Source organism: Dermacentor variabilis, chromosome 3, assembly GCF_050947875.1.
Source record: "Dermacentor variabilis isolate Ectoservices chromosome 3, ASM5094787v1, whole genome shotgun sequence".
Lineage (NCBI taxonomy): Eukaryota > Metazoa > Arthropoda > Arachnida > Ixodida > Ixodidae > Dermacentor > Dermacentor variabilis.
The window spans coordinates 102,013,693-102,121,122 of NC_134570.1; the positions used below are offsets into that span (position 1 = coordinate 102,013,693).

Consider the following 107,430-nt stretch of genomic DNA (forward strand, 5'->3'; position numbering starts at 1 on the left):
GATTCGTTTATTCGCACAACCCTGCGGGTGACCGCCTGATGCTTGCGTTCGCGGTTAGGCAAATTTGACGTCATGAGTTTGGAAAAAGACAAAGCGGAATAGTCCTACGTTATAGGGTTCATAGTGTCCGCGAAACACCACTACTAAATTATTTATAGTTTGGTTATACTTGTCAAACGATTTAGCTTGAGCTTTAGACAACAAATTAAAGTTCGTCTTGAAAGAAAGCAAAAAAATTAGCATTATGCGTAGAAAAACAAGTGCATATCGAACTTGTGCTAGCTGAAGCTATGAAGTGATAAGTAAACCTCACATAAAAGCGCGCTCACACACAAAATACGCATGGCTCTCCAGATCCGTGCCTGCGTCCTCTTGGCTCTTGCCACCAGCGCTCTCGCTGGCTACACCGGCTATGGCTTTGGCCACGGCTATGGTCTCGGCTACGGCTATGGTGGTCTTGGCCACGGCTATGGTCTAGGCTACGCCGGCTACGCTCCAGCTGTGCACACTGTCACTCACGCTGCCCCTGCCATCGCCACCGTCGCCCGCGCTCCAGTCACCACCTACCCGGCTGCCCGAGTTGTAGCTGCTGCTCCAGCCGTGACCAGGTTTGCTACCACCTACCGCGCCCCAGTCGCCACTTACGCCGCTGCTCCAGCTATTGCCACCTACGCTGCTGCTCCAGTTGCCGCCTACCACGCCGCACCTGCTTTCGCCACCTATGCCGCTGCTCCAGCGGTCGCCACCTACGCTGCTGCCCCAGCAGTTGCCACCACCACCGTCCACCACGCCCCAGCTGTGGCCAGTGTTGCCCACGCTGCCCCCGCTGTCGCCGCCTACCACGCCGCTCCAGTCTACAACTACGGTGTCGGAACCCTTGGTTACGGGGTTGGCCACTACGGCTACGGTCACGGTCTCCTCGGCTATGGCCTGAACTACGGCTATGGTCTTGGCTCTCCCTACCACTACGGTGCCCTTCTCCGCAAGAAGAAGTGTGAGTAAATATTTCAGTCCGTTTAGCAAAACCTGAATTTATGTAGATGTTAATTTTGCATATGGGATGCTGAATGAAGACGTGGTCTTGTGCGTCTGGGGCAGAGAATATTGCATGGAGCAGAGAAACAAAATACAAAGAAAGGCACGCTATATAACAAGAACGTTTTGCTGATTTATGTGAAGGTGGTTTCTAACAATACTTCCGTGTATTTTCCTTATTTACAGAAACCCTCCCACGGTAACTTGTTTGACGAAGAAAAGCTATATGCATCGACCTCGACATTCCGACATCTTCCATAGTGGACGCAATGGAGAAATAAAAGTGGTCGTCAAAACAAGCACTATCTCGCTTGCCATTCTTTTGTTTTATGTTTCCCCAAGCTAGCTGGTGTGCTTGTCAGTTTGCAAGGCGCAGGTTTGCAAAGTGTCCTTAATTCTGAAATGATTCTGAGGCGATCGTGTAGTAAAATAAACGCATAATTGTATCGCCGCGGACACATATGAGTTTTTCTCTTCAAAACGCAATGGTTCGCGCTTGCAGCGTTTTTTTTTTTTTTTTGATAACTTGTCCTTGCACTTGGATTAGTCGTGATAGCGCTCGGTTTAACGGCCGTTCCTGCGTTGAGCGTTGGCGTGCCTCGGGCTTTTTCGGCGTACCCGAGCGAACGAGCACAGTGAAGGATGAAACAGCGAACGCGGAGCGCAGCGGGGGATTAGAAACCGCGATAGCGAAGACACCACGAGTAGGGCTAAGCGGAGGAGTATAGGATGGCGAAAGAGTGCGAACAAAAGCAGACTGCCGCACTAGACGGTGAGATTACGGAATAGTATTCGAGTGCAGTTCTTAGGCGCCCGTTCTTGGGTTGAGCATCGGTGTGCCTCGTCCTCTTTCGACGTAACCGAGCGAACGAGCACAGCGAAGTATTAAAGAGCCAATGCAGAACGAAGAGGGGTATAGGCGCCGTGCACGGTGACGGACGCGCCACTGGTGGCGGCCTTGCGCAGAACAGGCGGGAGAGGTGCCTGGCGCGCGCCGTAGTTTGTTGTGTCGTTGATCGTGCTTCTCTGTCTTATTCACATTTTCAGAGCAAGATAGGCAACACCACTCGCACGTGTGGGATGGCCAAAGCTTCAGGGAATGTCGAAGAAGAATTGTTGCATTGTGGGGTGCTCAAATACCGGTGAAAACGGGCCGGGGATACGCTTCTAATCATTCCCGGCAAAGCCTCATCAGCGGGAGCAACGGTAGCAAAAATGGATCGTCGCTTCGAAGGGAAATTTTTTGTTCTCATCCTTTCCTTTGTATCGTCGGTGTTTTTTCCCCTCGATCATAGTTAGACGCGTGAGCAACGAAGTCCGTCTGCAGTGCAGCATGAGGTTTAAAGGCATTTCGCAAAAGTTCGGAATGCTGTTTGCCGCTTATATTGTTTTCCGCTTCTTTACCGCGTTGCGCTAGCTAGGCAACACGACTGCACGAGCGCATTGCGTTGTATGTTAAAGCTACTGAAGTTTGCACGAACTGAAATTGTTGGTTTCATGTGGCGCGGTAAATCCTCGCACCAGCTGTCGCGCACTTCATGTTTTTACATCTATTTTATGGGTGACTTTGCACATGTGTAACTGTCGCTAGTTGTTCCATGCATAACTCTTGTCGATTCTTTTGAGCTGCGAAGTTTTCACCCTGCCTTGTTTGTAAAGGGTATAAATCACGCTGTGTCTTATCGGAATGATACCAAGGAAGTGGTTCTTTAACAGCTTTATTCTTTCGCCCGAGGGCATCTTAGATATTGTTTGCGTTTTTGGAAATGTGTTTAGAAAATAGGTAGTTCAGGGCGAGAATTGCTAATAGCTGCTGCATATGGTATTTTTGTTCCATTTCTCGCTGGCAAGTTCGCGTCCCGTTTGGGAAGTCATCACACCTCGATGCTGCCTGAGCAAACTTGACACGCCGAGTGATTTGTTTGTTTCACAACGTAGTCCCTTCTTGCATGTGAGTTTTGTACTCAACTGAATTCTTTCTTGTACTTACGCTGCAGACGACTAAACCGGGCCTTGCCGCCAGCGCTCATCTACTTTGACTAGCGCTGCTCTGCCTTTAAATATATCATGTGGCACCTCTCTCTAGTAATATAAGAAAAGTACTGAAAAGTTAGTCAGTCTTTAGCTTTGTACGTTTCCAAGCAGCTCCATTGTGGAATTTAAAATAGCACAAACTGCAGCGGGAAGGGTAGTTCATCGGCGTATGCAGCAGAATTGCATCGGCGGTACAGCACTAACACGCGCTTTCATTAACCCCTGTGTTTGGTCACTTCGTTGGCTAGTGTACGCGTTTCCATCAATAAATTGGCAATTACTCTTCTTGAAGCGACTTCGACTGCACCTATTCGGCGATGTCACATGTATTCATCGGCAGAAAAATTACAACGGCATATGCAGAGATTGCACCGTGCGGATTTGTTTGATATAAGTCTGCACTAACGACGGGTGCTCATTATTCAGGTACAGAAGCAGCATTGCGGCAAGGGTAGAATAAAAAAAAACCATCGAGAGATCGCATCCCTCAACAAAATCTATCGGCTAGTGAACATGAGCTCCACGTCATGTAAATGGGGTTCATGGCATTTGTCTGCGGGACACACCTTGCACGTGTGCGGGCCATGTTGTCCCAAACACCGGTAACATCGTGTTCATACCCGCTCGCACAGAGGTCAGCATCTTCCCTACAGCTGTCACAGCAGAAGCAGCAGCCTGGCACCCGAAGAAAGGAGAAATCGTAGCCGCGAACTTCAGACATCCTTGCTGCAAAGGGTTGTCGTCTGCTACTTCTCCCGCGTGTACTGTTGGAAGCGTCCGCTAGGTGGCTTTCAGTGGCGCCTCTATAGGCGGTGCACGAGGCGTATAGGGGTTAAAGGGCACGACAGCGAAGAGAGCACGAGGAGGAAGTCAGAGGAACTCACGTTGTAGCACCTCAAGCTGCTGCACCGGCTTAGAGAGTGAAAGAGAAAAAAAAATTTGCAGGTCCCACGCACAGTGGGAATTGATCTAAGCAAAGCTTTCTCTAGTGTTCGCTTTGATTGACGATAATTAGCAGTGATGCTGACTGCGAATGTTTTGTTTCTTCAACGTTTTGTCCAACACGAGAGTTGAGGGTTGATGTTAAACATTACCTTGCGTGCACCACTGCTAATTGTTTGCGTAATACACGAAACACAATGGAGAGGAGTTTGCTGGAGGCATTGTTGTGAGCCATATTCCATAACATCTGAGAGGGTTGAGCATTGTCATTGCCTCACATGGGAAATCGGAGAGTGGGAGAAGCTTGAAACTTGAATTTATGTGGCTGTACGTGCCAATAGTTCAATCTGATTATGACGCAGGCCGTAGTGGGGCACTCCGGAATAATTTTGACGCCATGCGGTTCTTTGAAAGACTGACACAAAAATTTTCGATCTTGTTTTCTCCGCTGCAATATGTAACTAATGATCCAGTAATTGCCGCACAAAACAGCATCGGCTTCAGAGCGCGACAGGTAATTATTTGGGTCCTTGTTTGTGCCGACCAGTCTAAGTATCGGATTGAAGAGCAACGACACGGGCAAAGGAACGAATGTAAACACAGCTGGACACATGATCGCACAAAACTGTGACGTGCGCCCGCCAACGCTCTCGCCGGCGCGGGAACTTCGTCTTGCTATTTCGTCCACTACACCTGCACATGGTTTGCGGTTGGATTGGAAAAACTTTATTAAATGTCTTGCTTTGCGATGTCCTCGCCATCATCGTCGGCCCTGTTTACGTCTTCCAACGGCGACTATTTCCTGCTTGCGGTTGTCGCCAGCGAATCACACATGGCCAACCACTTTTGATGGGATCCGCTACAATGCAGCGACTCGGAAAGTGCGGCTAGCGACAGCTATCAATATGCATACGCACCGGTACAAGTAGAACGAGCCATTCCGAGCCAAATGACGGAAACGTTTTACTATATCACGCAACGTTTTATAACATGCCCACTTTACTGGTCACTTTCTGAGTTATTTCGTGTTAAAAACAAATTTTAGCTGATTAGTGTGCTGCCGTCAGCGGCGATCGAGGTCAGCGTCATGACCAGGGAGAAAAAAAGAAGGACACCAGGAATATCGGAGCGGCGAGAAACTGGTGACGTATTGCTTTCTCGGTTGTTTACATTCCTTTCTTATTGTCGATGTCGCTAGGCGCTCCAATTTGCGGTTGGCTGTGCGCACGTACATTAAAATTGATCCTAAATATGTTCTAAGCTGTGTTCGCGGTTGACATTTTGCAGGCGATGCGTGTGCGCACATGTTAATTGGTCTGACACGTTAACTAGACTTCGAAATTTTGTGTCTGTAGTCGTTTAACGTGTCCCTAAGTCGAAGTGCGCGAGCGTTCTTTATTTTGCTCCCATCGGAATGCGTTTGTCTCGATCAAATCCGCGACCTCGAGCAATGTCATAGCCGCAAAGCTATCGCAGCGGACAAATAAGTGTTGATTTGACGTGCTACTGCTTCCGTGGTGTCACGCAGACCCTGCGGCGCGCTTTAATTAATGGCGCTTTGCTTCTCCAAGCCCTACGTAAGTTGTCCGCTAGACAAATTCGCATGATCTTGTTCTTCAGAAACGCCAGAAACGCACCGTACCGTACCTTTAACTTAAGCTTATCCAGCGTTTCTTTGCCTTCTCGCATCACTTCTACTCTACCTCATCCCCCCTCCTTTATTTGTATGGGAACTGCGAGTGAAGTATGGCAAGGCTGTTATTCACTCGTTTCACGACTGCGTCGGTTCTACCCATTCTCTGCTTCCTCTCCCGCCTCCTCTCTCCCATTCTATCTATAGCTTCCCTCTTGACTTAAAGATAAGTGCTTGCGCGGGGTCATGGATAATTACAGCAGTCAAGAGGCTAAGCTGGCGACCACCCGGGCGCTCCAGAGGTCACTGTGCACATTGGACTCAATGCGCTCCAAACGAGTTCCTTGTGTCTCTTTTCTTCTCTGCCACGTTCCTTCCATGCATATACATGCTCTGAACAACCCCCGACGTGGTGTTCCGGACAGCAGAAGCAGGAGTGGGAAAAGTCGAAGGAAAAGGCACCTTTAAAAATTGGTTGGGCCTTAGCTAAGGTTACGCCTGGATATCTCGAAGTGTAAAGGTTCGGTGATGGTTCTGGTTTACCTTCTGATTATGTTTATGATTTAGCCTATGGTTATGCTAATGGTTATGTTTTATGATTTAGCCTCTGGGTATGCATACGGTTTATGTTATGGATATGCTTACGGTTTAGCTTATGGTTATGCCTTATGATTTAGCCTATGGTTATGCTTGCGCTTTCACTTATGCATATGCTTTGGTTAGCTTATGGTTATGCTATACGTGTGCCTTCTGTAGTTATGCAAATTACTTATCAATGATATATACCATACGTTATGCAGGATTATTAAACTTCTTTATTCATCATTGTCGGGCACATTGTCTTGCGATTTCTGTACAGCCACACAGGTCTCTGTATCGGTAGTATCACTGTCTTCTCCTTCCATGTTGCATGCGCACGCCTATTCTCTGGTAAGCGGTTATATAGTCGGCCTCCGCATTAAACACGCTTGCGGCGAACATCAAACGATGACGCATAGCGCGCGGCAGTGGCCACCTACGCCGACTCCGAACACGCTTACGCAGCCAATTCCGACTCCGAACACGCTTGCGGAGCCAATTCTGACATACGCCGGCTCGCGCGAAGCGCTGTGTTGACTATAGCGTAGTGAAGCTTGTCGCTTCAAAAACCAGAAACCTCGCTTTCGCGCAAAGCGTTCGCTGCAAGCGCATCATTGCGTTTGTCCCAAGCGCATAAGGTTGGCCACGCGCGTCGCAGCTCTGCCAGTCGGTGCGATGATTGGTCCGTTGCCCGAATATATAGCGAAATGAAAACACGTATAGAGCTGCGCTGAATTTCATACTAGGGAGTATTTCAATCAACGTTGAATTTTCTCGCAGCGAAATGCAATTCACGGATCTCGTTTCATTGCAATTGTCTGACCCTCCACGCACGGGTTGCGTCTGCGTTCCCAATAACGCGCCTACATGCAAGCGGCGTGGAAGTAGGCAATATATTTGGTAAGTATAGATTTCGCCTCTTTTAGGATTGTCCCGGTCAATGTTTTCCAACACTTTGCGTTAATACGGACTGTCTTTTCAACCGCTCATATATCGAAATTTGTTGTCATGATTGGAGGCAATCCATGAAGATATGCAAATATAGTTTGAGTCGCGTATGCTTTATTTCATTTATTTAGGATTTTTCTTGCAGGGACAGTTTTTCTTCTCTCTACACCGTGAAAACGCTTCGATTATTAAATCAATATATAACGCCACAAGAAATATAGTCATGCCTTTGACCTATCCGTGACTTCTGAATGATGCTGTTCGCTGCTTGTTTTCTCTCTCTGCTAATACTGCTAATTCAGAAGCCTGTACTTAGTTTCGTAAATATAGTCAACAAATTAATTATTCACCCTCAACAACAATACTTCCCCCTCATTTGATGTTCCTAAGGTCATGTAATACCTGCTTTGAAGAGAATATTCCAACCAATAACGTACTGTTTGCCCTCGGGAATCTATCAATTGCTCCATTCTTCATTCCATACCTCACTTTCAGCGACGCTGAGTTGTGGGCATAGCGTCGCCAAACCGAAATTACTAAATGAATAATAGTGCAAGGCCTTGAAGACACTTAATTTGGAACTGGAGAGCACAGCTGTATGCGCTGCGCATAAAATATATATTTTGCCGAGGAACTGCTGCTGCTACCTGCGGATGGACTGCAATTTGCTGATAGTTATCGAGCGTACGCCAACTGCGTGATACCGTTTCTCAGAACATCTAGTTTAATCTAGCTGGCGTTGCTGTGTCAGCCTAAAATTTAAAATGAAAGTTCAACGGGCAGACTGGTGCTACCATCCAGGTCGCCCTGCGCTCGCAAGACCATACCGACTTGCAAATTGCATATTTAACATCCCACACCGCTCCTAATAGGGAGGTTGAAAACAGAGCTTGTCGGTAAAAATTATTGAACATACTTATACTGAAGGCAAGAAGACAGAGCATGATTAAAAAGTGCAAGTGCATTTCACCAGTGTTGTCTAATGGACTCCAGTGTTTTACTGCGGCAGTAGAGTAATGCTAGAAATCGGGTTTGCTTTGTCGTTCCCTTCAATCCTTTTCTTACATCCGTTCCGCTGCGCTGATGACGACGAACTACGACATTTTCTTCCCGTCACTGTGCCACTTCACCTTCCCTGTTTCCCCATATCCGCAGAGGGGAGAAAAAGAAAACTGCTCCGCAAGCAGCACTGTTGGAAGTTGAAGCCAAGGAAGTGAAGATGTGTGCTCGCTTGCGATTCTATCGCGCTAAACCACTCAGCTATCATACAGCAACGATGCTTGGCACTTATTACTCATTACTGGAATTTTCGCTCCACGCAATCCGCGAGAGCCGTAGGGTCTGCGCATCTATTTCGGAGGCCAACACCAACAACACTACAGATAAGCATCGACAACATGCGGCTGTGTATTCTTGCCGTTATTGGTTGTCATACTCGTGAAAAGCGCGTAGGTCGCAGAAATATGGCGTTCATCACAGCGATGATGATGAGATTCAAAGGTGGCATAAACACAGTTCACTGTAAGAATGTTAAAACCTTTAAGTGCGTTTGCTTGTCACATTCGTAACGTCCCTGCCTTTAAGGCCTTAAATATTACACTTAAGGGGTAAGATCAAATTCTTTGTGTAACCAATGATGGCATCCTGTTTGCCGACTTTTCTTGCAAGTAAAACGGATGGCAGCTTTCCCAGGTGGTATAAAAAGTGCAATAAGTAAAGTTTCAGACTTATGATTGTGAAATTCTGCTGTCTGGTATGTCTCTACGTCCAAGGCAGTAAACTGTTTACAAAGTGTTCCAACTACCTCTTTTGTCATGGCACGTATAGTTAGAGCTCTGTTGTCGTCCTCCATAAAATTTTTGTAGGACCCTACCTAAGATTAGGGGTGCTGAGCGTATGATAAGGGAAACCCCCTTAAGCGTGTAACCATGTTTAAATGTTAGAGAGAATGTACCGAAAATTGGGCGGTTGGTGGAAATCAGCCTGAAAAACATGGACAACGTTCTTGCCATCAAACAACGTTGCACTTACCAAGCCAGGGAGCTTACAATGTAGCTAGAAGGATTCGCAGCTGCCATGTACAGAGTATAGCCTGACCCAGGTTACTTGAACCAAATATTAAAAATATTCAAATGCCACGTAGCCGGCCAAATGCAAGGTTACAGCTTTTGCTGCCCCTTGGAGATCCTCGGAATATATATTTGCATTCCACCGCATTAGAATTAGATATGTAGACACGAAAACAGGAAAAGGTATGGGGCTTTACGTCCCCAAAATTACGATCTGAATATGAGGCACGCCACACTAAGGGACTCCGGAATAACCTCGACCACCCGGAGTTCTTTATGGCGCACCGAAATCTAAGTACACAGGTTTCTATCGCATCTTCCCCCATCGTTTGCATCTGTCGGGTCCGGGATGGGATTCGATCCCGTGAACTCGTGCTTAGCAGCTCAGAAACTCAGCCACTAAGCTACCGCGGTGGGTAAGTAGGAAAGAAGCCTGCGAATACACGAAAAAGTGCCACGCGACTGCCCGCTTGAGGCATTTCACCTGTATTGGCGGGCTTCTGTCATGCTTGGAAAAACGGTTTTACATAGCATGCATTTAGCAACAGAAAACTTTTTAGATGAGTTTTTCATGTTCGTCTACAATTTTCTCATTCACAAAATTCATTTATTGATATATTTTAGACGCTGGTAATTTGATTTACGCGAGGTATTATGCAGGCAGAATGAAAAAGAAAATGATATGAATATCTCCAAGCGACAGCAAAGAACATAGCTTTGGTTCTTACAGCTACGTGACATTTTCATATCTTAAAAATGTGACTCCAGTTACGTTGGACACTTGTTATATTAGCACTGAAAATCTACAGGGAAATCGAAATCGCTCAAATTTCCCATGTTGCACTGCGTGATTTCGCCTGCAACATTACTTTTAGTAGGGTAATTTTGGCTTTATACGTTATAATACCCTTCTGGGATCTTCAAAATAATTTATGAAGCTAGAAGAAAATGAAAGTTTAATACAGCAACTACCTCATCCCCGACGGCCCTACGTATTGATATACAGATGAACTCCATTAAAAAAAATGGTGTATGGAGACAAACACTTAGGACAACCTCAAAGGACAAGTTGTCACGTCGGGTAGGGTAGGTAGGTGTTGTACTGCTTAATAATGAAGCAAAAATATACGTGCTTCACTCAAGTTCACAAACTTTGAGGGGTAAAAAGTGAAAGATAAAGTGGTTACACTGACCACAACGCCACCTCTCACTGATTCACGAAGACTATATAGACCAGCCATATTCACATTGTAAAACGTTGGACCCCCTCGAACGGAGAAAACTGTATTAGGAGAAGCTTTGGCTGAAAAGCTGCGAATAAAATGTTAGAAACCCAAATGGAATAAATATATAAATAAATTTAACTGGCTGAGGCTGAGGTTCCAAAAGTATGTCCATATAGCTAGTTAAAATTCCAGATCATGTATTAGTGTCATACAGGAAGGAAGTTGCGTACATCAGAATGAAGTAAAAACAGGACTTATAAATGTCATTAGAATCTATCTATCTATCTATCTATCTATCTATCTATCTATCTATCTATCTATCTATCTATCTATCTATCTAGCCCCTCACCGCTACCAAGCGGCTCAAATTGTCGACCTGCTTTGGCCACAAGGTATGTGCTCATGGTCGTAAAAAATCGTCGTGTTCATTCCATCGTCGCCACTCCAGCTTCGTGATCTGACTGTCTTTAGGCTCTCGCCGTCTGCTCTTCTACCCTGACCCACTGCCCCAAGTTGTCTAACAGCTCGGGCCAATAGGTATGCGCTCGTGGTCGTGATGTCGTCGTTCTCATAGCGCCGTCGTCATTTAAACTTTGTCAGCCCTTTCTCGTCATGCTGTGATCTTCCCACCATAGACGTTATATAGTCATCGTACATTCGTTTTTACACTGCCTTTGTGTACGGTCATGAGCGTTCCATTCTAGTCGCTCTAGCTTTGTCATTCAACCCTTCTCATGCTGTCGTCACGTCATATTCATCGCACAGTCGTTGTCATATTGTTCTTGTTATAACTCCTTGATGGTTCTATCGACGACAGTCCTTCTATATCAATCATACCGTATGTCGTCATTCAATCGTGATTATGAGGTCGGTGCCATGCTCCTGTCATCAGGCAGTCACTATTATTCATCCGTTGACCAACCGCCGTCACTATGACGTCGTGTTTATGCCATCGTCATCACTCCTTCTTCGTAATGCGACTCTCGTCATTCCGTAGTCGTTATGTCATCGTCATCCCCCAAACGTCCTAATACAGTCCTTTTGATACACTCGTCGTCGAGCAATTCATGACTTACACTCACCGTCACCCTATTGTCCTCCTACCATTGCCATATCATCGTCGTCATTGCGTCGTCATCGTGCAGTCGTCGTCATGCATTTGTTGTTATTCCTCGTCTTGTTACGGTCGTGGTAATGCCATTGTCGTTATTCCAGCTTTGCTGACCACTTGTCGTTCAAAAATTGTGTCAAGCCTTCGTTCTCATCTAATTCTCCTCGCATCGACATCGCCACGCTGTCGGGGTTATACCTTTGCCATCATTAAAGAATCGACATCTAATTTTCGTCATGCCATCGTCGTTATACCTGCTTGTGAAACAAACTAAAGCCTGTTTCACATGCTACGACTGGAACGGCAATAATGGGTCTAATCGCAAGTGTTGCAATGCGATATTTAAAAGGCTCAATTCACATAATTGCAATTTCCCGCTACTGCGCTACACATTTCGCCGAGCAGCTATTTCGTCGACTGTGTAAGCAATTCATCTATTTCGCCGTACCTGTGGCTCACGAGCCTGTTAGCGCATCTCATGAAAGAATTTCTGCATTACTTCAGTTCATCGGTGCGATGCAGAAAGACTCACAGAAGGAAAAGGTAACACCTATATTTTCTGCATGCGCAAAAGTGCGAAAGCGCACGTGCAGGGCCTGTAAGTAAGAAAAATCCGTGTATTTCTTTAGGATCTTTTCTCGCATAGTTATATGCTTACACAGTACAGGACATTTCAGTCCGCAATCCGAACCGTACAATTCTCAATTTGCGCATTCGCTTATCCATGCACCTTTTCAGTTAGGTACTAACACGCCCGTGTGGCAACGTGTGCATCGGAAATTGAACATATCAAACTCTATAAATAAGTTCAGATGCAATAATTTTGCTGAAAGTAACATTAAGCGATTTACTTTGCACACCGTTCAACTGAGCGCTACGCGACGAGACACATGATACGTGTTGTGTTCTTTCATTTCCAACCATGTGTTAGAAACTGCTCCCGGTATTCTCGCATAGTAGCGGAGTTATGTAATTTCACTTCGTGGTAACGAGCATGTAACTGCCACTGTTCTGCGCTGCGCTTTGCAGCATAGCGAATGCGTGCCCGCTCGCGAAGATGGAAAGGCGCAGAGCGCGCCATTTTTTCACCCACGGGACTCCTGCTACCGCGGAATGCAATGACTCAACGATGGGCTCAATTTACTCGGGGACAGATTGACCAATCATCAACATGGTCAATCAACAAGATATCAGCAAGGTAAACGAAGTTACCCATTACTAACTGAATGGCGTGTCTGAATGCGTGTGTTTGTTACAGTGAATAATATTGATGTACCTGTTGTTCCTTTATTGAGTAAGTGAATAAAAAACCAGCCACCGTCACATCTGTAGAGATAGTACATATGGCTGTATGAGTCGCACGTGGCGCAGTATAGCCTTAGAGTTTAAGGTATTGCGCTGCTGAGCTCGAGGTCGAGGTTTCCGTTGCTGCCATGGCGCACGAATTGTTATGGGGACGAGAGCAAAAGCTCCTATTTTTTATTTAGGTGCTGGTTATTGTTTTGCAGGTGGGCGAAATTAATCCTCTAGTAAGGATATCCCATAACCAGATTGTAGTTATGGTACGTAAAATCCAAGCGACTATTGAAATATTTTATATAAGTAGGTTCGGTATCTATGCGCGGTCCTGCTGCTAGAGTTCAAGAACGAATACTCTGCAACAACGTCCCGCGAAAGAGCCAAAAGAAGTTTGCGCTTTAGTATTCCTGGTTTGAAAAACCTTACCAGCCCAAATCAAGCAGCGCTTCTGAGCGCAACTTGTCGGCCTGTTCCGCTTCATTGTTATCGTTTATCTTTGTGACATTGTAGAATGGACCACGCACTTCTGACCACTGATAGCTTTCAATGGCAATATGCTACACACGTCAACCTAGCCTTGGGGTGCGATAAGCTCGCTAGAGGAGCGGGGAACTGCTTCAGTGCCACAAGCTTGCGGGTACTTAGCCACAGCGATATCGTTAGCGCTTTCCGTAGAAACCTTGCTTTGCTGCTTTGATTATATAAAGAAATTGTCCTTTTTAGGCACCTTTTATTTACCTTTCATTTAGGCCGGCCATACTGTTTCGCTTCCTGCTGGTGTGTGTGAGGGGGGGGGGGGCGCTCCGGACACTATAATCACTAGCCTATTCCAGTGGTCAGATAACTTATTTACGTAAAACAATTAGGTGCTTGCTATGACTGAGTAGATTACAAAATATTCAGTAAAGAGAATCCTCACGTGGCTAACCCAGTTTCAGATGTGAAGTTAATATAAAGACGCAGTTGAATATGAATACCAGAAAATTTGGAAAAACGCTGAGTAAAGAAAATAACCCCTTCAGAGTTGTCATTCACGGCAAAGCACAAGACCGACCCCGCTTTGTTACTTTAATGCAATATACTTAAATGAAACCCGCAAGAAAGGTACACAGGACATATGCGCCCAGATACATTTGCTGAATGAAATCGCACGTGCGTCAGAACCTTGCAGGTGACAATGCCGTCGGTGACCTCGTATTGTAATATTTTCTTTTTCTCTCTCAAGCTTTAGGAACTTCTACAATTAATTTACTTTGCTTCCACCGTTTCTAAAGCTACAGCTCCTATCATTTCTGTAAGCAGCTGATCAGCAGATCTGCACAGAATGCTTGCTTCTTCCTTTACAACAGCGCAGCACACATGGCAACAAAGTGGACAACAGGCAAATATTTCGGAATGCTACGATGCCACGTACAGGTTTCTATACAAATGACGGCAGTTGCTCGAAAATTTGATGTGTCGGATTTGATGTGTCAAATTGTTTGTCAAAGACTTTGACAAAGTCCCCGGCTTAGATTTTTTTAAATAGGCGGTTAACATGCCGACTGGCGCTACAATAGCGATCACGCTGCGTCAATGACACCATACAAACGTGACAAACACGTCTTTCACTTCCAACGTTGCCTCTTATGGTAGGCTGGAAAACGGAACTTCTGGTTACATATTAATGATGAAACTGAGGAGCAGCGCGAAAAGACGGAAAGAAGACTAGAGAGAAACAAATGCATCGCCTTAGTAATGCACAATTTAGTAATAAATGTTCAAAACTGGGTTCGTTTTGTCCGTATGGTATATCCGTTTGTCCACCCCCCCCCTTTATCCATCCATTACGTTAAGCTGCCAACGATGGTAGTCTACTTCGACGACACAATACGAAGATTATGACGGCCGTTAGACCACCTGGCTTTGCTATTGCCAGAGCGCGAAGAAGAGTCGGATAACAAAGGCTGTATGAGAAAGTTATAGTGACGAAAACGGCATCACGGCCACGAGCGCATACCGAGTGGCTTAAACTATTATACAACTCGGGCTATTCACTCGGCGTTGAAGGTATGACAACGACGGCATGACGACAAATCAGACGCGGAAGCTGGAATTATTGACGACGATGTAAAGACCATGCATCCTCCATGGTCCTCCAGGATCCTCCATGGTCTCCATGGTCTCCGACGACAGTATAACTAGCACATGACGACGATGTCGTGGCGACCCCTTCATTACGGGAGTGGAATGAGAAAGCTTGAATTATGACGAATCAATGAAAACAACGACGTCACGACCACGAGGCCATACCTAGTGTTCCAATCTGTTAGGCAGCTTGGGCTGCTGAGTCGCGTAGGAGGCTGGGATCACATTGATAATATGATCAGGATGCCCTGATAACCATGAGATCTAATGGTTTGTTGCTGGCTGACATCTTGGGTCACTAGGTCGATGTAAGCCGCTAGGACAATAAACAGACAGACAGACAGAGAGCAGACAGACAGACAGACAGACAGACAGACAGACAGACAGCCAGACAGACAGACAGACAGACAGACAGACAGACAGACAGACAGACAGATAGATAGATAGATAGATAGATAGATAGATAGATAGATAGATAGATAGATAGATAGATAGATAGATAGATAGATAGATAGATAGATAGATAGATAGATAGATAGATAGATAGACGCCTGACGTAGACAGATAATGCTAAACATGAAAAATGTTAATGTTTTACACAAGCGCTCGAAAGTGCTTACACTTACCCCAACGCCCCCTCACGGTGATACAAAAATGAGCATGATTCACTAATATTCTCTGGACGATCAATTTTCAAGCAGCAAAATGTACAAACCCCTCGAACTAAATATATGATTAACAGAACGCTTTGGCGAAGGAACTGCGATTGATAGGTTAGATACATCAATATACGCGTATTTTATACGTATAAAGATCTAGCCTGTTCAGAGAAGGGAAATCCGCGTTTGCGCACTTCTCTCAGCGTGCCTAGTTAGAATTCCACAACATGCATTACTACGCCATGCAAGAACGGATTTGCATGCATCTGATGTAAAATTCAGGACTTATTTTTAGAATCAACAATCATCTTTCCGTACTACGACAGAGTTGTTGGTGCCCTCTCGGTATTATATTATTTCTTGTATCTTCAAAGACTTACCTTAAGCTTATTTAAACCGCCTCCCCCCACTCCGCTGAACAAGCCTACTGAAAACAACTGGGCTCTTATCTTGTTCCCTTTTGGAGGTCAACGCAAATATTAAAAAAACAGGCAAGCGAAACTACGGTGTAGGTCTGCAGTGTGGAAAAATGATGCAGCTGCAGTAAATGAGTTCACATTCGAACGAATCGGTGAATTCTGTTTTCTTGCATGCTTTGTTCTGGTATTCTGCAGGGGATATCTTTGTTGTGAAAAGTTAGATACGCGGGTAAGAGCGTTTACGCAATTTCACATATTGCTCTCCCCGAGCCCTATTGGTCAAAACCCGGTCGGCAAATCATTCTCATAATAGTAAAAGTGGTCTATCACGGAAAACTCTGCTACTTTACGCGTTTCGATGGGCTGTAGTAGTGAGAGTTCCCGGCGAATGAATATCTATCACTACGCGTGTGAAAACCTTCTGGTTGCAATTCCTGATCCAGACTAGCGCTCAGATGGCTAGCGCATTGGGCACATGTCGATTTAAACAATTCAAGCGGAGGTTACGCTATAAAAGACAATATCGTCACCCTATGACAGTGGCGACGGATATGTAATGGCCTCGACCGTTCTCGATCACCTCCGCAAGTTAAATAATTTTTGTCGTCGTGCTGCCATGGTATTGACGGCGCAGGTTGGGGAGTGGGAGGGTGAGAGACTGCGCGGAGCGTTAGCTCGGATGCGAAATGCACACACAATTTCCATGGCTGTAAAAAAAAAACGTCGAGGTCAAATGTTTATACCATCACGCTTCAACCAAACAGCTCTGCATATGAGCCAGGACATCGTTTTCTTGCGTGGCTAGCACCACCATCGTGCCTACACGGACTAGCGTTCTTGACAATCAACGGTCTGCCGATCACACCATGACGCATACACTGGTTTGAAGGAATTGGACAGTAAAGCTTAAGGTCGGACTATATAATCGTTTTAGTGGCTTTAATGAAAATTTTCCGTTGCTCTCATCCCATGTATCATCATAGTGTGTCGTCCATCAAGCCAGCTTTGAACAGTTTGTAACTGCTGGGACGTGGTTTCTGCTACACGGAAGCAAAGGCTGCACCTTCTCCGTCACTTCAACATCTTGTCCTAGCGTTATGTTATAACAATACAGATTCCTGGTAAACTGTATGGCTAAACACCGTCAGAGGAGCCTTACCACTGCTTTCAGGCCAGCTTTCTTTTTTTCAATTCTTCTTCCTTCAGTCAAAGCTACCATTTCTTTTTCTGATAGTCATTAACTCTCACGAACGTAAACTTTCAGCCAGGGAGCTCATTTAACCATAGAGCGGCCTTGTTCAAAAAAGTTCCCTTTCTTTGAATTTCTTTTCTTCGAACCACAGGCACGATTTGCGGAGAGAAAGTAAATTATGTGTGATTTAAAAAAAAGCGAAAGCATTCTCCTAGGCATTATATAGCACTAGTGGAATTGCTGTACTTCGAGTTATCATAATGTGGCCTTGAGAAACACGAAAACTGACACAATACTTTTAACACTGTGTCATTATTGCTGCTCCATGTACTGAATAACAAAAACTCACCCGAGCTGTTTTTGAAAATAATTAACTGTTCAGTGATTACAACAGCTGCCTCAATTTATCTCTTCCGCAAAATAGAGATGACGTTTTCTTCTTGCAGTCAAGTACCACCGGCATGGAAGAGTAACGTTTTATGACCTAGTAAACTACCACATGGTTTGCGTGCTCTATGGTACTGCATTTCACTCGGCATGCAGAATGAGTGTGCCTTGAAATGTCATTACTGAATTTATTCTGCGTGATAAAAGACTCAAGCTGTTTCACGCTTTATGTTACATCACTTATGATATTATTAACGCTTCAAGATTTGAGGTAAAGGGTTGAAAACTTGGGGAGAGGGGGCAGGGGGGTCACCACTGATGCGGCCGACTGGCACACCCAACTACAGATTTTGAAATTGCGTGCAACTGATTTCCATTAACGTGACTATGCAGTGCGATTCTGCATCTCGCTTGAGTTTTTCAAACTTTCATTTAAATGAACAAACGGATATGACCTGATAAGCTGTGTTGCTGTCTATATCCGCATATTATATTAATGTAAAGTACCTTTCAAGAAAAGATTTAAAGCAAAATTTACGATTTCCATTCATAATAGAGCTCACTATGTCTGCTGCAAAACTGCAAACAGTTGTTATTACAGTGCTCATGATGTTTCGCTTTTGCAGAGCATAGCAAGTGTGTGAATTTACATTTGCAAACAAAGTACTTAACCTCAAACCATTATAATCTTCTGGTGTCAATTTTATTAGGACAACATATTATTGTTTTAGCTTTTTTGACCAACATCTTCTTTGCAGCTTTCAAAGGTTGCTAGTATTATTTATTGTAAAATGTGCCATTTGATGCAGTTTCTGACAGTGTGCTATTGAAATTAATTACATTCCTGCTTAAAACGCTATATTGCCATCATTTTTTTTAAAGCTGATCGCCTTAACTTACAAGTTCAATAACGGCCATCTTGCACTTTATGAACGCGACGTACGATAAAATACAACATAATTTTTTGTATTTGACCTCGAAGTGTCAAAGACGCGAGAAAGGCAAGTGTAAGCACTTTTGCCGGAGACATTAATTCGAGTTTTCTATGGCTTCAGTAGGCAGTTTGTCACTCCTTATGTGAATAAAAAGAGCAGTATAAAATTCGTTTAGAGCACTTAATATATGTTTAAACCGTCGCCTAATTAAGATTGGCACTTTGAATCGTCTCTCTTTCTGCCACAATTACAGAGAAATCACAAAAATGTTGGCTTTCAAAACAATCTCGTGCGCCGTTCAAACGTATTTATGCAGTCATCCCTTAGATTAGGTAACAAGCAGAAGCGAAACAAAATGCACGAGCACACTAGTTCACAAAAGCAGCAGTTCATGCAAAAGAAGGTTTGTGCGATGTCGTAAATGTTTGCTTCAATCATCAAGTTCATATGCGACTCAAATAACTCCTGCACTTCTTTCTTGTTAATTTTCACAAGTGTTGATCAACGTGAATATCTGTGCACCAACTTCGATCGAATTTTTCAAAGGCTTTACGAATTGATCACTTATTCCTCCCCTCGGTTGCACACCACTATGGACGCAAGCGTGCGACATGTCGTCTGCGTACAAATGAATCTTGGCTGAGAGCACTAGGCACTTTCGCTGCCAGGTCTTTCGCATGCAGGTGCTGCTCTCGAAGCACAGGGCGCAGCTCACAATACTGCATCTCGGCAATGTCGTGGCCTTCCAAACACAATTATTTCACTCTCTCTCCACCGTATCTCCAGGCAACCTATTCATTTTTTTTTCTTCCATTTCAACTCTTACGACTCATACAGCCCGCACCGTGACACTTTTCCGTTCAGTTGTACCTTGATCCTTCCTGACCCTTAACTGTAGCGTCCCTTAGCGTTAGAGGACCTCTCTAATTTTTTTTCTTTATAAATCCTTCTCTAAAACATCTCACACGCGTCCTCGTCAAGGTTAGGGTGTGATACCCTATCTCAGTTTGGCCTTAGTACACTCTCTCGGAGTACTTCGGCTTTACTTAACGGATGCGGAAAGAATAACAAATATTTCAAACTCGCCTTTTTCATTTTTCCTTTTACTGTATTTTTGTGTAAGTTTTACGTGAGAAAGTGTGTGGAAGGAATACCTTTTCGTATAAAAGGGCCCACGAACAGAGCACATGCAGCAGTCGGCTCAACAGCAGCACTTAAGTCACCATGGTAAGAAACGCTGTCCTGCAGATCCATGAATAGCAGAGCGCCGCTTACGATTATCACCTCAGTGACGAAGAACTACTGGTGTTTCTCACGCACCGCTCTAATTTAGAAGCTATATGCGCAAATATAGCACCTTAATGATTGCTACAAAGCTAGCATTTTCTATGAGATAATGATATTTAAAAAATGTCTGGATATTGCGAAAAAACTTTCTAAAAGCATTCTTTAATTTTGGCGCACAGCAAGTATCCTAACACGCGTTGAAAAACGTATTTAGCAGTTCAATGCCGAGGTCGCACCTCCTCAACACATTTGTTTTAGTACTTATATAATGTTTGCACGAAACATTGGTCGTAAGCAATATATACCTACAATGTTCTAATTAATTGGCTAGATTGAGGGCATAATTGAAGAATCTTGCTCTAAATTAACAGATAAATAGCATTATACATAGAAGGACAAGCACTCGCCCATCGTGGTTGCTTACTGGTTACAATGTTAGGCTGCGGGATTGCGGGATGGAGGTGGCGGGATTGACTTCCGACCACGGCGGCTGCATTTCGATGGGGACAAAATGAGAGAACGCCCTGTACTTAGATTTAGGTGCACGTTAAAGAACTCCAGGTGGTCCCAATTATTCCGCAGTCGCCCGCTACGGCGGGCGTCATAATGAGATCATGGTTTTGCACATAAAAACTCGTAATTTAATTTAGGAACAAGCACATATCATACCATTTATAAAGAAAGGTATCCAGCGATCAGTACAATCAGACAAAAAGTGCATTATCGTAATACATGCTCATGATTTTCCAGATCCGTGCCTGCATTCTCTTGGCTCTTGCCACCAGCGCTCTCGCTGGCTACGCCGGTTATGGCCTCGGTTATGGCCACGGCTATGGTCTTGGCTACGGCTACGGTGGTCTCGGATACGGTTATGGTCTCGGCTACGCCGGCTATGCTCCAGCTGTGCACACTGTTGCTCACGCTGCCCCAGCTGTTGCAACCGTCGCCCACGCTCCAGTCGCCACTTACGCTGCTGCTCGAGTTGTAGCCGCTGCTCCAGCCGTGACTAGGGTTGCTACCACCTACCGCGCCCCAGTCGCCACTTACGCCGCTGCTCCAGCTGTTGCCACCTATGCTGCTGCTCCATATGCCGCCTATCACGCCGCCCCAGCTGTTGCCACTTATGCCGCTGCTCCAGCTGTCTACGCTGCTGCTCCAGCTGTGACCAAGGTTGCTGCCACCTACCACGCCCCAGCTGTTGCCACCGTGGCTCACGCTCCAGTCGCCAGCTACGCTGTGGCCGCCCCAGCCGTGGCGACCTACGCTGCTGCTCCAGCTGTTTCCACCACCACCGTCCATCACGCTCCAGCTGTGGCCACTGTTGCCCACGCTGCTCCAGCTGTCGCTGCCTACCACGCCGCTCCAGTCTACAACTACGGTATCGGAACCCTTGGTTACGGCGCTGGCCACTACGGCTACGGTCACGGTCTCCTCGGCTACGGCCTGAACTACGGCTATGGTCTTGGCTCTCCCTATCACTACGGTGCCCTTCTTCGCAAGAAGAAGTGTGAGTAGACCTTCTAGTCCTTTTTGGGTGTATATTTATATCAAACTACACTATTGTTTATTTCATTTTGGCAGTAGGGCTTGATTCCCGACACTTTAATACGGCGTTAACCTGTTCTGATGGCAGTCTATATTTATTTAATTGTTCGGTTTTCGCAAACAAAGACAATCACAAAGACCAGCCGGAGAACTAGCTTTCCACTGCGACCAGGAGTAGGATAACATTTACCGGCGCAGAAAAGCTGCATAAGAAGGAATATTCAATGAAGATGTGGGCATTAACTAGAAATAAAAAAGTGGGAAGAAGTTGAGTGAAGAACAACATAGCCATTGTTCTGTAACTTGGTCATAAATTAGCATAAAATTGAAGCACTGTGGTAGGATATAATAGGGAGTCTGAATTTATCACCTTCAAGGATGCTAGTGCAGATATGAAAATGCCAGATAGATGCCATTGAAGCTGTAGTTCTTGTTTGTTTTTTAAATCGGGTTTCTAAATGTATTTTGTTTGTTTTTTATCTTTGCAGAAATCATCCAGCAATACCTTATCTGAAGAACAAGAAGACGTTGTAGGTATCGACTTCGATCTGTCGCCATTGTAAATACTGAATGCAATGGAGGAATAAAATTCGTCTTCATAGCAAGCACAATCTCGCCTACCTTTTTTTTCCTGCGTGTTTTACTATATGAGCTATCCAACCAGAAGGCTGGATGCCACCATTTTGCGATGTATCTTTTATTCAGAAATGATGAGCGTGAAGTTATTTGACGCCTTGGTATGGTAAAACGAAAACTTTAATGTATTGGCATGGGCACTGGAAATCAATTTGGTCTTCTTGCAAAGCCTTGAGGTCGAATTCTTTTTTTGTGCGCATGTGTACACGTACTATTTTATGGATAACGACCATTTTCTCATTTCATCTACCGCAGTCATTGAAAACTTCACTCATTTCGCAGAAAAAGCGAGATGAGTTCTCCTTAGTCCCCGTGAGTTCACCCCATAAGCAGCGTCTTAAGTTGGTATAACGGTTGGTGTTGAACCCGCTTCCCTGAACCCAGCAGCCCAATGTTCTAATCGCATGACGATGGGCTCCCTTGTGACGAAAGTTCTCGGGAAAGCGCAGTCATATACAGAGACATAGTTATATAGAGAGATGGCCCAAACTGGGTGAAATCTTCCGGTGCTGCCCTGGAAGTCTTTGTGCTCTTGTAAGGGTGAGAGGTCCGTACTACTGTACAAGTTTTTATGCCAACTAGGAAGATTACTGCTGTCAATCACCCCACCGCCAGATGCCCAAATGTTCACGCTTAATTCGACAGTGGCGAGATCCTCCTAACATTTTAAGTTACGCCTGGCATGTCACAGTAACCTCACGCACCTCAAAAGTGCTCGAGTTGACCGACGGAAAATCAACGGTGTTGGAAGCTCGAAATCATATGCCCGTTCCATTGCAACAATGGACAACGCTCATGTCAGCAATGGGAGGCATACCGGTGCTTTGACTCTGCTGCAAAGCATATTCAGTGCAGCATTATGGTGCTTCGAATTGACTGCGTCATTCTTGCAGTCAGACATACCGCTCGTCCCTGGCGTTGTTGGAAACCCTCTAACATTATATTCCCGGGTAACGCATACGCTGTGGATAGCCAACCATCATGCTGGCAGCTCTGTAGACTCTCAGTTGTAATAGAAAGAAATCGCAATGTGAACCGTTCATAGTAACGCCACTGTGCCTACACGCACCAAATCGTTCTTGACGAACAGCTACTTGATTGCGAAGCATTGGTGCACACACTTACCCGAGTGTAACAGACGGTAAGCGTCAAGATCAAACTACATAATCACGTGGCGCTGAGAATTTCTAACGGTTGCCTGCTTTTTTTAATGTTTGGCATCGCTGAAATCACTGATAAGTTGTGACGCCTGGCACGCCACTAGCGGTTCTTTACATGAAGCCAGCGTTGAGAGACATCTGGCAGCTGCTGAGACGTTTCTTCTGCAGCACAGAAGTAGTTGCTGCGCATGATGTGTCACACCAGCATGTCGCCCGAGCGTTATATTAGAAGCCTTCAAGATTTATAGGAAGCTGTTTGGGTAAAACACCTTCCGTACGTTAAACCTTGTTATTGTTTTCAATTCTTTGCCCTTTCTGTAGAGAGTGCGAATTCTTTCTAAAATGTATTAATACTCAGCATAGGTAAACTTGTGCGAAATAGTCGGCTGTCACATTGCCGCTTTCTCTCCCATACGCGGCGTGCATGCTAATGAAACTCCTTCTGTAAGGTATTATTCGCAGAGTTTTCCTGCCCTCGTTGTAGAGTAATATGTGGCTATAGATAAAACTTCTCCCAGATAATATGGGGCTGCTAAGCATCTTTCAACACTTTGCCACTCAATGACATAATTCACCTAGCCTGTCGTTGAATTTTAGTAACTGTTGAGTCAGTACAACAACTGCTTTGTCAAAACTGTGGCGCCAACTGGAAATGAACTTCATGACGTAGTTCGTTTTTTCTTCTAATCACTTACTATTTAGAGTGAGCATTATCGTTTTATAACTTAGCAAATGCTGCGTAGTTCACGCTGCATAATTTTCTGCATTTTACTCGGCACGCAGAATGGGCGGTGCCTTGAAATGTCAATATAGCCTATTGTCTTCATGAGTAAAGCACTAAGCTCTCTCACGCATCTCTTCATATAACTCCCGTTATTATTAGCATCTTAAGGTTAGAAGTAGACGCTTGGGTGTGGAGAGAGGGGGTTTTCATTGATGTGGCTGATCAGCCTGCTCTGCTTCAGTTTCCAAAACCACGTGCGTCTTAGATTGCCACGAATTGGCTTGCGGTTGTGCGTCTGGCTTGAGTTTCCCAAAACCCAATCGAAAGTAGAAATCGTTAGGGCATGATAAGCCATGATTACAGCAATATGCAATTTTCAAATGATCGTGAAATTGATTTAAAAGAATATAATCTAAACCAAGCTTCAAAATATTTCCTCGGATATTGACGTATGCTTCCTGCGCTCCTCGATAACGTAATGCCGCTATGACTGCTGGTATCTCCTATAGATCACACGGCATTTCAGAATCTATAAAATCCATCTAGAGAGTCTCGTACTGCTGTGTAGATTTCTATTTTCCCTGATTGATGACATGGATGTAGTAATTTACACAATGACCTTTCCTTAAACCGACCTGTCTTCTTGCATGATGGAAGCCCACTGTTGCCTTGGTTCAGTTGGAAATCAGCTTCGTGAGTATTTTATGTGACACTATCAAGCAAACTAATGGGTCCATAATGCTTCAATTCTTTACCCTCACGCTTCATTTGGATTAGTATAACGTTGGCTTTTTCCAACTGTTTAGTAGACAAGAAGGCGTTAAGAATTTGGTATAAAGAATCGCAAGGTTTGATAGCATAATATCACTTTCATTTTTGCATAAATCCACCGTTGTTTCATTTCTCCTAACTGCAAAGCCATTAAGGGCTAGTTCCTCCAGGATCGTGTCCGTGTGTCGACACAAAACTCGAGACTTCTCGTCCGGCGTTCGCGTCAGACGCCACCTGCGTTCGTGCCGTCGAGTACGTGCCGTGATTGACGTGGCCCTACTAGAATAAAACGTCATTACGTGGGCTAATCCCGAAGATAGTAAAATACCAGGCCGACCTCGGCCGAGATGAAACAGGCGTTAAGCATTCTCTGTACGCGCGCCGATCACGATGATAGTGCAATGCCGGTCCGACCAGCCGCTCAGTTGCAGTTCACCATTAAGGGGCCCACATGCACAGCTTCGCTGGTCACGCTTCTTCACTGAGTGGAAGGTCACTGAGCTTTTGTCTTGACAAATCCTTCTACCCTAATCACTAGTTTTGACTCTGTATCCTCGTCTAACTACTTCAGTCAACTTTGTGTAGTTGCTCTGGCTACTGTACAGGTTAGTATATAAGTTTGCTGCCGTGTTTGCTAAATCGTCGAAATCGCTTTTCTCATTACCCGTCCTGCTTATATTGCCATGGGGATGAGAGTAGCCAAAAGGGTTAGGAAACTGTATTTACAAATTATATGCAGAGAGACACGGCTGCAGGCTAGATGGCATAATAACAACACGAGCGCTACTCTTCTTCCGTGCTCGGCAGGATGCGTGCTTATGTGCGCGGGAATAGCATGTAACATAGAGCTCCCGCCGGCGATATCGCGGTCTGGGCACTTAAGGAGCAGTAGGATCGTGTCCAGCAACATAAGGCTTAAGTCGGGAGACGTGCACAATATCAGTGGCGGATGCGGCATATGATCGACTGGCCAATAGAGCGGCTTCGTTCGTGACGTCAGTGATGTGGCGTACGACCTTGTAAGAACCGGAGAAGCGGGAAAGAAGCTTTCACGACAAGCCACCGTGGTGGCAAAGCGTTCAGGTCAGGACCAGAGAGCCCGTAGATTAATTAACGACTCCGTGATGGCGATCGTAGCGGGCCTTCTGGGACCACTGGGAGGCATAAAGACGATCCCTTGCAATCTGGCGAGCCGCTGCAGCCCGAGATTATGCATCACGGGAGTAGTCTGTAACATGGTGCACAGGTGACGGTAAGAGAGTCTCGAAGGGCAATATGGGATGGCGGCCAAACAATAGATAAAAGGGGTAAAAGCCAGTGGTCTCGTGCGTGACGAGTTGCAGGAAAATGTCACATAAGGCAAGGGGCTGTTCCAGTCACGGTGGTCTGAGGAAACGTGCATGGAGCGCATTGTGGTCAGCGTGTGGTTGAGGCGCTCGGTAAGCCCATTCGTGTGCGGATGGTAGGCAGTGGTTAGCGTGTGACGTATGGAACGTGAAGAAAGAATGTCGTCGACGACTTGGGACAGAAATGAGCGCCCACGGTCGGTCGTGGGCGCTCATTTTCAAGGAGCGCCATGATTAAGAATAACGTCGTAAAGGAGAAATTCCGCAACGTCAGTGGTAGAGCTTGTCGGCAGTGCCTGCGTGACAGCGTATCGTGTCGTGTAGTTCGTAGCTACGGCAATACACTTTTTCCCAGTCAGAGATGCTGGGAATGGCCCGATTAGATCAAGGCCGACTCGGTAGTATGGGGGTAGTATGGGACACTGGGAATGTCAATGGGTTGTGGAGGACACGCTGGCGACAAATGGATGCTTGTGGCGCTGGCAGGACTCACAAGCAGCAACGTATCGGTGCACAGGGCGATGGAGGCCTGGCCAGACGAACCGACGCCGAAGGCGACCGTACATGCGAGTTGACTCGAGCTGTCCAGCAGTCGAGGCGTCATGAAGCTGTCTGAGAACAGTGGAACGGAGTGTTTCGCGAACAACCAGTAGGAGCTCTGGGCCATCGGAGCTAGTGTTGCGTGTGTATAAGATTCCGTCACGAAGCACGCATAATTGTAGGGACGGAACAAAGTGATGAGAGCGTAGACCGTGGATAATTGACCGCAAATGGGCATCGCGTAGCTGTTCGCTACGCATGTCGGTTAAATCGGAAATCGCGAAGACACAGGCGTCTGAATCGTGCGCTGGCAAATCAGGAGTGTTAACTGGATGACGGGATAAGCAATCCGCATCCTGGTGCAGTCTGCCAGACTTGTAAGTGATGTCAAAGAAGTATTCTTGCAGTTTCATTGCCCAGCGACCAAGTCGTCCAGTCGGATCTTTCAGGGAAGGCAACCAGCAAAGCGCATGGCGGTTTGTGATGACCGAAAAGGTGTGGCCGAACAAGTAGGGTCGAAACTTGCCGTCAGCACAAACTAGTGCGAGGCACTCGCGCTCAATAGTAGAAAATTTGCACTCTGAGGAGGGAAGAAGGCGACTGGCATAGGCGATGACGAGGTCTCTTGCTTGTTGCTGCTGGGCGAGGACAACGCCGATGCCACGTCCACTCGCGTCGGTGCGAAGTTCAGTGGGAGCTGACAGGTCAAAATGGGCTAAGATTGGTGGTGACGTAAGTAAAGTCGTGAGCATGTGAAACGCTGTGGCCTGTTCAGGACCCCAAGAAAATTACATTTCCTTCTTCAAGAGTTGCATGAGTGGACGGGCAACGCCGACGAAGTGCTTGACAAAACGTCGTAAATAGGAGCACAAGGCGACAAAGCTCCGTACGCCTTTAGTAGAACGTGGCATAGAGAAGCCTTGGACAAAGCGAATTTTTTCTGGGTTAGGTTGCACGCCTTAACACTCACAGGGTGGCCAAGCACAGTGATTTCGTGGAGGCCAGAACGGCATTTGGCAGAGTTGGGGTGCTATGCAGGATGCGCCGAGTTTCTCGTTCACCCGAGTTTTACCCGAGTTTGCTCGACGGCAGTCAGTGAACGGAGATAGCGCGGAACGCGCAAAAGCTACAGGCAAGAAATTATGTAGACAAAAAGCCGCGTATGACAACATGAGCGCAAGCTGCGCGGCACGCTGCTTCCACGTTTCAAGCGCAGAAGGCTGCACAACGAAGCGCGCCAGCGCCGCGTATTGTTATCAACGGATTATCGCAACTTAGCAATACTGTGACTGTGCCGCTGTCTGTCTGCACACATGCCGTGAGCCGCTTGCCACGCCTTTCCCGGGCGCGTCAAGGGCGTGCCTCCTCTTTCGGCGACTATCTGTCTATCCTCGATCGAATGTGAACAGGGTACATGCGGCGCATTCTTGCACCTACGCTTTCGCTCAAACGAATACGTTAAAATACAACAAATAAAATAACGAACATTTTTATTTCTTTAAGTGTCTGTTTTTCGTTTTGAATGCTAGAAATTTGTGATGACAAACGGAGATCGAGCAAATTATTAAATTTTGCACTTCTTGCCGGGAGTGGCGACAGTGAGGCGGAAGCTTAGAAGCGGATACATTGAAGCGGGTCGCACGCACGAGGCAGTTCATACGGTGAGATGTCGCCTAGGGGCGCTACAGTGCTATTCTCAATAATGTCAGTGATCACCGCTCTTTCTCTATTAGGGGAATAGAAACGCAGCGCCGTGGTACGGCTGTCCATCGCAGGCGCCTTAAGGCCTCCACTTTACCAACTAAAAATGACATACTAGTCATAAATGCGGGAGCAACGGCTGTCGATGCAAAATGGCGGTCCTTAGTGCCCGTAGTGACGCAGTTTAGTGAAAATGTACCAGTTTATCTTTGTGCGCGAAGCCTCGGCGATGCATTGCGAAGAAGTGCGTGCTTCCCATCGACACAATTCATCGCTTGTCATCGCTTGCCCAGTGAAAGTGCCTCTGAGCGCATGTACGCAGTAGTTGAGTGTTTTGTGCGCACCAAGGTGCTTGCGGATTACTTATGCTGGAGCCAGCAGCGATCGCAGAAGGATATCGTAACGACACCGCAGCAATCGCATTTTGGCAGGTGAGGGCTCTTGTGTGCGGTTATGAAATGAGACTTCGAACTGAGGAACGTGTTGGAACTGTTGAGTGCGCAGTGCTTGTGATGAAGAAATGCCATTGCACTGGGTCTAGAAGAGCGAGCGATTCTCGGACGCTGATCGTGTTTACGACGTTGTGGCTCCGATACATCACCGATGACAGAGCAGCCATCTCAAACGTCTGCTGCGATACGCACTCCTCAGCATCGTCGTCACCCTCGGCACATCGACGCCTTGCAAGCAGCTACAGTGACGTGCCGATAATTGGTTAGTGTGCGCTACGTCGCCACAATGCAGGCAATGAAACTGTGCTGTGGGGCCCTCTCAGCCCGAGAAGATATATGCATGAGCCAGCGACAGTCAACGCTTTGTTTTTGATAGTAGTGCGCAGTACATAACCGATGACAGTGTGTTGTGCGTGTTTTATGTCGGTGGTGAATATTGTTGATGCCTCTCAGCTCGGCACCGCGTCGCTGTTGCCGAAGGATAAGTTGGGCGTGGCCCAACCGTGGTGGGTGCGCGCACAAGAGTTACGTGCCTCGCGCGGGGCGTGACCTCTGGCTTTGATCGACAGGCGAACTCGTGCTAAACTCGTACATCGCGAAACCCCCTCCGAGTTCAACTCGGGAACATGGCGGCGGCAGCAGCAGCCTGTGTTATTGCAGCCAGCGGCAGCAAGCGTCAGTATGACCGTCTGGACCCGTTCGCGTACGTGACCGCCGTGGAGTTTCAGCGTCATTTCGGCCTGTCGAAGACATCAGTGTGCTGGCTGTGTGACGAGCTAGGCGAAGACCCTCGTCTGTGGAGACAGCGTGGCGGGCTTCATTCGCTCACCGTTGAAGAGCAAGTCCTCTGCGCCCTCCGTTTCTACGGGACTGGGAGTTTTCAGGGAAGCGTCGGCGCCGAGCGTTACATTGGACGTCATCAAGCTACTGTGAGCCTCTGTGTCAGCGATGTCTGATGCGCTTATTGATGCGGCAGTGCTGAAGCGGTGGCTGGCTTTCCCGAAGACTGCGGCTGAGCGGGCATTTATAAAAGAACGCTTCCTACTTCGCGGAAACATTACGAACGTAGTCGGGTATGTCGACGGAACGTACGTAGGAATTAAGGTGCCTTCAATGTCAGCGTTACTGTGATTAGCATTGAAGCAATGTCTAGACGCACCATATTGTCAAATTTGTCACTTCTGTGTAGCCGACTTAAATTTTGTGTTACCGACGTCACACATGCGACAGCCTATGATACTGACTTTTTCGCTGGTTGCTGACATTTTACCGATTGTTCTACTTGTCTATCAGGGTGCCTTCCATATGGCTCACTTTTTGGGGAAGGAGGTTAATGAAGTATAAATAGATAAATGGATATCACAATTTGTGTGAAGTACCCTGTGAATGCTAATCTCACAAAGAACTTGGGGTTCTTTATGAGATTACTTAGTACGTAGCACAAATTACTTAGTATGCATAATTCTGAATTTTGGTCATGCGTCATGTATCGGCCGCACTATGAAACAGCAAGGCATTGCACAATTCGTTGCAGTGCGAGATGTGGGTGCCGCGCCAAGCCTGTTGTGCCTATGCATTTATGGCAAAATGAAAATGCATTGAGAATCTTAGTGTGCTGGCTTGCATGAAAAAAAATACTTCAGAGTGTTTGCCGTGTTCACTGTTGGTGCATGTGCCAGTGGTTCAGTGTATTTTCTTTTTTTTTTTGGGGGGGGGGGTCACCGTTATTCTGTATGGACAAATCATATATTTTCGTCTCATAATGGGGCTATAATTCTTCAGCAGTAGAACAATGCAGATCGAATGCTCTGCAGAACTCAGTGTGCGTGAAGATGTCGTGAACCACAAAGGCAAAATTACATATCGGGAGAAATGTGGTGCAGATGCCAATGAAAAGTGGGCCTTTAACCCACCATGATAAAAATAAAGATTGCAGAGCGCATAGACCTTTTGTACAGCTTTAGAGCAATGATTACACAAACTGTGACATGCTCAAACGTGTAAAAGCTTGCCGCAATGCCAAAGTAGCATGAGCGATATGCAGCATATTTTGGCATTGAACATGTCTTGTAAATGCTATTTTTATTGTAAGCCTCAAGCCTCGCTATCACGCCTTTCCCTCCGGCACTCCCTTTACTGAAACGCAGCACTGTCTTTCTATTGGTGTCATGATGATGGTAACGGCAGCAGTAAGGCTGGTTAATGCTTGCCCCTTTGATTCTTGCGAGTTTAGTGGTACAGAATATGGCACGTGCATACACCTGCGCAGCAAAATTTTATGCTTGTGGTGATTTGTTGGAGAGTTAATTCGTGTTGGGACATATCAAAGATGTGCGCCATTGTGGCTTAATAACTAGATCATTGGTGAGGTTGAAGACTCGTATCGGTATAGAAGCTTGAAGCTGAATTGCACCACAATTCGACGGGACACAATAAAGAGAAATACACACAGCAGAACGCTCTGCTGTGTATGTTACTCTTCTTTGTGTGCCATCGAATTGTTGCGCGATCCAACTTCAAATAGAGCATTGGGCCTCTTTGGTGCAGGACCGAGGAAGGGAAATACACACAGCAGAACGCTCTGCTGTGTGCGTTACTCTTCTTTGTGTGCCGTCGAATTGTTGCGCGATCCAACTTCAAATAGAGCATTGGGCCTCTTTGGTGCAGGACCGAGGAAGTGTGAGCTATTCGACACCATGCCAGTGCCTTGCCACAGAATTATGGAAGTCTGAAGGTTTGCAAACAAAGCTTTGCTTTCAAATCCACTTGCTCATGTAATACAAGCGCTAATTGATAGAACCAACATACAAAAATTATGGTGAAATGAATGGCCTTTGAAAATTTGTATGTTGACACTAATGACATAATAGGTGCTACAGCGAACTCGACAATTGTATCGGACAGAGCACTTTGTTTCCTATGTGAAGCACATGCTTTCATTACATGCTGTGCAGATAACCAAGCTCAGTTTGTTTTAATGAGGTACACAACATTCACTGTAATCTGTTTTTGATTCTAAAGTGCCAAACACCACCTCTTTTTCAAGGATGTCATGGGAATATTTGGCGAGAACTGTTTACAGCCCCTCATGATGGAAGTGTGGCCAGCCAGCTTTACTTGGGTGCCTTTATAGATTTCTGTTCCTGATCATTGTGTGCTATCAAGTTGCTAAAGTCTATGCAACCAGTGCAAGGCATTACATGATTCTATAGTCGGATACAACTTTAGGAGGCCGCAGAATCTGCACTTCAACGGCAGGTGAACACAAGCCTGCACCAATGGGCACACACTCTACACTGACGTCGTGCCGAAGGACGCACTAATACCCGCTCATTGGAGAGGGACTATTTCTTTAGACGTGGAGGCAATCGGCTGCTGCGCTTTGGTCATCTGGGTGAGGCCTCTCCTGTCTTGTGAAGTTGTATCCGACTAGAGGATGCCGCTTTTCATACAACACAAAAGGACAAAGTGTACAATTATTTGCCCTATGAAATGGATGCATCACAAGTGAACTGTGCATGAGCTTAAGCTGTGTGAAAATTAGTACATGCAAATATATGACATTGTTAAAGAATATGTGGTATCGAACATGCATGTAATGGCATGTTTAAATCGCGGAGTGTTGCATTCATGTGCACAGTCTATAGGTGATAGCATTATTAAGGCCATGCCGTTTCCTGTCGTTTCATTGCGAAATACACACACCGTTCATCTTGTGGCTAATCAACACCCACTGTATTCTTGCACATAGAAAGAACAAACAGCACAATGATGTATATGCTGCATTAGTGTCTTTTTCATTTACACGGTCCAGGTTTTACGTGTTTGCCCATTTTGAAGAGACATCAAGTGCATGTTACAAGTGTCCCAATATGCACAGCACAATGTTTACTGCAATAATTTTATTCATGTTCTTGAATAATAAACAAAATAATAAACTGAAAGCTCCTTTATAAGGTGTGTTCTGGGGGCTCAACTGGAAAGCAGTGAGTGCACTGATCCTACTGTTGCAGAGCAGCCCTCTGGACCTTGCCACTCTCTCAAGAGCATGTGCCTGGCGCTCGCCTACTGCCACCAGGCGGTTGAGTGCCTCCAGCAACAGAATGTTTTGCTGCAAAAAAAGGGGATTGTTGGAATGAATCAACTGCATATAAATTATTATTTACAAATAAAAATGCTCATTGCACTATGGGTACTAACGGCCCTTAACTGTGGAGGCCTTTAGTGTATGCATAATAAAACAATTTGTCGGGACAACATTGCTTTATTTTTCATAACGGGTTGTTTTTTTCAGAGCCAATTGTAATGTTTATTAGTGTGCCAACAGCTGAGGTGTCCTCGAACCTTCACGAGTCTCTACTGTCAGCACCACAAAACCTATTTTTGTTCGCTGCAAAATCAATGGCGCTCCCTACAATCCCGTCTTATGCGAGCTGATTGCATCCTATGTATACAAACATCATATTTTTGTCCCATTACGTAATTTTCTACCATCCTCGGCTGCAGTTCTCTCCTTGACATCCATTCTGTCACGCTTATGTAATCACCTGTTATAACTTGGCAACAAGTGATTGAAGACGTGCATGGCCTGCCCACCGATTCCATTTTTTTTCTTAATCTCAACTAGCATATCAGTTGCCATGGTTTACTACGCCACTGTCTTCCTGCCTTAATGCGATTTCCAACAATTTTTGTTACTTCGCTTTCTGCACAGTCCTCGACTTCTCAAGTTTCTTTGTTAACCCCCAGGTTTATGTCCCATATTGGATAACCGGTAGAATGCAACGATTCTAAACATTTTTCAAGGATATCGGTAACGTGGCGATCACGATGCGGGAATGCCTCCCATGTGCTGTTCAACCCATGAAATTTTTGTATAAGTTTCCTGCTTTATATCAGTACCTGCTATTGATATTTTACCTGGATAAAATACTCTTCCATAGATTCTGTGGACTGAATGTCACTGATGAATTTCTGTTATATCACTAAGTTAGTGAAGGTTACCTTTATCTTTTCCATATTTTCGCGGGCCCACGTACATGTAAAAGCACAAACACTCTTATGCTCTCAATGCCTTTTTTAAACTGCTGGACATTTAGTTCGTTACAACGAAAGTGACTTAATCCGTGCACTATTATTATGCTAAATATGAAACAGTAGAAATATACTTATCCGCAGTTTGTCGATGCCTCCGTCACTGTGTTGGTTGCGAGATCCATCGTCGGCACCACCTCCTTGTCGCATCGTGGCTATATCGGCTGTCTTCCTTTTGCGCACACTATGCAATTTTCGTGACGCTCGAAGTCACGCAGAGTGGAGGAACTCAGCGCACTCACAGAAGCAGCACCGGATAAGTTGTTTGTTCAGGATTGTGCCGTGAACAGTAGGTACGCGTTGCGATCTGTAAAATCGCCTAAGGTATTCGCAGTCTTTCGGGGTGCACGGAAAGATTGCTCACGGAAGAACAGAACTATCCAAGAAATAGTGGCCATTGTCGAGCCTGATCACTACGTCGCGCACTGCAAGCTCGTTGTACGAGTTTGTTTACACTGGGCCTCTTCGATGTTTAGCCGCCATGCTCGCCCGATGAATGTATGAGATGACGCCACCACAGCGTTCCCTCGTGGTATAACGCGAAGAGTACTAACTTACAAATTAGTCGAATACACATTCACTGTACATCTTGTAAGCTTTAAAATGCTTTTAAACCACGTAAAACTAACTAATAATATTGTATTAAATGCATTTGTTTTATAACTCGCTTGTGCGTGTAATGCACTCGGTGGAACGACAAACAAGTGAAAGAAGGCGCGACCATGCACCGACGGTATGATCACGTGAGCCCCAGTTTGTCGACCGCCCAGAAGGCGACGCCCAAGGAATGATAGCCACCCAGAGTGAATCTAGATAAACCAATGAAACTGGAGGCTTGTCGAAAGATAAACTGTGTCTCGGTACCATTTGTGCTTTCATCTTGGGGTGTCGCCAGAGCTCGTGAAGATCCCGAGTTTCGCCAAACTCGGCGCATCCTGCATAGCACCCTTGAGCTGAAGATCTGCTTGCCGGAAAATTTCAAGAACTGCCAACAAGCGGCTAAGGTGGATTTTAAATGCCGGTCAGAAGACGATTACATCGTCAAGGTAACAGATGCATGTTGACCATTTGTAGCCGCGAAGCAGGGAGTCGATCAACCTTTTAAATGTGGATGGGGCATTACACAGTCCATGGGGCATTACTTCAAACTGGTAAAGTCCATCGGGTGTAACAGATGCGGCCTTTTCACGGAATTCATCATCGACGCATATTTGCCACTATCCTGACCTCACGTCGATAGAAGTAGGCGGAGCCGTGTAGATAGTCGAGAGCATAATCGATCCGCGGCAGAGGATAGACGTCATTGCGTGTTACCATGTTATAGTGACTGTAGTCTACGCAGAAGCGCCAGCTGCCATCTTTCTTGTTGACTAGGACGACCGGTGATGCCCATGGACTGCATAAATGTTCACTGACGTCCTTGATGAGCATCATATCGACTTCTCTTCCTGCTGTAATAGTTCTTGCTCGGCATTGGGCACGCGATAAGGACGTCGTCTGATAGGGCTGGTGTCCCCAGTATTGATCCTATATGAGTGACCGCAGATGCCTGTCCCAAAGGATGGGCATTAAACTCAAAGATGTCGTGGTAGCACATTAATATGCGCCACACATGGGCTGTCTGAGCCCGTTGAACTTGGCCCAACAGGCACGTCCACTCTCCTACACGCCTTCAACAAGACGTGGGAGAAAGCACATGCTGCTATGAGTTGGAGGTTCATTGATGTAGTCCCATTGCCAAAACCTGGCAAAACGCCACTTTCTATTGACTCCTTCCATCCTGTTAGTTTAACAAGCTACGTTTCAAAGGGGATGGAAAAGATGATCGATACTAGACAGCAATCTTGAATAGAACCCAGCTGTTGTCTCCCAGATCAAATGGCTGGCTTCAGAAAAGGTAGATGTACAATGGTCTGCGTCTTTGACTTGGTAACGTTTGCTGAACAGGAGATTAGCTATGGGAACATTGCTGTTGCTGTGTATATTGATATTAGGAAGGCCTTTGACTCGGTCCGTCACCTTCACGTTCTGCTTGGGCTCTCAACTCTCGGAGTGCATGGCAGGGTTCTCAAATGGATCGCTAACTTCTTGAAAGATAGAAAGATATATTTAAATACGAAAGACGGACAAAGCGACGCATACACCATTAAAAAGGAGTTCCGCAAAGAAGTGCATTAAGTCCACTTCTCTTCAATGCAGCAATAGCAGGTTTACCAGCAGTATTTCAAGCATATATAAGCATATATATGCATGCTGATGACATTTGAATATGGGCATCGAACAAGACTCTAGAATTTGTCAGACATCGGCTGCAGGAAGATTTGAACGCAATAGGCGATTATTTAAGAGAACAGGGCATGAAGACATCTTATGCCAAATCAGCAATCCTGCCTTTCACAAGAAAAAAGGTTAGAAATTTTGGTCTTTCCACTGACGGCCATGAGATCGAGCTGGTTAGGAAACATCGTTTTCTCGGCGTGAATTTAGTCTACCAGCTTCAAAGGACTGATTTGACCGCCCTGGAGACCCAAATTAGTTGCGTTATAAATGTTCTCCGGCGAATCGCAGGCACGAAGTGGGGTTGAACAACTGCATCGCTGCTTCACGTCCACTCAGCGCTTGTGCGTCAGAGAATTTCGTACTGCACCTCTGTATTGCACAAATTATCTGCGACGTACCCCCATCGGCAACAGCTATTGCAGGCTCGGAGTTTATGAGTGTGCCTAGGAGTCCCGCAAGCTTTGTCCAGTCACCTCACTATTGCAGAATCGCGGGAACAGCATTTCACGGTGATTCGAAACCTGGAAGCATGCCGACATCTGTTCAGAATTTCTACTCAGCATTCTGCACACCCCCTTCTCTCCCTGATAGAGAAGCGTCCGGGTTCACAGATACACGCTTTGTTTCGAGAGCATAGATCACGATTCCCATGATCTCTTTTGGGCACTCAGACCTGTGCTACCCACCATGGCTTCTGCAAGCGCCGAAAATAGAAACGTCAATCGAAGGGCTAAAAAAAGGAATGCGAAGTTTCCACATTAGCAGCAAAACAATTATCTTTACATCACCTATTTGAAAAGTACCAAGAATCTATTCACGTCTACATGTACGGTTCTGTAATCAAAGAAAATGCGATTGCAGCTTATGTTGTACCATCCTTAGAGGTACAGTACGCTTGCCGTCTAGGACACACGTCGTCACCAGCAGTAGCGGAATTAGTGGCAATTTTCCAAGCCACTCATTTTTAAAAAATTATGAGACACCAACAAAGTGGGTAATTTGCACGGACTCCTTATCGGCTTTAGCATGTCTTGAATATAGTGATGACAGCCAGCCACACGCACGAATAACATACGCAGTACTGAACAGTTTAACTCGGGCTAATGAAAGGAAACATGAAGTGCTACTACAGTAGGTCCCAGGCCATGCTGGTACAGCAGGCAACGAACTAGCGGACTCATTGGCAAACTCAGCCCATAAAGATACGGAAATTCAACTCATCCTTTTATCACCAATCGACACAATACGGATATTGAGAGTACTAAAGAAAGAGTTGTGTATGTCAACATGGTTTAATGAAAACACTAAGGAATCAATCCTTTATGAAGTGGACCATCAACTCAAATACCAGCTAGATGTAGGACTTTATAAAAGTACCTAGACACTAACTCATCGACTGCGCCTTGGGACAGCATACACCATACATTTCCTATATCGCATCAAACGGGCTCTTTCCGCGGCTTGCTCCTGTGGCCACGACGATGAGGATGTTCGCCTTCTACTCCTCGCATGCCCCATATACGAGATGCAAAGATGGCAACTAGAACAAGAGCTACACTCCACTGATCTCCACAGGCCTTTCTCACTCGCAAAATTGCTGGGCCCGTGGCTATCGAAAATAGCAGAGCCGAAAGCATTCAACGCGCTTGAACATTTTTATGAAGAAACAGGCATACTTAACAAGTGCTAGGTATTGCACTGAATAGTCAAACGATGTTACTATAATGTTCTTCTATTATTTGTAATTATTAGCGCCTGTATATTACGTGTTATACATTTTTTGTGTGCGAAATTATTTTAACACTGTGTAATTTCTCATCTATTTATATGCTCATCGAAGTCAACATCACGGCCGTTTGTGTGCGTTTGCGACTTTGTTACGAACTCGTTGTGGTAAAACTTGCATTTATTTTTATACTGCTATGTTCATGGGAGTGAAGGACTGTGCTGTGGATCTCTAACTGTATCAAGTGATTTCTTTAAATTTTCCTAGATATTTCTTATATTGTTGTTTCCGCTATGAGAAAAGGAGTAGCAGTCACCGTTACAAAGTGACTACATCTCTTTCTTTTATGTTCATTTCAATAAAATAAGGAAAGGACGTCTAACGCTATCATCTTGGCAATATCACGATCGAAGAGATTGTGGGAACAATGGGAAGTGGTAGAGGACAAAGAAGCATCGGTGACTAATGAAGAAACGGTACACTCATCGATTGAAGAAATATATGCGAGAGTCATGCCGCCTGGGATAAGTTGCGTGCACCAGATAAAGTTCCATATGGGTAAAGACGTTCGATTATCCCTAACTCTAATAAGGGTTTGAGGAAGAGTGGTGTTCTTGGCGAATAAGACATCAACGATCGGGGACAAGATGTCATCGCCCTCGGCAATAGGAGAAAAAGACCGCAAATTCACATATATAATGGCTTGAGGAGGTAGACGAACGTAATCCACTGAGAACAAGCGCGGTTGGTCGTGAAGTAGGAGAGTCATGGTAGCACGGTAGGTCCAGCTGAAGCAAGCCGGGTCCACAGTCAGTAAGAGCAGGATAGGCGTCGACTTTTGGCGGCCTCAGAGCGCTTGCACTCTTGGATGATGGCATCGATGGTGTCGCAGTCTTTGCAAGTTACCAGATTGAGGGCATCATCTGCTATGCCCTTTAACACGTGGCCATCTTTCTCAGACTCCGTCACGCCGTCGTCGGCTTTGCGGCAAATAGCGAGCTCGTCTTGTATACAAGTCAGGTATGACACTGTCACTGTCGGCCTACGAGATACCAGTTCCTTCTTTGCTGCTGTCTTTCTACCTGCAGACTTGCCTAACAGGGAACACATCTTTTCCTTGCAAGCATCCCAGCTCCAAATTTTGTCTTCGCTATTCTAAAACCACACCTTCGTTGTTCCTTTGAGGTAAAATATTATGTTTACCAACATATTATAGTCGATTCCGACGTTGTCATTCCCGCAGAATGTGCCTGGGTCTTTTACCTGGGCCATGACGACCGTTGTCGTTGTAGTCGCATCGGTGGGCACGACCCCTCTTCCGCCATCGTGGACAAAGCCAAGTGTCGACTGCTGCGGCGCTCCGTTGTACCATGTGGGTACCCCGCACCTACCACCAAAATGCCATGGTGATGAGAGTAGCCCAAAGGGAAAGGAAGCTATATTTACAAAATATATACAAAGAGAGACGGCTGCTGGCTTGATGGCAGAACAACAACACAAGCGCTTATCTGAACGTCGCCCTCACCGTCTTTCCGGCGTATTCTTCAATGCTCGGCAGGATGCGTGCTTCAGTGCGCGGGAATAGCGCATCAGAATATTTTACTGCATGCATCTTGTTCTTTCCTATCCCAAGTTTCCTGCTCACTGATTTATTGCTACACCCAGTTTATACAGTGTCCTCAATTTTTTGGACGTTACGTTTTGGAATATCACTTAATTTCTTGTTTATCAGATTTGACAATTCAACGAATTGCATCTGATCTCTTGAGTTGCTTAAATCCATTGTCCTTTCGAGGTCCTGTGCTATTTGCAATAGCTTACCTAATTGTGCCTTTGGTGCCTTACCTCTAACTTCTACTGCTGGTTTTGAAATCAGTTGAGATTACCTCTACGCTATCTTCATTTTCCTAGCAGAGCGTGAGTGTTCGCCAGTTGTTGATTCATGATTATGGGAAGTTACGACGAGCACATCACGGCACCTTCTTCTAGTCTCGTGCTCTGTCTGCGGTAACTTCCGAAAATTTTAAAGAAACAATTGTCCTGTTGTAATGCAGCACATATTTTTTGTGAGTGCCAGCCATAGTCAGTAATCAGACTCACACCTAGCCCAGTCAGTGCTCTTGGCGACACTACGTCTTTAGTTTATCCTGTTTTCCCTTGGCTAATATAGGTGTTTCTCTCTACAGGCTGAGATCAATCTTAGACATCACTCGCTTGTGTACTTGCATTTACGTTAGCTAAGAGTTCGACATTCTGCAGAAGAATAGGGGCTGAACTTCGTACGAAATTTAAGGCATTTCTTGTTTTCTCGCTCTCTTCATATATATATATATATATATATATATATGGAGACCCTGGGTCATGGCAGGGCTTGCAGCACCCCCCCCCCCACACACACACACAAGTCGAGAACTATTTGGTGCCGACTGCATAGCACTTACTGCTTGTAACTGTAGCACCCATGTACTTGTGTCCGTCGGCGGCAGAACAAATGTATGCACTAGATCTACATCTACAATACATTTGCTTAGAGCCAGAATGCTATGCTTTCTGAGGCCGAATTTTATTAGAACAAAAACTTTCTTGTTTCCCATCACCAACATCATCACATCAAATGCGGAAAGTGAATGAGTTTCTGAAATTGTGCTAAAATAATTACTTATAGTGTGAAAAAAAAAAGACTCCATTGCACTCATTTTTGTAGAAACTGTGTGCCTTAACATACTTGAGCAAGCTAACTTACTGTATGGCACATTCTTCGAGTGCGTCCTACCACAAAACCAACGTATTTTTTCTCCTCGGCCACGAAGTGTGCACGAACATGCAGAAGCCACGTATTGGGTGTGTGATCACTTAGATATTCAAACGTTCACTCCCCACGGGGCGTGATCAAATCAATGTATTTTCTTTTTATAGAATATATCTTCTTCTTAGTTGCAGGCAAAGGTTCAGTTTCTGACATAAAATATTTCTTGCCTTCACCAGCTACGGGACGATCACAAAAATGTTGGCTTTCAAAACAGTAATTTATACGACTCAAATGCCATTCTGTATTTAACTTTTCCTTTAGGTACAGAATTGAAGCCGTACAAGCAACATTTTAAGACTTCCTAGCTTGCAGACAGCGTCAGTCCATAGAGTTTTGGGATTATTACGACGACGTGCGTGTTTTTTTTCAATGGTCATTTCACCGCACGAAGAAGCCTGGCTGCTCCTTAAGTGAATCATGGGGATTTCTCAATGATGTGCACGTCTCGCTGAGAGTCAGCACCTGCGCACAACGGGAGCACCTTTGATTGAATTCTTTGAAAGCTTCGCTCATGTCTGGTTATTCATCCCGTCGGATTCACACCCAAGAACGCTTCAGCGTGAGAGATGTCGTCCGGGTACAAATGGATCTCGGGCAAGCGGGCTGCCACCTTTGGCTGTCGCATCTTTCAAATTCAGGTCTTGTTCTCCAAGCACATGATCTCTATTTCGTGAAGCTACATCGTGGCAATGTCATGGCATTCCTTACATAGTGATTTCCCTCTTTGAGCAGTATCTCGCATCTGCCATTTCATTTTTATTACTTGAACGCTTACGACGCAAAGAACGATGCTCGGTCACCCTTTCGCGCTCACTGCTGCCTTAATGCTTCCTGTCCGTAAGCTGTAGCGTAGCCTACCATTAAAGCACGTCGCAATATTTTTTTATTTATCATTTCTTGGAGATTTCTCACTAGTGTCCTTGCCGAATGTTATGCTTCATAACATTTTGGCCAATGTGAACCATCTCAGCGTACTCGGGTTTTATTCCTTTAAAAACACGGGCGGAATAACAAAATCATTCCAAACATGTTTTGCTTTTTCCCCTTACGCTGCATTTTTTGTGTAGTTTCCCATCAGAAGACGCGGTCCAGGAAAAACTTTTCGTATAAAAGAACGCGCGAAAAGAGCTTATTTAGCAGTCGGCTCAACACCAGCTCTAAAGTCACCATGGTGAGAAAGCCTGTTCTCTGGATTTGTGAATAGCCGAGCGCAGCTTGCGAAAATCGTCTAAGTATACTACTGCTGCTCAATAGTTTTTCACGCCAAAGTGCATAACAGAAATTTACACACGAAAATCCCGCAGTCAATTCGTTGGTTCAATAGCTAGCATGTCTTATAACAAAAATTTAAGCATTTTCCTAGTTGAGCCGGAACGCTGTTTTAGATTTTCGTGCACGTTAAACATAAGGATATTGGTTGAAAAGCGCGTTAAAGCCTTAAGTCGTTCCAGGCAGAGATTGCCCATCTCTACCCTGCTTTCTGGAATTATTCAAAATATCCGAAACACCAACCTTAATGTTTATGACCACAATGTTGTTGTCGATTGGGCTAGAGCTTTAGAAGATACCCTATTCCAAAATCATATGTGCCTTGTACTTTTATTTCGCTTTTTTTTATATCAGAGTATAGAGTACGCATCAAACCTATACTAGAGAACGTTATGCAGGGATAAGTAATTCTCACAAAAATATGCCCATGAATTTCCAGATCCGTGCCTGCGTCCTCTTGGCTCTTGCCACCAGCGCTTTCGCTGGCTACGCCGGTTATGGCCTCGGTTATGGCCATGGCTACGGTCTTGGCTATGGCTACGGTGGTCTCGGATACGGCTATGGTCTCGGCTACGCCGGCTACGCTCCAGCTGTGCACACTGTCGCTCACGCTGCCCCAGCCGTCGCCACCATCGCCCATGCTCCAGTCGCCACTTACGCTGCTGCTCGAGTTGTTGCCGCTGCTCCATCCGTGACGAGGGTCGCTACCACCTACCGCGCACCAGTCGCCACTTACGCCGCTGCTCCAGCTGTTGCCACCTATGCTGCTGCTCCATATGCCGCCTACCACGCCGCCCCAGCTGTTGCCACTTATGCCGCTGCTCCAGCTGTGACCAAGGTTGCTACCACCTACCAGGCCCCGGCTGTTGCCACTGTGGCTCACGCTCCAGTCGCCAGCTACGCTGTGGCCGCCCCAGCCGTGGCCACCTACGCTGCCGCCCCTTCTGTTGCCACCACGACCGTCCATCACGCCCCAGCTGCCTACCACGCTGCTCCAGTCTACAACTACGGTGTCGGAACCCTTGGTTACGGCGCTGGCCACTACGGCTACGGTCACGGTCTGCTCGGCTACGGCTTGAACTACGGCTATGGTCTTGGCTCTCCCTACCACTATGGTGCCCTTCTCCGCAAGAAGAAGTGTAAGTACATAGTTTAGTTATTGTTTCTAAGCATATTCGTTTTAATGTTGTCCGTTCTCCTTTACTTCATTGCACCAGAAGGGAGAGCGTTGGTTATTTACACTGGACTTCTATTGTTGGCTCCTATTTTGTGCGTAAACCTGAATATTCATCGTAGACAATAATGGCACCTGGTGAGAATAAAATAAGAGAAAAGACCGGTAAACCGTGGAACTTCAAAATTTATGTGCTTTATGTCACAGCGATTCATAACTTGATTTTCTTTTCTTTTTGCTCTTTGTAGAGACCATCCAGCTGCAACTTATCTGAAGAACAAGAAGAGTTGTTATAGTCATCAACTTCACTCGTGCACCTCCTGCCATAATATATGCAATAAAAAATAAAGTTCGTCCGCACCATAAGCAAAATCTCACTTGCAATTTCGTTACCTTTCGCTTCCCGACATAAGCGGAAGAACAAGTATGCTTGCAAGGCGCACTTTTGCACATGACCTCTGGCTGGGAATGCTGAGCGTGAAGTTCTTTGGCATATTTTTTTGGCAGCACAACTACCTGGCACCACCATAGCATTTAAGTATTTTTTTTTACTTTGCGCCCCAACTGTTTGAGGCAGCATGCTGCTGCTGCTATGTCGAAGTACTTCCGCCATCGCGGTTAGGAACTGGCAAATAAAAAATTTCTATTTTTTCCTTTCATTCACAAGCCGCTGATCTTGTATCCGACTGCTTTCGACGGTGCCGTGTTATCAAGCGTCAACTACTGTAGATTCGTTCCTGTAATCATCGACCATGACCTTTTCTTCGTCTAAACATGTGACGATGTGTAAGGAAAAATTCTCCGTTTCGTTCGTCTTCTTAAATAGGTGTAAAGACTGAAATGGATTCGTCTGAGCGATCTCTGCTTCACATGTGTCCAGCGCTGTTTGTTAATTTATTTATTTCGTTATTTCACAATAGCCCTAAAGGCCCTCTAGTGTGGGTATTACATAGGGTAAAGTTTACATCGGTGAAGCAACGAACAGTGCTTAAATGTAAATACAATACAAAAGCAAAACTGGGTTAAAATTATTTACAGCGCATCAACGTATCACCACTGAAGAAGCGAAAAATAAAAAAAATAAAAATAGTTATCGGCACAGCAACTTCGAATGATTCGCACAAACTATGACAACGTCACTGAATCTTTGGTTATCACATGTGATATAGCTCACCAGTACTTAAGGAGGTGGGACCTTTCTGCCTACGCAACCTAGAAAGTCACCAAGCCGAAGCGTTTTGGCTATGCCTAATTGTACCACACGGCACGTAATATAAGCAAAGAATCGCGGAAGAAGCCGTCTATCCTATTGAAGCATACCGTTTCCTTGAACCTCCTAGTATATGCGTGCAATTGGTTCCCGGCACTCTGTGACATGCGCTCAGACTGCGTTTGCTCATGGGCTATCGCTCGCTAGAACAATTATTTCCTGCTTGTCTTGCCCCAGCTAAGGTTTCAGACACACCAGCATGTTTGTTCTCACCTGCCTCAGTGCCTTAGTGGCTATGGTGTGGTTCTGGCAAGCGCCAGGCCGCGAGATCGAATCCGGGCCGCCGTGGCCGCACTGAGGTGAAGGTGAAATACGCAGACGCCCATGTCCCGCGCATTGAGGCCACGTTTAAGATACCCTGGGCGCCCAACTTTATCCGAATTGCCCCACCACGGCGTGCCTCATAATCAAATCGCCGTTTTGGCACCTAAAACCCTAACATAAAAATTAAATTCATTCGTTGTTCTCAAGACCATTACTGCAACTCTACTATTTGCCTCAGCGAGAAATAAAAATACACTAATGTGGTATGCGGCCACTAGCGCTATCAAACCTCTCTGAAGCCTATGCTTCTACTGTGCATGTTTACACGGATTGCGGGACGTGCTATGTTGCTTACACGCTGCATCTGCTGTCCGAGCTTGGTAGATTCGTGGAAATTAAAAACTCGACCGCGAGACAAAGTCAATAGATTAGGTGGCTACCACCATAAAGAAATGAGAATGGCACAGCCAATACTGGCTGTGCCATTCTGATTGCTTGCCAAATGATGGCCTAAGGTTAACAGCATGTTCCCAGTCTTGGCTGTGCCATTCTGATTGCTTGCCCAATGATGGCCCAAGGTTAACAGCGTGGTTGAAATATTGGCTGTGCCATTCTGATTGCTTGCCCAATGATCGCCTAAGGTTAGTAGCGTGCTTCCAAGATTGGCTGTGCCATTCTTATTGTTTGCCCAATGATGGCCTATGATAAACAGCGTGAACCGAATATTAGCTGTACCACTGTGATAGAGATCCAAGGCTGGCCCAGTTTGCACATGCAACAAAGAATATTAGCACGGCCATTCAAAAAGGCGGAAAATATTGGACCGGCATTCGCGTGGAGAGAGAAAGACAGGGAGGTTAACCAGAGTTAAAGCCTCCGGTTTGCTACCCTGCACTAGCGGAAGGGAAAGGGGAAGTAAAGACGGGAAGAAAAGCGTGACAAAAATAAAGCACGAGACAAAATATGAAAACGGAGGCGAATGGGGTCTTTATAGTCTTTCTAACAGGCGACTGTCACATAGAAAGGTCAGCAAAGCCTTGACCGACTTTCGCTGCGACGGCCAGTTCATGTCGGCATTCCAAACCGGACTGTTCTGAAAGTGGCCTGTCGTCAAGGCGTGCCAACGCGGTCGCTAGTGACAGCCGGTGCGCGCTGTATTGAGGACAGTGGCAAAGTACGTGTTCCATAGTTTTCTCGCCACCGCAGTGACTGCAAGCCGCGCTGCCGTCCATTCCGACTCGGAAGGCAAAAGATCTTCTGTAGGCGACACCAAGCCGCAGTCAGTAAAGTACTGATGTTTTGAGTCGAGAGAGTTCAGATGGGGGTCGAATTAGAAGGGATAGGTCCAGTCGGTGTAGACGTGTATGCTTCAAGCTTGGTGTGTTCCATAAGGTTTTGATGGCTTCATTTGCAAACACACGAATTTTCATTGCAGCGTCTGTTCTTGAGAATGGAATGGAGTCTTGCGAGCCATCCTCATGTGCAGATTGTGCTGCTGCGTCGGCATGTTCATTGTCCATTATGCCACAGTGGCTTGGAATCCACTTTAACGTGATGTCGTGTCCTTGCTCGGCGAGGTGGTAAAACAGCAGTGTGATTTCTAGAACTAGTTGTTCGTGGGGTCCTCGGCGCAAGGCAGAAACCAAACTATGAAGAGCAGCCTTGGAATCAGTGAACACGCTCCATTTCTTGGGTAGTTCTTCAGAAATTACACGAAGTGCTCAACGAATAGCCGCAAGCTCCGCGCCAGTCGACGTGGCCTGGTGAGATAGTCGGATTTTTATGGTGGAAGGTTTTGCAGGAAAGGTCACCGATCCTGCAGACCCATTCACCGTGGTTGAAGCGTCAGTATATAGATGATGATGCTCGTTGTACGTCTCGAAAAGCAAAAGCAGTGAAAGCTGCTTGAGTGCTGGAGACGAGAGTTGGGCTTTTGTTCGTATTCCTGTTACCATTAGTCGAACCTTTGCTTGAGCCAAGCACCATGGTGGAAACGGAGCTTTTGCTGGAGCCGTATAACCTTATGGAAGGTATATACGATAGGGCAGTACTGTTTCACCAAAGGAAGCACGTGGCCGATCCTCCCGCAGTGAGGCTAGATGATGGGCAGGGGCTCGATCAAGGTGTCTTATGTGTGCTCTGAGCGCTTCCATTACTATATGGGTCTTGGCTGGGAAATCGTGTGCAATGGCAATTGTTTCAGCCGTTGACGAGCACCGCGGCAATCCAATACAGACTATAAATGCCTGGGCCTGGACGGTTTCGAGTGTACGGACATTACTTCTGCAGGTGTTTGTCCCCACAGGCAAGCTGTATCGCAAGTACCCAAGATAGAGTGTCCTGTACGGTTGCATCAATGCATGTACTGAAGTACCCCAGACTTTACCTCCAAGAAACTTAAACACATTAGAGATATCCGTCAGACGCTTGTTTAGGTAGGCCATATGAAGACTCTAGCAGAGGTCGCGATCATTGATTGCGCCAAAGAATCGGTGCGTCCGGACCTAACGTATACTTTGACCGTCGATAGAGACATCGTATGATCTCATTGGCTTTCAGCTAAACGCGACCAATGCGCATTTTTCTGGCCAGATCTTGAGGCCTTGTTCGTTTAAGTACGCCGATGTTGACGTGGCAGCTTTTTGAAGCCTGGCGCGTACTTCCGGCCGTGTCACACCAGATGACCAGACGCAGATGTCGTCGGCATACATTGATATTTTAACTGTGTTCGGAAGTCGTTCCGCGAGACCAATGAGTACAAGGTTGAAAAGCATGGGACTCAAGACACCGCCTTGTGGAACTCCTAGGTGCGTATAATATTGCGAGGTTGGGCCAGCTTCAGTGTTAAGAAATAGAGACCGCCTATGTAAATAACTGCATCTCCAACGATATAATGGACCGCCTAGGCCCACCGATTCCAATGCTTCAATTATGGTGTAAGGAAGAACCTTGTCGTAGGCTCCCTTTGTATCTAAGAACATTGCTACATATAACCTCTTACACGTCTTTTGGTGTTGAACACAGGTTACCAGATCGGTAACGTTGTCGATAAAACATCGGTGACGTCGAAAACCAGCCATGGCGTCCGGGTAGATTTCGTAATGTTCAAGGTACAACTCAAGTCTGCCTAGGATCATGCGCTCCAGTACCTTCCTAACGCAACGTGCCATCGCAATTGGTCTTTGTGATGTAATCTCTAAGGGAGACTTGCCAGGCTTAAGAAGCGGTACCAGGTGGCTGATCTTCCAATCTTGAGGAAGTTTGACTTCCCGCCAGGACTTGTTATAAATATTAAGGAGCACACTTCGTGTCCGTTCAACAAGGTGACATTGCATACGGTAAGATATGCCATCTGGACCAGGCGACGACAACCGTTTACATAGGGCGAGCGCCGCGTCAATCTCTTGCGTCGTGAAAGGCAGATTCATGCGTGAATCTCGTGAATCTGGAATACAGTTCAATGTAAGCGAACCTGTGCGAGTTGGCTGGCCCGCAATCATAGCACAGAACTCTTCCGCCACATCAGTGCCTTGTCGGCACTGGAATAGTGCTAGGGCCTTAAACGGGAAACGCTGTTCCGGAACTGAACGTAGACCTCGCACAGTTCTCCATATCTGAGATAGCGGTTTGCGGTGATGTAGCGACGCACAAAATTTCGACCACCGCTGAGCCTCTAGTTTATCCATGCGGCGTTGTATCTTCTTTTGCATTCGCCGGGCTGTTCTTAGATTCTGAATTGACTTAGTGCGTCGATATCTTCTTTCAGCACGACGGCGAATCACCCGAAGCCGCTCCAATTCCAGGTCGAATTCAGTATACCTTGGAGAACACGTGAGTGTGCGCGTTTTCTTGATAGCTTGTTGAAGTCCACAAGAGAGGCCTTTGTGACAAGCGTCCTCAATGTGGGATTTAAAGACAGTCCAATCTATTCTTCGAATCGTGTTGTACGCATACGTGTTAGACATTCCCTTGATCTTGAGGTTAGTGGGGATGTGGTCACTTCCATGCGTTTCAGTGTCCAAAAACCACTTAACATGTGTGGTGAGGCCGTGGGAGACGAAAGTCAGATCGAGGCAGCTGCTCTACGTTATTCCCCGTAAAAATGTTGGACTCGCGTCATTCATCAGATAGAGACCATTGTTGGAAACAAATGAAGCTAGTCGTCGTCCCGTCGCTCTAACCTTTGAGCTGCCCCGAATGGTATGGTGTGCGTTGAAGTCGCCGGTGTTAATCTATGGACCAGGTTGTGTTTTTAAGATGTCGTCTAGTCCTTTGGTGTCAAATCGACTTGATGGAGACAGATACACGCCCAAGAGTGCAAAGGTGACTTTCCTTTTTTTAACAGTCATGCACACATACTGATTGTCTTCATGAGCTAGCACCGGTTGGACGACGTAAGTGAGTCCACGGAGAATAAATACTATGACCTTGCTACTTTTGATGTCGCTCGATCAGAATATTGTCTCGTAGCCGGATAGTCTTATTGGATGGGATAATCTTGGTTCACAGATGCCAATGATTGAAAATCGCTTAGTGAGAACCAATTGACGAAAATCCGCGTTGCGAGATCTTAGACCTCTCGCGTTCCACTGAAGGATCGACGCTTCTCTGACCTCCTTACGAAATGACTGGTGTTTGTCAGTCATGCCTTCACCCAAGGCTTGCTAGGACGGGGCTCAGCGCGTCGAGCACTTGCAGCCCCTCTTCTAGCAGATGGATTGTCAATGCTTGTAAGCATGGCCCTGATGACATTCATGATAGATCGCAGCACCGGAATCATTTGGCAGTCGACTGTTGAAGCCGCACCAACAGAAGTGGGCTTGAATGGGAGCATCAAGTGTGAAGGCTCTTTAGAAGACTGAGAGCTTGCAAGCGCCGGCCACTCTTCCACGGGGCAGCCTTTTCCGTATGAGGCCTCCTTGTGTTCTCGGGCATTCTATTTGAAGATGGCGGCGTTGGCGCAAGCGGTGCACGAACTGCACCCTGTCTTGAGCGTTTGCGCCGATGACGACGTCGACGCCGGATCTTTTCTGAGGCTTCTCTATGGGTTGAGTTATCCTTGACCATTTGCTTCAGAATCGAATTCTTTTTGATTCTTGGGCATTTTTAAGATGTTGCTTCATGGTTGCCTTCACAGTTGCCACACCTAAAGTTTGTTGCAGGGAAGGCATCTACCATGAGTGACTCCGCGCACCGGGGCCACATTGTCGAGTTTGCGCAGGCGCCCTTAACATGCCCGATTTTGAAGCACTTGTGGCATTGAAGCGGCTTTGGGACAAACAGCCGTACAACATGTCGGAAGTGACCGACCTTTATGTGCGAAGGGATGAACTTCCCTTTGAACACAATCTTCACACAACGGCTGTTGCCGAGTCGGCATACGTGCGTGATGACCACCCCTTCGTATGCCGGATTGGTCAGAAATGGCAGGTCCGAGTTCGAAAATGCCAAATCAACATCGTAGATCACACCTGCAGTGCAGGCCCCATCCATAGGTATAACCGGTCGTCCTGTTATGTTGCCGAAATCTGTTATCTCTCGTAGCATCTCCAGCGTGGTTGCATGGGCTGTGTCGACAGCTAGAACATTCTTTCGAGCGTTCAGTCGGATTTCCTTGATTTCGTTTGGCGCCTTTCCCTCAAGAAAAAACATAGAGAGCTTGCCTGCTCAATACTCGAAGGTTGACGGAAGAATCCACTGGCATGAAGATGATGGTGTGCGGCCAGCGTTCACTGCCTGCCTTCATGGTTGACGTACTCGCTGGTGACGACGCCTTGATAAGCCTCCTTTTAGCCCTTCGGCGCCTCACCGACACGAAGCTGTCATCGGATGAGTCGTCGCCAGTGATTGAGTAGACCTCTGTGTCTTCACTGGTGCCTCGTTTACTTGAGGAACTTGTCAATGTAGTGCTCTGGCCAGACGGGCCGTTAATAGGCTCTGCATCCATGGCCACAGGAGTAGAAGTCTCTCTTGAGCGTTCACAGGTGGTGAACCAGGTGCCTTGACTTTTAGGAGAGCTTGCGGTTGCAGATTTCTGGCAGCACGAGCCTGTGGAACGTTCCGCGTCCGTCGCCTCAAGCCAGGACGCGGAAAGTGCCCCAGAGACTGATGCAAATTTGACGAAAACTGGCTAGCTGGGACAAGTGCGGTCTAGCACTGAGTAACTTCGTCGTCGTCTTCGCGTGGATTTGGCAACATGGGTTACTAAGTTAGCTTTCTTGGAACAACACAGGGCTTCAAGTAAGAATATGTGTTAAGCTTAAGTGCCGCTTAAAAATGTCATTACGAACTTAAACTATGTAATTTTGGATGCCGAAACCACAATGTGATTATGAGGCGCGTCGTAGAGGGGTGGTCGAGGGGGATTTTTACTAATTACCTGTGGTTTTTCCATGTTAACTCCGTGCATGGTACACGGCCGTTCTTGAATTTCGCCTTCACCGAAATGCACGCCCTAAAGAGATAAGCCAATGCAAAATGTAGCGAGCAGGGAAATTCGCATAACGGGCAAACTAGACGCTGCTTTATTGATCGTGCATGGGAACATTAGCTTTGCAAACAACGGTATTGCGCATTTGCCTGCGTATTGTATATTTTGCACATATGCTTCGCGGCTTCGGAGGATAAGGATTCTGAGGAGATTCGAGAATTTCAGTGCCACAGAGCCGCTGGAACCATTTGATATTTCATCGATATGGAGTCCACATGTATTAGGGAAACTTTTGTGTGTTTGCTTGTTTGTTTAGCATGCATGGAATGTTGCGGTGACATAACCGCCATGCTCCTTTTCCAATAGATTTGCTTGTTCGTGCATATGTAGTAAGCTCCTTATATGAATGTCCCTGACAGAAAGAAAAATTTGTTTAAAGTTTGTGCTTGTCCGTGTCAAATACTCTCGTCTTTGCCTATTTTGGCACGGCGCATTTCGTCTTTCTTTCGGCCTAATTATGGGTCCTTCTGCCCCCACTTGCCTCTCCCCCATGCACCTATTCGAGCCTGGTCAATGCTATCAATCAATCTCTCAGACAGCTACAAGCTGCTGTGTCGAATGGACTGCTCTCGCAGGCAAGGGGGAATGCGGTGGCGTCACTATTGTCTTCCTTGTCTCCCTCCGTCGCTGCTGCCTAAACAACGTGGTCGGCCTAGGTCCAGCGGAGGAAAGGGTGGCGTTCACGCCGTTTTCTTCATTCACCCTTTCCTTTCACCCTTTCCTTGCATGCATAGCGAGCACCGACTGGGTGCAACACCACCTGAGTGCTTGCAGTTTTGTCCGTTCTTGTCAGCGCAAAAATGCTCGCTTGCGGTCGTCATTCCAAATGAAAAGCCTATATCTTAAAATACGCAGCAAAGTGGCGACGAATTTTTGTGAGCGTTAGAATGAATATAGGCGCAACAACAAGAACAAAAGTCGGCGCTGGTGGCCGCCGTCGTCTATGTGGGATTAACTCGCATACACAGAAACGTGTATCTTACGATGGTGAGTGCATTTGTTTTGCGCATGTTTTCAGTTTTATAAGAAACATGACGAAGTGAAGTAGAAAACGACGTATTAAGTTGTGTATTTTACAAGCAAGGTTGTTTCAAAGCGCTAAATTTTAGGATACATTAGCGTTCAAAATTTTCTGCTGCTGCTCAACGCTTTTTTTTCGTTTTTTATTTTCACGATTTGTGTGTACGTTACTGATGAAGTTCCAACATTTCTCATGGTTTAGCTGCGTCCTTAACGTCGATTTGTTTTTCCATTCATGCTCAGCACTGCCTCGATTTTGGACTGCCTAAAGAACAATCCGTGGTGGCGATTGCAACGTTATATTGCGTTTAGGGAATGCCCATAATAAATTTAGGTTGACTGGAAAATTAAAACAGTTTTTATGTTTAGTGGTTACATGTCAAATGTGATAATACATATATTCCAGTAAACTTAAATGAATACATTTTCATATAACCGCTAGATGGTTGTCGAGTTAACTGTAGTGGCGGAACGCAATTATTCGAGGAATTAGCAGGCAATTTCATATGAAATGGTGGTCTTCACAGCCGCTAAATGCTGCTATCGCAGTAAGTTAGCGCACAACCCAAAGAAACACTGAAATATGTTTCTTATTTTATTCATTTCTTGTCTGCGGAAATTTAGGTGCTGATTAATTGGTCGTATGGACCAATCAACCTTTACTGAGCAGAAACGCTGTGAGCCCAATCGACAATTCTTTTGTGATGCTATAGGATGAATGTTATAAACTGCTGCCGACCCAAGCAATATCAGGTGGCATATAAATTCCTCAAACAGCCTTGCCTGATGTAGAGTGCCTGTATTTACATAAGTCTTTTTATTCCATCCTTTGAATGGCGCCCGGAGAAGAACACGCGCAAATCTCTGTTTGTGAATTTCACTCAAATTCCAGGGCTTTGATTTTATCAAGCCATGCGCGCTGCCTGATCCTGCTAGTCATACCGAGGAACCGCACTTCTTCTCACTGTTCTAGATCAAGCATCATTTAAGACTGGCGGTCTTTCTTTTCGTATAATAAATGTCTATTTTTCTAGGGTTTCCTGACGGAAATCCTCGGATTTCGCATGAAAAATTTCGCACGAAGGCCGCATTGTGTCTACACTATCGGAAACTATCGGCTTTTTCTGCTGTAACAGGCTTTGGTACAGTTTCTTAATTATAAAGTGCTACGCTGACTAGGTGTGGGGTGTAAACAAGGCGATCGGATCCTGCTCATATTATGTTTGTGTTCTATATATTCTCTGTTACACTTTCTACCAAATAGGCCATATACGTTGAAATATAGAGAGTGCTACCTAAAAGATATCTTGCAAGAAAATTTCTTGATACACCTTATCGAACTCTCTGTTCAAACTTATATTCTTACGGTATGGCGATTTTTCAAATGAAAACACTGCCACATACATTTGTCATACCAGCATTTCTGATAATATTTCATTTTATTTTACAGAGCAGACATCTCCTCCAAGTAATGTTGAAATCGCTATGGAAAGTGGCAGCAAATTCAACCAAACCACCCCGTTATCGTGGTCCTCGGGGGCCTGACCAGCACGTTGTTATCCAAGCCCTGACCTACCTGCCTACCGACGCCAGTCCCCTGCCCTGAATCCCTTGGCCAGCCCACCGTACTCGGCACCTTGACCAATTCATCTGCTCAGGGCACTGCTTGTAAATAAACTGCTGGAACATAACCGAGCGTCAACCATACATAGGTCCACGGGAAATGCCTGTTTGTGCAAATTAATTCCAAATAAACTGTCATAAATGTGAACTACAGTATTCTTTTGTTTTTATTTGCAAGTATAGAGTACTTCTACTCCTTGACATAATATATTTTCGTCGAGCTTTCCTAGCTGCTATTGAGGAAGACGCTATGGAGACAATTGCTAGCAAAAGGTTCGCCGCAAGAATGGCTGCGCACTCTGAAGCCAACGTATCTACAATATTCGCCATACACAGGCGCCCCCCCCCCATTGGCTCAAAGCTTGCATTATAATGGCAACGATATGGTTCAACACTGGTCCAATCATGGCTTTAACTCTGGGTCATCATTGGATTGGGTTGCACTTTGCCAATGTGCCAACATTGATTGAACATTGGTACCAATTGCTTCCAGGATTGGGCCAAGCTTGAACCATTGCTGGTCTGCTGCCTGGGTAACTTGTGATAACTGGCATATACTTTAGCTGAGATTTCTATATCCAGCACAATGCTAGGGGGCGAACTCCGTATGAAAGCTATTGCATCTCTTGTTTCCCTGTTAGGGCATCAGAAGTCCGCATACTATTGTGGCAATTTGAAAAGGCGATATATATATATATATATATATATATATATACATGGAGAGCCGGAGTCGTGACTAGGCTCGCAGCGCCCCCCTCCACACAACTCAAGAACTCATTATTACGACAATGATTCCAACTGCATAGCACATACTGCTTGCAACTGTAGTGCCCATGTTTTTTTTCTCCCCCGGTGGTAGAACAAATGTATGAACTAGATATACACCTACAATAAATTTACTTAACGTCAGAATGCTATGGGCGTTCCAGAGGCCGCAGTTTATTTGGACAAGGAATTTCCTTTCTTTGCGATCACCAACATCGTCACACCAAATGCAGAAAGTGACGGAGTTTCTCATAATGTGCTAAAATAATTCCTTAAAATCTGACAAAAAAAGGCTAGAATGCACTCGTTTTTTGTAGAAACTTTGTGCCTTAACATACTTGAGCAAGCTAACTTAGTTTATGGCACATTGTACGAGTCAGAGCTACAACAAAACCAACGTATTTTTTCTCCTCGCCATGAATGCGCATGAACTTACAGAAGCCACGTATTGGGCGTGTGGTCACTTAAAAATTAAAATATTCACTCTCTACAGGGCGTGATGAAATCAACGTACTTTATTTTATAGAATATGTTTTCTCCTTAGTTGAAGGCAAAGGTTAAGTTCCTGACATAAACTATTTCTTGCCTCTACCAGCTACGGGAGGATAACAAAAATGTTGGCTTTCAAAACAGTAATTTATACGACTCAAATGACGTTCTGTATTTACTTTTCCTTTAGGTACAGAATCCAAGCCGTAAAAGCATTATATACGACTTATTAGTTTGCAGACAGCGTCAGTTAATAGTGTTTTGGGATTATTACGACAACGTGCGCTTTTTTTTTCAATGGTCATTTCATCGCACGAAGAAGCCTGGCTGCCCCTTAAGTGAATCATTCGGATTTCTCAATGATGTGCACGTCTCGCTGAGCGTCAGCACCTGCGCACAACGGGAGCACCTTTGATTGAATTCTCTGAAAGCTTCGCTCATGACTGGTTATTCATCCCATCGAATTCACACCAAGAACGCTTCAGTGTGAGAGATGTCGTCCGGGTACAAATGGATCTCGGCCAAGCGGGCTGCCAGCTTTGGCTGTCGCATCTTTCGCATTCACGTCTTGTTCTCCAAGCACATGATCTCTACCTCGTGAAGCTACATCGTGGCGATGTCATGCATTCCTTACATATTGATGTCCCTCTTTCTAAAGTATTTCGCTTCGGCCATTTCATTTTTTTTTACTTGAACGCTTACAATGCAAGGAACGATGCTCGGTCACCCTTTCGCGCTCACTACTGCCTTGAGGCTTCCTGTCCCTAAGCTGTAGCGTAGCCTAGCATTACAGCTCGTCGCAATATTTTTTGTATTTATCATTTCTTTGAGATTTCTCACTAGTGTCCTTGCCGAATGTTATGCTGCTTCATAACAGTTCGGCCAATGTGAACCTTCTCAGCGTACCCGGGTTTTATTCCTTTAAGAAGACTGGCGGAATAACAAAATCGTTTCAAACTAGTTTCTCTTTTTCCCCTTACGCTGCATTTTTGTGTAGTTTTCCACCAGAAGGCGCCGTGCAGAAAGAAATTTCGTATAAAAGACCGCGCGAACAGAGCTCATTTAGCAGTTGGCTCAACAGCAGCTCTAAAGTCACCATGGTGAGAAAGCCTGTTCTCTGGATTCTTGAATAGCCGAGCGCAGCCTGCGATGATCGCCTGAGTGTACGAGAGCTGCTATTTAATTTTTCACATCAAAGTGCATAATAGAAAGTTATACGCGACAATCCTGCAGTTAATTCGCTCTTTCAATAGCTAGCATGTCTTATGTTGTAACGAAAATGTAAAGCTTTCTTTAGTTGAGCAGGAACGTTGTCTTAGATTTTCGTGCACATTAAACATCAGGATATTGGTTGAAAAGCACGTCAAAACCTTAACTGGTTCCAAGCAAACGTTGCACATCTCTACCCTGCTTTCTCGAATTAATCGAAATATCCGAAGCACCAGCCTTAATATATATGACCACAGTGTTGGTATAGATTGGGCTAGAGCGTTAGAAGATACCCTACTCGAAAATATGTGTCTTGTACTTTTATCCCGGTTTTTCTTATGTCAAAGATTTAAGAGTCCGCATCATACCTATACTAGACAAGGTTATGTAGGGATAAGTAATTCTCACAAAAGACTGCACGCTCACAAAAATATGTTCATGAATTTCCAGATCCGTGCCTGCGTCCTCTTGGCTCTTGCCACCAGCGCTTTCGCTGGCTACGCCGGTTATGGCCTCGGTTATGGCCATGGCTACGGTCTTGGCTACGGCTACGGGGGTCTCGGATACGGCTATGGTCTCGGCTACGCCGGGTACTCTTCAGCTGTGCACACTGTCGCTCATGCTGCCCCAGCCGTCGCCACCGTCGCTCACGCTCCAGTCGCCACTTACGCTGCTGCTCGTGTTGTTGCCGCTGCTCCAGCCGTGACCAGGGTTGCTACCACCTACCGCGCACCAGTCGCCACTTACGCCGCTGCTCCAGCTGTTGCCACCTATGCTGCTGCTCCATATGCCGCCTACCACGCCGCCCCAGCTGTTGCCACTTATGCCGCTGCTCCAGCTGTCGCAACCTACGCTGCTGCTCCAGCTGTGACCAAGGTTGCTGCCACCTACCACGCCCCAGCTTTTGCCACCGTGGCTCACGCTCCAGTCGCCAGCTACGCTGTGGCCGCCCCAGCCGTGGCCACCTACGCTGCTGCTCCAGCTGTTTCCACCACCACCGTCCATCACGCGCCAGCTGTGGCCACTGTTGCCCACGCTGCTCCAGCGGTCGCTTCCTACCACGCCGCTCCAGTCTACAACTACGGTGTCGGAACCCTTGGTTACGGCGCTGGCCACTACGGCTACGGTCACGGTCTCCTCGGCTACGGCTTGAACTACGGCTATGGTCTTGGCTCTCCCTACCACTACGGTGCCCTCCTCCGCAAGAAGAAGTGTGAGTAGATAATTTAGTTATTCATTTTAAGTATATTCGTTTATTGTAGTCCGTTCTCCTTTACTTTGCTCCTGAAGGGCCAGCGTTGGTTACATACAGTTGACTTGTCTTGTTGACGCCTACTTAGTACATAAACCTGAATATCCATTGTAGACAATAATGGCACCAGCTGAGAATAAAATAAGACGAAATACAGGGAAACCATGGAACTTGAGCATTTGTTCAAGCTATAGGCAACAACACTTATTTTGATTTCTTGCCACATCCCCCCTTTCTGTTTCTTGTTTTATTTAACTTTTTTTCAGCTGGTGCGTCAGACGCCCTTGACACGCCGGCTAACACGCGTGCGTTGATAGACAGTGGGGGGGGGGGGGCGGCCCTTGCTTTGACCTTGTGCACAGCGTTGCTTTACTCTCAATTCAACACGCTAACACACGTTCCCTCGTTTCCACACTCTCCCGCCTCACACCCTTTCCTTTTTAGAAGAAGCCCACCTATATATACTGTGGCGAGAAAAGCGTACGTCGCCTTGAAGAAGACAAGTCCACTTGTCGAAACGTTGGCTCCTCCATTCACCTTGTTCACGTTTTGCTCATCGTCTTGAATTTACATCTCCCGCTCTCCTCGTCTTTTCCTGAAAATTTGTGTGATATATGTCATAGCGGTTCCTAACTCGATTTTCTTTTCTTTTTGCTGTTTGTAGAGATCATCCAACTCCAACTTATCTGAAGAACAAGAAGAGAAGCTATAGTCATCAACTTCACTCTTGCCGATCCTGCCATAATGGATGCAAGCAAAAAATAAAGTTCGTCCGCACCACAAGCAAAATCTCGCTTTCAATTCCGTTCCCTTTCATTTCACCATATGAGTGGAAGCAAAAGTCTGCTTGCAAGGCACAGGTTTCTATCTAAGCTCTGGCTGCGAACGCTAAGCGTGAAGTTCTCTCGCGTTCTTTTTTTTGGCAGCACAACCACCTTGTATCAGCATGGCACTGAAGTATTTTGTTTACTTGATGGTACAACGTTTTGAGGCAGCATGCTGCTGCTGCTATGTCGAAGTACTTCCAGAACAGCGGTTAGGAAGTGGCAAATACAAAATTTCTATAGCTTGCTTTCATTCACAAGCCGATGATCTTGTATCCGACTGCTTTCGACGGTGCCGTGTTATCATGCGTCAACTACTGTAGATTCGTTCCTGTTATCATCGACCAAGACCTTTCTTCGTCTAAACAGGTGACGATGTGTAAGGAAAAATTCCCCGCTTCGTGCGTCTTCTTAAATAGGTATGAAGACTGAAATGAATTCGTCTGAGCGATCTCTGCTTCAGATATGTGCGGCGCTATTTGTTAACTTATTTATTTCTTTATTTCACAATAAACCTAAAGGCCCTCAAGTGTGGGTATTACATAGGGTAAAGTTTACATCGGTGAAGCAAAGAACAGTGCGTAAATGCAAATACAGTACAAAAACAAAACTGGGTTAAAATGAATTACAGTGCATCAACGTATTAACACAGAAGCCAAAAAATTACATATAGTTATCGGTGCAGCAACTTTAAATCACCCGCAGAAACTATGACAACGTCACTGAGACTTTGGTTATCACATGTGATATAGCTCACCAGTACTTAAGGAAGTGGGACCTTCCTGCCTACGCAACCTAGAAAGTCACTGAGCCGAAGCGTTTTGGATATGCCTAGTTGTACCAGGCGGCACGTAATATAATGACAGAATCGCGGAAGAAGGCGTCTATTCTATTGAAGTACGTTGTTCCCTTGAACATCATCGTATATGCTTGCGATTGGCTGACGGCGCTCTGTGACATGCGCCCAGACTGCGTTTTCTTCGGGCTATCGCTCGCTAGAACAATTCATTCCTGCCTGTCTTGCCCCAGCTAAGGTTACAGACACACCAACATGTTCGTTCTCACCCGCCTCAGTGGCTTAGTGGCTAGGTGTGGCGTTGGAAAGCACCAGGGGGCGAGATCACATCCGGGCAGCCGTGGCCACACTGAGGTGAAGGTGAAATACGCCGACGCCCATGTCCCACGCATTGAGGCCACGGTTAAGATATCTGGGCGCCCAACTTTATCCGAATTCCCCCACCACGGCGTGCCTCACAATCAAATCGCCGTTTTGGCACGTAAAACCCTAAAATTAAAATTAAATTCATTCGTTGTTCTCAAGACCATTACTGCAACTCTACTATTTGCCTCAGCGAGAAATAAAAATACACTAATGTGGTATGCGGCCACTAGCTCTATCAAGCCTCTCTGAAGCATGTGATTCTAGAGTGCATGTTTACACGGATGGGTGGACGTCCTATTTGCATTACACGCTGCATCTGCTGTACGACCTTAGTCGATTCGTGGAAATTGAAAACTCGACTGCGAGACAAAGTAAATGGATTCGACGGCTGCTGCCACAAATAAATGAAAACCATCTTGAAATACAGAGTAGTGGAACGGCACAACAGAAAGGAAGTCGAACGCAGGCGCAAACTAACGAGTGATTTTCAAGTTGTTAGTTTGCGCCTTTATTCGTCATTCTTTCTGTGTGCAGTTCGTTGGCCCAAGCTGACGTTTCGAACGCCAGCTTGGGCCAACGTTCGATACGTATAGGCAGTTCCTGGCCCAGTGACGGCCTAAGGTTAACAGTGTGGTTACAATAGTAGCTGTGCCATTCTGATTGCTTGCTCAATGATGGCCTAAGGTTAACGGCGTGTTTTCAATATTGGCTGTGACATTCTTATTGCTTGCTCAATGATGGCCTCAGGTTAACAGCCTGTTCCAATATCGGCCGTGCCGTTCTTATTGCTTGCTCAATGATGGCCTGAGATAAACAGCGTGACTCGAATATTAGCTGTACCACTGTAGTAGAGATCTAAGGCTGGCCCTGTTTGCACATGCAACAAACATTATTAGCACTGTCATTCAAAAAGGCGGCAAATATTGGACCGACATTCGGCGTGGAATAGCCAACATGGGTGACTAAGCTGCCTTTCTTGAAACAACACAGGGCTTGAACTGAGCAAATATGTTAAGCTTAACTGATGCTTAAATACATCATTACAAATTAAAAATATGGAATTTCGCGTGCCAAAACTACAATGTGATTATGAGGCGCGTCGTAGGGGGGTGGTGGGGGGGGATTCGTACTAACCACCTGTGGTTTTTACATGTTAACTAGATGCATGGTACACGGCCGTTTTTGCACTTCGCCTTCACTGAAATGCGCCCCCTAAAGAGAAAAACCATTGCAAAACATAGCAAGCAGGGAAGGTCGCATAACAGGCAAGCTAACCGCTGGTTTGTTGATCGGGCATGGGAACATTAGGTTTGCATAAGAAACAACGGTATTGCGCAATTGCCTGCGCATTGCATATTTTTAGTGTACGCTTCGCGGCTTTGGAGGATTAGGATTCTGAGGAGAATCGAGAATTTCAGTGCCACAGAGCCCATGGAACCGTTCTATATTTCATCGAGATGGAGCCCATCTGTATTAGTGAAACTTTTGTTGGTTTTTTTGGCGTGCATGGCATGTTGCGGTGAAATAATCACCATGCTCCTATTCCAATAGATTTGTTTGTTCGTACATGTGTAGTAAGCTCCTTGTATTAATCGCCCTGACAAAAAGAAAAATTAGTTTAAAAATTGTGCTTGTCCGCGTTAACACCCTATTGTCCTTGCCATCTTTAACACGGTGGATTCCGTATTTTTTGTCGGCCTAACTTTGGGTCCTTCAGCCCTCCTTGCCTCTCCCCTACGCACGCAGGTGAGCCTGGTCAATGCTATCAATGAAGCGCTGAGACAGGTACAAGCTGCTGTGTCGAATGGACTGCTCTCGCAGGCAAGGGGAAACGTGGTGGCGTCATTATTGTTTTCCTTGTCTCCCTCCGTCGCTGCTGCCTGAATAACGCGGTCGGGCTAGGTCCAGCTGGGGAAAGTGTGGCGTTTACGCCGTTTTTTTCATTCACCCTTTCCTTTCACCCATTCCTTTCACCCTTTGCATCTATGCATAGGGAGCACCGAATGGATGCAAGACCACCTGAGTGCTTGCAGTTTTGTCCGTTCTTGTCAGCGCAAAAATGCTCGCTTGCGGTCGTCATTCCTATCTTGAAAGCCCATATCTTCAAGCCCATATCTTGAAATACGCAGCAAAGTGGCAACGAATTTTTCTGAGTGTTAGAATTAATATACGCGGAACAACAAGTAGGAAAAAAGTCGGCGCTGGTGGCCGCCGTCGTCCATGTGGGACGAAGTCGCATACACAGAAGCGTGTATCTTACAATGGTAAGTACATTTGTTTTACACTTCTTATAAGTTTTATAAGGAACCAGATGAACTGAATTAGGAAACGACGCATCAAGTTGTGTGTTTTACCAGTAAGGTTGTTTCAAAGGGCTAAATTGCAGGTTACCTATGCGTTCAGAATTATGCCCAGCTGCTCGACGCTTTTTCTTTTCCCTTTTTAATTCCATGATTTGTGTGTACGTTACTGTTGAAGTTCTAACATTTCTGATGTTCTCGCTGCGTCCTTAACGTTGAATTTTTTTCCATTCATGCTCAGCACTGCGTCCATTTTGGACTGCCTAAAGAAACATGTGTCGCGGCGACTCCAACGTTATATTGCGTTTGGGGCATTGATGTGCGTATTATAAATTTAGGTTGGCTAGAAATTTAAAACAGTTTTTGTGTGTAGTGGTTACATGTCAAATGTGACAATACATATTATTCAGTACACTTTATTTAAATGAATACATTTTCATATAACCGCTAGATGGTTGTCGAGTTAACTGTAGTGGCGGAACGCAATTATTCGAGGAATTAGCAGGCAAATTCAAATGAAATGGTGGTCTTCACAGCCGCTAAATGCTTCTATCGCAGTAAGTTAGCGCACAACCCAAAGAAACACTGAAACATGTTTCTTACTTTATTCATTTCTTGTCTGCGGAAATTTAGGTGCTGATTAATTGCTCGTATGGACCAATCAACCTTTACTGAGCAGAAACGCTGTGAGCCCAATCGACAATTCTTTTGTGATGCTATAGGATGAATGTTATAAACTGCTGCCGACCCAAGCAATATCAGGTGGCATATATATTCCTCAAACAGCCTTGCCTAATGTAGAGTGCCTCTATTTACATAAGTCTTTTTATTCCATCCTTTGAATGGCGCCCGGAGAAGAACACGCGCAAATCTCTGTTTGTGAATTTCACTCAAAGTCCAGGGCTTTGATTTTATCAAGCCATGCGCGCTGCCTGATCCTGCTAGTCATACCGAGGAACCGCACTTCTTCTCACTGTTCTAGATGAAGCATCATTTAAGACTGGCGGTCTTTCTTTTCGTATAATAAATGTCTATTTTTCTAGGGTTTCCTGACGGAAATCCTCGAATTTCGCATGAAAAATTTCGCACGAAGGCCGCATTGTGTCTACACTATCGGAAACTATCGGCTTTTTCTGCTGTAACAGGCTTTGGTACAGTTTCTTAATTATAAAGTGCTACGCTGACTAGGTGTGGGGTGTAAACAAGGCGATCGGATCCTGCTCATATTATGTTTGTGTTCTATATATCCTCTGTTACACTTTCTACCAAATAGGCCATATACGTTGAAATATAGAGAGTGCTACCTAAAAGATATCTTGCAAGAAAATTTCTTGATACACCTTATCGAACTCTCTGTTCAAACTTATATTCTTACGGTATGGCGATTTTTCAAATGAAAACACTGCCACATACATTTGTCATACCAGCATTTCTGATAATATTTCATTTTATTTTACAGAGCAGACATCTCCTCCAAGTAATGTTGAAATCGCTATGGAAAGTGGCAGCAAATTCAACCAAACCACCCCGTTATCGTGGTCTTCGGGGGCCTGACCAGCACGTTGTTATCCAAGCCCTGACCAACCTGCCTACCGACGCCAGTCCCCTGCCCTGAATCCCTTGGCCAGCCCACCGTACTCGGCACCTTGACCAATTCATCTGCTCAGGGCACTGCTTGTAAATAAACTGTTTGAACATAGGCGAGCGTCCCCCACTTAAGTTCACGGAAAATGCCTGTTTGTGCAAATTTATTCCCGAAAGAACTGTCTTAAAAGAAAACTTCAGTATTCTTTTATGATTATTTCTATGTATAGATGACTTCTACTTCTTGACATAATATATTTTTGTCGTGCTTTCCTAGCTGCTCTTGAGGAAGATGGTATGGGAACAATTCCTAGCAGAAAGTTCGCAGTAAGAATGGCTCCCTACTCTAGAGCCTGCGTATCTACAATATTCGGCATACACAGGGCATTGGGTCAAAGCTTGCATTATTGATGGCAACGATATTGCTCAACACTGATCCTACACTGGCAGCGCAATGGCTGCTGCATTGGCTGAAAGCTGACATTAGTAATGGAAAAGATATGGCTGAACACTGGTCCTAAGCTGGCAGCAGTGTGGCTGCGCATTTTGCATAACATTGCTCGAATCTTGTTTTTAACTTTGGACCAGCATTGGATTGGGTTTCACTTGGCGAATAAGCCAACATTGGTTGAAGATTAGTACCAATTCCTTCCAGGATTGGGACAATCTTGGACAATTGCTGGTCTGCTGCCTGGGTAACTTGTGATAACTGGCATTTACACTAACTAAGAGTTCTACATCCTGCACAATGCTAGCAGCTGGACGTCGTATCAAATCTATTGCACTTCTTTTTCCCTGCTGGTGCATCGGAAGGACCACATACTGTTATGACAATTTTAGAAGATATATATGGAGAGCCATGGTCGTGACGGCGTTGTAGCGCCCCCTCCACACAAGTGGAGAATTAATCAGTGCGACACTGATGCCCACTTCATAGCACTTACTGCTTTCAACTGTAGTGCCGAGTTTCGGGACGACGACGAAGTTTCCCTGCTAAGGTGGCTGCTCACCGCTCCTGTGAAAAATCTCGCCTTCCGCGTAAATACATTCCATACATCACGAGATTGGACCCCAAGACATCTGAGGACGCCCCGGACGCTCATGCTCAGTCCGGTTTTTTGACATTCAGCGAATGTCACTTCATCGGCCCTGCAGCTGAGTTGTACACTGGGACTAGGCCTAGTGCCTCCGGTGACGCGCTGGCGGCGGTAGATTCGCCGGCGCTGCTCGTTACGACGGCGTTACCGGCCGCACAATTGACACCTGAGCCTGGATCCCAGCTCCTGGTTCCTGGTCCAAGTCCTTCGGCTACAGCCCACCCATCGCCTTCCCAAAATGCACATCAGACCGTGAGTGATCTGCCCTCAGGGCGGAGCCCGGCGATGGCTTCCCAGACACCGATCGGGAATGGGACTCCAGTTGTGCATGACGAAACGAGTACTCCTATGGACTTGTCTTCTGCGCTACCCTCTGTGCCGTCGGCCCCCCGTGGTTCTCAGAAGCGTCCTTCGGAGCAATCTGCACCAGATTCGTGTTCGGCCAACAGCGGCTCCAAGGCAAGCGTTCCTGTCTAACGACTGACCACCCAGTTGTGTCGACACCGGGCTCGGTTTGCTATAAAGCAACCATTAAAGCTTTGGCCCCCACAAGCCTCACGGAGATTCCGAACAGGATTATTCAGGCGAACCTAGACGCTTGTCTTGGCACCACAGGCTTCCGCGGCTTCACGGCCCGGAAGAAGTCAAATACCATCGCTGTGTGGCTCCCGACATTGGCTGCTGTCGAGCGTTTGCAAACGCTTCAACGTCTCTCGATAACGAGCGAGGTCACCGTGCCGGTCCAGGTGTACCTAGTAGAGGGCTCGGATCTACAGCGCTGTGTCGTTTACAAAGTAGACGTTGGCGAGGACCAGATTGCTCTCCAGCGTGAGCTCTACTGTCCTACTCACCATGTCATTCAAGCGCGTTACGTGGGAAAGGGGCGCTCTTGCATCGTCCCCTTGCAGGGCCCACCAACTCCCCCAGCCCGCCTGTACTACTATGGCTGCATTCTACGACCTCGGCCATATAAACCCAGTGTTGTCTATTGTTACAAATGTTTCCGACCGCGCCACATGCGCCGATCCTGTCCATTTACAGCGCCAGATGAACCTGTATTAGCTGGCGCAGTGTCTTATCGATGTGGACTCTGCAAGGCCGACGACCACGAGATCACTTCTCCAACTTGTCCCACAAAGCAAAAGGCCACTCAGAAGGTTCGTCGCGGGACTCCTAAGCTATGGCCTCAGCATGCTGCAACACAACCAGTGCTGACATCTAACAGGTTTGCGGCGCTCCAGTGGGATGACGACGACTGGCCAGAGCTTTCCGAGCCTGACCCGCCTGCACCCCATTCCCAACAGACTTACAGTGACAAAGTTCGCAAAGACCGCCGTCGCCCGCTGGTTATACAGAAGGAGAGCGGGCCGGAACATCCGCGTGATGATATGGCAGCAGTTGACAATCAAATTGCCCGCCTTTTAGCGGAGGTATCCAAGCTCCGACAGCACCGTGAACTACTTGCGCGTCGGCGACGTGCAGTGGAATCTCTCACCACTACAAGTATCGATTCCGCTGCATCATCGTCTCTGTCACGCCCTGCTGTATCGGTCGCAGAGTCTACCAGATCTTCAGCTCCGTTGCCGGATAACTCTACAACATCCCTTTTGCGGTTCATGGTCAGCAAGTTATCCAACCTGACATCTGTGATTTTGCAACGTCTGGACTCGTAATCAAAATGGCGGGCACAGGTGTTTGTGGCGTGCTTCAATGGAACTGTAGAGGGCTCTCCACGAAAGTGGGGGAGCTTAAATCCCGTCTACGTATGAACAAGCTGCAGGTGTGGGCCCTGTTATTACAGGAGACCAACGCCTTGCCTGCCATTCCGGGCTTCAGTGGATACGTGTCTCCTTCGATGAGTGACCGTCGCGTGCACGCCGCTGCCCCTCCAGGAAAGGCGGCCGTGAAGGTTTATACGCGCTATCCTCAGGTCTGCCTTTCTCTTGAAAACTGGTGTAGCTCATATCAGGAGGTAGTGGCAGTAGCTGCGAAGTTGCCCAAGGCAACTGTTGTGGTAGTGTCATACTACATAAGACCAGCCGGCGGCTCTTCTTCAAGAATTAATCTGGGCTGGTTAGTGAATGTCCGTCGCCAATACCCAGCGTGTCCTATATTAGTTGGTGGTGATTTCAACGCCCCTCACCCAGATTGGCGATACCCTACTTCTAGCCCTCGAGGTAGGTGTGTGCGGGACGCCTTCGCGGATGTGTTGTTTGTACTACTGAACCATCCCGATTCAGCAACGCGAGCTTTGCCTCAAGCTCGACGTACAACATACGCACCGGATCTTACGTGGTGGTCGGGTCCCGGCACTCCCACTTGGCACCTGGAGCCCGACTACTGGGGTAGTGACCACCACCCTATCATCATCGGCCTTCACCCGTCGCAGGCCCGCCGATTGCGCCGCAAGGGCTCTGTGGTCAACTGGGAAAAATTTCGCACCGTTCTCGAAGATACCTCTGTGGACTCGTCACCACTACTTGTTGACCGCATACAAAGCACGCTCAATGAAGCTACAACCATCAGCTGGGTAGACGTCAATCGACCGGCACCAGATATCGGCCTGCTCAACTTGTGGGCTGCTCGCAGACAAGTTGAGCTGGCAGCATCCCGAGACCCCACTTCTGCACAAGCACGTACAAGACTGAATTTCCTTACTGCTAAGGCCCGCAGATATGAACGCGACCTCTCGCGGAGACACTGGCATACGTGGTGTGAGCGGTTTTCATCCAAGACATCGAATGCTTCTCTCTGGCGAACCTTCCGTGCCATGGAACACGGTGACCGCCGTCCAGACGCCGCAGCCACAGCCTGCTTCGCTGCTGGCTTGTCGCCGGATGATTTCGCCAGAGAAGCAGCGCGGAAGTTTTTCCCGCAGTACGACGTGTTGCCTCAAACAGCCAATGGTGCTCCCTTGCCAGGCATTCCGACACATATCGACAGGTTACCATCTACAGCAGACTCCGAGGGCATTGCAAGCTCTTTCACCATGCCTGAGTTGCTCGCAGCGATAGATGGTACCAGTCGCAAGACAGCACCAGGTCCAGACTCTATTACTTATGAGGCCTACAAGAACCTGAGCTCCGCTGTGCTGCCTCAACTCCTCGACACCATTAACAAGGTATGGCTAGATGGCGTTGTCCCTCCAGGCTGGAAGTCAGCTATTGTGATCCCGATTCCGAAACCAAGCAAGCCACCGACTGACCTTGGCAACTTCCGACCCATTTCCCTAACGTCAACGTTGTGCAAGCTTGCTGAGAAAATGCTAGCCACACGAATATCGTGGTGGCTAGAGCACCACGGTTTCTACCACCCTGCTCAAATTGGCTTCCGTCCATCCATAGGTACTGAAGATGGGCTGGCTGTCTTGGCATCCTCGGTTTTATCGTCAACTCGTAGCCACAGTGTCCGTAGTGTCCTCGCTATGGACGTCGAAAAGGCGTATGATAACATCGGTCATGCTGCCATCTTGGCTTCAATTGACATGCTGCATTTTGCCCCTAGAGTACGGAATCTTATCAAATCTTTCATTGAAGACCGACATTTTGCAATTCGCCTGAGTGGTGACGCCGTCGGCTCATTTGTCCCTCTTCGTGGCGTACCCCAGGGATCTGTATTATCACCCACATTATTCAATATTGCTTTCATCCCGCTTGCATGGCGCTTGCACGATGTACCCGACATAAAGTTCTTGTTGTACGCTGATGACATCACGGTATGGAGCACTCATCACGACCTGCAGACCCAAACCGCTGCCCTTCAATCAGCTTTAGATATCACGGCGACTTACGCCTCTTCGCTCGGCCTTAGAATTTCCGTCAGCAAATCTGCTTACATGTCAGTCGCCAATCGCTGTGGCTGGCGTAAACTCTCTGCAACACCCATTCGTCTTCATCTATCCGGAACCCCTCTTCAACAATGTTCAACTATAAAAATTCTGGGTCTGATGGTACACGAGTCGGGAAACGGAACTGCTTGGCTGTCCAGCTCTAAAAAGCAGGCAATTCAGGGTCTGATTAGGCGCATTGCTCCTAAAATGGGCGGCGCCCGCTCATATGTTGCGCGACAATTGGTGAAGGCGGTAGTGCAACCACGCCTTATTTATCAAGCCCAATTCCAGCATTTGACGAGGGCACAATGGCATCGCCTTGAGGCTGTTAATCGCGAGGCAATGAGGGTCATCACTTGCCTTCCCCGCATCACCCCGATCGTGGCTCTCCAAGAAAATGCACAGCTCAACACACTAGAGAGCTGGTGCAGCAGCGACGTGATGCTCGCAAGCTTAAGACCAGCCTTTCACACGCACCGTGTGCTCTCAGGACTTACGCTTTCTCGAACTCGCTTCTACCCCCACCATCGTCAGTTCTTCCTGCCTGGAGTTTTGTACAGCTGAGTGATAACAAGCTAACTGATATACATCGCCCGACATCAGCTCAGGCGGCGGCGTCGCTTCGTGACCGAATTGTAGCTCAAGATGCCCACCTGCCGCTTGGCTCCATCGTCCTTTATGTTGATGCAAGTATTAAGGGCTGCGAAACAACCACTGCAATTTATTGCCCATGCGCACCTGCCCTTAATAAGACGACCCGGTTTCAAGTCCAAGAACCTCCTTCCTCCTTTTGTGCTGAGCTCCTTGCTGTCCGAGAAGCGTTGTGCTCTGTGGCCGCCTTTCCCATGGTCCCCACGGCCCGCATCGTCATCCGCACTGATGCCCTCCAGGCGACGCGGCTTCTGCGACGCGTCAGTCGCAGCCCTGACATATGCCAACAGATCCATCTTCTGGCGGCACGCATCCCGCAGCCAATATCTGTCGAGTGGGTCCCACGCGACCTTCTAAGCTTCCAAAGCCGTGCGGATTCTGCGACCCGTCTAGTGACCTATCCATCGTCACTGCCTCAACTCTTTCACCTAGATGATGCCACCCTCCTTTTAACAAGAAAGGAGCACCTCCGGCGCCGCACACGTGCTCTCATACCTCCGTGTGCGGTAAACCTCCCCCGCGGTCTTACCCGTGCAGAGGAGGTTGCGCTTTGGAGGATCCGGGGCGGGGTAGCCCTCACTCCTGCCGTGACTAGGAAGTGGCCGCACTTTCGCCCGCTATATCCTCGTCCTGAGTGTCCACTCTGCAAGTCGCGAAATGTTGAAGCCGACATCCACCACCTGCTGTGGGTTTGCCCTGCACTGAAACCGACGAGGCTCCGGCACCTCGCAGCAGCGGGACTCTCGCCGCATAATCTGAGCCATTACACTGTTTGGACGCAGGGACCGCATTATCGATCCCTCTTGGACTTTATTAAGTCAGCAAATCTTTTTTCATTCATTTAATCATCCTTATTCACCCCCATCCCATACCCTTGTATGCCCTGAGGCATTTATCCTCGCATTAAAAAAAAACTGTAGTGCCCATGTTTTTGTGTGCCTCGGCGGCAGAAGAAATGTATGAACTAGATCTGGAATTCATTTACTTAACGTCAGAATGCTATGCTTTCCCGAGGCCCAATTTTATTAGAACAATGAAGTTTCTTTGTTTCCCATCACCAATATCGTCAGACCAATTGCGCGGAGTGACGGAGTTTCTCAATATGTGCTAAAATAATTACTTGTAATCTCAGAAAAAAAATCTACATTGCAACCGTTTTTTAGAAACTGTGTACCTTAACATACTTGAGCAAGCAAACTTATTGTATGGCACATTGTACGAGCGCGAGCGGCCACAAACCAACGCTTTTTTCTCCTTGGCCTCGAAGTGCGCATGAACTTACAGAAGCCACGCATTGTGCGTGTGAACACTTATATGTTCAATTATTCACTTTCTACGGGGCGAGATCCAATCAATGTATCTTCTTTTGATAGAATATCTTTTCTTCTTAGTCGAAAGCAAAGGTTAAGTTTCTGACAAACTACTTATTGCCTCTACCACTCTACCAGCGAAGGGAGGATCACAAAAATGTTGATTTTCAGAACAGTAATATACACGCCTCAAATGACTTTCTGTATTTAACCTTTCCTTTAGGTACAAAACTCAAGCCGTAAAAGCGATACATAAGACTTACAGCGACAGTTCATAGAGTTTTGGGATTATCACGACGACGTGACTTTTTTTCAAATAGTTATTTCATCGCACGAAGAAGTCTGGCTGCTGCTTAAGTCAATCGTGATGATTTCTCGCTGATGTGCACGTCTTGCTCAGCGTCAGCATCTCGCACTACAGGAGCAGCTTCGATCGAATTCTCTGGAAGCTTCACGCATGACTGGTTATTCATCCCTGTGGATTCACACTAAAGCGCACATCCGTGTGAGAGATGTCGCCCGGGTACAAATGGATCTCGGGCAAGCTTGCTGCCAGCTTTGGCTGTCGCATATTCCGCATTCACGTCTTGTTCTCCAAGCATATGGTCTCTATCTCGTAAACCTGCATCGCGGCGACATCGTGGCATTCCTTACATATTGATTTCTCTCTCTCCGCAGTATCTCGCATCTGCCATTTCATTTTTTTTACTTGAACCCTTACGACGCAAGAAACGATCCTCGGTCACCCTTTCGCGATCTTTACTGCCTTGATGCTTCCTGTCCCTAAGCTGTAGCGTGGCCTAGCATTACAGCACGTCTCAATCATTTTCTTATTTATCAATTCTTTGAGATCTCTCACTAGCGTCCTCGCCGAAGGCAAGGTGTGATGCTTCACAACTGTTCAGCCCATGTGCACATTCTCAGCGTACTCGGGTTTTATGCCTTAAAGGAGACGGGCGGAATAACAAAATCATTCAAAACTCGTTTTGCTTTTTCTTCTACGCTGCATTTCTATGTTTAGTTTTCCAGCAGAAGGCGCCATGCAGGAAAAACTTTTCGTATAAAAGACCGCGCGAACAGAGCTTATTTAGCAGTTGGCTCTACAGCAGCTCTGAAGTCACCATGGTGAGAAAGCCTGCTCTCCGGATTCTCTAATAGCGAAGCGCAGCTTCCGATTATCGCCTGAGTGTAGAGAAGGTGCTCATCAATTTTTCGAGCAAAAGTGCATTGTGGAAATATACACGCGAAAAGCCGACGGTTAATTCCTTGCTTGAATAGCTAGTTGAAAATCTTCAAAATCTAGTTGAGAGAAAGTTCACCAGGAACCTTGTCTTGGATTTTCGTGCACATTAAACATCAGGGTATAGGTTGGAAAGCGCATTAAAGCCTTTAGTGGTTCCAGGAAAACGTCGCGCATCTGTACCCTGTTTTTTCGGATTATTCGAAATGCGGGAAACACCAACCTTAAGGTTTATGATCACAACATGTTTAATCGATTGGGCTAGAGTTTTAGAAGATACACTCTTCGAAAATCATATGTGCCTTCTATTTTATCCCGCTTTTTCTTATATCAAATATTTATGAGTCCGCATAATACCTATACTAGAAAACGTTATGCAGGGATAAGTAATACTCACACAAGACAGCACCCTCACAAAGTATTCCCATGAATTTCCAGATCCGTGCCTGCGTCCTCTTGGCTCTTGCCACCAGCGCTTTCGCTGGTTACGCCGGTTATGGCCTCGGTTACGGCCATAGCTACGGTCTTGGCTACGGCTATGGTGGTCTCGGATACGGTTATGGTCACGGCTACGGTGGTCTCGGATACGGTTATGGTCTCGGCTACGCCGGCTACGCTCCAGCTGTGCACACTGTCGCTCACGCTGCCCCAGCCGTCGCCACCGTCGCCCACGCTCCAGTCGCCACTTACGCTGCTGCTCGAGTTGTAGCCGCTGCTCCAGCCGTGACCAGGGTTGCTACCACCTACCGCGCACCAGTCGCCACTTACGCTGCTGCTCCAGCGGTTGCCACCTATGCTGCTGCTCCAATTGCTGCCTACCACGCCGCCCCTGCTATTGCCACTTATGCCGCTGCTCCAGCTGTGACCAAGGTTGCTACCGTGGCTCACGCTCCAGTCGCCAGCTACGCTGTGGCCGCCCCAGCCGTGGCCACCTACGCTGCTGCTCCAGCTGTTGCCACCACCACCGTCCACCACGCCCCAGCTGTGGCCACTGTTGCCCACGCTGCTCCAGCTGTCGCTGCCTACCACGCCGCTCCAGTCTACAACTACGGTGTCGGAACCCTTGGTTACGGCGTTGGCCACTACGGCTACGGTCACGGTCTCCTCGGCTACGGCCTGAACTACGGCTATGGTCTTGGATCTCCCTACCACTACGGTGCCCTCCTCCGCAAGAAGAAGTGTGAGTACATAATTTAGTTATTGTTTTTAAGTATATTAGTTTTAATTTAGTCCGTTCTCCTTTGCTTCACTGCCCCAGAAGGGCCAGCGTTGGTTAGACACAGCATCATTGTATTGGTGACATATACTTATTGCGTAAACCTGAATTTGCATCGTACACAATAAGGCACCAGGTGAGAATAAAATCAGAAGACAGGGAAGTCATGGAACTTGAACATTTATGTGATTTAGGTCATACCTGCTCCTAACGGGATTTCTTTTTCTTTTTGCTCTTTGTAGAGACCATCCACCTGCAACTTATCTGAAGAACAAGAAGAGAGGTTATAGTCATCAACTTCCATCTTGCACCTCCTGCCATAATGGATACAAGCAAAAAATAAAATTTGTCTGCAAAACAAGCACAATCTCACTTGCAGTTCTTTTCCCGTCCATTTCGTGATATAAGCGGCAGCACAACTATGCTTGCAAGGTGCAGTTTTGCATATAGCCTCTGGCTGGGAATGCTAAGCGGGAAGTTCTTTCGCGTTCTTTTTTTTGGCAGCACAACCACCTTGTATCACCATGGCACTAAAGTATTTCATTTAGTTTACAGCACAATGGTATGAGGCAGCATGACTTGTTTGACCGCGTATCGCTCGATCATTTCACACATAGAAGGGCGATCGTCATTGCATTAACGATGGTGTCGTAGCACTAAATTTGCCGCACACAAATAGCGAGTAAAGCTTTCAGTAGTTGCAATGAAAAATCATTTATGTTCCTAAAGGTGACGTAATCAGCCTTGCGCTTTATCAAAATCATTATATTAAGTTACCGAATAGTCACCGGGAACTGCCAGCATTAGTGTGTATGACGATGACATTTGCGCCTTGGCTTCTAGAATATGACGCTCACAACCAGGCTCGATTGAACAATGTGCTGCTGCTATGTTGAAATACTTACGCGTTCGCGGGTAGGATGTGGCAAATACAAAATTTCTATAGTTTGCTTTCAGTCACAAGCTGATGATCTTGTATCCGACTGCTTCCGAGGCTGTGGTGTTATCTTGCGTCAACTACCACATATTCATTCCTATCATCATCGACCATGACATTTCTTCGTCTAAACATGTGACGATGTGTAAGGAAAACATTCCCTGCCTCGTGCGTATTCCTAAATAGGTATAAAGACTGAAATAGATCTGTCTTAGCGATCTCTGCTCCAGCTGTACCAAGCGCAACTTGTTAATCACATGTGATATAGCTCACCAGTATTCAAGGAAGTCAGACTTTCTTGCCTACCTAAGCTAGAAAGTCACTGAGGTGAGGCGTTATGGGTAGGCCTAGTTGTGCGACACGGCACGTAAAAATAAGACAGAATCGCGGAAGAAAGCGTCTATCGTCTTGAGGTATACCGTTCACGTGACCCTCATCGTATATGCCTGCGATTTGTTGACGACGCTCTGTTATATGCGCCCAGACTGCGTTTTCTCACCGGCTATCGCTCGTTAGAACAATTCATTTATGTTTGTCTTGCTCCAGCGAAGGTTTCAGGCACACCAGCAAGTTTGTTCTCACCCCTCTCAGTGGCTTATCGGCTACGGTGTTGCGCTGGCAAGCACGAGGTCGCGATATCAAATCCGGGCCACGGTGGCCGCACTCCGATAGGGGCGAAATGCGAAGACGCCCGTGTCCCGCGCATTGCACGCACGTTTAAGATACCTTGGTGGCCCAACTTAATGAGAAGGCCCCCAATGTGGGAGGCCTCATAATCAAATCACCGTTTTGGCACGTAAAACCGCAGAATAAAAATTCAATTAATTCAGTCGGTAGTCTCAAGACCACTGCTGCAACTCTATTACTGGCCTCAGCGAGAAATAAAAACACACTCATAAGGTATGAGGCCATTCGCGCTGTTAAACCTCTCTGAAGCATAAGCTTCAGAGAGGTTTGACAGAGAGGTCCGATGAGCCCTACATGCTCCCTCTGCTGTCCGACCTTAGTGGATTCGTGGAAATCAAAAACTCGACCGCGAGAAGAAGTATATGAATTCCGCGGCTGCTGCCACAAAGAAATGCGAACCATATAGAAATACAGAGCCGTGGGACGGCACAACCGAAAGGAAGACGAACGCAGGCGCAAACTAACAAATTGAAAATCACTTTTAGTTTGCGCCTGCGTTCGTCTTACTTTCTGTTGTGCCATGCCGTTGCGCTGTATTTCCATATGGTTCTCATGCCAAAATGCCAACTAGCCCAACATTAAACTGATTTAAACCATAAGGAAAGCCGTCCGTTACATCTCCGAGAAACCAAACCAAACATGGACAATTTTTGTGATGCTAAATGAGCATTACAGATTATTGGCATTATGACAAGACCAGGACTGTAGAACCTGCTCACGCACTGGCTGAAACTCAACTGTCCGATTTACAAAATTAATGGGCAACGCATAACATAACAGGATAGCCAGCCGGTTTGAGAACTGCTAACTTTCTTTGTTTAACCTCCCTGTCTTTGCTTTTCTCTCTCGCTCTCTATCTCTCTCTCCCTGTCTCTCCGTCTATTCCTGCTTCCTGCATAACACAAGAGCTGGTTCCTGCGCACAGCGGTGTTGATGGAAATGTGCTCTCCAACACAGAAGTAAAGTTGGCTCTCACCAACTAAGATTGTATTACAGTCCCATTTACAGAGCAGATCGCAACGGTATGCTAATCGAGGATAGGCGCATAGATAAGGTAAGTTACTGGTTTTAGCCAGTACACCATCATCGGCGACTTCACTCGCTTCATCCCATGCTTCAATTTAGGATACCACATCAAAATACAAAGAACAAAAGCAAGCATTTTACACAAACTAAGACTCGCATCGACCTTTGCACAATTCTATCACCACCTTATTGGCGATGCGGGCTGCCCGAACTATGAGAACTGCACCGTGCCGGAGACTATGCACAACGCGTGCTGTGGGTGTCCGTTATACTTTCGAGAAGGACAATCAATGGGGGATTTGCCGACTGTCAACAGCCAGCCACTTTCTAAAGGTTTTCTTTCAGGCCCATGGTCATATATCTTCTGCTGTCAGGTAATCAAGGCCGCTGTAGGCTTTTTTCAAAGGCGGCATTTAACTTTAGATATACTATTATATCTATTATTATTATTATTATTATTATTATTATTATTATTATTATTATTATTATTATTATTATTATTATTATAGCTTTCATTGATTACGAGAAAGCGTTTGATTCTGTCGAAATCTCAGCAGTCATGGAGGCATTACGGAATCAGTGTGCAGACGAGCCGTAAGGAAAAATACTGAAAGATTTCTATAGCGGCTCCACAGCCACCGTAGTCCTCCATAAAGAAAGCAACAAAATCCCAATAAAGATAGGCGTCAGGCAGGGAGATACGATCTCTCCAGTGCTATTCACAGAGTGTTTACAGTAGGTATTCAAAGACCTGGATTGGGAAGAATTTGGGATAAAAGTTAATGGCGAATACCTTAGTAACTTGCGATTCGCTCATGATATTGCCTTGCTTAGTAACTCAGGAGACCAACTGCAATGCATGCTCACTCACCTGGAGAGGTAAAGCGGAAGGGTCAGTCTCAAAATTAATCTGCAGAAAACTAAAGTAATGTTTGACAGTCTCGGACGAGAGCAACAATTTCCAATGGGTAGCGAGGCACTGGAAGTGGTAAGTAAATACATCTACTTAGGGCAGCTAGTGACGGCGGATCCGAATAATGAGACGGAAGTAATCAGAAGAATAAGAATGGGCTGGGGTGCGTTTGGCAGGCATTCTCAGATCATGAACAGCAGGTTGCCGTTATCTCTCAAGAGAAAAGTTTATAACAGCTGTGTCTTACCAGTACTCACCTACGGGGCAGAAACCTGGAGGCTTACGAAAAGGGTTCTACTTAAATTGAGGACGACGCAACGAGCTATGGAAAGAAGAATGATGTGTGTAACGTTAAGGGATAAGAAAAGAGCAGATTGAGTAAGGGAACAAACGCGACTTAATAACATCTTAGTTGAAATCAAGAAAAAGAAATGGGGGGGGGCATGGGCAGGACATGTAATGAGGAGGGAAGATAACCGATGGTCATTAAGGGTTACGGACTGGATTCCAAGGGAAGGGAAGCGTAGCAGGGGGCGGCCGAAAGTTAGGTGGGCGGATGAGATTAAGAAGTTTGCAGGGACGACATGGCCACAATTAGTACATGACCGGGGTTGTTGGAGAAGTATAGGAGATGCCTTTGCCCTGCAGTGGGCGTCACCAGGCTGATGATGGTGATGATGATAATGATACTATTATGATAGGCGTTTACAAGCAACTGTCAATATCTGTATTCATGCTTTTTGTTTCATGTCATCGTCGTCTCGCCGTTCTGCTTCCTTTGTTCACCCATTTATCCTTCCCCAAGAAAGACCAGCGGGATAGAATTTAATAGTTCGGGTTCACCTCTCTGTTTATCTGTTATAATAAATCTCTGTCTCTCTCTTTGCGTCTACTGTACTTCTGTCCCTAGCATTCATTTTTGTTCACGATCTGATTAAAGATGTTTTCCTTGATCGCTGAAATTACGGGTGACAGGAGGACTTGACTTCGGACTGGGCCCATACCACATGTGATCTCACGAGCACATTGGAGAGATATCCGTGTTCCAGTGAGGCCGTGTAAGGCTTTGGGCTGGTATGAGATTTCACAGAACTTAGGACCGTTGTAGTTTCTATGCCAACTAGTATTATTACTAGCGTCGAACACAGCACCGCCACATGACTAATTATTCGTGCTTATTTTGACACTGGTACGATATACCGTACGTCTTAGGTTAAGCTTGTGTGCCGTTCTCTACGCTCTGATTGTCCAATGCTGTTTGACAAGGCGACACCATTATTTAGAGCGCTCAGACGAGGAGAACTTTGTCTCATCAAAACGAGATATTGCAGCAGGATATGTACCGCTACTTGCCCAAGGGCACAAACTTAGAAAGGCTAATCAAGAAAACGCGAAATACGCGACATCGCTGTGCCACGCATCTAGCTTTATCTAGCTGACGAGGATAACCCAGCAGAGACATTGCATGAAAGGCTGACGTGGGGATTGGTGCTACCATCGCGGTCGCCCGGCGTTCCTCACGCCATGAAAACTCGAAGAGTCGGTCTCCACCTTCAGCGGCAGTTTATCACTCAGCTCAGCAGCACTTTTATCAATTTAGAAAAAGAGGCACCAATTGCGTCAGCGACACATCGATCGGCTTATTTGGTAGCCAGACATGCCTTTCCTGAATTTTCTTTTTTTTTTGCCATGAAGAAAGTGTACGCATGCGCTATAGTGTGTATATCTATTCTTTCCTGTTTTTCTCGGGCGACCCAATACACCAGTTGAGAGTTAGCTCCCATAGTCTCCTGTCATCTCCTTTGTCCGTGTTTCTTTACGCTACAATGGCTTCAAAACAGCCCTTTTAATGGGCGGGCTCAAAATGCAGCTTGTTGCTACATATTTAGCAAATAATTCTAGGCAGTGGGAAAAGGCGGCACAAGATCAGACAGTCCCAGTAGTGCGCAGTTATTAAACGAACAGTCTAACAAGAAGAGTGAAGAGCGCTAGGGATGTCGTCTTATCGTGGTACGATTTTTTTTTACTCTGTTCGCAAATATTCTCTAATGGGAGCTCAGCCATCTTTCTCGCGTCAATTTAGATGCGCGGCAAAGCAAACCTACATAACTTCTCAAGTGGCTCTGTGCAAGCGCAACTGATAATGTCTCTTTCCATATCGCTCTCTCCACTGATGCAAAGGTGGTTGTCTGAGTATTGGGATACTATATAAATTGGGATTTCAGATGAAATTTCGCTATTCTCTGTGTTACGATACCCTTATAGCGACACTATAGCAACCTTGCGTTCGGTTCTGTCCTGCGTCAACTTCGGAATGCCTGTTCTGGGACGCTTCCCGCGTCCCGCGGTCGCCCCTGTAGCGTCTGCTTGATATTCGGCCGTAGCGATTTCGGTGCTGTCGCTCATGTCTTCCTCTTCACTTGCTTGACTTAAGGGCAGTGACTCTTGCGTGCAGCCTATTTCGGCACGTTCCTCAGTTGCCTTCGTCAAGTCCCGACTGTCAGGTGTCGTCCTTCCAGTTTTCTCGGCGTCAGTCTCCCGGGCCTTGTCTTCGCATTACTTGGTGTTGCTGTTCAGGGCAGACCTTTCGGCCTCCTCCGCGTCCATTATGTTCTCTTGTACTTCTTATGTTGGGAGAACGGTTTTAGTTACTCTGGCGTAGCTCCTTGCACAGTCATTACTTTCGTGTCCGAACGCCCGGCACACACCACAACGTGGCGTCTGGCAGTCCCGTCGAATGTGTCCTTGCCTGCGGCACCTCAAACCTAGCGGGGACCGACCCGGGGCCACAAGATGGACGGTGCCACTTCCCAACTTGAAAAGATGAGGCAGGTCATCAAGCTCAACACCTTCCTTAAGTCTCATTCGCACGACTCTCGTCGTGGATGCCGCATGTTCAAAACCGGCGACGGACCAGTTGTCGTTCGACACGTCAAGGACGTCACCAAAGCTGCTCAACGCTTGCCGAAAGCTCTCACTTTGGACAGCAACGTCGACCCAGTGCACTTTCACGGTGACGTCTTGTTGGACGGGGTCAATGACAGCGCAGAAGCTGCCCTTGACCTGAAGTCCACCCGTTTTCACCAGAGCAACCTTGTCCGCCTTGCTGCGCAACTTGACTAGCCAGACGTGATTCATCTGGTAGGCTCCAATACCCGTGATGTTCTTGATGATACCAGCGTCCTCCAATGGCTCGCGAAAATCTTCCAGCCGATATGGTCTTCTTGCCAGGTCCCCATGCTAAAAAACTCACTGCTGCATGCGCTCGCCTGAAGGCAGTGTTGGCAGCAACATCCTTTAATCCGAGGGTGCAGAAGAAAACCTGTCACCGCGGCCAGAGGCGGCCGCCAAAGAACCTCGCACGGAGCGAGCCATCACGCGTCCTTCCTCCTCGAAAGCCGAAAGCGGACCAGCCACGAGTTCGATGCTTCAAAGCGGTACAAAAGCGCCTCTAGTGAACGCGGTGTTGCCTTAGAAACGAGCTGTTTCTAAGGCTCAGGCGTGCGTCGCTTGCTCAGGCGCACATTTCGTTGTCGCGCCGAACGCTGCGTTCCTCGACGCTCACCGCGTCCGATGCGGGGCGCGTAGTCGCTGCGCCGTAGCCCATTGTCTTTTACACCCCTTGGCGGGTCGACGGGAACGCTGTCGCGTTCCACTCTTGAAGGCGAAGCTTAAGCGTCCTCCAATTTTTGTGTTATGAAATGTGAACATGCCTGACAATCTCGAGGACCATTTTTCACTTGCTGGATTCAAATAATTTAGTAATTCCTATTTACTAGTAATTTGGTAAATATATTTACGTAACCAGCTTTGTATAGCCCGAAGATTTATCAGGAATACCATGTGCAGGAAGTGCTTGAAAGCAATAATTCAGTCACCTGTTTCCGAAATGCCTGCGGATACCGACCTCATCAAGGAACTAGAGAGGGGAGGAGAATGTTTTACCCATTTGGCGAAATAAAGACATTTATGGCAAACGCAGACGGATCTAGCAACAAATATGTTAACCGAATAATTGAGAGGTAAGCGAAGCACAGCTACGTAGCTGCCAGGCTGTGCTTCTCCATAATGTCTTCAGCTGATGCCAGGACCCGCCTCATGATGTCTCGGTCGGTGTTGGAGAGAAAGGCCTCCCATTACTCCTTGGCTAGGGGCGGCGCGACGAGGTCGGCTAGCGGGGAATTCTCTGGGGAACTCCAGAAGATGCTGCTCACTGAGGCAATGCCGAAAGAAATACGCACGTTTAAGCACAGCTAAGCTTCAGCAATCTAAATCCAATACTTGAGTTGATTTCTGCATTAAAAACAATCGGATTACTCCACTTGGTTGCCTGTGACTTTTCAACAATACCACTGATAGCCACATAACGTTCTGCGCATTGACAAGCCTACATTTCCTCGTAAAAGTTGAGGACAATACAAGAGAACGCAAACGGCACCAAATGGAGCTTTTGAATCTTCCTTGTGTTACCTGAATGTGCATTCCTATATACGTTCTTCTGACTGTGATTGTGCACTGTCTGTTTCGTGACGTTCATGATATATCAAAAAAATTGGAGGACGCTTAAGCTTCGCCTTCAAGAGTGGAACGCGACAGCGTTCCCGTCGACCCGCCAAGGGGTGTAAGACAATGGGCTACGGCGCAGCGACTACGCGCCCCGCATCGGACGCGGTGAGCGTCGAGCAACGCAGCGTTCGGCGCGACAACGAAATGTGCGCCTGAGCAAGCGACGCACGCCTGAGCCTTAGAAACAGCTCGTTTCTAAGGCAACACCGCGTTCACTAGAGGCGCTTTTGTACCGCTTTGAAGCATCGAACTCGTGGCTCAGTGGTAACGTCTCCGTCTCACACTCCGGAGACCCTGGTTCGATTCCCACCCAGCCCATCTTGGAAGTTGCTTTTTATTTATGAAGTGCCTGCCATGATTTATCGCTCACGGCCAACGCCGCGGACGCCGACGCCGACACCGACGCCGACGCCGACGACACCGGCTTTTCTGCGACACGAGCTCCTTAACGCTATCGCGTTAATAAACACAATAATAACTTCCTGGACACTGTGTTTGTATGAGCGTGACAAGAGCGTGGCGACTCAGAATACCTGCACTCACTAACTACTGAACTTTCAAGTGAAAGCCGGAAAGTAATATGCTGTATATGCTTTAGAATGATTGAATAATGTGCGAGCATTTTGTGAAGGTATGCATCTACTGGGCACCTCAGGAAATGCCGCCCGTCTCGGATCGGAGCACGTGGCGCTCCCACCCCTGCGTTCTGGTCGTCTTTCTTACAGAGTTCCTTTTAATATTTGCATCTGTTCCAAATGGCCCTCCTTCTTACAGGCAAACATCTAAGACTACAAGCGGGAATTCGGCATCGACTATGCATACGATGACAGCCATAGCGCCAAAGCGGTGATCTATTCGACAGTAGATCGCTTGCTGGCGTTATCTTCTGTTACGCTGCCCGGCCGCCAGTGCTGCCACCTCGCCTTCTCGCCACCATGATTGAGCTCCTTCAAGTCGATCTTCCTGTTGAAGAGTCGCCGCGATCGGCGTGATTTTAGGCGAGGCGAGATTCAGGCCACTATAACGTAAAGCTCTTCCAAACTTTTTGTATTCTGATTCTGCAATCAGCCTCGACGATTGGCAAAAAAATTTTCGGACAACCTGCACTTCTCCTGTCAGTCACGCGATGTCACAAAGACCCCGATAGCTCTCCATTTGATATGACGTAAATGCACTGATTACGCGTGATTAGACCGAACAAAAGATTTACTGATTATTTCTAATTCAGCGCAATTTCGCCGTTAGCCCTCTGCTATTGGTCAGAAGCTCTCGGGCTGCGCCCACTTCGCCTGTCTGTCACGCGACGTCATAAAACCGCGAAAATTCACCGCGTTCAAGTGACGTGTATAAGTTAAGGATGCATTAATACGCAACACAAAACTGAATTTTTTTTTGATAGCCACAGACTGCCCTGTTCCGAAAGAAATAAAAGCTGGCTGCTCGTCGAACGCTCAGGCACTGGCTACTCGCACGTGTCGGCGAGCATGGATTTATTGGCACATAAGGAGACTTTTCGCGTGACAGTATAAATGTATCGAGCCCTTTCGGTACGTATAAAACATTGCGCTGCCAACTCTTCTCTGCTGAGTATCCGTTTTAGTAGCATTCGTAACCTTCCGTTGCACGCCGCCGCGATTTTCGACCAGCCACTCCGAGCTAAGTAAGGCGAAGCGGACCTATTGCAGACGTCAGCCCCACCCTCTTCATCTCGTTATCCATTTTCACTCGGCTGGCTTGGCCCCATCGAAACCGTCTTCACTTTAGCGTACACCTCACCTTCTGCAAACCTATTAGATCAGAAAAACTGTTTAATATAGGCAATGCTATTCGTTTTGATGGCTAACACAGTTGACCTGTTATAAACGAGGAGAACGCTTGATTGGGCTGTCCAGACAACGCTGCGGATTACTGCGGGCTGCTTGCGTTGTTGGTTATGTACATTTGACGTCAGGAGTTTGAAATAAAAACAAATTGGAATAGTTTTACTTTATGGGGCTCTAAATGTCGCAAAATGAGTTTTTCTGCCGACGCCTATTTATGACGTGTGCGCCCACGTTTCGTCTATTCCGCAATCAGCAATATTTACGGGTGAACGCTACTAAAGACCAGGAATGATGTTGCTTATAGTAGCGTTAAATAAACAACGAACTTAGGAGCCCTGTAACGTAAAACTATTTCAATATGTTAGTATTCCAATCTCCTAGCATCAAATTTCCGTAACCGCCGACGCATTTATCGGGCGGTGACCCGCAGGGTTGCCTGAAGAGTCCAATCAAACGCTCTCAGCGTTTATAGGAAGTCACTTTTATGTGCTTGAAAAACGAATAACATTGCTTACACTGAGCGCCTTGTCTTATCTAACTGGCTGAAAAGAGATGAGCAGCACGCTCAAGGGGGAGGCATTCGATGGGGCCGAGCCAATGCACTGAAAATCGATAACCGGACGAACAGGATGGTGCCGGCGTCTGCAAAATGTCCGCTTTCCCTTACTTAGTTTGCGGTGGCTGGTTGAAAATCGCGACGGCTTGCAACGGAATGCCTAAGAATGCCGCTAAGCGGAATCCTCAGCAAAGAAGAGTTCGCAGAACGAGGTCGTAAACATGCCGAAAGCAATCGAAAATGGTACACGGCCGCACAAAAAGCTTTATTGCACGCAGATAAAGTCATGCTCCCCCGCAAGTGCGAGTAGCCAGCGCCTGAGCGATCGGCGGCAGCCATCTTTTATTCCTTTCGGGACGGGACAGCCTGCGGCTATTCAGAATAAAATTCAGTTTTGTCCGGCACATTATTGCATCTTTAACGCGTTCGCATTAGTTTGACGTGTGAGTTCGCGCGGTGCTGTGACGCCACGTGACAGGCAGGTGAAGAGAATGCATCTCTAAATATTTTGACCAATAGCCAAGGTCTAACAGCTAAAAGGTCTGGAATGAGAAATAACTTTTTCTTTTGTTCTTTCCAATCATGCATAATCAATGTGTTTACGTCATATCAGGTGGGGAGCTATCAGGGTTTTCGTGACATCAAGTGGCAGACAGGCGAAGTGGGGGTGGTTCAAAAAAGCTTTTGACCAATCGCGGAAGGCTGATTGCAGAATTGGAATAAAAAAAGTTTGGAATAGATTTACATTATATCGCTAGTGATCATGTTACCGCTTTTTACTTTTTTTTATGCTAACAATAGAGTGCGTGAACACATTTTGGGCAGAGAATGACGTTGTGCCAGCGCCGGCCGAGATCGCACAGTCTTCGACGAAGGAGAAGACTGCCAGTGAAAACCGCTCTGCGGCATTCGCGGCAGCAGCAATTTTCCCCCGCTCAATTCTTACCAATTTAAACAGTCAGTTCACGTACTAAAGTCACCGGGTTCCATTTCCTTGATGCAGGGCGTTTCCAAGGTTGACTTGATGAGGAGCGAAGCCATGTGCGTTGCAGGCATCGAACCACTATGGAGAATTAGATGAGGCCGTTGGAAAACCATCAGAGTTTGTAGCTTGAAGTTTACTGTCCGTTCCACTCAGACCACAGACACCGCTCATGGCAGCACTAGGAGGTAGAACGCTGGCCTGACTCCACCGTAAACACTGATTATGCCCCGGAACGCTGGGTTGCGTTCATTCCGCTTCGCCATTTTTGCAGTTAAACGAACTTCCCGTCTTGCACCCCCGTCTATGGGGACCTCATAATAATATAGCTTCCAGCAAAAATTACTGGAGCTATCTCTAGCTTTAGTTCATGCGGAAGCTGCAGCGACGTCGGTTGAGCCAGAGCAGAAATAAAGATTTGTACAATGATTTGCCTAAGCATGGTCCTTTTGGCGTCCAGACGGCTTTGTGACTTGGTGAGCCAAAGATATATAATAAGCACGTTATTGCGAGCATGCCCATAATTCTACTGCCATAAGCAGCTTAGGGGAGAAGTATTACTTGACAATGTAAAGAAATCAGGCAGATAAAGGCACAGTAAACAGTCACAAACACGTCTCAATCTGCAAGACCAAATATCACACAAATTCATATACTACGCATCATTCCCGTATGGAAGCTGAACGATCGCAGCACCAGAATTTCCTCGAGCAATTATTGTCGGAAATTCTAGGCTTGTAGCCCTTCACACACAAATGTTGCACGCATTGTCGATAGCGTGTCGTAACACCGGCGGCACCAACAGCGCCTTTGCGCCTCACCGCTTCAGTCATAAGTAATTAAATATTAAATTTAGGTCCTTTACGACTGGCCCATTGAATGTTGTGATCCGTCATGCCTTTTGTTGAATTCATAGCCCCTTTTCAATAGTTCCTATTCCAAAATTGTTGAAATAGTTGGAGGGAACCCAAGATGTTGTCTAAATTTTGTTTCACTCGCAAATGCTTTACTTCGTTTATATCAAATTCCGTGTTACATGAAATTTTCTTCTATCTTACGCCATTAATACATTTTGTTACCTAACGCATTCTACAATCATGCAAGAAATATTGGCATGTCGCTGACCCAATGCTGTTTTCCTCTCATTGGTTTCACTCCCAATCTAACTAGTGTTAGTGTACGAGACCTCACATTAAAATTTTACGCAATGTAGTGAACATTGTAATCGCTGCCTGCTAGAAATCTGCTACATGGTAAGATTTCTTTAGCCATATTATTAGTGGCTGTCTGCTTTGATGCAACTGAAGTATGAAATGAACAGCGGAACGCCCGACAGAGCTCACAATTTCAAATGAACACCATGACTTTACGCCTTGCTCGCAAAAAGACATATAGTGGAGAAAGGAGTGCTACTACCTATAGGTGAACCAAACATTCCAATTACTAAACGAGAATGTGCAAAAGTAGAGAGAGTGCTCCCAAGCACATCTGGTTTGAGTTTTCCAAGGTGCCAGCCCCCATTGTTTCGATATGTAAACCTGTAGGCAGGAGCTACAGTCATGGTCGACCTTCATTTCTCACACTGGACAAACTCGAAAAGCACATCTCCAACCTCCAACAGCGCCTCTAATGGGTAGATTGAAGGTGTAGCTTATTGGTGCACATAAACGAGACCACTTAAGAGGAGCGGGAAGCGGCGGCACAAGATTATACAACACAAGTGCACTGCTCTAGTGATGTATATACTTGCTCAGGTTTGCGAACTTTTCTCAAAAACTCTCTAACAGCATGCCGAGCATGTTTTTAGGGCGCAGTAGGATACCCGCGAAGCATGGCTACGTAATCACGCATATTTCTCCACTCAAGCGCCACTAAACAAATGCGGGGGTGTGACCATTGCGACAATATAGAAAGTTCGATTTCTCGTGAAATTTCGTTACTGTATGTGTGTCGATGGGCTTGACTACAGATGATTCGCGGTGCATCTGACATCTCCTTACGCGCGTGATAACATCCTTCTGGAGATCTCTCATCCGGAGCGACCTCCTTCCCAGAGGGATAGCCTGTGGCGCAGATGTATACTTAACCAAATTTAAGACGAGCATACGCCATGATAGACATTGTCATCGCCTCATGGCAGTGGCGATGGCAATGCAATGACCTCGATCACTTTCCATCTCATCTGCAACTGAAATGCTCTGCGCGAGAGAAGCAAAGCCAAGTGTTCATTATACGGTCTGCGAATGCGAAGGACTTAAAAGGCATTCCAGTAAATATACCGGTCGGGCCACTGGCTAATTCAGCGACACTGAACTTTCTGTGTAGCATGAGGCAGGTTTGTGTACCGTACACTGAATTGATTGCGTCACTCACTATGTTAATTTATCAGCTCATCTTCCTTCTTTCTCTTTTCTATCAGCCCCTAAATATTTATCCCAGATGTTACTGCGGCTTACGTCTCTGCCGTTCTTATCATTAAACTTTTCTCCCAGGTTTCTGTCTGTTCACGCATGAAGCCTCCTCCTGTTATTGCTATTCTAGAATCAGCGCTCGAGCCATCGTATAAATATATTTTTGTTTGTGTCTTTGTCCGGTACCCATAGGACGGAGCAAACGTGTATTTCTTCATCCGCTTTTGTTACTTGATCTCTTTCGTCGTTTCTGTGTCAATTTTAGAAATACCGTTAGCATTTTCATTACCCTTAGAAAAACAGAAAGTTGGTTATACCAGAGCGCATACACATGAAAGCCAGAAGCGCACTGCTACAGTAAAATCTGTCTATAAGTATTTACTTACTGCTATTTGCTTACTCTATTTAGTTACTTTCTTGCTATGGTGTGCCTTTTAGACACAGGACTATACAATTTTCTATATCTGTCTTATTATTCCTTCCTGCTTAGCATACTGCATATGCTTCGAAAGTTATGTTTATGTCGAGAGCTAAGGTGTCAATTTGGAGACATTATAGCATTTAGTCACGTTAACGAGGATAACAAGTTAAAAGTTGCATTTGGTTTCTTCTTTGACGAATAGAGCCGTTCATGAAGCTATGGCATTTTTGTTTTCTTTATACCATTAAAACGTTCTTTTTCACTTTTTTTTGCCGTATCCTCCGATTAAAAGGCTCTTTTTCCACTTGCATCGCTGAATGTAGACGCTTGAGTAAGGTAAAATGTACAGTGTGATCGCCCTGCATTTGCATTAAAACATTGTAAATTGTTAAGGTATCAACCCACAGGTAGAGTACAAACATTCCTATGCACAATAACGGAATGCGAATTATATTCACAATTTTCAATAATGCGCTGTTATTTACCATCCAGTTACCATTGTAGTGTACTTTCATACAAAATTAGGTGACATTACACACACGCCACTAGATAAAAAATCAAGACTAAGTGGCGCATTCAATTTTCCTCAATGCAGGATTTATTTACTCGCTTCCTATTACGTGGATTCCATCTTGTGCAAGTGGCTCTTCGTAATTCTGTTTTCGTCAATTAGAACTCGTAAGAAGTGCTTCACAATGACGTCTTACTCTCCTCTCGCATTACAACATTCGATGCTAAGTGACCCTTCACTGCGGGGCTGCGCCGCCCTCAGAAGCTCTCCAGGATACTTTTTCCATATTTTCTTTCAGATCTCTCATTAGCGCCCTCTCAAGGTAAAAGCGCGGTGCTTTATTACAGTTAGGCCAATGCCCACTGTGAGACGTAACTCCGGGTTCGCTCCATTAGAAATACATGCGGAATAACAAAATGGGTCTAAGCTCTATTTTTTATCCATTTTGTTTTGCATTTTAACATTGGAAGAGACCGTGAAGGAAGACTTTTTGTATAACAAAGGACACGGACTGCACAGATTCAGCAGTTGGCTCAACAGCAGCTCTAAAGTCACCATGGTAAGGAAGCCTGTCCTTCTGATTCCTCAAAAGCTAAAGAAACCTTCCCATAATGGCATCATTGAAAGATGCAAGCTATGCAGCATTAGTAATTCAGGACATTCCAATTTATAACCGCTTTTACAGAATTACGGTACATGGCTGATTACATTTTGAATTATCAACAGCACTTGGTAACTAGTTATGACGTAAAAACGTATCTGCAAGGTAAACGGGCAGGTTTGTTTATACTCTGCAGTGCAGAAGGTTCCAGGATGTCCGAACGACTATGTGATAAGTTTTAAAATGCTTCAGACTCATAAGATGGAAACTTCCTGAAAGTTCTGCGATTCACGTTGCCGAAAATGTTTAACTACAGGTTTCCTTTGCAGCAACTGCAACGATTGGCTGGATGCTTCATTTTCACTTTATTAATTACCGCTCTGCACTGTGCGGGATTTCGAAGGACTATTAGGTCATCTAGATAACTTTACAGGAAATAATACATTCAACAGCAAAACATCAATAACAACTATATTGTCTGGAGTAGCACTTCATGAAAGTATTTTTAAATATAGAATTAGAAAATATCGCTTGCTATGAAAGAAATATTTCATCTTGTAGCGTTCAGTCAAGAACATCAAAAAAGCTGAATCTGCGTTTGTGTATCGCAAGAGTCATAAGAACAACCTCACAATTGAGCGGATCTTGATAAGATATATACCCGCAACACCGCAGATCCGTGCCTGCGTCCTCTTGGCTCTTGCCACCAGCGCTTTCGCTGGATATACCGGCTACGGTCTCGGTTACAGCGGTATCGGATACGCTGGTCTTGGATACGGCGGTCATGGATACGGCTATGGTCTTGGCCACGCCTACGGCGCGATGACGAGGTTGAAAAGTTAAAAGTTGCATTTGCTTTCGTCTTTGATAAATAGAGTCGTTGATGAAGCTATTACTTTGTCTTTTCTTTATACCGCTACAACTTTATTTTTCCTTTCACTTTGTTTTTTGCCGTGTTCGCCGTTTAAGAGGCTCTTCTTTCAGTAGTATCGCTGAATGTAGACATTTAATTAAGGTAAAAGCTAAACTTAAATCGCCCTGCATTTGCACTAAATACCTTGTAAATTATTAATGTATCCCCCCGCAGGTAGAGTCGAAACAGTGCCTGGAGCACATTTGCTTTGCGAAGTCATTGAGCCGAGACCCCAGAGGCATCGTAAGGAATACCGAATGAGTGAACTCGAAAAGCATAGTTGATTGGAGCTCGGCCAGAAGAGAAAGGCACACCTCAAGTCGAAAGTAAATAAGATTGGGCACATTGCCGAGAGATAATGCAAGTGACGCGAAGTTTCGCAACGTCTATTGCTGTCTTCCCCATTACAAAAAAAAAAACGCAGCGGTGTGAAACACACATTGCAAAAGAAAGACTAATGACCGATAGCCAGCTACGCGGAGCTTCTCTTCGCCTCTCTGTTACAAAGAATAATGTTACGGGTGCGTGGTTCTTTTTTTCCGATTAAATCGCTCTCTTTCGGTTGTTCTGTCAATTTCGATGCAGCCTGAAATTGAAATCAGGCATGTGCGTAGTCTATGTAGGGTGTTTCATTTCGCATAAACCGAGTTTTTAAGGAAACCGAAATGGCGGATGCAATCAGGTCCTAAAGATTAGAATCTGATGTTAGGATATAGTATTACAGAAATACTATAGAAATACTACACTCGCAACTGATTGTCATTTCTTTCGCGCGTAAGACCATTTCTAAATGTCATGCACCAACTAGCCCGGCAGCAGACGTTACTAGACCCTATACTATTTTTCCGTCCTTCTTTATATTATGAGCAATCATTAGCAAACAAGCCCTTACATAAACTTTGCGAGTAATACGTCAAAACTACATCTTACAGCACAGTTGAAATGATGCGTCTAGTTCATTTTCCTTGAGCTATCTCTTGCAAAGTTTTGTTCATGACATACAAAAATTTAGCAGAGCCTATCTCGCAATGGCTGTCGACGGTAGTGCGTTTTGCATTGAATAAATATAGAGACCGAAGGTATCGTCACCGTCGAAACGAATTATGCATGCGGCACGTACTGCAACGAGCGACTTTTGCGCTTCCCTAAGGAGACTCGCAGTCATGTACTGGCGCGACCAGTAAGCCTGTCTGTGGCCTCCGAAATGCACGGCGGGGCGGTGCGTGGGAACGATAACAATTGTTGCCCTCCCGTCGCCGCACATCCTGTGGCACATGCTCGGTGACCCAAGATGGTGAAAAGTTGATTGAAGAACGGCTCATGCCGAGTGCATTTGTGGCGCCGGCTGTGAACGCTTCGGGTTGCTGTCCTTAAGGAGGACGAACGCGTGATGCGAAGACGTGGGATCGTCTCCACCTGTGACCAGTTGTTTTTCATCCCCGTTCATTGCCATTAATTTATTATTTCATTAATTAATTTAGTAAATACAAGAAATTTCCACTGTGTTGTCCTTGGTGCCTTTCTTTGTTGGCTTCTCATGATGCCCTTAAGGAAGCCATTTGACGTCCGTTCCGCACAGCCCCGCACTGGAGAAATAGGATATTCATATGTCAATTTAGAGCGGCACAGCTCCCGTGGCGCGTCGTAAGTTACACGAGCTTGCAGTCAAAGATGCTCATCGAAGAGAGCTTCACGCCTGCTGGCGCGTACGTGACGACCCATGTTGGCAATAAAGGGGTTCATTTGCGAGAAGCACAGACCGAGTGGCACATACCCAGTGCGGCCAGCAGGCGGTAAAAAAGTTTCATTAAAGAGTGGTGCCTACTCACTCCATCATATGCAGCGACGGATGACGGCGTGAAAGAGGTTCGTCGAAGAGTGGCACATATATACACATTGCCACATACACTGGGGCACAAGTTCTTTCGACGGCTGGTTTCGAACACTGTTCCCTCACTACAGCCGCACAATGCGCTGCCTATTCGACCATGAACCACCCAGTCACTGAGGAAGGCGGGAAAGCAATGCGATACATACATACATACATACATACATACATACATACATACATACATACATACATACATACATACATACATACATACATACATACATACATACATACATACATACATACATACCTATATTTGGCCTCCACAAAGTGCGTGAAGTACATCAGGAATGTTAACGCAATGAAAAATTACCAACGATACTATTTCAGGATGTGACGTAATATTGTACAAGCGTAGCTATCCTATACAAGCACCATCCTATAACAAATTCGGGGTGCACAGTGCTAAAGCAATCCTGGTGAATATGCAACATAGCATACTTTAACGACGCTGCGTATGTTTTAGTCTCCATAGCAGTAGATAACATTTCGAAAAAAAGTTCACTACAAATAACATCGTTTATTTCAGGGCTTCTCTTTGCGCGTGATATGTCGCAATGGAGCACAACCTACCTTTACCGTCGAAAACACTGACACGTAAAGACCAATGAGGTGTACTTCACGTTTTTCGATTGTGCCCACAGTAGCAAGATTGTTAATACCAGCCAGCTAGTTCCCCACTCTTAGGGCCTCTGCAGTCACTCCGCAATCAATTGGCGTTTGGCCGGAAGGAACAGCTGGAACCCAAGGACACGCAATGGAATCTGGAAGAAAGGGTCAATATGTTTCGCCTGCGGTCTTCCTGGTCGCGTCGCGTGGTTTTGCCGTCCGGGCTCCACCTTGCCGCCTTAGCTTCGACCCTGATCCATATGCTACCTCGTGTCGTGTCCGTCATTCTATACATCTCGTAGCCCCGGCCAGATGTCTTCATACTCCAACCACAACCCTCTTGTTGACCGCCGATCGCCATCGCATCGACGCTGCTTGCTTTCGCAGACGCGCCATCGCGTTCCTCTACATCGGGACAGTAAAAATTGGAGGACGCTTAAGCTTCGCCTTCAAGAGTGGAACGCGACAGCGTTCCCGTCGACCCGCCAAGGGGTGTAAGACAATGGGCTACGGCGCAGCGACTACGCGCCCCGCATCGGACGCGGTGAGCGTCGAGCAACGCAGCGTTCGGCGCGACAACGAAATGTGCGCCTGAGCAAGCGACGCACGCCTGAGCCTTAGAAACAGCTCGTTTCTAAGGCAACACCGCGTTCACTAGAGGCGCTTTTGTACCGCTTTGAAGCATCGAACTCGTGGCTCAGTGGTAACGTCTCCGTCTCACACTCCGGAGACCCTGGTTCGATTCCCACCCAGCCCATCTTGGAAGTTGCTTTTTATTTATGAAGTGCCTGCCATGATTTATCGCTCACGGCCAACGCCGCGGACGCCGACGCCGACACCGACGCCGACGCCGACGACACCGGCTTTTCTGCGACACGAGCTCCTTAACGCTATCGCGTTAAAACTAATCGCCGCAATTCCACATGCAGGAACTGCGTCCCCCAAGGAGAACACCAACGCCACTTGCGTCTCCCACAGTTGTTATTTGCCTATATCTGGAAGGCGTCGCTGCATTTGGCCTTGTCGACACTCGTGCCGCAGTTTCACTTAATAGTACCAAGCCTTGCCGTTGGCTCAGATCAGTTACGACACCACTTTCAAACCTATCCCTTCGTACTGCCAGCGCCGACGACGTCAAGCCTGTGGCTATGTGCAATGCACGCGTTTTGATTAATGACCTCCTCTATATCGTCGAATTTTCGGTGCTGTATTCTGGCTCACACGCTCTTAATTTCGCCTGGTGCTTCCTTTCCGCCAATAAGGCCGTTATGGATTGTTCTCTTGCTGAAGTGTAATTTCATGCGCTTTGCGATGCCCTCCTTCTTGGAGCTCGTGCGGCCGAAGATCAATTATTTGTTGCCGAAGTCATTGCAATTCCACCACACTCCTCTGTTCTTGCCCCGTTGTCATGCAACATGGTTGCTAATACAAGCGGCCTTATTACGCCATCTGCCATTTTCGTTCGTCGCAAATGTCACCCGCTGCCTTCCGTTCTTCTCACCCGCCGTGGTTGCTCAGTGGCTATGGTGTTAGGCTGCTGAGCACGAGGTCGCGGGATCGAATCCCGGCCACGGCGGCCGCATTTCGATGGGGGCGAAATGCGAAAACACCCGTGTACTTAGATTTAGGTGCACGTTAAAGAACCCCAGGTGGTCAAAATTTCTGGAGTCCCCCACTACGGCGTGCCTCATAATCAGAAAGTGGTTTTGGCACGTAAAACCCCATATATTAAAAAAATTAATTCCGTTCTTCCCGTAGCTCATGCCGGCGTCAGCAGACTGCTCGTCTCGAGTCAGTTGTCACGTGCCCTCAGTTTGCTTCGTGGGGAGTGCACTAGCAGCTTTTGAGCCATGCAGGGCAACCCCAGAAATCTTGAGCAGACTCTCGAGCAGAAATCTCTAGAGTCTGCTCAAGAGTCTACTCGAGATTTCCGGGACTCCGGGACTTCGGAGACTCTCGAGCGGAAATCTCGAGCAGATGAGGCTGCGGCACCGAGCATTCCTCTTCACTGCAGTACTAACATGCAACAATCCAGAGCGGAGGTAGATAGAACGCTAGAGAGGAATCAGGACAATGGGATAGAGAATGCATGGCACCGCTGCAGTCATCAAATGAGTGAGTAGCAGACCTTGCCCCTTCGCTCGCAGATTCCGTACAAGGCTGGAAGGAGGGAGAATAAAAAAGGCGACGTAAGACGACAGGGAGACGGTACTACTAGAAGCGACATCAGTTCTTGACAAACTGAATAAATTTAAGTTCTACATACGGTACATTTCTGCTACTTCTGAAAAATAAACACAGTCCAAATTTGTCATGTGCGCAACTCACGCCGAGCGTGCACGCGCAAAGCGGCAATAAATCACCGTAGCATTAGGTGACCCGACGGGAAAGGCAGGATGAGGGCGGCATGCTCATTCTACTATCAACCACGCCAGTTCTGGCTCTTCTTTTCACGCCATTCGCCATCTTAATTTAGCTGCTTCATAAATTTACGCATAAATCCGTCTCAATATGCACCACATATGAGAATTTTCGCAGCCAAATGCACTGCGATATTTCAGGAGGACATAAATTTTGAGTTTCTCTATAATGAACGATTGAAACTTGAGGTATAGCTTTATCGACCAAGAATATATCCACCAACACAGACAAGCTTCATGTCGTAATGACCGTGAATAGCGGTTGAGCTCCTCCATGTCATACAACATTTATAAATAATGTTAAACTCATACGAACACGGCAAATAAGTAAAATTACCGCTTAATTTTACAATGTAGTAATACAAGGTGATCATGATATGCAAAGTATTTAACGCAATTTATTGAAAATGCATATGCATATGATCATGCGAGCAGGGCTAATAACTGTCATGTTAATTGAAGTTGTATAGGTGTGTGAAAAAATATTTCTTTTAAATGGCATCACGTGCATTAAGATAATCGATCAGAAAACGATAATCATGCTGATAAGAGCACTCGTTACGTTTTCTTCTTCAGCGGGGCCTACTTGTAGGCCAGTCCTGCATTGTGTCTATAAAAAAGCGTCACCATTTTCTCTTTTGGATAAGGTTGTTTCTGTTGCTCTAGATTTAAACCTCCTTGGAATGAACATTTTACGAGAACTCATTACATGATATGTAATACTGTTAAGAAATCTAACGATATAGCTCATAAATGCTTAGGTGTTGTTCACATGCATAAGTAAAGTCAATTATATTAGTAGAGGATTGTCATTGATTACATTTGTCTTTGAAGAAAACATTGAAAAATGCAGTTGAAAGCTTACAGTATTGCATCGGTAGTCGCTGAAAGTATGTAAATACTTCTGATGCATTTATTGACCTAGTATACACAGGTATGATTAGGCTTTCCATACATTTGCTTTCTCCATTGTTTCCATGGAGATTCTCTTCGCACACCCATCACATAGAGCCTGTATCAATCAATTTTATCCCATGGCACCAAACATGTGAGCTGTACCACAGAGAACATAGATGCAGTACACCCTTCATCTTGTGCATTATTTCAGAGGAATCATGTATCTTGTGGTCTCATTTATTAGCTAAAAGAAGGGGTATATTATTGCTAATCTAAATTCAGGGCATTCTGAAAAGCATGCTTGCTAAAGAGAGCAACAGCACGAACACTTCGAAGAGAGATCAACAGTTATATTGAAGTATGAGGGAATATTATCACTGTATGCCTGACTAACTTTCTATTGTCTGTATCAAGACTGTCACTGCGGCCGTACTTTAGTTTATTGTTAGCAGTTGAGAGGAGGCTTATCAATGTTTTAACTCATTACATGGCCTTCCTTGCTGTGACAAAAATGGGAGAGCTTAGGAAAACGTGTTGTTATAATTCATTGTACCGTCACACTCTTCCTTTTAATTTTAACTTTTGAATGACGGCTTCATGTTTGTGAAACTGGGTACCCAATCGAAGGAATCAAAGGTTTCGCGTTCAATCTTTTCGGCAAATGCAAACTATCGAACTTTCCAATTGGCGCTTTGAATCACCGACCACTACATCAGGAGTTTTTGGGAGCATAATGGCAATCTATATGGCTACGAATAGTCACCTCAGAAGGACAATTTTCTTCTGTAAGAAATAGAGCCAATATAATTGAGGCAAGGGACGTTATTTATTTGCATAACACCCTGAAGATCATTTAGCCGTCTACAGAAGGATAACATTGAACGCTGCTTCCTGTTTTGCGTCAAGTTGCCTGTAACGGGAAAGCGCTGTACGCATTCTTGCAGAAAAACGTTTAAATATATTACCCGAACTGGTGCAAACACTGATTTTCTTCTATGCATTTGTCACTTTCGAGCGTCATCTAAGCAGTGCAAGTCAATAGGCATTTGGCGCGATATTTTGGCGAACGTCTGAGTTATTCTCTGGAGTGAAAAGTCAGTGAGAAATACATATCACGAAGAAACATGTGTTGACCAGTAATGACGCGGTCTGGAAATAATTGAATTTGCCAACCAAACGGCATACGATAATAGAGCAGGGTGGCCTTTCAAAAGGGAATGAAATATCGAATACTTCTTCTTTATTTTTAAACACATTAAAATATAATATTTCCTCTGTGTCCACTTAAAATAAAGATTTACAGCACTTTATACATGTATGTATAATAAGTTTGTCATGGACATGCGAGCAAGTGAAGAGCGTGGAGCCGAGAAAGAACACCATTGAATTATCTAGTGCACCCTGAAAATCACATTCATGAAAGAAATGAACAGCGTGCCATTAGATGCACGCCAAAATTGTCTTCCCTGAAAGAGACAAGTGTGGTGCTACAGCACAGCCAAGCGATGCAAAGCTAATGGGTTGACCAGGTAATACATTGCTTTGTGGCTACTTGAGATTTATGTAGCACCAGTTGGCTGCCTTGGTGAATGCTCTGGCAACAGGGCAGCTGCACAACCACCGTTGCACTTGCATCGATCTGTCTTTGTCTATCGAGTGAAAGTTGGTGTCCATTGTACAAGAATAAAAGTGCATAATAAATGACTTCTCATTACGAATCCTCGAATGGAACGCAAATAGATTAGCAAATAGAATTCGATTTGTACTAGAATATTCTCTTATTGGCATACGCACAAATAAATATGTGTTCACACGCAGAAGTCAATATCTGTGACATTTCTTATACCCATCTAACGCCACTCCGTTGAAACTCACGGTGAAATATTTCCTGTAACAGGCATTGAATTTATAAACACATTTCCACACAAAGCAGCATCCGATCAACGTCTTCTAATAGTTCAAAGCGCAATGAAGCATTATTTCCAGTATTCCTTAAGCAGCAGGTTATTTCTTTTTTCACTAAGGAAGGGAGGGGGAGGATTCTCTAAAACGTGTAACAAAGGCTTTTATAGGATAAGCATTAGGTTTTCTTTGCCCATGTAAGAATTTCAAAGTATGATAACACCGTTTCATGTACGATGGATTCTATACAACAGGGCTACATCACATGCCAGACAATAGCACCGCGAAGGCTAAGTAAAAACGCAGTACCAATACGGCAACCCACAAAACTCGCAGCGCATGACACCAAGCAAGGTCCCATTGCGAAATCTCACCAAAATACTGGGTGAGCATCGACTGCCGTGAGAACGTGAAATACTTTGCAGACCTAACATGGCTGCTGAATTGGAATGCTGCTGCTTTTCATACGTTACATGCTTAAGCTTGACAAAATCACATCTGCATGTGTAAACAGAGCCCTTTGATGAAGTGCAAGCCTATAGCACCAGGGTGCAATATGTTTTCGAATGAGAGCATTATCTATCATTGAGCTTCATTAGGGACTATTGACATCTTTCAAAAAATGCGTCGACTTTCCTTATTTTGAACGTGTTTAAGCATAATTTTAGGGCTAGGAATATCGCGCGAAACATTAATCTTTTGCAACCATCCCCAACGCTTTCCAGATTCCTATGCACAATACCACGATGCGAAAAATAATTGAGTACAATTTTGAATGATTAGCTGTTATAACCCTTCCAGTTACCAGTGCAGTGCATTTTCATAAAAATTGTGTGATATTACACGCGTCATCAGATGCAAAATAAAGACAGAGGTTCGCATTGAATTTTGCTGTAAAAAGATTGATTTACCTGCTTCGCATACATTAGATTCCATCATGTGCAGGTGTTCCTTCATGACTGTTTTCGTCGATTAGAACTCGTAATACGTGCTACACAGTGACGCCTTACTCTCCTCGAGCATTGCAACATTCGATGCTACGTGATCTCTCATTGCAGGGCTGCGCCGCGCTCAGCAGCTCTCTCCAAGATTTCTTTTTTTCCCATATCTTTTTTGAGGTCTCTCATTAGCGTCCTCGTCAAGGTTAAGGCGCGGTGTTTATTACGCTTCGGCCAGTGCCCACCGTCAGACGTAACTGCGGTTTGGCTCATTTACGGAGCCATGCGGAATAACAAAAAGGCCCTAGAATATATTTCTTTCTTGAATTTTATTATGTATTTTCCCCTTGGAGGAGACCGTGAAGGAAGACTTTTAGTATAAAAGGGAACATGGACTGCACAGATTCAGCAGTTGGCTCAACAGCAGCTCTAAAGTCGCCATGGTAAGCACGGCTGTCCTTCTGATTCTTCTAAACCCAAAGCAAGCTTCTGATAATTGTTTCATCAAAAGATGCAAGCAATGCAGTATTAGTTCACAAAGAAAGCTCGTACAGGTTCCTCGAAAGAAAGGCGTCGTAGTTGACAAAAAAGTTCGAGTACGGGTTTCCTTTGCATCAACGGCTACGATTGGTTGGGTGCCTCATTTTCCATTTTTGATTACTACTCTTCGCCATGTCGATTTCCGCAGATCAATCACGTTATCTAGATAACTTTCCCAGGAAATAATAGCATCCGTAGCAAAAAATCAATAGCAACTATATTATCTGCAGTAGCACTTGATGAAAGTATCTTTAAATAGAGAATTAGAAAATATTACTGGATATGCAATAATTATAACTTCCTGTAACACTCACTCAAGAACGTCAAAAGGCAGAAAATGTCCAGAGTAATCAGAACACCCTCAGGAATGAGCGCAGCTTAGTGACATATACACCCAACTATGCAGATCCGTGCCTGTGTCCTCTTGGCTCTTGCCACCAGCGCTTTCGCTGGATATACCGGCTACGGTCTCGGCTACGGTGGTCTTGGATACGGCTATGGTCTCGGCCACGCCTACGGTGGTCTTGGATACACCGGCTACGGTCTCGGCTATGCCGGCTATGCTCCGGCTGTGCACACCGTCGCTCATTCTGCTCCAGCAGTCGCTACCGTTGCCCACGCCCCAGTCACCACCTATGCCACTGCTCCAGCCGTGACCAGGGTTGCCGCCTACCACGCCGCCCCTGCTGTTGCCACTTACGCCGCTGCTCCAGCTATCGCCGCCTACGCTGCTGCTCCAGCCGTGGCTACTTACGCCGCTGCCCCAGCTGTCACTGCTGTTCACCACGCCCCGGCCGTGGCCACTGTCGCCCATGCCGCTCCAGTTGTTGCCGGCTACCACGCCGCCCCAGTGTACAACTACGGTGTTGGCACTCTCGGCTATGGTGCTGGCCACTACGGTTACGGTCACGGTCTCCTCGGCTACGGGCTCAACTACGGCTACGGCCTTGGCTCTCCCTTCCACTACGGTGCCCTTCTCCGCAAGAAGAAGTGTGAGTATACATTTCGCTTAAACGGCCGGTAGATTAGTATAAAACGTTTTACCAATTTGAGTGCGTTAGTAATTACAGCCTTTCTTAAAGACTAAAAAGCTCGATCGGCTAAGCTGAAAGAACGGATGGACTTGTTCTTATTTTTAAGCATAGCTATATTGTGTTTGTTTCACCGAAGAAAATATGCAGAATAGGACGCTAAAGATTTTTATGATAGTGTGGTTGTTGTCATTACTCTGGACTGACAATAACATTTTTTTAATTTTTGCAGAAACTGTTCAACGGTAACAAGTTTGAAAAAGAAGACAAGTTCGAAGCGTCTCGATGATGGAAAAATAAAGTGGTTTATCACAACGATAGCATTGTGCCTGCCATTCTTTCATTGCATGTTTCGCTATATGAACTGAAGAACAAGCCAACAAGGTGCTGTTTTAGGGACTGACGCTTACGTCAATACGTTTGGCATTTACTGGGCTTCGTTGCTTTCTTGTAAGGGTGGAACTGGCTCAGAGGTATCCCATTTGGTACCGATTTCTTTTAAAGCGATGTCTTTCGTTGGTTCTTTCCCCCATATTACTGTTTACCAATATTTGTCCATTCACTGCCAACTTGACAAGTTTTGATAAGTTTTTCTAAGTGCCCATTGAAAGTACCAGCCAATTGGGTTTTATAACTCTCGTACGCTGACCAACGTTTCCCCCGTCTGTGCTGCGTCAAAATAAAAACCTTCCTAGACAAAGCCGCTGTCTACAATGCTGGATCAGCTGTATTTCTACACTATACCAACGTGTTATTGTAATGGCAATTACAGAAAAAAATTTCCATTATTTACTTCATTTCCTTTCATGTAGCGACTCAGTATTTGCCCGTGGGTGAAATTGAGGGCTTGACAAAAGCTTGTATCCTCGAGAGTCATCACGACAAAGAAAAGCGAACACCAACTACTCAATTTAAAATTAAAGAAAAACACAACAGACGTTTGAAGTTGTGTGTGCGTACTAGTTTTTGGTCAATGCTCCAGAATGAACATGTTCCACAACGATGCCTACATTAAACTCCTCAATCGAAACGAAACCAAACCAGTTTTTGCATTGCGACAAATAAGCAGCAGCAATAAGCAAAGCATCGGTTCCAATTCATTCCAGCGTGTGCGTTGAATGTGTTTGCAATAACGACGGGGCTGAATTGACGAGGTCTCAGATAAAAATGAGATGCAACAAAAAATAAATAAGAAAACAAAGACATTGTTTGAAAAGTGTTGTGAAAAAAATACTTTGGGCTCTTCTACTCTGTGAAGAAGGATGACCAACGATGCTGTGCACGTGGGCCCCTTATTGACGAACTGCACCTCCGCCGCGGGTCGGCCCGTCATTGCACTATATTCGGTATCCGCCCGCGCATGTGCAGTGCTTAACGCCTGCTTCACCTCCACCACGAGTCGGCCCGGCATTGCGCTATCTTCGGGATCGGCCCACGTATGGGGAGTGCTTAACGCCTGCTTCACCTCCACCGCGAGTCGGCCCGGCATTGCGCTACCTTCGGGATCGGCCCACATATGGGGAGTGCTTAACGCCTGCTTCACCTTCGCCGCAAGTCGGGCCGGTACTGCACTATCTTCGGGATCGGACAGCGTATGGGGAGTGCTTAACGCCGGCTTCACTTTCGCAGCGGCTCATGCCGGTATTGCACTATATTTGGGATCGGCCCACGTATGGGTAGTGCCCAACGCCTGCTTCACCTCCGCCGCGGGTCGGCCTGGCATTGCACTGCCTCCGGGATGAGACCACGAATGGGGAGTGCTTAACGCCTGCTGCACTTCCGCCGCAGGTCGGTCCGGTATTGCACTATATTTGGAATCGGATCTTGTATGGGGAGTGCTTAACGCCTGCTTCTTCTTCGCCGCAAGTCGGGCCGGTATTGCACTATCTTCAGGATGGGACCACGTATGCGGGGTGCTTAACGCCTGCTTCACCTCCCCCACGGGTCGGCCCGGCATTGCACTATCTTCGGGATCGGACCACGTATGCGGGGTGCTTAACGCCTGCTTCACCTCCCCCACGGGTCGGCCCGGCATTGCACTATCTCCGGGGTGGGCACACGTATGGGGAGGTTTTTGCTTGCGGCCCGAAAATCTCTCTGAAGGATAGAGGTGTACAGCTTCCCTCTAAGAAAGTTAGATCTATATATAAATATGCAATATGTGTATTGTGAAGACGAAGTGTACTTTGCTTAGGGCGCACGCACATCGAATGCGAGGAGTAGGCGATGAGGAAGAGAATAGAACAGCCTGCCCAAGGAACGAATGCTGTCCCTGTTCTCTGCATTACAATGGCGCAGTCGAGAACCACGGGGTCAATGGATCTTAATAATATGTAGACGACTCCGTCTACAGTGAACCTGCCCTTCCGAGCTTAAATGTACCCTCGCAGTTCTCCGACGTGATGGGTCCCTCCGGCTCAGTAACGCCGTGCACGCTTCCTCCGTTATTGAGCCAGCCTGCCTACCTCCATCGCAAGCACCCACCGCACCGTCCCGCGACGGTGTCCATGCCTCCTCAGTGGCTCTAGGGCAGGTCTGCACCAGTGATCTCGTACACGACATCGTCAAGATTACAGAACAGCTCTAGGTTATAACGAGCGCCTTCGCTTCCGTCCGCGGTTGCGTCCTGTCGGGAAACGCCGTGCGCGCTTCCTTTGGCTAACATCTCTTCACAGCCACTAGTTGAACCTCCAAACCACCAAGGTGTGCATCAATGCTTCTTTGGTGGTTGAACCGGCTGCTGTGAGGAACTGCCGTCAGTGGACACCGCCCCTGGGTCTTCGGGCAGCTTGACTGGTAGGCTAGCGGAGATGAGGCATAGGCGACTTCCAGCAGCCGGCTTTCATGGAAGTACCAGCGTTTGGTGGCTTTCAAGATGAAGCCGTCTTTTGGGATGTCAATGTGAATGCCTTGAGAGATTGTGATGCTTGGCCAGACAGCACAAGATGGCTGGTTGCAGCAGGACGACATTGTCGTGCCACCAAAGCCTGAGACAACTTCGAAGCCGTCAAGCAGCTGTCCGCGCCTGAGTGTAATGCCGCTCTGATTGCTGCTTCCGGCCAGCTCCTTATGCCTGCACGGCCCTTACATCCCCGAGCATGAGGTGCGGCTCGTGGTGAATGCGACAGAAAACCAGTGGTTCAGGAACAGCGGCAGCAAGTCGAGCCTCCAACCGCATCAGTGACGGCCTCTGGTTTATGCTCCGCGTCGGCGTACATCGTCAACCATAGCGGATCCTGCAGCAAGGCCGCCAAAACGGCGGACGAAGCTGCGGCGGCAGCTGCGTCGGCAAGAGTACTTTCAGCAGCAGAGGCACGCGGCGAAAACGCGGTTGGTGTATAGTACTGCAACACTTGGGACACCGGCCCAGCCGCCATGTCCCTGCGGCTGCTCAAGGCCAAAGAGCAGGAACAAGAACCCCCTCCGGTTGACGTCCCCGCCCCCTGCCGTTTGGGGGCTGGGGAAGAGGCTTGTGCCGTCCGCCGGCGAGATGGTCCGCCAGCGGCGCATCTTTCAGACGGCGTTTGACTACCGCGTCAAGCAGCAATATCCGGTCCAGGATTTGGCCCGAATGGCCCAGAACCCTGTACACGTCACTGGGTTGCAGCAACAGCCATATGCAAGCCCCCTCTACCCGGTGCTTTCGTCGTCCACGTCATTGGGACTGTCAGTTACTACAGGTCGCCAAGGGGGCCTGACAAAACAACCTTCATTCATGATGTCTGTTGTCTGAGGCCCCCACCGCACCAGGGAAATAGCATCACTTCGGCTGAAGACAATGCTGAGAGGCGGGTCTCTGACAACGGCAAGCGATATCCTGCTACAAGACCATTCCTTACACATAATGAAAGCCCTAGACCAGATTTGAGGCCAGAGAGCGACTACAAACGACCATGGGACTTGGCAAGGATAAGGCGCAGCAATGGTGACTCGCCTCCGCAAGTCTCCGACAATAGGCCCCGGTAGGTAGTGCAATTGCCCACGTAGCACACTGCAGCGGTGCCGCCTACGCTATCTAGAAGCGCGCTACGGCTCAACAAAGCCGCTGCTTATTGGGCAGGATCTCCTGCCGCACGTGCCCAATTGCGGTGGGATAATCGTCGGGGAGACCTGCGACCAGTGCGCAACAACCCATGCCACCATTCAGAGGAGCTCGTTGAGCGCTGGAAGGCTTTAATATTACGACTACAATCCCTGGACAAGCGGCCTGCATGCTAAGTTGTCTGGCTGAAAGCAGCACCGAAAAGTTGCAACGTGCCCGAGTGGCAAGACGAAATTCACTTGGCATAGGGCGCGCGCACAGCGAGTGTGAGAAGACGACGAGGTGAGAAAAAACAGGCTGCACAAGCAACGGGAGTTGTCTTTGCCCTCTACATTACAACATATATATATATATATATATGTACAGGAGAATCTTTCCCGAGCTAAAAGCAATTACAGGCAATTATTCGATGGTACATTCTACAAGCGGCTTGATAAAATCCAACTGACAATATTAAAATAATTGTCCCTAACAGGCATTTGAAAAGACATGGTAAACTCGCCAACAAAGCAGTGCATTCCTTAGTCCCTCTCAGTCCAGTCCCAGCAAGGTCTTATTTAGAACCCAAAATACACACGACTGATAACCCCGGTCGCCCTAATGTGTCAGGCGTTGGATCGGTCACAGAGCCACTTCTGAGCTGTGTCAATTACGTTATTAAGAGTATATTCCTTCTACGTTTCCTTCTTATCTAAAGGGCACTTCCCACTTCTTTGCCGATATCATTAACCTTGACATCCCCTACATGACTCGTTGCTGGTTACACTGGCTGTTGCCTCCATTTATGCTAACATTCCCTACAATGAGCGCACCTCACCAGTCATCAACGTTAACAATCATTCAGCATTTGACAAATTTGTGGATAGACATTTGTCAAAGGGATCTCATGTAAACGAGGTGAACGTCTGATTGGGCTGTTCAGATAACGCTGCAGGTCACCGCGTTATGCTTCCGTTGTTGGTTATGTACATCCCACGTCAGGAGTTTGCAATGAAGCGAAATTGGAATAGTTTTACTTTATAGGGCCCTAAATGTCTCAAAATAAGGGAGTTTCTCCAGACGTGTATTTATGACTTGTTTCGCAACCGTTTCCTTCATTCCGCAATTAGCTATAGTTATGGTCGAACGCTACTAAAGACCAGAAATGGTGGTGCTTATTGTAACAATAAATAAGTAACAAACTTTGATCTTCTGAACCATTGCCACCCTTCTTTTAAACTAACAAGAAGGTGCGTGAATACATTGAGGGCGGAGGATCACCTTGTGCTTACCCCGGCGGAAATCACGCCGTCTTTGACGCATGAGAAGCCTGTCAGCGAAAATAGCTCTGGGACATAGGCGGCAGCAGCCATTTTTTCCCGCTCAAGTCGTAGCAATCGAAACAGTCTGTTCACGTACTTAAGTCACCGGGTTCCATTCCTTTGATACAGGGCGTTTCCAAGGCCGACATGATGAGGGGCGCCGCCGTGGGCATTGCAGGCATCGAACCGCCATGAAAAACTAGATGAGACCATTGCAAAACGATCAGGGTTTTTAGCTTGAAATTCACTGTCCCTTCCACTCAGACCACAGACACCGCTCATGGCAGCACTAGGAAGGAGAACGCTTGCCTGACTCCACCGTAAAGACTGATTCTGCGGAGGACGGGGTTGCGTTCATTTCGCTTCGTCATTTTTGCACTCAAACGCACTGCCCGTTTCACAGGTGTAGAGAGACCTTATATTATTATAGATTCCAGCAAAAATTACTGGAGAAAACTCTAGCGGTAATTTATGCGGAAGCTGCAGCAACGGCGGTTGAGGCAGCGTAGAAATAAAGGTTCGTACAATGATTTGCCTAAATATGGTCATTCTGCCGTCAAGACGGCTTTGTGACTTGCTGCGCCAATCGTATATAATAACCAAGTTATTGTGCATATTTGCATAATCCTGCTCCCACAAGCAGTTTAGGACAGCAGGATTGCTTCACAATTTAGAGAAATAAAGTAAGATAAGGGCACAGTAAACAAAGCCACAAGAGCGTCTTTGTAATTGCTGTCTCAAAGAACATTGCTCCCGGGTAAGATTTTTTGTCACATTCTTAGTGGCTGCTTACATGATGACTTAGCTTTGGCGAAACTCAAGTACAAAATGAAAAGAGGAACGCCCGGCGGAACCCATATTGTCAAATGAACACCATGACTTTATGCCTTGCTCACAAAAGAGGCATATAGCAGCGAAAAGAGGGCTATGACCTACAGGCGGACCAAACCTTCCAGTTACTAATCGATTACTCTGCGCATCTAGTTTGAGCTATCCGAGGTGGCGGCCCCCCTTGTAAATTATAGGTAAACCTGCAGGCTGGCGCTACCATCCCAGTCGGCCTACATTCGTCGCATCGTACAAACCTGAAAAGCGTGTCTCTCCTCCAACAGCGCCTCAAATGGGGAGAATAAAAGTGTAGCTTTTTGGAGCATATTAACGAGAACCCTTAAGAACAACGCTAAGTGGCGGCATAAAATTAAACAACACAAGTGCACTGCGTTTGTGATGTATATTCCTGTCCTGTGTTTGTGAACTTTTCTCAAAAACTTTATAACGGCATCTCGAGCATCTCTTTTGGTGCTCTATAGGATACGCGGGAAGCATGGCTACGTAACGACGCATATTGCTCCACTCAAGCACCACTGACCAAATGCGGTGGTCTGATAATTCAGGCAAAATAGAAAGTTTAGTTTTCCGTGAAATTTCGTTACATGTGTCTCGATGGGCTTGACTAAAGACGATTCGCGGTGAATCCGACATCTCTCTACGCACGTGACAACATCCTTCTGGCGATCTCTTACCCGGAACGACCCTCTTCCCTGAGAGCTTACCCGTGGCGCAGATGTATATTTAACCAGCTTTAGGATGAGCATACGCCATTTATATAGGTCGTCATGCCTTGTGGCAGTGGCGACATCTATGTAATCACCTCGACCACTTTCCACGTCATCCGCAACTCAAATGCTATGCGCAAGAGTAGTAATGCCAACTGTTCTTTATCCGGCCTGCGAATGCAAAGAACGTAAAGGCATTCCGGTAAATATACCTATCGGGCCACTCGCTAAGTCAGCGACACTTAACTTATTATGTAGAATGACCCGGTTTGTGTACCATACATTGAATTGATCGCTAGCAACTGACTGTGTTATTTCATCAGCTCATGTTCCTTCTTTCTCTTTATATCGGCCCCTAACCCTTTATCCAAGAAGTTACTGCGGCTTACCTCTCGACCGTTCCTATGATTAAACTCTTCTCCCTGGTTTTGTCTCTTCGCACGTGAAGCTTCCTCCTCTAATGGTTATTCTTCAGTGAAGCCTCCACGATCATGTAAATATATTTTTTCTGCCTCTCTGTCCGTTACCCACACAAAGGACGGAGCAAGTTTGTATTTTTTTCATCCGCTTTTTGTTACTTGAGCCCTTTCGTCGTTTTTGAGTCAGTTGTTAAATTGCCCTTAGCATTTGCATTACCTTTAGAAAAAAAAACAGAACGTTGGATATGCTAGGGCGCATACACATGAAAGCGAAAAGCACACTGCTACAGTAAAATCTGTCTAGAAGTATTTACTTACTGCATGGCATTTGCTTACTATATTTAGTTACTTTCTGGCTATAGTGTGCCTTATAGACACAAGATTCAACAAGAAGCAGGATCTATTTCTGTTTTCTTATTCCTTTTTGCTTAGCACCCTGCATATGCTTCGGAAGGTATGTTTATGGCGAAAGCTACGGTGTAATTAGGCGATATTACCGCATTTAGACGCGTTGATGAGGAAGAAAAGTTAGAAGTTGCATTTGGTTTCTTATTTCGCAAATGGAGTCGTTGATGAAGCTTTTACTTCTTGTTTTCTTTATACCATTGGAAGTTCATTCTTTCTTTCACTTTTTTTTTGCCCCTTTCGCTGTTTGAAAGCCTCTTCTTTCCCTACTAGCGCTGAATGCAGACGCTTCAGCAAAGTAAAATCTACATTGACATCGCCCTGCATTTGCACTAAAAACATTGCAAATTGTTAACGTATCCTCCCTCAGGTAGAGCCGAAACAGGGCCAGTGTCACGCTGCTTTGCGAAGTAACTGACCCGAGACCC

At 46.3% G+C, this 107,430-nt stretch overlaps 4 protein-coding genes across 4 annotated transcripts; all 4 read left to right on the forward strand.

Annotated features, from left to right (window-relative positions):
• The first annotated feature begins 342 nt into the window (after window positions 1-342).
• Window positions 343-21,397, forward strand: LOC142574640 (uncharacterized). Its single transcript, XM_075683679.1, has 2 exons — window positions 343-994; window positions 20,625-21,397. Exons 1-2 carry the CDS (start codon window positions 343-345, stop codon window positions 21,395-21,397), a joined length of 1,425 nt encoding a protein of 474 aa, XP_075539794.1.
• Window positions 21,398-41,232: 19,835 nt separating this feature from the next.
• LOC142574641 (uncharacterized) lies at window positions 41,233-49,505 on the forward strand. The gene is made up of 4 exons (XM_075683680.1): window positions 41,233-41,304; window positions 42,375-42,498; window positions 42,607-43,074; window positions 49,405-49,505. Exons 1-4 carry the CDS (start codon window positions 41,233-41,235, stop codon window positions 49,503-49,505), a joined length of 765 nt encoding a protein of 254 aa, XP_075539795.1.
• Window positions 49,506-49,875: 370 nt separating this feature from the next.
• On the forward strand, window positions 49,876-72,685 carry LOC142574642 (uncharacterized). Its single transcript, XM_075683681.1, has 4 exons — window positions 49,876-49,959; window positions 56,690-57,452; window positions 64,517-64,710; window positions 71,927-72,685. Exons 1-4 carry the CDS (start codon window positions 49,876-49,878, stop codon window positions 72,683-72,685), a joined length of 1,800 nt encoding a protein of 599 aa, XP_075539796.1.
• A 7,650-nt stretch (window positions 72,686-80,335) lies between these two features.
• LOC142574643 (uncharacterized) lies at window positions 80,336-101,866 on the forward strand. The gene is made up of 4 exons (XM_075683682.1): window positions 80,336-80,485; window positions 88,814-88,926; window positions 98,708-99,240; window positions 101,670-101,866. The coding sequence occupies exons 1-4, from the start codon at window positions 80,336-80,338 to the stop codon at window positions 101,864-101,866; spliced, it is 993 nt and encodes a 330-aa protein (XP_075539797.1).
• Window positions 101,867-107,430: the final 5,564 nt, after the last annotated feature.

Coding starts and splice junctions, on each gene's coding strand:
- LOC142574643 (XM_075683682.1), top strand. CDS start 80,336: ATGTCTTCAGCTGATGCCAGGACCCGCCTCATGATGTCTCGGTCGGTG. Junction 80,486..88,813: donor AGAAGATGCTGCTCACTGAG/GCAATGCCGAAA, acceptor GCAACACCGCAG/ATCCGTGCCTGCGTCCTCTT. Junction 99,241..101,669: donor CCTTCTCCGCAAGAAGAAGT/GTGAGTATACAT, acceptor GTACCCTCGCAG/TTCTCCGACGTGATGGGTCC.
- LOC142574642 (XM_075683681.1), top strand. CDS start 49,876: ATGCCCGATTTTGAAGCACTTGTGGCATTGAAGCGGCTTTGGGACAAA. Junction 49,960..56,689: donor CGGAAGTGACCGACCTTTAT/GTGCGAAGGGAT, acceptor ATGAATTTCCAG/ATCCGTGCCTGCGTCCTCTT. Junction 64,711..71,926: donor CCCAAAATGCACATCAGACC/GTGAGTGATCTG, acceptor ATGAATTTCCAG/ATCCGTGCCTGCGTCCTCTT.
- LOC142574641 (XM_075683680.1), top strand. CDS start 41,233: ATGTCGTCCGGGTACAAATGGATCTCGGGCAAGCGGGCTGCCACCTTT. Junction 42,499..42,606: donor TGGTCTCGGATACGGCTATG/GTCTCGGCTACG, acceptor CTGCTGCTCGAG/TTGTTGCCGCTGCTCCATCC. Junction 43,075..49,404: donor CCTTCTCCGCAAGAAGAAGT/GTAAGTACATAG, acceptor CATTCATGATAG/ATCGCAGCACCGGAATCATT.
- LOC142574640 (XM_075683679.1), top strand. CDS start 343: ATGGCTCTCCAGATCCGTGCCTGCGTCCTCTTGGCTCTTGCCACCAGC. Junction 995..20,624: donor CCTTCTCCGCAAGAAGAAGT/GTGAGTAAATAT, acceptor ACATGCTCATGA/TTTTCCAGATCCGTGCCTGC.